The following is a 125,139-nucleotide window of genomic DNA, read 5'->3' on the forward strand; positions in this document are numbered from 1 at the left end:
TCGAAGGGAGTGTCAAAGAATTTGTGGATATTCTTTAAATCCCCACAGCCTATCTTTTTTTTGTTTTTGTTTTTTGAGATGGAGTCTCACCCTGTCGCCCAGGCTGGAGTACGGTGGCACGATCTCACTGCAACCTCCGCCTCCTGGGGTCAAGCAGTTCTCCTCCCTCAGTCTCCTGAGTAGCTGGAATTACAGGCACACGCCACCACGCCCTACTAATTTTTTGTATTTTTAGTAGAGATAGGGTTTCACCATCTTGGCCAGGCTGGTCTTGAACTCCTGACCTCTTGATCCACCCACCTCAGCCTCCCAAAGCGCTGGGATTACAGGAGTGAACCACCGGACCAGGCCCCCACAGCCTATCTTTTGAAAGGAGTGTCAATTTGTGGATATTCTTTAAATCCTCATAGCCTACGCCATGGTCACATTTACTTTCATTCCTCCCACATGCAAAACATACTCCCTCCCAAAACCTCCCCCAGATCCCAGCCTTCACAGTAGCCGCATGAGGCTCCTCGGATGTAGTTCCTTGAGTCCAGCAGTTCCTCTCCATCTGAAGACCTGTGAACTAAAGAGATATCAACACAAGTGGTGGGACAGGCATAGCATAACCACTACAGACACCCCTGTTCAAAAAGGGGGAAACAGGAAGTACCCAGGAGTCACAGGTCCACAGAGATTCTGAAATCCAGCCAGGGAAACTTGGAGGTTCCCTTATTAGGCCTCAGTCCTCCTCCTGCCTGCACCAGATGAGGTCATGCAGGGAGAGCCAGTCCTAGACACACACTCCTTCTCTTCCTGCTCCTGGCCTCTGTCCCACACTGGAAGGGGCACACTCCAGCCTGCACATCCAAGCTCTCTCCCCATCACGTACATACTCTGTTTGACCACCCCAGGGGCTTAGGGGTGTGTCACTGGCAGTTCAGTCCATCTTCTGGAGGAGGGACCCAGGGGGAAAGTCCATGCAGGCCCCAGAAGCAGGCTCAGGATGGTTTCAAACAAGAATTCTGAGGTCTCCTGTATTCTGAGTTTGGTCTGGATATGGAGAGGGCGGGCGTGAGCTCTGGTGGGTATGTTCTCTGGGCCCTGCAGGTTCCTCACCTCATAGGAATGGGAACAACCTGAGAAGCGTTCTGGTGGGGTCTTCCAAAGCATGAGACCCAAGGGACCCTCCAAAGCATGAGACTGGGGAGGGGGCTCCAAAGCATGAGACCGGGTAGGGCCCTCCAAAGCCTGAGACCCAGGGCAGGGGCCCTCCAAAACATGAGACCCGGGGAGGGCCTCCAAAGCATGAGGCCCAGGGGAGGGGCTCCTCTTGCCTAGGTTGAAGGGCAATACTGGGGCTAGGGACTGAGAATCTTCCTGTGATTGAAGCATGTTAGGATGAAATGAGAAAGAGCGAGAGGATTGCAAGCTGGAGTTATGGTTAGAATGTGGGACACAGGGAGGCAAGATTTTGCCATGGCACATTCAAGGTGGTGAGCAGCTGTAGAAGCGTGGAGTGAAGTGAAGCCCAGTGGAGCTGAGGGGATCAGGGCTGTAGCTGAGGCTAAGATGTTGAAGCTATGCACCCCCCACACACCCAGCAAACAGTGGTGGGGTCGGCACAAGTTATTGACAGAGGTACTGATGTCACCAGGGTGTTGCCAGTATAAGAGATGAGGAGGACAATGATGAGTCAGGTACCAAAGTCTTCAGGGGACATGGGGGCATGACCAGGAAGTTGGCCATAAAGGATGACAAGTAAAGAAAGCCAGAACTGGCCGGGCGTGGTGGCTGACGCCTGTAATCCCAGCACTTTGGGAGGCCAAGGCGGGCGGATCACGAGTCAGGAGATCGAGACCATCCTGGCCAACACAGTGAAAACCCATCTCTACTAAAAATACAAAAATCAGCCGGGCCTGGTGGCAAATGCCTGTAGTCCCAGCTACTCGGGAGGCTGAGGCAGGAGAATGGTGTGAACCCGGGAGGTGGAGTTTGCAGTGAGCCGAGATCACACCACTGCACTCCAGCCTGGGCGACAGAGCGAGACTCCGTCTCAAAAAAAAAAAAAAAAAAGAATGGCAGAGCTGATGGGATGAACCTCAAAGCAGGTGATCTTATAGGAGGTGACGAGTAAAGTAAGTGGCCCCCTCCCAGTCCCAGTCCAGTCGTGGGGTGTGGGAGGGGGTCTTCCCTGGGCTCCAGTATCCACGGGGAAGGGTGAGGGGAGTGAAAGAGCACTCAGCGGTACAGCTGAGAATTTAGGGTAGTTTCTTAACAACAGCACAGGCTTCTAGAGGGGCACAATGGGATGGGGTGAGGAGGGCAGCAGTGGAAGTTCAAACCAAGGAGAAGGAAGCGCAGACAAGACTGGGATAAAATTAGGAAGGGCACAAATGAACAGACGAACTCATATTTTGGGGAGTTAGGGCCAACGGCCAGAGGTGAGGGGCATGCTAGGGCTCAAAAGTCAAGCCAGTGCCTGTGAAAATCCTTAAATCATGCATAAAGGACAGTATGCCTGGTTTTGGGTATACAACCTCGGGTTGCCATTTTTAGCCACACTAAAGCATGAAAACCACTGATCTAGACTGTCTATCAAATCCTAGAAGTGACTGGGAGAAAGGAGGGGCATTCTACAGCTTTCCAGATGACATTCAGATTAATCTACCCGATGTAGTCTTTAATATACAATGTGATGATTAAAGCAGATAGTGGAGTTATAGCTCAACAGTCAGGATACAAGTTAAGTACAAGCTTCATGCAGCTCCTCTCAACTGATATCCCAGTTTAACCATTCAGAGTTGATATAAAGTTTGATATAAAAGGACTTTCCCACCGGGTGCGGTGGCTCACGCCTGTAATACCAGCACTTTGGGAAGCCAAGGTAGGTGGATCACTTGAGGGTAGGGGTTTGAGACCAGCCTGAGCAACATGGTGAAACCCCATCTCCACTGAAAATACAAAAATTAGCTGGGCGTGGTGGTGCATGCCTGTAATCTCAGCTACTTGGGAGGCTGAGGCAGGAGAATTGCTTGAACCCAGCAGGTGGAGGTTGCAGTGAGCCAAGATCGTGCCATTGCACTCCAGCCTGGGCAACAAGAGCCAGACTCAGTCTTAATTTAAAAAGAAAAAAAAAAGGACTTTCCAGCCAGGCTCAATGGCTCATGCCTGTAATCCCAAAACTTTGGGATGCTGAGGCGGGCAGATCACTTGAGCTCAGGAGTTCCAGGCCACCCTGGGCAACATGGCAAAACTCCATGTCTACCAAAAAATACAAAAAAATTAGCCAGGTGTAGTGGCACGCACCTGTGCTCCCAGGTACTTGGGAGGCTGAGGTGGGAGGGTCGCTTGAGCCCAGGAGGCGAAGGTTGCAGTGAGCTGAGATCGCGCCACTGCACTCCAGCCTGGGTAACAGAGTGAGACCCTGTCTCAAAAAAGAAAAAAAAAGCGGGGGGGCTTTCCTATTCATTGTCCAGTCAGTAACCTGTGGCCTTGCTCAGAGTTCTAGTTGCAACACTGGTGAAATATTGTTCTGTTTCTTTAAAAAGCTCAGCACAGCTGGGCAGGGTGGCTTACCCCTCTAATCCCAGCACTCTAGGAGGCCAAGGCAGGCGGATCACTTGAGGTCAGGAGTTCAAAACCAGCCTGACCAACATGATGAAACCCCATCTCTACCAAAAATATAAAAATTTGGCTGGGCGCGGTGGCTCACGCCTATAATCCCAGCACTTTGGGAGGCCGAGGCGGGCGGATCACAAGGTCAGGAGATCGAGACCATCCTGGCTAACACAGTGAAACCAGGTCTCTATTAAAAATACAAAAAAATTAGCCAGGCGTGGTGGCGGGTGCCTGTAGTCCCAGCTACTCAGGAGGCTGAGGCAGGAGAATGGCGCGAACCCGGGAGGCGGAGCTTGCAGTGAGCCGAGATCACGCCACTGCACTCCAGCCTGGGTGACAGAGCAAGACTCCGTCTCAAAAAAAAAAAAAAAAAAAAAAAAATTAGCCAGGCATGGTGGTGCACACCTGTAATCCCAGCTACTCAGGAGGCTGAGGCCGGAGAATCGCTTGAACCTGGGAGGCGGAGGTTGCAGTGAGCTGAGATCGTGCCATTGCTTTCCAGCCTGAGCAATAAGAGCGAAACTCCATTTCAAAAAAAAAAAAGCTCAGCACATTCTGTGGGAATGCTTAGCCCCAGTAGTGGGGATAACGCAGAGGCTCCTGCTCAAGGATCTTCAGTGGCTCCCATTTACCCATAGGATAAGGTCCCTGACACAATGGTGATGGAACCATGATCTTACCCTGCCTCTGTCACAGTCGTGTTTTCCACTTGCCACCTGTGCCAATTCAGGTCACAGGCAATTCCCAAATCACGGTTTCTTTAGTGTCACTGCCATTGCTTATGCTCACTGTACCTAGAATGCCTCCTTGTCCCCACTGTTTTTTATTTGTTTTTTTATCAATTCATCATTTATATCATGTATAACTCCCCAATGCAATCCCTCCCTCCTCCCCCCTCCGCATGATAGGCCCCAGTGTGTGATGTTCCCCTTCCCAAGTCCAAGTGATCTTATTGTTCAGTTCCCACCTATGAGTGAGAACATGCGGTGTTTGGTTTTCTCTTCTTGTGATAGTTTGCTAAGAATGATGGTTTCCAGCTGCATCCATGTCCCTACAAAGAACGCAAACTCATCCTTTTTTATGGCTGCATAGTATTCCATGGTGTATATGTGCCACATTTTCTTAATCCAGTCTGTCACAGATGGACATTTGGGTTGATTCCAAGTCTTTGCTATTGTGAATAGTGCTGCAATAAACATACGGGTGCATGTGTCTTTGTAGTAGAATAATTTATAATCCTTTGGGTATATACCCAGTAGTGGGATGGCTGGGTCATATGGTACATCTAGTTCTAGATCCTTGAGGAATTGCCATACTGTTTTCCATAATGGTTGAACTAGTTTACAATCGCACCAACAGTGTAAAAGTGTTCCTATTTCTCCACATCCTCTCCAACACCTGTTGTTTCCTGACTTCTTAATGATTGCCATTCTAACTGGTGTGAGATGGTATCTCATTGTGGTTTTGATTTGCATTTCTCTGATGGCGAGTGATGATGAGCATTTTTTCATGTGTCTGTTGGCTGTATGAATGTCTTCTTTTGAGAAATGTCTGTTCATATCCTTTCCCCACTTTTTGATGGGGTTGTTTGTTTTTTTCTTGTATATTTGTTTGAGTTCTTTGTAGATTCTGGATATTAGCCCTTTGTCAGATGAGTAGGTTGCAAAAATTTTCTCCCATTCTGTAGGTTGCCTGTTCACTCTGATGGTAGTTTCTTTTGCTGTGCAGAAGCTCTTTAGTTTAATGAGATCCCATTTGTCAATTTTGGCTTTTGCTGCCGTTGCTTTTGGTGTTTTAGACATGAAGTCCTTGCCCATGCCTATGTCCTGAATGGTACTACCTAGATTTTCTTCTAGGGTTTTGATGGTATTAGGTCTAACATTTAAGTCTCTAATCCATCTTGAATTAATCTTCGTATAAGGGGTAAGGAAAGGATCCAGTTTCAGCTTTCTACTTATGGCTAGCCAATTTTCCCAGCACCATTTATTAAATAGGGAATCCTTTCCCCATTTCTTGTTTCTCTCAGGTTTGTCAAAGATCAGATGGCTGTAGATGTGTGGTATTATTTCTGAGGACTCTGTTCTGTTCCATTGGTCTATATCTCTGTTTTGGTACCAGTACCATGCTGTTTTGGTTACTGTAGCCTTGTAGTATAGTTTGAAGTCAGGTAGCGTGACGCCTCCAGCTTTGTCCTTTTGACTTAGGATTGTCTTGGCAATGCGGGCTCTTTTTTGGTTCCATATGAACTTTAAAGCAGTTTTTTCCAATTCTGTGAAGAAACTCATTGGTAGCTTGATGGGGATGGCATTGAATCTATAAATAACCTTGGGCAGTATGGCCGTTTTCACGATATTGATTCTTCCTATCCATGAGCATGGTATGTTCTTCCATTTGTTTGTGTCCTCTTTTATTTCACTGAGCAGTGGTTTGTAGTTCTCCTTGAAGAGGTCCTTTACATCCCTTGTAAGCTGGATTCCTAGGTATTTTATTCTCTTTGAAGCAATTGTGAATGGAAGTTCATTCCTGATTTGGCTCTCTGCTTGTCTGTTACTGGTGTATAAGAATGCTTGTGATTTTTGCACATTAATTTTGTATCCTGAGACTTTGCTGAAGTTGCTTATCAGCTTAAGGAGATTTTGGGCTGAGATGATGGGGTTTTCTAAATATACAATCATGTCATCTGCAAACAGGGACAATTTGACTTCTTCTTTTCCTAACTGGATACCCTTGATTTCTTTCTCTTGCCTGATTGCCCTAGCCAGAACTTCCAACACTATGTTGAATAGGAGTGGTGAGAGAGGGCATCCCTGTCTTGTGCAAGTTTTCAAAGGGAATTTTTCCAGTTTTTGCCCATTCAGTATGATATTAGCTGTGGGTTTGTCATAAATAGCTCTTATTATTTTGAGGTACATTCCATCAATACCGAATTTATTGAGCGTTTTTAGCATGAAGGGCTGTTGAATTTTGTCAAAAGCCTTTTCTGCATCTATTGAGATAATCATGTGGTTCTTGTCTTTGGTTCTGTTTATATGCTGGATTACGTTTATTGATTTGCGAATGTTGAACCAGCCTTGCATCCCAGGGATGAAGCCCACTTGATCATGGTGGATAAGCTTTTTGATGTGCTGCTGAATCTGGTTTGCCAGTATTTTATTGAGAATTTTTGCATCGATGTTCATCAGGGATATTGGTCTAAAATTCTCTTTTTTTGTTGTGTCTCTGCCAGGCTTTGGTATCAGGATGATGTTGGCCTCATAAAATGAGTTAGGGAGGATTCCCTCTTTTTCTATTGATTGGAATAGTTTCAGAAGGAATGGTACCAGCTTCTCCTTATACCTCTGGTAGAATTCAGCTGTGAATCCATCTGGTCCTGGACTTTTTTTTTGGTGGGTAGGCTATTAATTGTTGCCTCAATTTCAGAGCCTGCTATTGGTCTATTCAGTGATTCAACTTCTTCCTGGTTTAGCCTTGGGAGAGTGTAAGTGTCCAGGAAATTATCCATTTCTTCTAGATTTTCTAGTTGATTTGCGTAGAGGCGTTTATAGTATTCTCTGATGGTTGTTTGTATTTCTGTGGGGTCCGTGGTGATATCCCCTTTATCATTTTTTATTGCGTCTATTTGATTCCTCTCTCTTTTCTTCTTTATTAGCCTTGCTAGCGGTCTGTCAATTTTGTTGATCTTTTCAAAAAACCAACTCCTGGATTCATTGATTTTTTGGAGGGTTTTTTGTGTCTCTATCTCCTTCAGTTCTGCTCTGATCTTAGTTATTTCTTGCCTTCTGCTAGCTTTTGAATGTGTTTGCTCTTGCCTCTCTAGTTCTTTTAATTGTGATGTTAGAGTGTCAATTTTAGATCTTTCCTGCTTTCTCTTGTGGGCATTTAGTGCTATAAATTTCCCTCTACACACTGCTTTAAATGTGTCCCAGAGATTCTGGTATGTTGTATCTTTGTTCTCATTGGTTTCAAAGAACATCTTTATTTCCGCTTTCATTTCGTTATGTACCCAGTAGTCATTCAGGAGCAGGTTGTTCAGTTTCCATGTAGTTGAGCGGTTTTGATTGAGTTTCTTAGTCCTGAGTTCTAGTTTGATTGCACTGTGGTCTGAGAGACAGTTTGTTATAATTTCTGTTCTTTTACATTTGCTGAGGAGTGCTTTACTTCCAATTATGTGGTCAATTTTGGAATAAGTGCGATGTGGTGCTGAGAAGAATGTATATTCTGTTGATTTGGGGTGGAGAGTTCTATAGATGTCTATTAGGTCCGCTTGGTGCGGAGATGAGTTCAATTCCTGGATATCCTTGTTAACTTTCTGTCTCGTTGATCTGTCTAATGTTGACAGTGGAGTGTTGAAGTCTCCCATTATTATTGTATGGGAGTCTAAGTCTCTTTGTAAGTCTCTAAGGACTTGCTTTATGAATCTGGGTGCTCCTGTATTGGGTGCATATATATTTAGGATAGTTAGCTCTTCCTGTTGAATTGATCCCTTTACCATTATGTAATGGCCTTCTTTGTCTCTTTTGATCTTTGATGGTTTAAAGTCTGTTTTATCAGAGACTAGGATTGCAACCCCTGCTTTTTTTTGTTCTCCATTTGCTTGGTAGATCTTCCTCCATCCCTTTATTTTGAGCCTATGTATGTCTCTGCATGTGAGATGGGTCTCCTGAATACAGCAGACTGATGGGTCTTGACTCTTTATCCAGTTTGCCAGTCTGTGTCTTTTAATTGGAGCATTTAGTCCATTTACATTTAAGGTTAATATTGTTATGTGTGAACTTGATCCTGCCATTATGATATTAACTGGTTATTTTGCTCATTAGTTGATGCAGTTTCTTCCTAGCCTCGATGGTCTTTACATATTAACTGGTTATTTTGCTCATTAGTTGATGCAGTTTCTTCCTAGCCTCGATGGTCTTTACATTTTGGCATGTTTTTGCAATGGCTGGTACCGGTTGTTCCTTTCCATGTTTAGGGCTTCCTTCAGGGTCTCTTGTAAGGCAGGCCTGGTGGTGACAAAATCTCTAAGCATTTGCTTATCTGTAAAGGATTTTATTTCTCCTTCACTTATGAAACTTAGTTTGGCTGGATATGAAATTCTGGGTTTAAAATTCTTTTCTTTAAGAACGTTGAATATTGGCCCCCACTCTCTTCTGGCTTGTAGAGTTTCTGCGGAGAGATCTGCTGTTAGTCTGATGGGCTTCCCTTTGTGGGTAACCCGACCTTTCTCTCTGGCTACCCTTAAGATTTTTTCCTTCATTTCAACTTTGGTGAATCTGGCAATTATGTGTCTTGGAGTTGCTCTTCTGGAGGAGTATCTTTGTGGCGTTCTCTGTATTTCCTGAATTTGAATGTTGGCCTGCCCTACTGGGTTGGGGAAGTTCTCCTGGATGATATCCTGAAGAGTGTTTTCCAACTTGGTTCCATTTTCCCCCTCACTTTCAGGACCCCAATCAGACGTAGATTTGGTCTTTTTACGTAATCCCATACTTCTTGCAGGCTTTGTTAATTTCTTTTTCTTCTTTTTTCTTTTGGTTTCTCTTCTCGCTTCATTTCATTCATTTGATCTTCAATCGCTGATACTCTTTCTTCCAGTTGATCAAGTCGGTTACGGAAGCTTGTGCATTTGTCACGTATTTCTCGTGTCATGGTTTTCATCTCTGTCATTTCGTTTATGATCGTCTCTGCATTAATTAGTCTAGCTGTCAATTCTTCCACTCTTTTTTCAAGATTTTTAGTTTCTTTGCACTGGGTACGTAATTCCTCCTTTAGCTCTGAGAAGTTTGATGGACTGAAGCCTTCTTCTCTCATCTCATCAAAGTCATTCTCTGACCAGCTTTGATCCGTTGCTGGCGATGGGCTGCACTCCTTTGCAGGGGGAGATGCGCTCTTATTTTTTGAATTTCCAACTTTTCTGCCCTGCTTCTTCCCCATCTTTGTGGTTTTATCTGTCTCTGGTCTTTGATGATGGTGACGTACTGATGGGGTTTTGGTATAGGTGTCCTTCCTGTTTGATAGTTTTCCTTCTGACAGTCAGAAGGACTGTCTGTTGGTCTGTTGGAGATTGCTTGAGGTCCACTCCAGACCCTGTTTGCCTGGGTATCAGCAGCAGAGGTTGCCGAAGATAGAATATTGCTGAACAGCGAGTGTACCTGTCTGATTCTTCCTTTGGAAGTTTCCTCTCAGGGGTGTACTCCACCCTGTGAGGTGTGGGGTGTCAGACTGCCCCTAGTGGGGGATGTCTCCCAGCTAGGCTACTCACGGGTCAGGGACACACCTGAGCAGGCAGTCTGTCCGTTCTCAGGTCTCAACCTCCGTGTTGGGAGATCCACGGCTCTCCCCAAAGCTGTCAGACAGAGTCGTTCGCGTCTGCACCGGCCCCCGCTGCTTCCCCTGCTGGTCTTCAGCTGTGCGCTGTCCCCAGAGGTGGAGTCTACAGAGACAGGCAGGCTTCCTTTAGCTGCTGTGAGCTCCACCCAGTTCGAGCTTCCCAGCGGCTTTGTTTACCTACTTAAGCCTCAGCAATGGCGGGCGCCCCTCCCCCAGCCTTGCTGCTGCCTTGCGGATAGATCGCCGCAGACTGCTGTGTTAGCAGTGAGGGAGGCTCCGTGGGCGTGGGAACCTCCCGGCCAGGTGTGGGATATATTCTCCTGGTGTGCCTGTTTGCTTAAAGCGCAGTATTGGGGTGGGAGTTACCCGATTTTCCAGGTGTTGTGTGTCTCAGTTCCCCTGGCTAGGAAAACGGATTCCCTTCCCCCTTGCGCTTCCACGTGAGGCGATGCCTCGCCCTGCTTCAGCTCTCGCTGGTCAGGCTGCAGCAGCTGACCAGCACCGATTGTCCGGCACTCCCTAGTGAGATGACCCCAGTACCTCAGTTGAAAATGCAGAAATCACCGGTCTTCTGTGTCGCTCGCGCTGGGAGTTGGAGACTGGAGCTGTTCCTATTTGGCCATCTTGCTCCGCCCCTGTCCCCACTGTTTTAAGTTAAATTCTTTGAATCCTTGTAAAGCCCAGCTGAAATGTACTCCCACCACAGTTTTCTTCTGTCTTACCAGCTACAAGTTCATTTTATTTCCTCTGAAATTCTGTGGCATTTGTTACCTTATAACATTTATTACATATTTTCTTTTTTTTTTTAACTTTCTCTCTGAGCAAACATGATCAACACAATATTTTCATTTTTCTTTTCTTCCTTTCCTTTCCTTTTTTTATTCTTTTTTCTTTTTTTTCTTTTCTCTTTTCTTTTCTTTCCTTTTCTTTCCTTTTTCAAAACAAATGCAGTGGCACAATCTCGACTCACTGCAGCTTTAACCTCCCGAGCTCAAGCAATCCTCTCACCTTAGCCTTCCAAGTAGCTGGGACTACAGGCATGTGCACCACCATACCTGGCTATTTTTCTCATTTTAGAGAGACAGGGTCTCTCTATATTGTCCAGGCTGGTCTTGAACTCCTGGGCTCAAGTGATCCTCCTGCCTCGGCCTCTCAAAGTGCTGGGATTACAGGCATGAGCCACCATGCCCAGCCCACTTTTTTTTTTATATTAAAAAAAAAAAACAAAAAAACACAACTCTGCCTTCCCCATCAAGTTCTTTAATATAATCCTTCCTTCCTTCCTTCCTCCCTCCCTCCCTCCCTCCCTCCCTTCCTTTCTTTTATGAGATGGAGTATCACTCTTGTTTCCCAGGCTGGAGTGCAATGGCACGATCTCAGCTCACCGCAACCTCTAACTCCTGGGTTCAAGTGATTCTCCTGCTTCAGCCTCCCAAGTAGCTGGGATTACAGGCATGTGCCACCACACTCAGCCAATTTTGTATTTTTAGTAGAGATGGAGTTTCTCCATGTTGTTCAGGCTGGTCTCAAACTCCTCACCTCAGACGATCTGCCCGTCTCGGCCCCCAAAAGTACTGGGATTACAATTGTGAGACCCTGCACCCGGCCGAGAATTGTTTCTTACTCAACTCTATCCCCACCACCCACCAAATATCTAATAATGATGACACTAGTCATAAATAATAAACACAATCAAAGTAGTCATGGCTAACACATATAGGGCACTTCCTCTGTTCCAGGCATTGCTCAAAACACTTCATGTGCTTTATTTAATTCTCCCCACCTTTTTTTTCTTTCTTGAGATGGAGTCTTGCTCTGTTGCCCAGACTGGGGTGCAGTGGCACGATCTCAGCTCATTGCAACCTCTGACTCCCGGGTTCAAGTGAGTCTCCTGCCTCAGCCTCCCAAGTAGCTGGGATTACAGGCACCCGCCACCATGCCTGGCCTATTTAATTCTCATAACAACCCTATGAGACAGGTACCATTAAGTGTGAAACAGAGGCTTACGGAGGTGCACAGGCCTGGCTTGGGATGCATAGCTAGTTCTTCAAGAGTTGGAGACAGAATCTAAGCCAGCTCTCTCTGAGTGTGAGGTGCATACTCTGAGCCACCACTTATATTGCCTTCTCGTCAAAGCCTTTCCCATGGAGGGTGACTAATAATATTTATAGAACATTTAAAGAGTCCATTGCTTTGAACTATTCCAGTCATGACTTGCATCCATTGACAAGAGTTGCCTTCAAAATTCTTTCCTTTTAAATTTGTAGTGGGGACAGGAGCTTCCACAATGAGGGTAAATTGGGCAGCAGGGAGGGTCTTCTCCAAGACCTTTCACTGGGTCACCACTGAGAATGTCTTGTGACTCACATTCCACGGCTGCCTGAATCTACTGTGTGACTGCCCAGTGTCTCTGGGGCCGGTGTGGGAGGCAATGGAAGGAGGAAAGGGAGCATTCTGAAGCCTGGGAAAGTCACGTGGGCAATTTGGCCGGCAGCCGCCTGGACACTCAGTACAGAGGGAAGCTGATTAGGAGGCCAGAGGGACAAAGGGCCATTATTTCTGGCTGTAGGAGTTTGGTCAGTTTGATACTGGGTGACCCACCATCACTCCCACCAATTTGAGTTCTCCTAGAGCTTTGGTGGGAAGTAAAGCAATGAGATTGCAAATGAGTCACATCCTATGTCTAGAAACTGAGGCAGTGTCAGGGCTGGTTGTGGCTGTAAGGACTGATCAGTCATGACTTTGAGGACTTTTGAGGGCCACCCTCTTGCTCCAATCCCCACTATACCTCACTGCAAGATGAACACAGCTCTGAGTACATGACTCCTCTCTTCAGAAACTCTCCATGAATCTACCCACATGCCAGGTAACATATAGGTTAAAGCTCTCCACGGCATGGCCTAAACTTAACTTTCTAAGCCAGCACAGCTTTGTTGAATAATTACACATGTCATTAATATAATTTACATATACAGAAAGAGCTCTGTGATCACATAGGTTGGGGGAACTTTGGATTAAACCAAGATTAACCCATTTCTGTAAGTGGAACTTCTCAGAGCCCCACTTTTGTGCAGGATGAGTCTCTGAGAGGATGCAATATGGCCCCAGTTTTTTAAAGAAGGATCTTGAGAGACTAAAAAGTATGCTCCATTAAATATCATTCCCACCCTGAAATTTAACCAGTTCTTCCAGGCCCATTGTGGCAATCATAGAAAGGTACTGTTCAGATCTGCTGTTGTGAGGAGCAGAGGGCTGAGTGCTGCAGCTGCTGGGCTCTGGACCTACTGATGCCAGGCAGGCTGCTCCCTGCCAAAGACCTGCACTCATGCAGGGCCATCCCTGCAAAACCCGGAACTCCTCTAACAGGCAGCTTTGGCTTGAGGATGACCTTTTGTCCTGGCTGAACTTTCCTAGAACTGTGTTGCCATCTGAGGCTCTTCCCACTTTATCTCCCCTCCTTCCTATGCCACAATGTGCACACTTACACCTAGATATATAGTTTAGAACATATATAAGCTCTGGAAAACTTTGTAATTTTGAGTTGGTCTGGTGATAATTTCCAGGCCTTTGCCCTGTAACCGGTTGCAGAAATAACTCTCTTCCTCCCTAGTTCATCTGCATCTCGTTATTGGGCCACAAGAAATAGCAACCCAACCCTCAGTTTGGTCCAGGAACAAGAGGGTCTCACCATGTTGCCTGGTCTGGCTTCAAGGGATCCTCCCACTTCAGCTTCCCAATATGTTGGGATTACAGGCGTTGAGCCACCGCGCCCAGCCTGGTAGTGCTTGTTAAGCCCTGTTAAACACAACCTGAAAGGGCAGTTTGAGCAGTGAAAGCCTCAGACTCAGGCTAAGCAAAAGTAGAAAAAAATGGCAGAAAACAAAAGGAAGGAAATTCCAAAGGCTGGTGAGAGTGTGTTGATGAGGGAGCACAATGAGGACACATAGAATCCAGGCTTTCCTGACCTTCTCCATTAGTGCAGCATGTCAGGCCACCTTGGTATTAGAGTTTTCCCAAGGAGTCTAACTTGGCAAGGGAAACCACAGCTCAGGAGTGGTGGCTCCCAAACTAACCTGTTGTGGGTCTTTGCAGGAGGAAGCTGCTGGAATTCTTAGATCTTCTGCTTATGTGTCTAGCTGTGACCTGGCCTCTGGGGAGGCTCAGTTAAGGGCTTCACTTTGTCCCAAGAGCCCAACATTGCTCTCAGAGGGGAGAGGAGGTTATTTTCACTCACCCCAGCTCTTCCCAAAATCTCATTAGTTCCTTGAAACCATAGCACCAGGTCATTTTACTTCCAGCTGTAAGTCACAGCTGGAAGAAATTCCTGCGGCCCTACTTTGGGGGCATAGTCCATCCCTAAAGGCCTCCTTGCTCTTTTTTTGAGATGGAGTCTTGCTTATTGCCCAGGCTGGAGTGCAGTGGCATCACCTGGGTTCACTGCAACCTCCACCTCCCGGGTTCAAGCGATTCTCCTGCCTCAGCCTCCCAAGTAGCTGGGATTATAGGTGCCCGTCACCACACCGGGCTAGTTTTTGTGTTTTTAGTAGAGACGGGGTTTCACCATGTTGGCCAGGCTGCTCTCGAACTCCTGACCTCAAGTGATATACCCACCTCGGCCTCCCAAAGTACTGGGATTACAGGTGTGAGCCACCATGCCCAGCCACCTCCTCGCTCTTATAGGCAGGGGAACTCGTGTGTAGCAAGGTCTCCTCCCCACAGGATCCTTCTTCTGTTCTAAGTGGATGATCCTCCATGACCAGTCTCTGATTTTCTTCATTTAAGACCCTTATGTGACAGGAAAGTTCTATGTGTATGTGTATGTATACAGATGTGGGCTTTTGTGGTTGTAGCTTTTGTGGGGGGTTGGAGGAGGTTGAGAGTTGAGGCTGCTGCCACAGCTGCCCTACAAGTAGAAAGCCACTGGCTTTATGAAATTCAAATATAGAGACCAAAGTATACCAGGGACGCCACCATCACCTCCAAAACATCATCAATTTCTCTGTATTTCCAGCAATTTTATGAGACAAGCTGCAAAGATACACCATTTAGATGAATCACTCTGCGCTCTGCAGTACCAGAACTTCAAGCATAGTTAATTCAGAATGACTAGGTCCAGCTAACAAGAGCTGGTTTGTCTGAATCAAAGTATATTTAAAGAAACTCAGTTTTATTACCTTCAGGAATCTAGTGGAACTATGCTAATAAATTGCTCCTCTGTGTAGGTCTTAAGGGAAATATGTTTTAATGAACAGATGAAAATATTTCCTAATTCAGTCTATCCAGTGTTTATATAGAAAGTATTACTCATCAAGTGTTTACGTTTACTTGAAATGCTTGCTCTTGTTTACAATCACAGTATTTTAGTTTAATGAACCCTGTGTTTATAAATGGTATAAAATAAAACTATCCATCTTGTCATTCCCTCTAAATTAGTGAAGTCCCAATTAATGCCTCAATGGCTCTGTTAGCATAAATTCAAGAGTCATTGTACCAGCTGGGTACGGTGGTTCACACCTGTAATCCTAGCTCTTTTGGGAGGCTGAGGTGGGAGGATCACTTGAGGCCAGGGGTTGAAATCAGCCTGGGCAACATAGTGAGACCTCATTTCTACAAAAAATAAACAAAATTATTTTTTGTGTTCATGTGCCTGTGGTCCCAGCTACTTGGGAGGCTGAAGTGAAAGGATCACTTGGACCCAGGAGCTCAAGGCTGCAGTGAACCATGATCATGCCACTGCACTCCAGCCTGGATGACAGAGGGAGATCCTGTCTCAAAAAAGAAAGGAAGGAAAAAAAAAAAAAGAATCATTGTACCCATCACTCAAAAGAAACACTTAGCTTTTGCATGGGCTATGCTTCCAACAGTGGGGGTTTGGGGATCCAGCCCCAGCCTTTCATATTTTGTGACACACATTCTTTCTCCCTCCTTTCTACGAATGTTTGTTAAGGAGCTAGTAATGTGTCAGACACTGTGCTAGGGACTAATTAACAGTCAACAATCTCACAGTCTAGAAAGGGAGACAGATATGAACAATGAGCAAGTATTGTAAAGTGCTGTAGATACAAGGATAGCTGTATGAACAGAGGACAGTGGGGTTAGAGGAGTCAGTTCACCTGGGGAGCTTCGTGAAGGCTTCAGCATTGAATGGATTCTTTTTTTTTTTTTTTTTTTGAGATGGAGTCTTGCTCTGTTGCCCAGGCTGGAGTGCAGTGGTGTCTCGGCTCACTGCAACCTCCGCCTCCCAGGTTCACGCCATTCTCCTGCCTCAGCCTCCTGAGTAGCTAGGACTCCAGGCGCCCGCCACCATGCCCAGCTAATTTTTTTTGTATTTTTAGTAGAGACGGGGTTTCACCGTGTTAGCCAGGATGGTCTCGATCTCCTGACCTCGTGATCCGCACGCCTCCACCTCCCAAAGTGCTGGGATTACAGGCGTGAGCCACCGCACCCGACAAATGGATTCTTAAAAATGGAGGATACGGCTGGGGGCAGTGGCTCATGCCTGTAATCCCTGCACTTTGAGAGGCTGAGGCAGGTAGATCACCTGAGGTTAGGAGTTCGAGACCAGCCTGGCCAACATGGTGAAACCTCGTCTTTACTAAAAATACAAAAAATTAGCCGGCCATGGTGGTGCACACCTGTAATCCCAGCTACTCAGGAGGCTGAGGCAGGAGAATCACTTGAGCTTGGGAGGTGAAGGTTGCAATGAGCAGAGATCCTGCCACTGCACTCCAGTCTGGGCAACAGGAGTGAAACTCAGTCTCAAAAAAAAAAAGGGAGGCTATAAGGCCAGGCATGGTGGCTCACCCTTGTAATCCCAGCACTTTGGGAGGCTGAGTCAGGCAGATTACCTGAGGTCAGGAGTTCAAGGCCAGTCTGGCCAGTCTGGCCAACAGCCAAGATAGCACCACTGCACTCCAGCCTGGGTGACACAGGGAAATTCTCTCTCCAAAAAAAAAAAAAAGAAAAAAGGAGGATATATTTAGTTATACCCATGGGCTATTAAAAAAAGAGAGGATGCTCCAGGCACCGTGGCTAACGCCTGTAATCCCAGCACTTTGGGAGGCTGAGGTGGGCGGATCATGAGGTCAGGAGATCGAGACCAGCCTGGCCAACATGGTGAAACCCTGTCTCTGCTATAAACACAAAAGTTAGCTGGGTGTGGTGGCGGGTGCCATCTCAAAAGAAAAAAGAAGAAGAAGATGTGTTTGGCAGACAGGGACAGGAAGGGCAGCACATGAAGGAAAGGTGCTCAGGCATGATACTGCAATTGCAAGGCATATTTAGCCAGCTGCAAACAATATGGCAAGAATGGAAATGACAATGGATGGGCTATTAGGGGAGAAGGTTACCCAGCAAGACCAGGCTGGAGAGGTCAGGTAAGGCCAGATTGGAACCTATGCAAGACAGTGCCTGCTCAAGTTCTACCTCCTCATGAAATTACAAGGATAAAATAAGACATAGATACCCAGCTGTGGCTTAGTCCACATCCCCAGCCATGTCATGACCCATATACGCCCAGTCCAGGTCAAGGGAGAGCACGGGTTGGCTGTCCTCAGCACTAGACCCATATCACATCTGGAGTATCATATTTAGGGCCTCAGTGACAAATTAGGGGGCATTGGTGAGGCAAAAGAGTAAATCTCATCCCTGTTACTCTGTCTTGGCCACAGGCAGATGTCTAAAAGTATGATTTCATGCAGTGGTTCATGCCTGTAATCCCAACACTTTGGGGGGCCAAGGCACAGAGATCACTTGAGCCCAAGAGTTTGAGACCAGACTGGGCCACAAAGTGAGACCCTTTCTCTAACAACAACAACAAAAAATATTTAAAAATTAGCTGTGTGGGCCGGGCGCGGGGGCCCACGCCTGTAATCCCAGCACTTTGGGAGGCCGAGGAAGGTGGATCATGAGGTCAGGAGATCGAGACCAGCCTGGTCAACATGGTGAAACCGTGTCTGTCCTACAAATACAATAATTAGCTGGGCTTGGTGGCGCATGTCTGTAGTCCCAGCTACTTGGGAGGCTGAGGCAGGAGAGTCAATTGAACCCGGGAGGTGGAGGTTGCAGTGAGCTGAGATTGCACCACTGCACTCCAGCCTGGCTGATAGAGCGAGACCCCATCTCAAAAAAAAAAAAAAAAAAAATTAAATTAAATTTTAAAAAAATTAGCTGTGTGGTGGTGTCCACCCGTAGCCCCAGTTACACAGGAGGCCGAGGTGGGAAGATTGCTTGAGCCAAGGAAGTTGAGGCTGCAGTGAGCCATGATTGCACCACTGTACTTCAGCCTGGGTTGACAGAGCAAGTCCCTGCCTCAAAAAAAAAAAAAAAAAAAAAAAAAAAAAAAAAAAATTGTGATTTCTCAATTGAAAAATGTAAAAATTGACGGGCATGGTGACTCACGCCTGTAATCCCAGCACTTTATGAGGCCAAGGTAGGCGGATCACAAGATGAGGAGTTCGAGACCATCCTGGCTAACACAGTGAAACCCCATCTCTACTAAAAATACAAAAAATTAGCCGGGCGTGGTGGCAGGTGCCTGTAGTCCCAGCTACTCGGGAGCCTGAGGCAGGAGAATCACTTGAGCCCGGGAGGTGAAGGTGGCAATGAGCAGAGATCGTGCCACTGCATTCCAGCCTGGGTGACAGAGTGAGACTCCGTCTCAAAAAAAAAAAAAAAAAAGAAAAATGTAAAAATCATATGCATTGCTCAACTCAATTCCAGTCAAAGCCAAATGACAATGCACCAGTGAGTCACCAGTGAGATTGCATTTAAAATCCAGCAGCCTCAGAGCCAAGACCAGCCTTGTGTAAACAGAGTTCAGGGAGGCGTGAAGACAGTGGAGTGAGGCGTTCCGAGGCCAGCCGGCCTCTGGGCTCGGGGTGGGCTGTACTCTGGAGGGCCGAGTGCATCTGCTGGACTGAAGGCAGAGTAATTTTTTCATCTCATCCAGGAGAAGAAAGAAGATATGCAGCAGAGGAAAGGAACGGAACGTTATCCCTCCCTACCTTACACAGGGGAGTGGTCATCTACACTAAAGCAAAACTTCCTTATCATAGGAAGACCATTTTCCTTGACCTTCAGGTGATTTTATAGTCATCTCAAAAGGAAAATGAAACTCACCTCAGGACTTGATTGAACACAGGGAATCCACTAGGATGCAGTATTCCTGCCCACTTCTCTGGGAAGAAAGAAGCAAATGATGTGGGTCTTTTGGCACTGTTTGCTTAATTATAAAGAAATTATTTTGCAAGCTGGATACTGATGCTTTATTTGAAACAGGTGTTTAGATGGTGGCATTTGTGAATTCTTTATATTTTTTTCCAAACCAAAAGACTAAATAAATAGCAAATATGGGTGGAAAAAAAAAGCCTTCGCCGGGCACGGTGGCTCACGCCTGTAATCCTAGCACCTTGGGAGCCCAAGGAGGGCGTATCACAAGGTCAAGAGATTGAGACCATCCTGGCCAACATGGTGAAACCCCGTCTATACTAAAAATACAAAAATTAGCTGGGCGTGGTGGCACGCACCTGTAGTCCCAGCTGCTTGGGAGGCTGAGGCAGAAGAATCGTTTGAACCCAGGAGGCGGAGGTTGCAGTGAGCCGAGATCGTACCACTGCACTCCAGCCTGGGCGACAGAGCGAGACTCCATCTCAAAAAAAAAAAAAAAAAAAAAAAGACTTCAAAACAGTATGGAACTATGGAACTGGATGCCATCCAAGAATACTGGAAAAATACACTCTGACCTCTTTATGTAGCACAGCTAGGCTTTTCAAGATACAGGAGACCAATGAGAAGGGTTTTTTAGGCCAGGCGCAGAGGCTCATGCCTGTAATCCAGTACTTTGGGAGGTGGAGGCAGACAGATCACCTGAGGTCAGGAGTTCAAGACCAGCCTGGCCAACATGGTGAAACCCCATCTCTACTAAAAATACAAAAATTAATAATCCCAGCTACCTGGGAGGCTGAGGCAAGGAGAATCACTTGAACCTGGGAGGCAGAGATTGCAGTGAGCCGAGATTGTGTCACTGCACTCCAGCCTGGGCGACAGAGTGAGACTCCATCTCTCAAAAAAAAAAAAAAAAAAAAAAAAAAAGAAGCGTTTTTTTTTTTTTGAGATGGAGTCTCGCTCTGTCGCCCAAGCTGGAGTGCAGTGGCCGGATCTCAGCTCACTGCAAGCTCCGCCTCCCGGGTTCACGCCATTCTCCTGCCTCAGCCTCCCGAGTAGCTGGGACTATAGGCGCCCGCCACCTTGCCCGGCTAGTTTTTTTGTATTTTTAGTAGAGACGGGGTCTCACCGTGTTAGCCAGGATGGTCTCGATCTCCTGACCTCGTGATCCGCCCGCCTCGGCCTCCCAAAGTGCTGGGATTACAGGCTTGAGCCATCGCGCCCGGCCAAGAAGGGTTTTTTGTTTGTTTTGAGATAGAGTTTCACTCGTCGCCCAGGCTGGAGTGCAATGGCGCAATCTCCGCTCATTGCGATCTCTGCCTCCTAGGTTCAAGCAATTCTCCTGTCTCAGCCTCCTGGGTAGCTGGGATTACAGGCACATGCCACCATGCTCAGCTGATTTTTGTATATATTTTTTGAAACAGAGTCTCACTGTGTCACCCAGGCTGGAGTGCAGTGGCACGATCTCGGCTCACTGCAACCTCCGTCTCCTGGGTTCAAACAATTCTCCTATCTCAGCCTCCCAAGTAGCTGGGGTTACAGGCACCTGCCACCACACGCAGCTAATTTTTGCATTTTTAATAGAGATGGGGTTTCACCACATTGGCCAGACTGGTCTCGAACTCCTGACCTCAGATGATCCACCTTCCTTGGCCTCCCAAAGTGCTGGGATTATAGGTATGAGCCACCGTGCCTGGCTTAATTTTTGTATTTTTAGTAGAGATGGGATTTCATCATATTGGTCAGGCTGGTCTCAAACTCCTGACCTCAGTTGATCCGCCCACCTCGGACTCCCAAAGTGCTGGGATTATAGGCGTGAGCCACCATGCCTGGCCTCAAACTATTTTTATAATATGAACTCAGTAGGTCCTTATAATATCCTTAAAATATGGCAATAATAGCAATGTTTAACATTTGTAATAATAATATTTAACACTTTACATCCTTTGCATGTTATCCTCAGAATAACCCTATGAAGGTAAGTACTATAATCACCTCAAAACTGAGAGAAAGAGAGGTTGTGTAATTGCCCAAGGTAGTTCAGCTAATAAGTGGAGGAGCCAAGATTTGAATACAGGCACTTGGCTTCAGAGTCTGTGTCTTTAAACCACTATGCTATCTGCCTTCCAAATATTATCATGCATTATATCAAAGGAGGAAATTGAGATAGTGCAGTTTGGTGACTTGCCTGACCTCACACACAGTCCCATTACATCATGACTAAGAGACAGAACCCAGGTCTTCCCCTTGAAAGCCAAGCCCCATTAGAGTGTGGCAGTTGAGATTAGCAGCCATTTCTACTTTAGATGGCTTTCCTAATAGGAAGGATTGCAGAGGGTGAGGGGTTGAGTCCAGAGTGGGAGGCCAAAGGCTTGCTGATATTTGCCTTGAGGAGACTGGCTACCTTTACGTTTAGCAGCAGAGGGTGGATGAAGCTGTGTAAACGGGAGCTGCTTGGTGAGCTGACCCCGGAAGCCAGTCCGCAGGAACAGGGGCTTGGCAAAAGTTGGACCAAGGGAGGTGATGCTCCCTGTGCCTCTCTATGAAGACACCCAGCAGCATATAGGGAGAATGGGTGCAAACACATTACACTGCCACCACCCCCCCAGATGCCATCTGCCCCATTCCACTACTGTCCAGGAAAGGGCAAATTCACTCTCCCTGCTGCCTAGATCAGAAGCCCCGTCTCCTGCCTTCCTTTTGGAGCACTCCAAGAGAGCGCAGCTCCCGATTCCCACTGAGCTATCAAATGGGCTGGGGGGCACCTCCACCTCTGCAAGCCCTGTTCCACCCAAGGCTTCGCCTCAGAGTCCCCTCAGATGCCACAACTCAGATACTGGACCCACTCAGAAACTCTGGCTCAGAGAAGCAGGACTGTGCTCAAGGTGAGGCTCAGGCTAGGCACTTCCCCACTGTGGGCAGGTAGGGGTTCCACTCACTAGCTCTGGCCAATGAGAACAAACTATTTCATCAAGGCTAGGTCTCCCTCATTTCAGGGCCAGCGGCCTGATCATTTCAGATGTCTTCCCCCTCATTGTCCTTGTGGTCTTTGCTAGGATTCAGAATACTGTCAAGTTGCTTTGTGAACTGGTGGTATGTTATCTGCCCCTAAATATCATGACAGAATGGGGTTGGCAGATCTAGTTCTGGTCACCAGAGAAACCAGAGTTCAAGATGGAATAGGGGGAAGGATAAAACTGTTGCTATTCAGAAATGATGGGATTGTCTATGACTATGTAAACACACTAACGAATCTATGAAAGAACTCCTAGTACATGACTTTGGCACTGTCACAGGATAAAAGGCCAGCAATTAAAAATCAATTGTATTTCTAGCCAGGCATGATGGCTCATGACTGTAATCCTAGCATTTTGGGAGGCTAAGGCAGGTGAATCACTTGAAGTCAGAAATTTGAGACCAGCCTGGCCACCGTGGTGAAACCCCGTCTCTACTAAAAATACAAAAAATCAGCCAGGTGTGGTTGAGTGTGCCTGTAGTCCCAGCTACTTAGGAGGCTGAGGCACAAAAATCACTTGAACCCAGGAGGCAGAGGTTGCAGCAAGCCGAGATTGCGCCACTGCACTGCAGCCTGGTGACAGAGCAAGACTTTGTCTAAAAAAAAAAAAATTGTATTTCTATACACTAAAAATGCACAATTAGAAACAAAAATGAAAGGATGGGAGGGAGGAATAAAAAGCTAAGATGCTGGCAGTGATCATTTGTATGGAGTTTACTAATTTATAGCATTCAGTACTTTCACAACAGCCCAGGGGAGGAAGGAGGGAACTCAGGAGCTTGGGGAACACCTGCATCCTCACTCCAGCCTGTTCTGAAATGCCTTTCGGGGATGCTGCTTCAAGCTGTGGGTGTTGGTGAAAGGCTCTTCAGGGGGTTCTGATCACTTCCTGAGGAAGAACCAGTCTGACTGGGAGCCTCAGCATCACCTGGGAACCTGTCAGAAATAAAAATTCCTCCCACTTAGGCAGAAGGTAGGGTTCAGCAATGTGTTTTAACAAGCTAGGTGATTCTGATGCACACCTATATGTTGTTCAAACCAGTGACTTCCTGTGATAAAGGCACAAGGGCTGCTGGAGGTTTGTGGCACCCTCTGCTGGTAACCAACTGCAAAGGTTGACTTCTGAACCAAAAATAGGTTCTCATAACTCTAGTTTGTCAGCCTGTGCATTAAAAAAAAAAAAAAATTTAAGCAAAGAAAAGTTAAAAATTCTGCTGCCATTCTATCGAGGGCTATCTCATCCCACTGCAGCACTTCTGAGATCATGCCGTATTTTCCTTTGGCTCTGCTGCAGCTTTCATCTCCTTGCACATCCTTCAATTCTTCCATGCTCCTAAGAAAGCACCCAGAAGCACTTGATGAAACCTTCAAGGATAACATGGTCCAGGGCCAGGCAAATTGGCCTACACAGAAAGAGCTGGGTGGAGGAGGCCTTCTCTGCCTTGGCCTACACATGTCACTCCAGCTACAATGGAGATGTAAGGTGGGGATGTGAGTCACTCCTCTGCACAAAACCCAAATCCACCAATGGCTTCTCATGTCACTTGAAGCAAAACTTAAGTTTTCACCAGGACCTTCAAGGATTGTAGGACTAGAGCCTAGCTTCTCCAAGTTCACGTTCAGTCACTTTTCTTCTTTTTCTGAAATGGAGTTTTTGCTCTGTCACCTAGATGAGTGCAGTGGCACGACCTCGGCTCACTGCAACCTCCGCCTCCCAGGTTCAAGCGATTCTCCTGCCTCAACCTCGTGAGTAGCTGGGACTACAGGTGCCCGCCACCACACCTGGCTAATTTTTGTATTTTTAGTAGAGACAGGGTTTCACCATGTTGGCCAGGCGGGTTGCAAACTCTGACCTCAAGTGATCCACCCGCCTCGGACTCCCAAAGTGCTGGGATTATAGGTGTGAGCCACTGCACCCAGCCAAAGGTAGGTTTTTAATTAAACTTCCTGCAGCAAGAAAGACTAAACACCTGGAGAAGGGAGGGGACTCGCAGTAAGAGAGTGTTAGGTGGGGCTGGTACAGGATTTGGGCTTGTGTTAGGTGTTCTTAAGGAAGGTTTAGGAAAGCAACCAAGTCGGGTGCTGCTCTGGACTCAGCGCTTTCAGAAAGCTGGGGCAATTCGGAATCTTAATTCTTATGAAGGAACAAATAATAGTTGCCCTTGTTAATCAGGAGAGGGGTGTATGGCTATTTTTGTGGCTGCACGGTGTCTTTATTACCATTCAGGCATGATTGTGAGTGAAGAGGATCCATTATAGCCAGGCAGGGTTCTCATCTGATGTCGATACTCTATAGAATTGCTTATGTTCATTAGGAGAATGCCACAGTACCCAGGTCAATTACCAGCTGACAACTACCAGGAGCGCTTTTTTTTTTCTCTCTCATATATGTGTTTATTGTCTAGAAAGTAAGATTCCTGAAGGCCGGGGCTTTGTTTTGTTTACCACTGAACCACTAGCAGTTAAACAGTGCCTGGCATAGAACAGGTACCCAAAATATTCTTTCAAAACATCTTCCATAGCTCAGATCCTACACATCTATAATGAAGCCCTCCACAGGTAAAGCTGGGTCTTTGGAGTGTCTTCCAGGTGATGGTAGGGCCAAAAATAGCTACTGCAGGCAGACCGGTATCAACATTACTCTTTATAGAACTTTAAAACAGAGAGCAACTGAGTCCTTTGGGCTTTCCCTTGGACCAGACAGGACTTAGCCTCCTACAGGTACTCAAGGAAGACAATGATCAGAAAAAATGGCTACTTTTCAATGGCAAGAGATGGCCAAAGTAAAGACTATGTTAAAAATTAAACAGGAGAAACACTCCTCAATCTGCTAAATCATCTTCCTGGCTGGGCACAGTGGCTCATGCCTATAATCCTAGCATTTTGGAAGGCCGAGGTGGGAGGATCGCTTGAGGCCAGGAGTTCAAGATCAGCATGGCCAACATAGTGAGACCCCCATCTCCACACACACAAAAAAAGATTAAAAAGTATAATTTGAAAATCATCTTTCTTTTCCCACTCAACATCTTATAGTCAGATAGTCTTTAATCTATAGTCATATAATCTTTAATAAGTCATAGTTGGCAGTTTCCAGAAAGTTTTACATACTAACCAAGTTGTCACCACTCCACCAATTCCTTATCATATTACTATTTTAAAAACACTTTTTTTTTTGGAGACAGAGTCTCACTCTGTCCCCCAGGCTGGAGTATAGTGGTGTGATCTCGGTTCACTGCAACCTCCACCTCCCGGGTTCAAGCAACTCTCCTGCCTCAGCCTCCCGAGTAGCTAGGACTACAGGTGCACGCTGCCACCCTGGCTAATTGTTTTATTTTAGTAGAGATGGGGTTTCACTGTGTTCCCCAGGCTGGTCTCAAAACTCCTGAACTCAGGCAATCCACCCGCCTCCCAACGTGCTAGGATTACAGGCATGAGCCACTGTGTCCTGCATCTTAAAAAAACACTTTTGGGCTGGGCATGGTGGCTCACGCCTGTCATCCCAGCACTTTGGGAGGCTGATGTGGGCAGATCACGAGGTCAGGAGATCCAGAACATCCTGGCTAGCATGGTGAAAATCCATCTCTACTAAAAATACAAAAAATTAGACGGGTGTGGTGGCGGGCGCCTGTGGTCCCAGCTGCTTGGGAGGCTGAGGCAGGAGAATGGCGTGAACCCGGGAGGCAGAGGTTGCAGTGAGCCGACATCGCGCCACTGCACTCCAGCCTGGACGACAGAGCGAGACTCCATCTCAAAAACAACAACAAAACAACAACAACAAAAAAACACTTTTGAAGATTACTTTTGTAGCTAGGGAATTAAGATACCATTTTAAAATCTATACATTTAGGCCAGGCGCAGTGGCTCATGCCTGTAATCCCAGCACTTTGGGAGGCTGAGGCAGGTGGGTCACCTGAGGTCAGGAGTTTGAGACCAGCCTGGCCAACACAGTGAAACCCTGTCTCTACTAAAAATATAAAAATTAGCAGGGTGTGGTGGCAGGTGCCTATAATCTCAGCTACTTGGGAGGCTGAAGCAGGAGAATCACTTTAACCTGGAAGGCAGAGGTTGCAGTGAGCTGAGAGCACGCCATTGCACTCCAACCTGGGCAACAAGAGTGAAACTCTGTCTCAAAAAACTGAATAAATAAAATAAAATCTATGAAATTGGCAAACATAAAAAAATTCTGTAATACATTGCTTTGGCAATGGTGTAGATTAAGTAATTCTCCTGCCTCAACCTCCCGAGTGGCTGGGTCTATAGGTGGGCACCACCACGCCCAGCTAATTTTTGTATTTTTAGTAGAGATGGGGTTTCACTGTGTTGGCCAGGCTGGTCTCAAACTCCTGACCTCGTGATCCACCTGCCTCGGCCTCCCAAAGTGCTGGGATTACAGGCATGAGCCACTGCGCCCAGCCCCTCCTGCTTTGTTTATATTAAGATATTCAATAATAGAAATACCCCCATCTAATCAGAACAGATTCTCACTTCAGTTAAACCTTCCCCAGAAGCTGCGTAAGTCAAGCCCACATCCTATCCTTTCCAACACCTTCCCACTGAGATGCCCCACAACTCCCCATGGTGTGTATTCTCCATTATAACAAACAATAAACCCAACTTATTCAACTAAGGCGTGTCCTTCATCCTTGGCTGGAAGGCATTGGAACATGTTAAGTGAAATAAGGTATGAAACCACGTGCATATGTACATATATATGTATATGCTACAATTGGAGTAAAATAATGTAAACATTTAAAATTTAAAAAATATGTTTGTAGGCCAGGCGCAGTGGCTCACGCCTGTAATCCCAACACTTTGGGAGGCCGAGGCAGGCGGATCACCTAAGACTGGGAGTTCGAGACCCGCCTGACCAACATGGAGAAACCCCATCTCTACTAAAAATACAAAATTAGCTGGGCGTGGTGGCGCATGCCTGTAATCCCAGCTACTTGGGAGGCTGAGGCAGAAGAATTGCTTGAACCTGGGAGGTGGGGGTTGTGGTGAGCCGAGATCACACCACTGCACTCCAGCCTGGGCAACAAAAGCGAAACTCTGTCTCATAACAAAACAAAAACAACAACAACAAAAAACCATTAGATACAGACATTCACTTCATAATGTGACCCGAAGCTCCTAAAGCTGGAGTATGAGCAGGTCATGGTGGTTCTGTATTTCTGGCTCTCACGGGAGCCCCATGAACTGAGAACATACAGCATTTAAATGTCATGCTACTCTACGAGAAGCCTTAAAACTATCATTTGGGCATCTTCAAAGTTCCAGCTGAAGGTGGCAACTGAGCTCCTCTGAGGCACTCTCTTACCTCAGCACCCTCATCTTAACATCTCCATGAACAAGACTACAGTACTTTCATAAATTGGCCCTTAATACAACCTATGTGGTAGGCACTTTTTTCCACTTAAATAAGGTTAAGCAGAGGTTTGAAGAAAAACTTAATCAGTGTCAGAAACACAACTCATACCCAGGTCTTCAGAGTCTAAACCCAGTGCATTTTGTACTCCACCAAGCTCCTTGTGGTCTCTTCTGTACTATTTTTCCCAGAGTTCTCAAAAAGACTAGCTGGGCCAGCACTACAGAGGCTACATATTAGCAGTGATCAGGAAGACACGTTCAGTCGTGGATCAAGCAGATATGGTCCTGCACCTGTGACAATGCTTAGCATTCTAACTACTCCACAGTTCTGGACTAAGTACCACAAATTTAAAGTTGCAGAGCTCAATCATTTACTTGTGTTTTGGAGACGGGGTCTCACTTTGTCACCCAGGCTGGAGTGCAGTGGCATGATATCAGCTCACTGCAGCCTTGACTTCCCAGGCTCAAGCGATCCTTCTACCTCAGTCCCCCAAGTAGCTGAGACTACAGACGTGCACCACCATGCTTGGCTAATTTTTGTACTTTTTGTAGAGACGGGGTTTCGCCATGTTGCCCAGCCTGGTCTCGAATTCCTAGGCTCAAGTGATCAGCCCGCCTTGGCCTTCCAAAGAGCTAGGATTACAGGCGTGAGCCACTGCACCTGGCCAATCACTTGCAAAAACTAAATTCATTATATAAAAAACTGACCAGCTCCATTAATAATGCAGAGACATTTAAATAAGAAACTGCAATCCAACTTTCAAATGTTTTATTTTTAGTGTTTTTAAACATTTTAATACAACAAGGATATAAAATAATATATATTAGTTAAATCTGGATTTAATTTAGAATCAAGATATTTACTTATGTACAAACACTGTGCTTCAAGGTATGGCTACCACAGGAACTTTCACATCTTCAAGTAATACTAGTTTCTCTGTGGATAGAGAGACATTTAGGTAGAATTAACAAAACAAAACATGCCCGTTTTAGTCCAAGCTAATTTTGCTTCTCCCATTAAGTACCAGTTTCCACTTTCTTTGTTCCATATCAGAAATACTTCATTTTTCTAATACATAGATCCTCTGAATAAAACTTAGTAAAACTGAACATTTTAAAGATGACATTACTAATTGATAATATTGCTTGGCTATGTTCAATTCTCCAGACAACCCAGTCCTTCAGATTGAAAGAGACCTGAAGCAACAATGAAATTAACATAGTGTTCTTTCTCTTCCCATATCAGGCACAAACCTTCCTTATGCTGAAATATGAACTACACTGAATAAAAAGTTCTTTGGTTAATTTAGGATAGAATGTATTCTAAAAACCAGAATAGCTGAAATATGGCTTACAGATTTCAGAGATATTTGTACAGAACTTGAAGCAAAGTAATTGGTCACATTTTAGTTATTTGAAATTGGTGGCATTATATCCGGGTGGGGTGAGAAGGGGGGTCCAAAACCTAGTTTCATACTAATTTTAGTCATTCAAAGTTACTCAAAGACAGGGAAAAGAAACAACCTACTGAGTCTCTTTCCATTCTTATTCATCACCTGAAGCATTATGACCTTTGATGTTACTAACAATTCTCTATAGCAGTATGGGGTAATGCAGGCTAAACCGCTTACAAACACAAATGGTTAAACTGTCAAGTTGGCATTAAAATGGACACCTTTGCTGGCTTAGAAACTGTCTAAATGAAACCAATACTGTTTAAGAAAGCAATTGGACTATTCTACAAGAGAGCTTTCTTGTCTCAAATGCCTGAATACCTTAAAGAACTGGCAAATGACTATATTATCATTACCTTTATTATGAAGAAAACCTAAGTCTATAAAAGACTATCAAATAATTACATTTATTAAATTAGTTTAAAACAAGAATGTGGTTAATGTTCTTAGGCAATTTAGATCTAGAATCCTTTAAAAAAGCTTACTATGAAATTAATGGTGAAACTGCCTTTTGTTGAACACAGTCAAAGCAAATTAGTGTTATAAATATGACTTTGTGAATACATGAGTAATACTTTCCAAACAGATGTTTCTAAAACAGACTGTTTCTTATCAGCTATAAAAGAATCTGGCTTCTCTGTTTCCCATTTACAAATTATAGGATTTCTGGAATTCTTAGTAAAAACACACAGGCAGGGACAGGGCATGAAAGACCACTGCTCACAGAGTAAAGAGTTACATTCCCTGCAAGTCTCTTGGTCCAGCGGGTTCTGGTCTCACTGACTTTTTCTTCTGAATAGCCCACATTATTATTTAATTTAATTAATTAATTTATTTATTTATTTGAGACGGAGTCTCGCTCTGTCCCCCAGGCTGGAGTGCAGTGGCATGATCTCAGCTCACTGCAACCTCCGCCTCCTGGGGTCAAGTGATTCTTCTGCCTCAGCCTCCCGAGTAGCTGGGACTACAGGCGTGGGCGCGCACCACCATGCCCGGCTAATTTTTGTATTTTTGGTAGAGACGGAGTTTCACCGTATTGGCCAGGCTGGTCTCGATCTCCTGACCTCGTAACCTGCCCGCCTCAGCCTCCTAAAGTGTTGGGATTATAGGCGTGAGCCACTGCACCCGGCATAGCCTGCATTATTTAACTGACCGGTTCTAAGGCTAAGTTCATTACTTTCTGATTTCAAAGGATACAAATAAATAGAGCTAGAAGTTCTATTTTTGTCCTAGCAATTCTGGTCAGCGAACTATGGAGATGATAGCCACACAAAGAATTCTTGCAGCACAGCCACGAAAGGTTTCCCCCAAATTATTTGGTGACAACAGCAAACCTGTCTCCTTCAAAACCTCTTACTCTCTACCAACTCTTCAATTGCCCTTCAATAACACTACCCTGCCTGGTCTTTAAAAAAAAAAAAAAAAAAAAAAAAAGGAAAAGGTTAAAAAATGCAACAACGCTCCCAGGAACACAGAAAATGCATCGAAGACTTGCAACATAACCTCCAGTTTGCATCTCCAAACCAAAAACCTTTTGGTTCCTTCTATACTAAAGTCTCCATAATGATGTAAGCGTCTCACAAGTCTGCAACCACAGAACCAAATACAAGGTCAAAAAATATGTAGAACAAAGCCATGTAGCTTCTCTGCCTAGCCACATTCACAGATAAAATGTAAACATAAATACTATCTTCACTGTGGTTTAGATTTTAACCAGAAAAAAAATATGAAGAAAAAAATCTGGAAATTTCTGGACAAAACAAAAAGCAACTAAAATATAGGTTTCATGTTTAGGTAACACTGAAAATAATTTTGTCTCAATGTTTTCCAAGAAAGAGATGATTAATTTATGTAAACACTGCCTTATAATAGTTAAAACAGTAAGTTATAAACCTAACTTACATTTTTCTCACAACATATATGAGCAAGTGCAAGGCTGAAAAGTTATTTTACAATCCCCATTGCAGTCTGTTGTTAGGTACTCTCAATGTCAATAGCTCTGCAAAGTTAGTTGCATTTGATTTTTCTATTTGGTCCTAGAATAGAATTTATATGAAAGAAAGAAGACCGAGGTTAATAGCTATTTAACTTTTTGTTATTGATTGAGACAGGGTGTCACTCTGTCACCAAGGCTGGAGTGCAGTGGCATGATTACAGCTCACTGTAGCTTCCTTGGGCTCAAGTGATCCTTCTGCCTTAGCCTCGCATGTAGCTGGGACCACAGACATGCACCACCATGCCCAGCTAATTTTCTAAAAAACTTTTTGTGGGGGGGGGCGAGGTCTCACTTTGTTGCCCAGGCTGGTCTCGTTTACCTGAGCTCAAGTGATCTCCTGCCTCAGCCTCCCAAAGTGCTGGGATTACAGGCATGAGCCACTGCGCCCAGTCTAACTTGCTTTTTTTTTGTTTTTCTGAGATGGAGTCTTGCTCTGTCATCCAGGCTGGAGTGCAGTGGAGTATCTCAGCTCACAGCAGCTTCCACCTGGGTTCAAGCGATTCTCATGCCTCAGTCTCCCAAGTAGCTGGGATTACAAGTGCATGCCACCATGCCTAGCTAATTTTTGTAGTTCTAGTGGAGATGAGGTTTTGTCATATTGGCCAGTCTGGTCTCAAACTCCTGATCTCAAGTGATCTGCCTGCCTTGGTCTTCCAAAGTGCTGGGATTACAGGCGTGAGCCACTGCACCCGGCCATGTTCTTAAGAGAATGGGTCTTGCTGTGTTGCCCAGGCTAGAATGCAGTAGTTAGTCATAGCCTCAACACACTCCAGCCTAACTCCTGGCCTCAAGCAATCCTCCTGCCTCAGCCTCCTCAGAAGCCAGGACTACAGCCTTGCACCACTGCACTTGGCTTAACATTTTAACATTAATGTTGTCATAGAGTTTTTTGAACTCTTTCCCAAAAGCCAACATCAGTGCCTCCCTAGCTAAATTCAGTCTGTTCTGTCACTACAAAAATAACAGTAACACATCTTTTGACCTCAAGGGTCAAACCACTCTAACTGGCATAGGAAACATCCTTTATTTTTCATGATCATGCAACTCCTTTACATGATGGCATTTTGTTCCTAGCATGTAACAGAATCAGCAATTTAAGATATCAGATTCTGAGGTGTGAGATTTAAAAGCATAAAACTTGAATTGCCTCGTAGCATTTCTCAAGTGTGAAATAAATAATGTTCACATCAGACACAAATTGGGGTCCTTCAGCACTAGCTGAGACTTGTTTGCATAATTTCCTTTCCTACCCAATTCATTTGGGCTCCTGTGTAGCTTATACAGGGGTGGAAATAGGGCTCAAAGTGCAAAAATAAAATATTTCACCCAGATAACAAAGGAGCAAGCTTCTGATATGCGGCCTAATTTTAGGCCTCAGAATGCCAGCACCTTTTCTAAGTTTTTGTTTTAAAATGGAATGTAAAACCTAATTATTATTCCCAGCAGCTAAGCTCATTAGTTGGGGTTTAAATTCCAATTCCATAACCATCCTACTGTCATAACTATTGTAAAAAATCATTAAAAATAAAGTAACAAATGTTATCACAGAGGTGAAATTACTTAAAGTACTATATTTCTAGTGTAAATAGCAGCTAAGTTATATCACTTCCTGACTGCCAAATTAAGACTAAATACAAAGAAGGTATATACACCATTATATTTAAAAGTAAAAAACAACACAACTTTTTCATATCCAAGTATGTCTGAGACTGTTTACTTCCAACGGCCAAGAATGATAAATTTCAAAAACCAAAAAGTTGTATTTTGCGTGCTAGAAGTTTCTTTTCAGGAGAAAACAATTCTTTGCATGCATACCTCCCTACTTAACGACAAAAGAACTTTATCTAACATCTGGTAAAACACTCCTATTTGGTTTATTAAATAACACCATTAAAAAAGCATAAAATTGGACTGTCATCTACTATAGCACAGAGTTATTCTGTGTACCTATACTACTAACATTAAGTCCATTTATTTTTATGGATGCAGCCATTTTTCCCTCATGAATACTTACTGATGGTTATACTGAACCCTCAGAACAAAACAGGCACTGCATCTTTTGTTGCATCTTTGGTGAAAAATGCCAGCTCCACATTTGCATTAATGAGGAGACCAATGGCACCCTAGCCAGTACTCTGTCACGTCATCTATGGCCTCTTTCATTCTCCTCTTATTTCAGGCATCCTGGTATGCTCAGTATACTTAAAAGATGGTTCAGAAGGCAAAAACTGTCAGTAAAACAGATCATGTCCCAGCGTGGCATTTTTTTAAACTGACACAGAGATTAGTCCAAAGAACAAGTACTGATCACTTGGTAGGGTTTCTTCTCCTAAAGATAATAAGTAGCTTAAAAACATATTATTTCTTGACTACAGCCTTAATGGAAATCAATGAAAATTCCTCAATCAGCAAACTGCTCAAGTTGACTTGTTTAAAGTTCAATAAGCAAATACTCAACAGGTAAGGGTACAGCCTGACTTCAATCACAACATTAAGTCTTCCTAAAGAGAAGGGGCAGAAAACATCTACTTAAGCTTTCTGTTCAAACAGCTACATAAGGACTCTTGATTGTTCTTGCTTGCTTTTTATAATCATAACTTTGCTCAGAACAGAAAACTTTACTTTGTCAACACATAAGCCAGGCATCTAGGAACAACCTAGGGGGAGAATGCAAAGTTACTCATTTTCAACAACTATTATATATTTAGTCACAAATTCATTAGAAAGATAGTCTTCATCCAATTAGTCTTTTCATTATTGCTGGTTTTGAAAATGGCCAACAATATTCATTAGGAACTGTGCCATTAACATTGCATTCAAAAAAAGAGAACATGGGAAACCAAATCCTTGCTCTCCTACTCTGCTGATATGCTCTGGTATTGGCCAGAGTATGGTAGTACAAAAAGAGTCTTGTTGTTATATAAAAAGCAATAAACACATCAATGGAATAATGTTCATGGGCAGCCAAGATGAAGAAGATTCCAAAGAGGTTGAGAACCCAGGATAAAGTGTGCAAGAAATTCCAGCTTCTTGGTGTATCTACGAAAAGGACAGAAAGATCATTTTAAAGCTACATTCCTTCCAATGCTTCTCAGTCACGTTTCTCAGGTCAGGCTGTTTTGCCATTCTTCACAGGATCTGACACCCTTCCCACAGCCTTCACTGCAGCTAGTTATCTAATATGCATAGAAGCACTAAAAAGATACTTACATTCAGTGACAAAGAAATTCAGCATAGTTAGGACGACTGTGTGGCCACTAAACATGTAATCTCCACATGTGTGAACGCCAGTCAGGGTCATACCAAAGCCACTCCAAATGGCAAAGGCTCGATGTAATTTCTCCCATACACTGCCATATATCTATAAAGAAAAGTTAAGAATTAGTGCTTCAAATGCTTAGGGAGGTGGGAACTTCCCAACATCCATTCCCATTGAAATTCAAATGCTAAATAACTTAGAAATAAGATCTAAGCCAAAGCAGTTAGGTCCTCAGTCTAATGAATTCCAGGCAGACTTCAAGACTGGGTGGGTAAAGCTTGGCTGTACTCAGAAATATTTTGGTAATTAAATGAAATCAGGCTGGGCGCAGTGGCTCATGCCTGTAATCCCAGCACTTTGGGAGGCTGAGGTGGGCAGATCACCTGAAGTCAGGAGTTCAAGATCAGCCTGGCCGACACGGCGAAATCCCATCTCTACTAAAAATACAAAAATTAGCCAGGCATGGTGGCGTGCGCCTGTAATCCCAGCTACTCAGGAGGCCGAGGCAGGGGAATCACTTGAACCTGGGAGGCAGAGGTTGCAGGGAGCCGAGATCGTGCCACTGTACTCCAGCCTGGGTGACAGAGTAAGAGTGTGTCTAAAAAAAATTAATTAATTAAAAATAAGTAAATAAATGAAATCACTGTAACATGAACTCCTTTACTAGGAGTTCCTTTATAATAAAAAGTTCTCTATAACACAAAAACATCTCAAAGTTTTTAATTCAGTATCACAGTAGTATTTGCTTGGCTATTCTTGCCAGTAAGACATAGGCTATGACAGACAGAGATCAATGTCTACCTTTCAACATCCACTCTCCCCTTCTTCACTGGTAACAGAATCCCAAATATATTGAGGCAGCAATGAATTCAGCCACAATATTGCCTTTCCCAACCTCCCTTGTAGCTAGGTGTGGCCACGTGACTAAGTTCCGTACAGTAAGATCTAAGTAGAAGTGTTAAGGGTTTCTGGGAAGGCTACTTATCAAGGTAAGAGACAACAGTTTTGAGGAAGTCTTTTCTAACTTTCTACCTTCCCTTCTTTTAGTCTACAACTCAGACTCATTCAACTGGAGGTGAAACTCCAGCAACCATCTTGGATCACAAAGTGGCTTTGAGGCTACAAGCCAAGTATTGGGATAGCAGACCAGAAAGACAGAAGAATGATGGGGTTTTTTTGGATGACTTCATAAAATTCAGACCTGGCGTACCTACCTTCAGACTCTTTTTTGAGAGAGAATAAAGCATTGTGTGTTTATTAAACCATAGCCACTTTGAATTTCCAGTTATCAACAGCCAAACCTAATCCCAACTCCCACACATACGCCTAAAAAAGCAATCCATTTTGAGGAAGACTTTGAGTGATAGCTGCTTTACAAAAGAGGGGCAGTCACTACTTTAAAAAAAAAAAAAGGCATACTGCCAGGCACGGTGGCTCACGCCTATAATCCCAGCACTGAGAGGCTGAGGCGGATGGATCACCTGAGGTCGGAGTTCGAGACCAGCCTGACCAACATGGTGGAACCCGTCTCTACTAAAAGTACAAAAATTAGCCAGGTGTGGTGGCACATGCCTGTAATCCCAGCTACTCAGACTGAGGCAGGAAAATCTCTTGAACCCGGGAGGGGGAGGTTGTGGTGAGCGGAGATCGTGGCATTGTACTCCAGCCTGGGCAGCAAAAGCAAAACTCCATCTCAAAAAAATAAAAAAATAAACAAAAAAACCCAACATACTAATATTATAATAATAATACAATTTAATAATAACATAATAATGGTACAAAAAGGTGCTAAAATTTTATGTGCATTTACTATGTGCAAGGCATGCTGCTAAGTGCATTGTGTGTTACTGCATTTAATTTCCACAGCAATCCTATGAAGTGATTTAACTGTACAGATGAGGAAACTGGCTTAGAAAGGTCACATAGCTAGTAAATAACATAGGCAGGATGTGAACCCAGGGAGCCCAATTCCAAAGCCCTGTCTTCAAGATTCTATCAAATATGACCAAAATAAACAACTTCATAGATATTACAATCTCATTAGGAATCTCACCTGCTGATTATACACTGCCCAGCTTTCCCTTTCTGCCTCATTTGAGGGAAAGAGAGGAAGAAGAATTTACTATTAGAGAGAAAGAAAGAGAATACACATGGGTTTGGTTCTTCCGTGATCGCTATGAACATGGGCTTAGAGATACTACTCTTGAGAAAGTAAAAAATCACATAGTAAATAAAGAGAAGGGACTGCTACAAAAATGATTCAACCAAGGATACGAAACTAGTGATGCCAGTCGAAAGGTATCTCTCCATCCTTTCCCATCTTAAATGTCCCATATATTCTTCCAGAAAAATAAAAAATAAAACACAACAGAGCAGAACGAAGAGGATGTTTTGATAAGAGAACATGTAGAAATATGCATTAAGTGTTTCTAAATTTCAAAAATAGACATGTTCTTGGTTCTGTCCTCAAACCCCTTACTTCTGGGAATGCAATTTCAAGCAATTAATTTATTATAATGAAAGTACCTTACAGAATTCACTGTAAGGGATTTGATTTCAAGTTACTATCACTTTAACTTTCTATTTATAACAATTGCTGCAAATAATACGGGTCAGTAAGTAGGTTATATTATAATTCAAAGCAATTAACAGTAGTTAGGTCAGATTGGAGGAGAAATATCTATATATAACTAACTGATAAAAACAGTCATTAGAGACAGAAAAAGGGCTGTTTATACCATAGAGGGATGGTATCTAATTTATTTTTGCAGCATATGTTGCAGCCCTATGCACATATATCCCTCTCCTCGGCGGCTGTCCTACAATTAAATCCCTTAGCTATGGAAAATTTTCTCTTTTCAGTGTAATAAGTTTGTATTTTTCTTTTTTTTTTTTTGAGATGGAGTCTCGCTCTGTCACCCAGGCTGGAGTGCAGTGGCTCACTGCAAGCTCCGCTCACTGCAAGCTCCGCTGCCTCCCGGGTTCACGCCATTCCCCTGCCTCAGCCTCCCAAGTAGCTGGGTGCTCGCCACCATGCCCGGCTAATTTTTCTGTATTTTTAGTAGAGACGGGGTTTCACCGTATTAGCTAGGATGGTCTCGATCTCCTGACCTCATGATCCACCCGCCTCGGTCTCTCAAAGTGCTGGGATTACAGGCGTGAGCCACCGTGCCCAGCCTATATTTTTATTCTTTAAAATCTGTCCTGGCTGGGCGTGGTGGCTCATGCCTGTAATCCCAACACTTTGGGAATTTGAGATGGGAAGAACACTCGAAGTCAGGAGTTCAAGACCAGCCCGGACAGCAAACCGAAATCCTGTCTCTAGGAAAAAAAAAATTAAAATCAGTCCAGGTGCGGTGGCTCACGCCTGTAATCCCAGCACTTTGGGAGGCCGAGGTGGGTGGATCATGAGGTCAGGAGTTCAAGACCAGCCTGGCCAAGACGGTAAAACCCTTCCTCTACTGAAGATACAAAAATTAGCCGGGTATGGAGGCGGGCGCCTGTGATCCCAGTTACTTGGGAGGCTGAGACAGGAGAATCCCTTGAACCCGGGAGGCGGAGGTTGCAGTAGGCCGAGATCGCGCCACTGCACTCTAGCCTGGGCGACAGAGTAAGACTCCATCTAAAAAAAAAAAAAAAATTTAGCTGGGGTGTGGTGGTGTATGCCTGTGGTCCCAGTTACTCAGGAGGCTGAGGCAGGAGGACTGCTTGAGACCAGGAATTTGAGGCTGACAGTGAGCTATGATCATGCCACTGTACTCCAGCCTGGGCAACAAAGCGAGAATCTGTCTTAAAAAAACAATGACTAAAATAAAATAAAATAAAATCTCCCCTAATCAACTAGAATACTATTTGTGTGAAACTCTTCATACCATGTACACAGCATACTATTTTGGAGAAACTGTGCACACCATGCACAGAAACAAATTCAAAATAAATTAAAGTTGTAAAATATAAAAAAATAAGACCATAAAAGCATCAGATATTATCTTTCATCAATCAGAATGGCAGTGCTGGCAAGAGGGTAAGAAAGCTGACATGCATACATGTTGGCAGTAGTGAAAAACTCATCTTTTCAAGTGTGTATTTTAGCAATATATATCACTTTTTTTTTTTTTTTTGAGATGGAGTCTCGCTTTGTCGCCCAGGCTGGAGTGCAGTGGTGTGATCTCAGTTCATTGCAACCTCTGCCTCCCAGGTTCAAGCGATTCTCCTGCTTCAGCCTCCCAAGTAGCTGGGATTACAGGTGCCTGCCACCATGCCCAACTAATTATTTGTATTTTTAGTAGAGATGGGGTTTCATCATGTTGGCCAGTCTGGTCTTGAACTCCTCAAGTGATCCGCCCACCTCGGACTCCCAAAGTGCTGGGATTACAGGCATGAGCGACCTCGTCCAGCCCATATCATATTTTTCAATGTGCGTGTCCTTTAATTCTGTAATTTTACTTCCAATAATTTATCTTAAGAGATAACTAAGTAAGTGCAAAAGCACAATGTACAAGAATGTTTACTATAGCACTGTTTATAAATAGTAAAATTTTGAAACAATCTCAAGATGTACATCATTTGGAACCTGGTATCCACAATGGACTACTGTTAAAAAGATGTAGTTCCTTTTAGAAAAGAGTAAACAACATACTATTAAATGAAAAATAGGCTAAAGAGGGCGGGCGCGGTGGCTCACGCCTGTAATCACAGCACTTTAGGAGGCCAAGGTGGGCAGACCACGAGGTCAGGAGATCGAGACCATCCTGACTAACATGGTGAAACCCTGTCTCTACTAAAAACACAAAAAAATTAGCCAGGCGTGGTGGCTGGTGCCTGTAGTCCCAGCTACTCAGGAGGCTGAGGCAGGAGAATGGTGTGAACCTGGGAAGCAGAGCTTGCAGTGAGCCAAGATTGCGCCACACTACTCCAGCCTGGGCAACTGGGAAAGACTCCACCTCAAAACAAACAAACAAACAAACAAACAAAAAACTTATACGAGTGTGTAAGTATGCTTAAAAATGGTCTGTGTGGCTATACACACAACTGTTAACTGTATTATTTATAGGGTGGGGCAAAAAAGAATCAGGTAAATTTTTACTTTTTAATATATACATTTCTATATAATTTGAATTTTGATAATAAAAATATAATTTTATAATTTGAAAAAATTACTTTTCCTTTTTGGAAAAAGAAAAAAAGACCTCAAAACAGCTTTTACCTTAAAAATAAAACATTTCCTTTACATGAAATCCTGTGTCATATCAACCCTTCCCCCTTTCTTACTGGTCAGTCTAAGCCTTCCTAATACCAGGAGAAAGTTTTGTCACCCTTCAGCTCAGGGGTATATTTTTAGCTCTTGATCTCGTTTGGCTGCTTAATCTTCCCTTGTTGGCATTTCAGCTATGATATTGCAGCACAAGAAGTGAACTTGAATGCTGTTACAAACAACATTAAAATAACTACAAAGGTGTTAACACATACATTTATTTGAATATGTGAGAATACAGAACTAAAGCACAGAGGCCTAGAAAAGTAGCGTTCTTTTCTCCAAATTTGTATATAATTTGGACAAAATTATTTGAAAATTTGTATATAGATTTTATCCAATTTTGTACATAAAGTACAGGCGATTTTCAGAGTCTTATTTTGTCTCCATCTGCATAATTTATTCTGTTTAACCAGAAGAGATGTCTACAGTAAACCAAAACAAAGCCACAAAGTATAAAATGAAAACCAAAAGTCAGCCATTATCTGTTCATCTCAGAAAGAGTAAAGTTTAGAGTGATGAGTATGTCGTCAAACTGTAACTTTTTTTCTTTTTTTTGAGACGCAGATTCTCTCTTGTTGCCCAGGCTGGAGTACAATGGTGCCATCTTGGCTCACTGCAACCTCTGCCTCCTGGGTTCAAGTGTTTCTCATGCCTCAGCCTTCCGAGTACCTGGGATTACAGGTGCCTGGCACCATGCCCAGGTAATTTTTGGTGTTTTTAGTAGATTGTACCACGTTGGCCAGGCTGGGTCTTTAACTCCTGACCTCAGGTGATCCACCCGCCTCAGTCTCCCAAAGTGCTGGGATTACAGGCGTAGACACAGCGACTGGCCGGCAACATTTTTAAAGGAGTGAGGAGGACAGTGAAGGAACCAGAGCATGCCATATGAGAAACTTTGAAAACGCTGAGGATGGTGGGAAAGGGAAAATGATAATTGAAAGAAAATTTTCTTTCTTTCTTTCCTTTCTTCCTTTCTTTTCTCTCTCTCTCTCTCTCTGTCTCTCTCAGTCTCTCTTTCTTTCTTTCTTAGACAGAGTCTTGCTATGTTGCCCAGGCTACAGTGCAGTGGCGTGATCTCGGTTCACTACAACCTCCACCTCTCAGGTTCAAGCAATTCTCCTGCCTCAGCCTCCCGAGTAGCTGGGATTACAGGTGTCCACCACTGAGCCTGGCTAATTTTTGTATTTTTAGTACAGATGGTGTTTCACCATCTTGGCCAGGCTGTCTCAAAATCCTGACCTCGTGATCCACCCGCCTTGGCCTCCCAAAGTGCTGGGATTACAGGCATGAGCCACCGCACCCGGCCAAAATAAATTTCTTCTCTTCTCTTTTCTTTTTTTTGAGATGGAGTGTCGCTCTGTCACCCAGGCTGGAATACAGTGGCACAATCTCGGCTCACTGCAACCTCCGCCTCCCGGGTTCAAGTAATTCTCTGCCTCAGCCTCCCGAGTAGCTGAGATTACAAGCACCCACCACCACACCCAGCTAATTTTTGTATTTTTAGTAGAGACGGGGTTTCACCATCTGGGCTAGGCTGGTCTTGAACTCCTGACCTTGTGATCCACCCGCCTTGGCCTCCCAAAGTGCTGGGATTACAGGCATGAGTCACCATGCCCGGCAGAAAGAAACTTGTTTTCTACAGCTCCATAACATAGAACAAGTTTCAACAGAAATAACAGGGAGGTAGAATCTGGCTTAAGACTTTTACCAAATTATTTCTATATATTCTTTTGTAGACATTGCAGATTCTAAAAAGCACATTTTAATACTATAAGCAAAATGTTAGCCCTATTGCATATAGTGTGCCATCAACCCACCAAGAACAAGAATGAAAAAGAAGGTAGCAGGCTACCTTTCCAGTACACTGCAGGTGTTGTCCTGGCACGGAGAGGGAGGTCACAAACATGGTAAAGCAGCGAAGCAAGAATACAGTTCCCATCAGACTACAGAGCCTTCGCAGAAGTATTGACCTGTGAACAGATCAACCAAAGACGGGGAAAGATCAGAAGAAAACAAACCAAAAAACCCCAGGTATCAAATATTCAAGGAAGAGCAAACAGAAAAATCACTAGACTCTTTGAAGAGGACAGAAATCTTAAAAAGACCATCAAAAGCATCATTGTCCAATAGAATTCTCTGCAATGATGGAAATGTTCAATATACTGGCCAAGAAGCTATTTATATACCATGTAGATCTTAAGGACTTGAAATGTGGCCAGTATGACTGAGGAACTGAATTTCTAAATTTTATTTCATTTTAATTAATTTAAATTTTGCCATAATGAACAATACAGACCTAAATTAGATTCTAAGAGCATAATTTCAATGATAAGAAAATATGGCTAAGAGTCCAGGCATGGTGGCGCATGCCTGTAATCCCAGCTAGTTGAGAGGTTGAGGCAGGAGACTCACTTGAACCAGGGAGGCGGAGGATGCAGTGAGCCAAGATTGCACCATTGCACTCCAGCCTGGGCAACAATAGCGAAACTCCATTTCAAAAAAGGAAAAAAGAAAATATGGCTAAGAGAAAGTAAAAGAGTTATACAAGACAGAAGACAAGTAAGCCTGGTGTTAGTCCCATTACTGAAAATTGCTCATACGTTATTTATAAGAGATAAAGTTGGCTGGGGGTGGTGGCTCATGCTTGTAATTGCAGCACTTTGGGAGGCCAAGGTGGGAGGACTGCTTGAATTCAAAAGTTTGTCTGACAACAGCTTGGGCAACATAGCCAGATCTCATCTCTACAAATAATTTAAAAATGAGCTGGATGTAGTGGTGCACACCTGTGATCCCAGCTACTTGAGAGGCTGAGGCGGGAGAGTTGCTTGGGTCTCGGAGTTGGAGGCTGCAGTGAGCTATGATTGTGCCACTACACTTTAGCCTGGGTTACAGAATGAGACATGCTTCAAAAAATAAAAATAAAAAACAAAAAAAAGGAGGTAAAGTTAAACACCTGTGATTCTAGGGAATTTTTTTGCTCATTAATAACTGAAGGCTAGGTGCAGTGGCTCATGTCTATAATCCCAGAACTTTGGGAGACCAAGGCAGGAAGGAGGATCGCGTGAGACCAGCCTGGGCAACACAGTAAGACCTTGTCTACAAAAAATTAGTCAGGTATGTTGGTGTGTACCTGCGGTTCTAGCCTGAGGCAAGAGGACTGATTGAGCCCAGGAGGTCAAGGATGCAGTAAGCCATGATCATGTCACTGCACTCTAGCCTAGGTGACAGAGCAGAACCCTATCTCAAACAAAACAAAAAAAAAATGATAGTAGCTATCGAATACTCATTCTAACTTCTCTTAAGCTATAAAATACTAAGTTTAAAATTTTTTTTTTATATCAAGTACATATCAAACAAAAATTCTGAATAACTGTCACTTGGGTAATCATGAACTGTACTGTGACAACACTAGTACTGTGAGACTAAGATTCCTGAGGACAGGGACCATGTATCACATATTTTTGAAATGATCCTTCCACCCTCAGAAAAAGCACTGAACACAAAGCTAGGTATGTTTCAAGCATTATGTGCACTCCTGGGATGGAGCCTAGGAATCTGCATTTTAACAAGCACCCAGGTGATTCTAATGAAAGTGGTACGAACACTTTGAGAAACACTTTCTTTGACTAAGTAAACATTAACACTTGGATTTAACGGGTTACCTCTATGCTTTATTAAAACTACCAAGGTTTCCTGTAAGGTAAACTCCAGTTTTGAAGAGTAGATAAATTCAAATTCATGAGATCTTGTGAGGCAAAGTTAACCAGAAAGCAGCAATGATACACACGTTTTAAAACCACCTCTGGTTTTAAGCAATCCAGAATTTAAAATATTGCTACAAAACAGGACAAAATGGGAGAGAATGAGGCTCAATGTGGCCTAAAAGTGGGATAAGAATAGTAACCACCGACCTTTCTTTCCACCTTCAGAACACTGAAATAACTGCTACTTAGGACCGAAAGCTCATCACTGTGGTTTACCTCAAGCACTTCCTGGTGAGGAGAAAGGTCAAAACCTCAAGCAACTACCCTTGTTCCTCTCTCCAGTGTTCCAAAGACAATGGACAGCAGAAGCTACAATTTTTTTTCTTTAAACAATCTCAAAAGCTCACATATCTACAATTTTTTTAACCCCCTCAGGAGCTCTTAGGCAATATCTACTAATTTTATCTTTACATTTTTTGCTTACAATGCCTTGTTTTTTTTCACTTAAATCCACTAATTCTTCCTGTCCATTAAACTAGGAAAGGAGCCCCCCAGGCCTCCTTTTTTTAATTAAAAAAATTATTCCTTGCTGACTCTGGGTACACTGCCTGTGAGTTAGCCCTGCTCCACAAGAAGCAGTAAAAATAAATAAAATAAAAGTAAACAAATTCTTTCCTCTATATTTTTTGGTGAAAGTGCCAAGAAGCACCTTCCCATTTAGCAACTTCCTATACCATCTGAAGTAAACCAGAAGTATATATGTGAAGTATATATGTGAAGAAGAAGTATATATGTACATGTTGTGCAAAATAATCTTTTTTTTTTTTTGGGGGGGGGGGACAGGGTCTGGCTCTGTCACCCAGGCTAGAGTGCAGCGGCACAATCTCAGCTCACCGCAACCTTGACCTCCTGGGCTCAAGCAATCCTCCCACCTCAGCCTCCTGAGAAGCTGGGACTATAGGCATGTGCCACCACACCTGGTTAATCTTTAAATTTTTTGTAGAGACAGGGTCTCCCCATGTTTCCCAGGCTGGTCTCGAATACCTGGGTTCAAGCAATCCTCCTGCCTCAGTCTCTGAAAAGTGCTGGGGTTACAGGCATGTGCCACTGTGCCCGGCCAATAATTTTTTGTTGTTGTTGAGATGAAGTCTCGCTCTGTCACCCAGGCTGGAGTGCAGTAGAGTGCAAAGCTCTGCCTCCCGGGTTTACGCCATTCTCCAGTCTCAGTCTCCCAAGTAGCTGGGACTACAAGTGCCTGCCACCATGCCCGGCTAATTTTGTATTTTTAGTAGAGACAGGGTTTCACCATGTTAGCCAGGATGGTCTCGATCTCCTGACCTCGTGATCCGACCACCTTGGACTCCCAAAGTGCTGGGATTACAGGCGTGAGCCACCACACCCGGCCAATAATCTCTTTTTTAATGGGCCGCCTCCAAGCAGAGAAAATTTCTTCCATCTAAACATGTGACCAAAGAATGTCCTTGGAAGAGTTTCTATCCTTCTACAGAAAGTAACATTTCCAGTTAGTTTCTAAAGAAAGATAAGGTTTTCTTATCTTTTTTTTTTTTTTTTTTTTTTGAGATGGAGTTTCACTCTTCTTGCCCAGGCTGGAGTGCAATGGCGCGATCTCAGCTCACTGCAACCTCCGACCCAAGGGTTCAAGCGATTCTCCTGCCTCAGCCTCCCGAGTAGCTGGGATTATAGGCATGCGCTACCACACCCAGCTAATTTTGTATTTTTAGTACAGACGGGATTTCTCCATGTTGGTCAGGCTGGTCTCAAACTCCTAACCTCAGGTGATCCACCCGCCTTGGCCTCCCAAAGTGCTGGGATTACAGGCATGAGCCACCGTGCCAGGCCTCTTACTTTTTTTTAGATCAGAGATGAGCATGATCAGGCATAGGGCATCTCTGATCTTTCCTTGCAAAATGCATTCAGGATTATTACTAAATATGTAGATATTATCTTAGGCTGACTTTTACTGATCAAACTCAAAATCCTTTGTTAATAACTATGTCACAATGACCAGAGAAGGAAATAAACAAAGAAATGCAAAGAGAAAGATACAATTTTATGGTATTGATACAACAATTAAAATATTTTTAGTATTTTAATGGAGTAATGAGGTACCTGTGCTTGTGAAGAAGAAGAACCAGGAGCCAAATATAGCACAGAATCATGCCACATACTTCCGTCATGGCAAAGGCCCATGGGATTCTAGGAACGCTGCGACAGAAAAAAATGATTTTGAATTGAAGAAGTATAAATGTGAATGATGCCACCCTTTTCAGTAAGGTGCTCTTTTAATAATGACCTTAAAATTGGTTTTATATAACTTTTATCCCTTTCAGAAGATGATATTTAGGAGAAACTGGAAGAAAAAAATCTGTGTCATAAAGTACCCCCACCTATCAGAACCTGTTTCTCGTCCACTGATTCCCAGTCAGGGTTCTCTATAAAGAAGTGACTGACAGCAAATACCAGAGGGGGAAAAAAAAAAAAGAATTTATTAGCTCCAGAGAATTACAAAAAGTTGTACAAGAAAGGAATTTTTTTTTTCTTTTTTCTTTATTTTTTGAGATGGAGTCTCGCTCTGTGGCCCAGGCTGGAGTGCAGTGGTGTGATCTCAGCTCACTGCAATCTCCACCTCCCGGGTTCAAGCAGTTCTCTGCCTCGGCCTCCTGAGTACCTGGGACTACAGGTGCCCACCACCACGCCCGGCTAATTTTTTTGTATTTTTAATAGAGACAGGGTTTAACCATCTTGGCCAGGCTGGTCTTGAACTCCTGAGCTCGTGATCCACCTGCCTTGGCCTATCAAAGTGCTGGGATTACAGGCGTGAGCCACCGTGCCCAGCCATGTTTTCTTTTTTAAATAACTATTTCTCTAGTTTAAAAATTAACAGGTTATTGTAGAAAAGATTTTAGTAGAAATGTCCAAAAATTAAAAAAAAATCAGTATTCCTGGCACCCAGAGATGACCTATTTGGACTATTTCACTTTGTTTCAGTCTCCTTCCCCTTCCTTTCTTCCTCCCTTCCTTCTTTCCTCCCTCTTTCTTTTTTTCTTTTTTGATACAGGGTCTGGTTCTGTCGCCTAGGCTGGAGGCAGTGATGAAACCTCGGCTCGGCTCACTACAACCTCTGCCTCCCAGGCTCAAGCCATCCTCCCATCTCAGCCTTCCAAGTAGCTGGGACTTCGAGGTGTACAGCACCACGTCTGGCTAATTTTTATATTTTTTGTAGAGATCCGGGAATTGGGGGTGTTCATCATGTTGCCCAGGCTGGTCTCCTGAACTCCTGAGCTCAAGTAGCTGGCCCACCTCCGCCTCCCAAAGTGCTGGGATTACAGGCGTGATCCACTGTGCCCAGTCTCTTTCTCTCTTTTTCTCTCCCTCTCTCCTTTTTCTTTCTTAAAGTGACCTGTCCTTTGTTAGTGGGTAATCATAGGAGCTGTTTTGTGAGGAGGAAAAAGGGACAAATGGAAAACAGATTAAAAAAACAGGGTTCCGAAACAAGGGAGGATAGAGAGAAAGAGATAAAACAAAAAACAAATGAAGGGCCAGGCGCAGTGCCTCATGCCTGTAATCTCAGCACTTTGGTAGGCTGAGACGGGAGGATCACTTAAGCTCAGGAGTTTGAGACCAGCCTGGGCAACAAAGTGAGACCACATACAAAAAATACGAAAAATTAGCCAGGCATAGTTTCATGGGCCTGTAGTCCCAGCCACTTAGGTGGCTGAGGTGGGAGGATCGCTTGGGCCCTGGGCGGTCTAGGCTGCAGTAAACCGTGATGGCGCCACTGTACTGCAACCTGGGTGGCAGGGCAAGACCCTGTTTCAAAAACAACAACAACAAAAAAGCATCGAGTTCAAACCCTGATTGTTTGCACTCTGAAATGAGCACTTCATGTGAGAAATGGGCCTTTCTCCCATTGTCCTTTGTGGGCATTCCTGTATCCAGAGTCTCGCTTTGTTGCCCAGGCTGGAGTGCAATGATGCAGTCTTGGCTCACTGAAACCTCTGCCTCCTGAGTTCAAGCAATTTTTGTGCCTCAGCCTCCCAAGTAGCCAGGATTACAGGTGCCCACCACCACGCCCAGCTAATTTTTGTTAGTAGAGAAAGGGTTTCATAGTGTTGGCTAGGCTGGTCTTGAACTCCTGACCTCAAGTGATCCACCTGCCTTGGACTAGGATTACAGGTGTGAGCCATGGCGCCTGGCCGATCCTGCTGGATTTTTTTTTTTTTTTTTGAAACGGAGTCTTGCTCTGTTGCCCAGGCTGGACTGTAGTGACGTGATCTTGGCTGACTGCAACTTCTGCCTCCTGGGTTCAAGCAATTCTCCCTGCCTCAGCCTCCTGAGTAGCTGGGATTACAGGCACCTGCCACCACACCTGGCTAATTTTTGCATTTTTAGCAGAGATGGGGTTTTGCCATATTGGCCAGGCTGGTCTCAAATACCTGACCTCAGGTGATCCGGCCAAATCAGCCTCCCAAAGCGCTCCCAAAGGATTACAGGTGTGAGCCACCATGCCCAGCCCCTGCTGGATTTTAAATCTCTACTTTCATTTTTTTTTTCCCAAAAGCTCTTTTTCTCTGAATTTTCTTTGGGCCTCTCATTACTGTCATAGAATGCAACATCTCTTATTTCTCTTGAAAACATGAAAGTTTTTTTTAAGTGTTCATCTGCTCCCTATTTTGTGTTTTCCAAATTTTTTTTTTCTGTTTGCGTTAATGTTTTTCTCAGACGTCTGGTTTCTTGACTGACCATTCATATTTGACAGTAAAGTACTAAAAGAGATGATGAGACATTCTGTGGGCACAGACTGAGCTTTGTCAAGTTTCAGGTTTCTCTGCGCACTCAGAGTGCGCAGGGATCTGGTTGATTAGATAAGGATATCCCAAAGAGTTATTTACAGTGTTTTTCTCCAGGTTTTCCAAGGAAAGGAATCTTATCCTTCTTGGAAGACTGGGGTTGGGTGGGAAGGGAGATGGGAAATGTCTGGCTACTTAAGAAAGGGAGCTAGAAGTCTCTATGATTAGTATATAGACTTTTAATGAATTCTCTTGAAAACATTGCAGCTCTGTTCTCATCTGGACATGGTATCCCTAAGTCAACAGTGCTTCACATTCAACTGCTCTAGAAAACAGACCACTAGTCTTCTATCAGAGTAGAGCAGGTCTAAAAGCTTAAGTAGATTTTTTTTTTTTTTTTTTTTTTTGAGACAGGGTCTCACTCTGTTGCCCAGGCTGCAGTGCAGTGGGGCAATCTCAGCTAACTGCAACCTCCACTAACTACAACCTCCGCCTCCTGGGATCAAGCCATCCTTCCACCTCAGATTCCCCAGTAGATGGGACTACAGGCACACTCCACCATGCCTGGCTAATTTTTGTATTTTTTGTAGAGAAAGGATTTCACCATGTTGCCCAGGCTTAAGGAGATTTTTAACCAATTCTCCCCTACTTAGCTCCTATCTGTACCTGGCCTTGAGTGATGCTTGGTACTTTCTGTTTTATCGGAGCTCTGAAGTACAAATAAACTCACCTCTTGAGCAGGGCCACCTTCCACCCCCAACTTCACAACAGGTACTTAGTGTTCCACTTTCCAAACTTTCATTATTAGCACTATTTTTGCTTTCATGGGATTATACAGTTTCTTCACTCTTTCACTGTCATTTCAGTGGACTGTTACGAGGAACCTGTCAAATGTGTATTCAATCCCTCGTATTATTTTTGAGCTAAGCTTTTAAAATGCATTATACACGGATATGCCTTTTTTCTGGATATAATTTAATTTTCTTGGCAGGGCGCGGTAGCTTATGCCTGTAATCCCAGCACTTTGGGAGGCCGAGGTGGGCAGATCACGAGGTCAGGAGATCGAGACCATCCTGGCTAACACAGTGAAACCCTGTCTCTTACTAAAAAACACAAAAAAGTTAGCTAGGCGTGGTGGCGGGCGCCTGTAGTGCCAGCTACTCGGGAGGCTGAGGCAGGAGAATGGTGTCAACCTGGGAGGTGGAGCTTGAGGTGAGCCGAAATTGCGTCACTGCACTCCAGCCTGGGCGACAGAGCAAGACTCCGTCTCAAAATAAATAAATAAATAAATAAATAAATAAATAAATAAATTTTCTTTAGTAACTTAGAGTCATCACTATGAACACTGATTATTATACTGTATATGGTAATGACCTCGGAGACTACTGAAAAATGAAGGACAGTTAAGCCCCAGATTGATGTAGTTTTTCCATTATTTATGTTTGCTTTTTATAGTGCTTCTGTTTCCTCCCTTGCTATTATGGTTATTGGCTCTCACTTCTCACTGCCGTAGGTGGGCCTCCTCTAGAAACATTCCTATTTCCTTCTAATTTTCTGTTTCTATGTGCTGAACATCTTGGATTTGTATAAAGTAAGCTTCAGAAGCAGACCCTGAAACAAACTTCAGTATGAAAGTCAATTACAGGGAAATGTTCTCAAAGAAAACCCACAGGGTAGTGGGTTATGAGATTAGAAGGCAAGGAAGCAAAGCAAGGGTGAGACATCAAGCAAAGCCCTGTGGAGAACTCAGGAAAGGGTACTTTGGCTTAGGCTTATGGGGAATTTGGGACAGTGTAGGTCCAATCTAAATGTCGTCCCAACCAGGGCAAAGAGAAGTGAGTCACTGGTTAAGGACAGCTGCTGGTGGGAAGTAAATTTCCAAGTACTTTTTGGCTTTCTCTTCAAGCAGGCAAAGTTGCTCCAGCAGCCCAAGAGCAGCCCTCCAACAGAGACATATCTGCTGGATGTTGGGAGTATCCATGTGCAAGAAAATGGAAAAGAGATCTGAGGGGATATAGAAGGAACACTGACATCATCTGCTACCATTCTCCTATGAATCAAGTTTAGATGTTTAAGACCATGGAGTTTCAGTGAGTGGCATAGTAAGTAAAAAGAGTTAGGCAAAATTTGGTTTGAAATCATCACTGCAAATTGATAATATATGTCCTGCTGGGCGTGGTGGCTCACACGTGTAATCCTAGCACTTTGGGGGGCCGAGGTGGACAGATGTCTTGAGGTCAGGAGTTCGAGACCAGCCTGGCCAATATGGTGAAACTCCTTTTCTGCTAAAAATACAAAAATTAGCTGGGTGTGGTGGTGTGCGCCTATAATCCCAGCTACTCAGGAGGCTGAGGCATGAGAACCATTTGACCCAGGAGATGGAGGTTGCAGTGAGTTGAGATCACACCACTGCACTCCAGCCTGGGTAACAGTGAGACTCTGTCTCAAAAAACAAAAACAAAAAATGTTTGCACATGAATGTTCATACCAGCATTATTAATAATAGCCAAAAAGTAGAAACAACACAAACACCTATCAACTGATAAATGGATAAACAAAATTGATACATCCATACAGTGGAATATTATTTGGTAATAAGAAGGAAGGTAGTGCTGATACACGCTACAGTATGGATGAATCTTGAAAATGTTGTGCTGAGTGACACAGAAAGACCCGATATTGTATGGTTCCACTTACATGAAATGTCCAGAATAGACAAATTCACAGAAACAAAGTAGATTAGTGGTTGCTAGGGTCTGAAGAAAGGAAGGAACAGAGTATGACTGCTAATGGGTATGAGTTTCTTCCCAGGATGATGAAAATGTTCTGGAATTAGTGGTGATGGCTGTACAACTTTGTAAATACACTAAAAACCACTTAATTGTATACTTTATTTTATTATTATTTTTTTTTGAGACAGAGCCTTGCTCTGTCACCCAGGCTGGAGTGCAGTGGTGTGATCTCGGCTCACTGCAAACTCCACCTCCCAGGTTCAAGCAATTCACCTGCCTCAGCCTCCAGAGTAGCTGGGATTACAGGCGCATGCCACCACGCCTGGCTAATTTTTGTATTTTTAGTAGAGACAGGGTTTCGCCATGTTGGCCAAGCTGGTCTTGAATTCCTGACCTCAGGTAATCCACCTGCTTCGGCCTCCCAAAGTGCTGGGATTACAGGCATGAGCCACCGCACCCAACCAGTATACCTCAAAATAATAAAAGCCTGATTGTTCTGCTAGACCATTTCCTGCTCTCCCACTATGCTTTGTTTTTTTATTTTTATTTTTTGCTTGTTTTTTGTTTACTATTTTTTCATCTACCGCATATCCTTTACTTCCTTCTTTTTTTCTTTTTTTTTTTTTTTTGAGATAGAGTTTCGCTCTTGTTGCCCATGCTGGAGTACAATGTGATCCCAGCTCACCACAACCTCCACCTCTCAGATTCAAGCAGTTCTCCTGCCTCAGCCTCCCGAGTTGCTGGGATTACAGGCATGTACCACCACATTGGCTAATTTTGAATTTTTAGTAAAGATGGGGTTTTTTCATGTTGGTCAGGCTGGTCTCGAACTCCCAACCTCAGGTGATCCACCTGCCTCAGCCTCTCGAAGTGCTGGGATTATAGGCATGAGACACCGCGCCCGGCCTTACTTCTTTCCTCATCCATATCAGTCCATGGTCCCTCATTATAACCACTCCCTTGCCACTTTTCCCTTCATTGTGCTGCCTAGCAAAACTCAACCCTGCTTAAATCCAGTTTTCCACCTATTCCATACCTGTATCTGTTGTTGAATGAGGCTGGTAAAAACACACAATGCTAATACGACTACTAACCTCAAGGAGACCATTAAGTGCTGCTACTGCATTACACAAGTCTATTCACTCTCCTACTCTCCTAGATGGCTAATTTTATACATCTTATCCTTCCTCCTCAAACCTCCATCCTCCTCTCCATTCTCACTGTCTTTACAAAGAGAAAATAAAAATAATCAGGAGAGCACTTCCTTGTGCTCCACCATCACACATGGCAACTCTCTACCTATTTTCCTATTTTCTATCTTCCCCTCTGTTATGAAGGAACAGCCCAAGGGCCTAAGGCCAGCCTCTCCCAGCCACAAGGTCCCATTCCTTTTCATCTACTCAAGGGCACTGTTCTAACATTGTACCCTCTCTTTCCTCTACCATCATTGCCCCCCCACATCGAGTCATTCTTATTATTAATACAACAAACATGCTATCATATAGCCAATCAAAAAAACAAAAACAAACAAACGCCCTCTTGACACTAGATCCTTCCCCACTCCTGCCCAAGCTACAGCTCCATTTATCTGCTGCCCTTCTAGGAAAACTTGCCCCTACAGGTAAGACTTTTTCTCCAATTTCTCTGTTCCCATTTTCTCTCTCTCTCTCTCTCTCATCATTTCTTTGCCTAATTCTTTTAATTTGAAAAATTCTGATCCTACAAAAAAAGTTAAAAGAAGCAACACTATATTTTTCACCTAAACTCATCATTTATAATAAATAACATTTTGCCACATCAGCCTTCTTTCATTCTTTCTATACATACCTACATACATATACACATATACTCTTTTCGGGGAGCTGAACCCCTCCCCGAAGTAAGTTGCAGACATTATGACACTTCTCCCCTTTGTTTCTCTAGGAACAAGGATATCCTCCTCATAACCCAATACACTATTACACCTAGGAAATTGTAACACTGATTTAGTATCATTTAACATGCAGTCCATATTCCAATTTTCCTAATTGTCCCAAAAATGTCCTTTATAGCAGTATTTTTCTTTTCTTGATATAGGATCTAATTACAGTTCATGTTTCTCTTGGTTGTCTCTTCAATTTCCCTTACATTTCCAACTGGATTTTGCCTGCCATGACACTGAGTCCACATCAGCTGTCTTGTAGAATATTCCATGTTCCGGATTTGTCTGATTGTTTCTTCATGATTAGATATAGGTTAAAGTTTTTTATTTTTGGACAAGATGATTACACAGGTGATGCTGTAGACATCACATCCAATGCACATAATGTCTGCTTGTCCCACTGTGATGCCACATTTGATCATTTGGTTAAAGTGATGCATGTCAGATCTTGCCACTGTAAAGCTACCTCATTCCCTCTGTAATTAAGTAATATGTGAGATGAAACTTTCAGATCATGTGAATAAGCTCCCCCTCAGTGGCCTTTCACCTAATAGATTTTATCATCTACTGATGACTTGCCTGAATACACTCGAGGAGGCAGAATAATCATGCCGTCCACATTTATTTGCTCATATTATTCTTGAAGAGCTTCCCCTCTCACCCCACTATTTTTGTTTGTTTGGTCTCAGCCCTGGTCTGGTTCATTTTAGTGAGGAATGGTATGTATTTATTTGTTTACTTACTCACTTACTGAGACAAACAAAAGGTGTCGTTTTGTTGCCCAGGCTGGAGTGCAGCGGCATGATCACAGCTCACTACAGCCTTGATCTCTTGGGCTCAAGTGATCCTCCTGCCTCAGCCTCTGAAGTAGCTGGGACTGCAGGCATAAACCACCACACCTAGCTAATTTTTAATTTTTTGTAGAGACTGGATCTCACTATGTTGTCCAGGCTGGGTTAGAACTCCTGGGCTCAAGCAATCCTCCCACCTGGGCCTCCCCAAATGCTGGGATTACAGGAGTCAGCCACCGTACCTGGCCTGGGAATAGTATTTTAAAACAATGATCTGTGTGCTCATAGTGCTACTGTTGCTGAGTTTTTCCTGCAAATCATTTTGTATCAGTTCACAGAAACTGTCTTCATTCTTTTCTATGATTAAATAGTATTCCACTGTATAGATGTATGACAGTCTATTCAACCAGCTTCCCATGGGTAAGCATTTAGATTATTTACAATATTTGTAATTATTACAATTAATGTCACAACAAATACTGTTGCACTCATGTTGTTTCATATTTGTGGAGTACCTTCATGTAAATTCCAATACATCTCACATTCTCTCCTGAACCCATTATAACCCATTTTGCCCTTATTAACTCTTGTCATAGTCACTGATGACCAACATGTTGCTAAAGCCAATGGTCAATTATCCTCATCTTACTTGACCTCTCAGCTGCATCTGATACAGCCAATTGTTCCTAACTTCTTTTTTTTTTTCTTTTTTTTTTTTGAGATGGAGTCTTGCTCTGTCACCCAGGCTGGAGTGCAGTGGCACAATCTCAGCTCACCACAACCTCCGCCTCCCATGTTCAAGCAATTTCCCTGCCTCAGCCTCCTGAATAGCTGGGACTACAGGCGGACACCACCATGCCCAGCTAATTTTTGTATTTTTAGTAGAGACAGGGTTTCACTATGTTGGCCAGGTTGGTCTCGAACTTCTGACCTTGTGATCCACCCGCCTCAGCCTCCCAAAGTGCTGGGATTACAGACGTGAGCCACCGCGCCTGGCCTCCTAACTTCTTAAAATACTTTCTTTTTTGGCTTGGCTTCTGGCATACTATTCTCTCTCTCCGCCCATTCCCAAATCTTAGCCTAGATTTCTGTCTCAATCTCTCTGAACTTCTGCTCATATTTCCATCTCTTACTTGACATCTGATTTTGCTATAAAACATATCTCAAACCTGACATGTCGAAAACCAAACCCTTAATTTTCCCTCCAAGTCAGCTCCTTCCACAGTTTTCCCATCTCTGTAAATGGCAACTCCATCTTTACAGATGCTCAGGTTAAAAATCTTGGAATAGGCTGGGAGTGGTAGCTCACGCCTGCAGTCCCAGTGCTTTGGGAGGCAGAGAAGGGAGGATCACTTGAGGCTAAAAGTTTGAGACCAGCCTAGGCAACATAGCAAAACCCCATTTCTACAAAAGGTTTAAAAATCAGGCAGGTGTGGTGGTACACACCCGTAGTCGTAGTGACTCAGGAGGCTAAGGAAGGAGATCACTCGAGCCTAAGAATTTGAGGTTACAGTGATCTATGACTGCATCACCAAACTCCAGCCTGGAGAACACAGTAAGACCCTGTCTCAAAAAAAAAAAAAACATCTTGGAATATTTGACTTCTCTCTCTTAATTCATCAAATCCATCAGCAAATTCTGTTCTAATTTCAAAATATATATAGAATTTGACTCTTTCATACCACCTCTACCACTGTTCTCATCCAATCTAACATCTTTATCTAGATGAATTTAATAAATTCTTAAATGATCCCTAGATCCCCACCCACGCTCCCAGGGTATTCTCAATACTACAACAAGAATGACCTTTTAAAATAGAAGTTAGATCCCTCAACTCTTTTCCTCAGTACTTTCCAGTGGCTTCCCTTTTCATTTAGAATGAAAGATGAAGTCCTTACAATAGTCCTCAAGTCCTTACACAACCTGGCTTCTTGTCTCCTCTCAGATGTGCTCTTCTCATCTCTCACTGGTTGTTCCTTAAATGTGCCAGGAACACTCCCAGTACAGATTTTTGCACCCAGCTGTTTCCTTTCTCTAAAGTACTATTTTCCCCAGACAGCCACATGATTTCTTCCTTACTTCCTTGGGGTCTTCTGTTTACAGCTGGAAAAACTGTATAAAACAGGAGAGGAGATACAGAGATATAACAACTTCTTAAACAGCTTTCAATAAGTTCTCCTTAATGTAGTATCACCCCTTCACCTCCAGTATCCACATCCTTGAGAAATCTGCAATATAAACTGGGTTGGTTTTCAGTTTACCCCATTGCTCAAATTTTATAATTAGGTTAATTTTGGGTTTGCCAATTGCCACTCATCCATCTGTCTTCCAACTTCCAAAAATGTATGGCTGTTTTCTCCTATTTTATCCACTCCATCTTGTGGGCTTACTTAAAAAACAAAAACAAAAAAACTCTTTACTATAGTTCGCCAGGCACGGTGGCTCACGCCTGTAATCCCTGTACTTTGGGAGGCCGAGGTGGGTGGATCATTTTAGGTCAGGAGTTCGAGACCAGCCTAGTCAACACAGTGAAACCCTGTCTCTACTAAAAATACAACAAAACTAGCTGGGCATGGTGGCACATGTCTGTAACCCCAGCTACTTGGGAGGCTGAGGCAGGAGAATAGCTTGAACACGGGAGGCAGAGGTTGCAGTGAGCCGAGATTGCATCACTGCACTCCAACCTGGACTCTGTCTCAAAACAACAAAAACAAAAAAAAAACTCTTTACTATAGTTTTAGTTGGGGTTTGACAGGGAGCAAAATGAGATGTATACATTATTCTGGCACAGTAACACAGACATTTTAAATTCATTTCATTTTCAAATACAAATACTACAAGGCAGTTTTATTTTACTTTATGTATGTATATATGTATTTTTTTGAGACGGAGTCTCACTCTGTTGCCCAGGCTGGAGTGCAGTGGCATAATCTCGGCTCACTGCAAGCTCCGCCTCCCGGGTTCACACCATTCTCTGGCCTCAGCCTCCCAAGTAGCTGGGACTACAGGCACCCGCCACCATGCCCAGCTAATTTTTTTGTATTTTTAGTAGAGACGGGGTTTCACTGTGTTAGCCAGGATGGTCTCGATCTCCTGACCTCATAATCTGCCTGCCTCGGCCTCCCAAAGTGCTCGGATTACAGACGTGAGCCACTTGGCCCGGCATATGTATTTTTTTTGAGACAGACTCTCGCTTTGACACCAAGGTTGGAGTGCGATGGCACAATCTTGGCTCACTGCAACCTCTGCCTCCCGGGTTCAAGCAATTCTCCTGCCTCAGCCTCCTGAGTAGCTGAGATTACAGGTGTCCGCCACTACATCCAGCTAGTTTTTGTATTTTTAGTAGAGACGGGGTTTCACCATGTTGGCAAGGCTGGTCTCGAATTCCTGACCTCAGGTGATCCCACCTGCCTCATCCTCTCAAAGTGCTGGGATCACAGGTTGAGCCCTAACGCCCAGCAAAAGCACTTTTAGAAGGGCAAAATGTTTTATAAAAAACAAGCAGCCAGGCGCGGTGGCTCATGCCTGTAATCCCAGCACTTCGGGAGGCTGAGGTGGGCAGATCATCTGAGGTCACAAGTTCGAGACCAGCCTGACCAACATTGTGAAACCCCGTCTCTACTAAATATACAAAAATTAGCCAGGCGTGGTGGTGGGTGCCTGTAATCCCAGTTACTCGGGAGGCTGAGGCAGGAGAATCACTTGAACCTGGGAGGTGGAGGTTGCAGTGAGCTGAGATCATGCCATTGTACTCCAGCCTGGGTGACAGAGCAAGACTCCATCTAAAAAGCAAAAACAAAACCTAAAATTAACAAACAAGAAAGTAATACCCACATTTTTAAAAGATTTAAAAATCAAAAATGTGAAAACAGTTCTGAACACTTGTTTACTGTTTTATTATTACTGTTGTTGTTGGAGACAGGCAGGGTCTCACTGTGCTGCCCAGGCTGGAGTGCAGTGGTGCAACTACAGCTCACTGTAACCTCGACCTCTTAGGCTCAAGTGATCCTCCCACTTTGGCCTCCTGAGTAGTTAGGACTACAGGCATGTGCCATCATGCCTGGCTAATTTTTAAGTTTTTGGAGAGATGGGGGTCTTGCTATGTTGCAAGTCTTGAACTTGTAGGCTAGTCTTGAACTCCTAGACTCAAGCAAACCTCCCACCTGGGCCTCCCAACGTGCTGGGATTATAGGCATGAGCCACCATGCCCGGCCTACTATCCTATTCTTATTTTTCATATGGTACACATATACTGTATTTTTTATGTATTCAGTATTTAATAAAACAGCACGCTATCACTGAATCCATTTGTCCTCTTTGTGATAGTTCCAATTCATTTGATGATATGACACCACCAATATTTTTGAAAAAGTAGAACCCTATTCTTCATTAAAAAAAAAAGGCAACCAAGTTCCATTTATTACAAACATCATTCCAGGATACCCTCTTAAAATCTAAAGTACCTGGCCAAGCGTGGTGGCTCATGCCTGTAATCCCAGCACTTCGGGAGGCCGAGGTGGGTGGATTTCCTGAAGTCAGGAGTTCGAGACCAGTCTGGCCAACATGGTGAAACCCCGTCTCTACTAAATATACAAAACAATTAGCTGGGCATGGTGGCATGCGCCTGTAATCCCAGCTACTCCAGAGGCTGAGACAGGGGAATGGCTTGAATCAGGGAGGTGGAGGTTGCAGTGAGCCAAGATCACACCACTGCACTCCAGCCTGGGTGACAGAGCGAGACTCTGTCTCAAAAAATCTGAAGTACCATGGCCGGGCGCGGTGGCTCAAGCCTGTAATCCCAGCACTTTGGGAGGCTGAGACGGGCGGATCACGAGGTCAGGAGATTGAGGCCATCCTGGCTAACACGGTGAAACCCCGTCTCTACTTAAAAAAAAAATACAAAAAACTAGCCGGGCGAGGTGGCGGGCGCCTGTAGTCCCAGCTACTCGGGAGGCTGAGGCAGGAGAATGGCGTAAACCCGGGAGGCGGAGCTTGCAGTGAGCTGAGATCCGGCCACTGTACTCCAGCCTGGGCGACAGGGAGAGACTCCGTCTCAAAAAAAAAAAAAAAAAAAAAAAAAAAAATCTGAAGTACCCAAGGAGCTATAACTACACAAAAATAAATGAAGCAGTTCAGGCCCTGATGGCTCATGCCTATAATCCCAACACTTTGAGAGGCCAAGGTGGGAGGATCCTTTAAGCCCAGGAGTTCGCCCAGCCTGGGCAACCCGGTGGGACTCTATCTCTACAAAAAACTTAAAAATTAGCTGGGCGTGGTGGCACATGTCTACAGTCCCAGTTACCTGGGAGGCTGAGGTGGGAGGATTGCTTGAGCCCGGGAGGTTGAGGCTGTAGTGAGCCATGGTCGTGCCACTGCATTCCAGCCTGGGTGACAGTGCAGTGTGAGATTGTCTCAAAATAAAAAATTAAATTAAATTAAATTGAAAAATTAAAAAGTTAAGCACTGGTTTTTCTCACTCACCTAGGTTGAAGGCCTAATTTAAGTGAAAAAGGTAACTTCAAAGCGTATCTTTTTATACCAGCAGATAAAGCAAATGGAAAGTATACATCTACCACAATAAGAAACAATATAATTATCATAAATATAGTATCACTGCTGTTAATTATAGCAACCTCCTACAAACTTAGCAACTAGAAACAAAACTTACCTATCTAAGAATATATCTGGGAGTGGTGGATAGGTCTGCATGTCAGGCACTCGCTCATGGACTATAACCATAATGAAAGATGTAAATCCAAATACTATAAAAACATATATACAACTCAGTATAGTCTTCCAGTATTCTGGGTCCAATCTTCGAACAGAATGTTTGTTTTTACCATTCATGTACTGGTACTGATCAGAATTCAAGTCAGTGATGGGTCCGTCACAGTCATGGGAAAGCTCCCCATTACAGAGCCAGTCTGTACTCTGAAGAGCACTGATGAAAGGGGTCATGGAACCCATGGGACTGTCACTGTTGTAGCCCATCTCTTCTAAAACATCAATATGTATTTTCTGCAATTTTCGGACCGAGAGCATTAACCTTTTAATGTCCCCTAAGACTTTGATTTCCAGAGGAGGAGACCGGAGATCATATTCAGTCAATGTTAGCAATGTGATTCCATCAAGTCGGTGCTTATTGCATAAAATGTCCACATATTCAAAAAAGCCTTCATCCTTCAGCCACACAGCTACATGCTTGGTAGTCCAGCGGCGAATGCAGAGTTGATTATGACCTGCCATTTCCTCCTCCACTGCCTGTCAGGAGAAAACAGGAAAACAAAACAAAAGCTTCAGTGTGTCCTAACAATTTCTTCAAAGACAAACACACATAAATACACCAGAAACAGGCCAGGCACAGTGGCTCATGCCTATAATCCCCAGCACTTTGGGAGGCTGAGTTGGGAGCATCACTTAAGCCCAGGAGTTTGAGACCAGTCCTGGCAACATAGCAAGACCCCATCTCTACCAAAAAAGAAAATTTAGCCTGGGCATGGTGGTACGCCTATAGTCTCAGCTACCTGGTAGGCCGAGGTGGGAGGATTACCTAAGTCTGGGAGGTCAAAGCTGCAGTGCGCCATGGTTGTGCCACTGCACTCCAGCCTGGGCAACAGAGGAGATTATCTCAAAAACAAACAAACAAAAAGCTATATACATATAAATATATATACACACACACACACACATTATACATACACACACACACACACCCAGAAACAGTAATTTAGCTGCACCATCCTGTTGGCTTCTAGAGTGAAAGAAAAATTATTCAATAACGAATGGTTTTCAATAGATTAACATACTAATAATTTTATGCATATGACTCCAACAGCAGAAGAAAATTTAATAACCAAATATTTTTATAGACATTTTACAAACGGCTTTTCCACTACATCAGTCATAATTTAAAAGTCTACTCGAGAACTAAGAAAAATCCCATTTTAATACTTTTCATAAAATCAAGAAATATAGGAAGATTTATTATATATATATATATATATATATTTTTTTTTTTTTTGAGGCGGAGTCTCGCTCTGTCGCCCTGACTTGAGTGCAGTGGCCAGATCTCAGCTCACTGAAAGCTCCGCCTCCCGGGTTTACGCAATTCTCGCCTCAGCCTCCCGAGTAGCTGTGACTACAGGTGCCGCCCAACCCCGCCCGGGCTAGTTTTTGTATTTTTTAGTAGAGACGGGGTTTCCCTGTGTAGCCAGGATGGTCTCGATCTCCTGACCTCGTGATCGCCCGTCTTCGGCTCCCAACGTGCTGGGCTTACAGGCTTGAGCCACCGCGCCCGCCCGATTTGATTATCTATATATATATTTTTTTTTTTTTTTTTTTTTTTTTTTTTTCTTTTGAGACGGAGTCTCGCTCTTTGTTCGCCAGGCTGGCGAGTGCAGTGGCCGTATCTCAGCTCACTGCAAGCTCCGCCTTCACGGTGTTCCTGCCATTTCTCCTGACCTCAGCCTCCCGAGTAGCTGGGCACTACAAGTCGACCTCACCTCGCAGCTAGATTTTTGTATTTTTCGTAGAGACGGGGTTTCACAGATTGTCGCCAGGATGTTCTCGATTCTCCTGACCTCGTGATCCACCGTCTCGGCCTCCCAAAAGTGTGGGCTTAAGTTGAGCCACAGCGGCCCGGCCCGATTTATTATATTTTTAAAAGTCAAAGAAAAGAGAGAAAAAAATCCAATTTCTGAAATCTCCATGTTCATGGAAAACGTATCTCCCCACCTGGGAGGAAATAAACATAAAAGAAAAGTAGGTAACTGTAATTCCAGGAAACGCTTTAGATTAAGCATTTTGTTTGTTTGTTTGTTTGTTCTGAGAGGGAGCCTTGCTCTGTCACCCAGGCTGGAGTGCCCTGGTGCTATCTCGGCTCACTGCAAGCTCCGCCTCCCAGGTTCACACCATTCTCCTGCCTCAGCCTCTGGAGTAGCTGGGACTACAGGCGCCTGCCACCACGCCCGGAGAATTTTTTGTATTTTTAGTGGAGACAGGGTTTCACCGTGTTAGCCAGGATGGTATTGATCTCCTGCCCTCGTGATCTGCCCGCCTCGGCCTCCCAAAGTGCAGGGATTACAGGCGTGAGCCACCGCGCCCGGCCAATTAAGTGTATTTCTAACTACGATATACAAAATAATTTCTATAACAGATATGAAGCCTTTAAACTAGACATATATTTGAATCTCAATAATAATTCAGTTCTTTCTACAGCTTTGAATATTACATTATAGAACTGAATAGGGCATTTTATTCTTAAACTATCATGGACTTTAGCAATAAAATTTTTAAAAGCAAACTGTCATTTCAATGTACTCACAAATTTGATGACCAGACTTTATACTGCAGAATAAAAGGCCAATAATGTGCTATGTTTTAAAAAGTACCAATAATTTTTACTACCTTGATTTCACACAGCTCTATTTATGTTCTTCTATTGTAAAACATTCAGTTACTTGGGCCTCCTCAAGTAGGCACAACGAACACCTATGTGCCTACTACCCAGCTTGGAAAAAAAAAAAAAAACTATTATAATACAAATGTTCTTTTTTAAAAATCTGGATATTAGTTATATGGGCTTGTTCCTTTTGTGAAAATTCATTGAGCTATATAATTGTGATCTATACTTTTCTCTATATATGTTAGGTTAAACTTTATTTTCGAAGTCTTGAAAAACCAAATAAAACATCAATACAAATGAATATCCTTCTATCCTGAAGGACAAATGAATGAGGACAGCATCCTCTTCCTCAATGTAGTAATTCTTAATTTAATGATTTAGTAATATAAATGCACTGTGATATAAATGCATTTAGTGATATAAATGCACTGTTGGCTATGAAAAACTTTTTGTGCTTCCTTACAACAAGAAAAGTAAAAAGCTGGTACTGCTCTGAATTCTTTCCCCACCCACATAAACTCTTGCCACGAAGACTTATAGTTACTTGGCAAAGGCAGACATTTTAACTACATGAGTACCACTTGTATCATCAAAATTATTTAGAAAACAATAAGCTTGATAAAATCCACCCATAGATGAATGTCAGGGAAATGTCAGTTAATCAGTAAGTATTTATTTCTTTATTACTAAAAGCAATCTTAATTTTTGGAAGGCTTAAGTCATATTTTGTTTCACAAAATAACTTTTATTATCGACCCACATAGTTTCCCTGTCTGTGAAAATTACTATCACATCCATTTACAAGGAGTCTATATTTTTTACAAAGTTGTCTAATTCTTATGCATTATGGAATAACAAAAACTCTTAACTCTTTTAGGCTATAGCATATCATCACCACCTCAAATGCCAAAGAATGATGATTTATTCACTTTAACACATGGAACTTACACATTTATGTATTATATTATTTTACTATCACTTATTATATCATATATACAATTCCATTAGAAGTATGATTTTGCTGTTTTAGTTCACATGGATAACTAGATGCTTTCACCCTACCTACTATACATACCTTCTTTTACCCAAGGTATGCTCTGACTAAATTACTTCATCCTTGGATATCCAACAAGCACATGCTATAATCTCTGTAGCAGTTATGACATAGCGAATCTGAGAGACAAGTTTCTTTCACATAAAACAAAGCCAGCCGGGCACGGTGGCTCACGCCTATCGCAGCACTTTGGGAGGCTGAGGAGGGTGGATCATGAGGTCAAGAGCTCAAGACCAACCTGGCCAAGATGGTGAAACCCCGTCTCTACTAAAAATACAAAAAAATTAGCCGGGCATGGTGGCAGGCACCTGTAATCTCAGCTACTAGGGAGGCTGAGGCAGAGAACTGCCTCAACCTGGCAGGCAGAGGTTGCAGTGAGCAGAGATCACACCACTGCACTCCAGCCTGGGCAACAGAGGGAGACTCTGTCTCAAAAAAAAAAAAAAAAAATACAAGGCCAGATTTCTTTAGTCACATTATTTCTAGTCTGTTAACATTCCCCTTTCTCTAACAGCTTACCACCAATGGGTTCCATGTCACTCCCATTCTCGAAGAATTATTCGTTAGGACAGTTTCCTCTCATACTCTGTTCAGAATGATTCTTCTCTTCTTTTATGTTTTTTTCACCTGTCTTAGCTCACCAGTTCTTTACAACCTCAATCAGGCTAACAGGCTTTGATGCTGACGTTTTAGCTGCTAGAAAATATGAGTTATACATGGAAGTCTCTTGGAAGTCTTTGAGCCTGCTGTGGGAATGCCCTAAAAGCATGACACATTTCACTGTTCTGCTTTATCAGGTCAGTGCATGCCCTTTAATTGTATGCTACTATATAATAGTTAAGAGGCCCATACTAAATCACTACTTAGCTAACACTGTGAAAGCCTGCATGAAAGAGGTATATGAAAAGATGATAAAAAGCTTTAGGGCCCATTTAATATTTATGGTGTACCAAAGGAATTACAGGGAACAGGAGACTTTGAGTGATAAATACAAATTGAAAAATAAGGAAATTAGATTAGTAAGTGTTTACAGATATTAAGAATTCAGCTTTTATCAATAATTAATACAAATAAATGATCTGTTAAAGGACATGTGCTTCTGACCAAGATTTATTAACAAGAACCAGATTTATCCTCTGACCTGAAACAACGAAAAAACAAACAAAATATATGGGAAAAAAAGTGTCAGCCAGGTGTGGTGGCTCACGTCTGTAATCCCAGCACTTAGGAAGGCTGAGGTGGGTGGATCACCTGAGGTTGAGAGCAGCCTGGCCAACATGGAGAAACCCTGTCTCTACTAAAAGTACAAAAAATTAGCTGGTTGTGGTGGCAGATGCCTATAATCCCAGCTACTTGGGAGGCTGAGGCGGGAGAATTGCTTGAACTCGCGAGGCGGCGGTTGAGGTGAGCTGAGATTGCGCCAATGCACTCTAGCCTGGGCAACAAGAGCAAAACTCCGTCTCCAACAAAAAAAAGTTTCAAGACACTGGACATCAGGAAGATCCCTGAGAGCCAGGAAACAAATAAGGTGAACCCTACTGCACCAGGTTATGGCCTTGAGTTTCCCAGCCACAACAGGCACAGGATGGGAAACTCACATGAGGTCTGGCAGGCTCAATGAGTTGAGAAGATGGAGCTGAGAGTTTGGGGTGATCAAGATGGCTAGTGTTTATGGGGCACAATACTGAAGAGGAGATACACAGACGAGAACTCCAGAGATCTGCGGGTCTCTCTTGAATGCCTATCAGCACATGTATGTAAGGAAACTAACCAAGACCAAGGAAAGACCACCCAAATGAATTCCCAGCACTCACATGAGGCCAAGAAAGTGCCTATTCCAAACAGCCAGACTGAAAAAAGGTCTCATGAGCAGCTTTGGGTAGAGTACACAGAAACAGCTTGCCATAGTAGTGAGGCAAAACTAACCCTAAGGCAGCAACTCTCAACTGGGGGCAATCCTCCCCACTTCCTGGAACATTTGGCAATGTCTGAAGACATTTTTGGTTGTTAAACTTTGGGGGGAATGCTGTTAAACATTCTATAATGCACAGGACTATCCCCTCCCCCAACAAAGAATTGTTTGGCCCCAAATGTCATGGTGCTGCTACTGAGAAACCCTACCGTTGACTAAACATGTCTCTGGGTTCATCCTAACAAATCTTAAAAGGAAGACTCAAAGGGATCAAACTGTGTTCAAGTAGTTGAAGAGCATCCCACAAAAAGCTCAAGAATATTAATAGAAATACCAAAGTATCTAGAGTACAACAATGAATTCATAATGTCCAACAATGAATTCATAATGTCTGGCATCTAGTCAAAGATTATCAGGCATGCAAAAAAGCAGAAAAGTATCACCTACAATGAGAAAAATCAATCAATCAAGAACTTACACAGATAATAAAACTGGCAGATAAGGACATTAACATAGTTATGATAATTGTGTATTACATTTGTCCAAAAAGTTAAATGAAGAAATAGACACACAATGAGCAGGTGGGGGCTCACGCCTGTAATCCCTGCACTTTGGAAAGCAAGGCAGGAGGATCCCTTGTGGCTAGTTCAAGACCAGCCTGAGCAGCAAAGGTGTGTGCCCCCTGCCCCCACACCATCTCAACAAAAAAGCAAATAGATACATAAAAAAAGACTAATGCAACTCGAAGTTCTAGAGATAAAATGACATTATCTGAGATGAAAAATACCAGGGACTAACAGCTGATGAGACACTGAAGAAGGTAAGAGCAATAAATGTAACTAAGTAACAATAGAGACAATTCAAGGGCGCTGGTTGCAATCCCAACACTTTGGGAGGCTGAAGTGGGAGGATTGCTTAAGCCTATGAGTTCAAGACCTGCCTGGGCAACATAGTGAGACCTTGTCTCTATAAATAATTTTTAAAAATTAGCCAGGCATGGTTGTCCATGCTTGTAGTCCCAGCTACTCAGAGGTTCAGGCGAGAAGATCACCTGAGTCCGGGCGTTCAAGGCTGCAGTGGGCTGAAAGCGCGCCACCGCACTCCAGTCTGGGCAACAGAACAAGAGCCTGTCTCAAAAAAGGAAAGAAAAGAAAAGAAACTATTCACAATAAAATACAGAAAAAAAAAAAGAGAACTTTAAAAAAGAGCTTATTATTCAGTCTTAAAAAGGAAGGAAGTTCTGACACATGCTATAACATGGATGAACCTTAAAGACATACTAAGTGAAATAAGCCAGTCACAAAAGGACAAATACTGTATGATTCCACTTATATGAGGTAACTAGAGTAGTGAAATTCACAGAGACAGAAAGTAGAATGGTGGCTGTCAGGGACTGGGAGCAGGGAGAATGAGTCATTTTTTAATAGGTATAGAATTTCAGTTTGGGAAGATTTTTTAAAAGTTCTGAAGATGGATGGTGATAATGGTTGCACAACACAGTAAATGTACTTAACGCCACTGTACTATATAAAAAATGGTTTCGGCCGGGCGCAGTGGCTCACACCTGTAATCCCAGCACTTTGGGAGGCCGACGTGGGCGGATCATGAGGTCAAGAGATCGAGACCATCCTGGCTAACATCGTGAAACCCCGTCTCCACTAAAAATACAAAAAAAGAGCCGGGCATGGTGGCAGGCGCCTGTAATCCCAGCTACCCTGGAGGCTGAGGCAGGACAATCGCTTGAACCCGGGAGGTAGAGGTTGCAGTGAGCCGAGATCAGTGCCACTGCACTCCAGCTTGGGTGACAGAGTGAGACTCCAACTCAAAAAAAAAAAAAAGTTTAGATTATACATTTGGTTGTATATATTTTACCACGCACACAGACACCAAAGAAAGAACGTCAATGAGAGGTGGAACAACATCAAACAGCCTCAAAAGACAAGAGAGAACAGAAAAAAATATTTGAAGTAACAATGGCCAAAATTTTCCAAATTTGGTGAAAACCATAAACATGTGTATCCAAGAAGCTCAACAAACTCCAAAAATAAGAAACAAGAAGAAAGCTATACCAAGGTATATCAAAATCAAATTACTTAAAAACAGTGACAATGAGAAAATCTTAAAAGCAAAAGAAAAAACAGACACATTAGGAACAAAGGTAAGAATGATAAGAGATTTCTTACTGGGCACAAGCCAAGCTAGAACACAGTGAAACAATATATTTAAAGTACTGAAAGAAAAAAAAAAAAAAAACCCTATAATTGTATGCCCAGTGAAATATCCTTCAAAAGCAAAGGCAAATACTTGTTCAGACACACAAAAGCTGATTTCATCACCAGCAGACATGCACTACAAAAATTTAAAGTCCTTCAAGCAGAAAGAAAATGTTACCATACCAAAATATGAATCTACACAAAGAAATGAACACCAAAATGGTAGCCACATGCATAAATATATGCATTTTTTTCTTATCATTTTTGTTTGTTATTTGAGACAGCGTCTCACTCTATCGCCCAGCCTGGAGTGCAGTGGCATGATCACTGCTCACTGCAACCTCTGTCTCTGGGTTCAAGAGATTTTCCTGCCTCAGCCTCCCCAGCAGCTGGGATTATGGGCCCATGCCACTGCACCAGGCTAATTTTTTTATTTTTAGTAGAGACGGGGTTTCACCATGTTGGCCAGGGTGGTCTTGAACTCCTGACCTCAGGTAATCTGCCTGCCTTGGCCTCCCAAAGTGCTGGGAGGCACCGCACCCGGCCTCAAGTTTCTTGAAGAGATAATTTAGGCCGGGCGTGGTGGCTCATGCCTGTAATCCCAACACTTCGGGAGGCCAAGGTGGGCAGATCACATGGTCAAGAGATTGAGACCATCCTGGCCAACATGGTGAAACCCCATCTCTACTAAAAATAGCAAGACTTCATCTCAAAAAAGAAAGATAATTTACATTTTAAACAAAAAGCAATGTACTGTGGGATTTACAACATATGTAAAACATATGTTAACAATAGCACAAAGGTTGGGAGAAATGGAAATCCACTAATATCAGCTAAAATAATGCCACCAAGAAGCTAAAGAGAAAATTAACCCAAAGCAGAAGGAAATAATAATGATGAAGGCACAAATCAATAACAAAGGCCGGGCATGTTGGCTCACACCTGTAATCCCAGCACTTTGGGAGGCTGAGATGGGCGGATCACCTAGGATCAAGAGTTTAAGACCAGCCTGGCTAACATAGTGAAACCCCATCTCTACTAAAAATACAAAAATTAGCCAGGTGTGGTGGTGGGTGCCTGTAATCCCAGGTACTCGTAAGGCTGAGGCAGGAGAAATTGCTTGAACCCAGAAGGCGGAGACTGTAGTGAGCCAAGATCACGCCACTGCATTCCAGTCTGGGCAAAAAAGTGAGACTCTTTCTCAAAAACAAAAATAAAAATAAAATTTTTTTAAAAAGCGAGTATAAGGAAAAAAAAAAGATGCAAGGCAAGATCGTCACTCTCACCACTTCTATGAAACATCAGAAGTTCTGGTCAGTGTAATAAGATAAGAAAAAGAAATAAAAGGCAGGCCGGGCATGGTGGCTCACACCTGTAATCCCAGCACTTTGGGAGGCTGAGGTGGGCAGATCACGAGGTCAGGAGATAAAGACCATCCTGGCTAACATGGTGAAACCCCATCTCTACTAGAAATACAAAAAATTAGCCGGGTGTGGTGGCAGGCGCCTGTAGTCCCAGCTACTCGGGAGGCTGAGGCATGAGAATGGTGTGAACCCGGGAGGTAGAGCTTGCAGTGAGCCGACATTGTGCCACTGCACTCCAGCCGGGGCGACACAGGGAGACTCCATCTCGAGGAAAAAAAAAAAAAAAGAAGAAGTAAAAGGCATACAGATTTAAAAGGAAGAAATAAAACTCTATTTGCTGACAACTCGATTATTTATGTTGAAAATTCAATAGAATCTACCAAAAACAGTTACTAGAATAAGTCAGTTTAGCAAGATTGATACATATAATATCAACGAACAAAAATCAATTGTCTTCCTTTTTTTTTTTTTTTGAGACAGGGTGTCACTCTGTCACCCAGGTTGGAATGCAGTGGCATGATCTCGGCTCACTGCAACCTCCACCTCCCAGGCTCAAGCCATTCTCCCACTTCAGCCTTCCAAGTAGCTGGGACCACAGATGCATGCGCACCACACTTGGCTAATTTTTAGTATGTTTGGTAGAAACAGGGTTTCGCTATGTTGCCCAGACCCATCTCAAACTCCTGAGCTCAGGAGATTCACCTGCCTCAGCCTCCCAAAGTGTGGGATTACAGGTGTGAGCTATCACACCCAGCCATCAATTGTATTTCCATAAGCTAGCAACAAACAATCAAAATTTAAAATGTACAAAATACCATTTGTAATAGCATAAAAACATGAAATACTCAGGGATAAATCTGACAAAACATGGGCAAGACCTACATGCTGAAAACAACAAAACACTGCTAAGACAAATACCTAAAAACGAGAAATGAGCAGGTCAGAAGAATCAATACTGTTAAGAGGACAATTTTCCCCAAACCTATCTGTACATTCAACCCAATTCCAATCAAAATCCCAACGGGCCTTTAATTTTGTAGATATTGATACATTTCATAAACAGCTGATTTAAAGACTCATTATACAACTACCTGTATTTGTTTTCTATTGCTTTGTAACAAATTACCAAAAGCTTACATAAGCTTACTGACCACTCGAATTATTTATTACATGGTTTCCTCTTTTCCCAAAAATCAGCAGCTTCTTCTGTGTTGAATTCCCTCCCCTTGTACTTGGATTATTTCTCCAGGAAAAGCCCAGTCCCTTTTAAGGGTTTGTCTGATTAGATCAGGTCCACTGAGGATAATCTCCCTTTCTTAGTCACCATGAGAGTGATATCCCATGATTAGGTGGGATTACAGGTCCCTTCCATTATACAAGAGCTTAGGTCATTAGGGGTCATTTTAGAATTCTGCCTATCTTGGCAGGGCGGGATGGCTCATGCCTGTAATCCCAGCACTTTGGGAGGCAGAGGTGGGTGGATCACTTGGGGTTAGGAGTTCAAGACCAGCCTGGTCAATATGGCAAAACCCTGTCTCTACTAAAAACACAAAACTTAGCCCAGCATGGTGGTGCTTGCCTGTAGTCCCAGCTAATCAGGGGGCTGAGGCAGGAGAATTGCTTGAACCCAGGGAATTCTGCCTATCTCAGTACTCAAATCAAGACAAAGTGGTATTAACATAAATCAAGGAAACAGAATATAGAGTCTAGAAACAGACCTATATATACATAGATATCTGAATTTCTACAAATGTGCAAAGGCAATTCAGTGGAGAAAACACACACTTTTCATTAAACTATGCTAGAACAAATGGATATCCATATGTAAAAACCTCAATTCATACTTCTACCACATATAAGAATTAACTGAAAATGGATCATAGACCTAACATAAAACCTAAGACTAAAAAATTTTCAGAAGAAAACATAGGAGAAAATCTTTCTGACCTGGGTTAGGTAAAGATCTCTTAGATGTGACACCAAAAACAAAATCCATATAGAAACAAATTGATGAACTGGTCTCCATTTCTCTAGGTTGGGGACTGAGTTTTTAGGGTTTTTAGTCTGCAAGTTTCTGCATGGTTTGAATCTTTTATAATTAAGTATCTCTACAATAAAAAGCCAAATATATAGAAGCAATATATACTCATTGAAGAACAGAAAATTTGAAAACTAATCCCTAGAGAATAACTCCTTATAATTTATTATATTTCTCTCACACGCAAAATTGTCTATAAAGAGAAAACACATCATACATAATTCTGTATCATTTTGCTTAACATTACTGCATGAGTCCTGTCTAATGCTATTACATGTCTTTTGAAAAGATAGTTTTAAAACATTCCATTTTATGACTATACAATAATTTATCCATCTCCCCATTGTTAGCAATTGTTCAATATTTTATTATTATTATAAATGGCATTGCAGTGCCTTAGGTTAAATTTCTAGAAGTGGAATAACTATATCAACAAATCTGATTTAAATACTAACTCTTGTTACACCATTAAAGCGTGGTCCACCTTAAAAAGCATTTTCATGCAAAGCTTGGTACTTGTAAATGTTAATGGGTAGTGATCCACGCCTATAATCCCAGCACGCTGGAAGGCCAAGGCGGGCAGATCACTTGAGGTCAGGAGTTCGAGACCAGCCTGGCCAATGTTGTGAAACCCCCTCTGTACTAAAAATACAAAAAAAAAAAAAAAGAAAGAAAAAAATTAGTCGGGCGTGGTGGCACATGCCTGTAATCCCAGCTACTCTGGAGGCTGAGGCAGGAGAATTGTTTGAACCTGGGAGGCGGAGGTGGCAGTGAGCTGAGTTTGCACCATTGCACTCTAGCCTGGGTAACAAGAGTGAAACTCCATCTCAAGAAAAAAAAAAAAGAAAAAATTACTTAAGCATCAAAGGTCAATACCTATCAAGGTGCTGAGAGAACAGTCATTCCCGCAGAATTTGATATCAACAGGAATTATTCAAACTTAGTTTTAAGTCATAGATAACAGATAAAAACACCTGACTGTTCTAGACAATATGAAATATCTTTTGGGTGACCTCTGGTTAGAATTTTTGAAAACCGTTTTTAAGAAGTGCAATTTTCAGCAAGTAAATGCTTTACTAGTAAATTTGTTTCTTTTCTCTCCAAACAAATTTAGTTCATACTAATTAGAGATTTCAGCAGCCTAAGAGCAAAGGAACTCAGTATATTTTCTATTATATTCTTATCTCCATACTTGATGAAATGAAAAAAGCTTATCATAAACATAACAACCTTACATTTGGTACTCCTAAACATTAGCTCAGATACTCTTTAGTCAATGAGTCTTTAACGCATCCCATTAGAATGACCCAAATCTCTTTACAATAATTTAAATAATCCAAATGTTTTCTACCACATTAAAACTGCAAATACCATAGCACAATCAGTCCATTAACTGCAAAAAGAGATAATGACTTTGTCCCCACCCTACCTCTCCAACTTATCAGCTGCAGGACATTCTCAACACTACTGGAAATTGTGACCTGACTAAAAGGAGCGCTGCCATCTATGAATCGCCTCTGACTCAGTGCCTATGGCAGATATGACGAGGTAGGACTCAGCACCCTTCCAGTCTCCCTCTAGTTGTTTCCTTCCTACTACAGAGTCTGAAAAGCTAATCATTATTCCTCAGGGTCCCTTGAAACTAGGATTCAAATGTGAATCAGGTTCAGTCAACTAGATGCTCATGAGATGCTCATGAGACGAGATGTGGAAAGCAGATGGTGAATGAGAGTCATTTTACTGAAGTTTTGGCTATCCACAAGGATTAAGGAAATGTTGGCCATGTGGACATAATTCTCCAGTTCTCAGTCACTAACTCTGTAAGGGTCATGAATCAGCTGCAGTTGTGGGGCAAGTAGTAGTGGTTTCCTAATACCTGCATAACAGATATATGCTCTTTTCTGTGTGTGTGGTTAACTATACATAAAAGTTACCATTTTTACCATTTTAAGTGTTATAGTTCAGTTTCCTTAAATACATTCAATGTTAGGGCGGGCGCGGTGGCTCAAGCCTGTAATCCCAGCACTTTGGGAGGCCGAGACGGGCGGATCACGAGGTCAGGAGATCGAGACCATCCTGGCTAACACAGTGAAACCCCGTCTCTACTAAAAAATACAAAAAAAAAAAAACTAGCCAGGCAAGGTGGCGGGCGCCTGTAGTCCCAGCTACTCAGGAGGCTGAGGCAGGAGAATGGTGTAAACCCGGAAGGCGGAGCTTTTAGTGAGCTGAGATCCGGCCACTGCACTCCAGCCTGGGCCACAGAGCGAGACTCCGTCTCAAAAAAAAAAAAAAACAAAAAACTAGCCGGGCGAGGTGGCGGGCACCTGTAGTCCCAGCTACTTGGGAGGCTCAGGCAGGAGAATGGCGTAAACCCGGGAGGCAGAGGTTGCAGTGAGAGCTGAGATCCGGCCACTGCACTCCAGCCTGGGTGACAGAGCGAGACTCTGTCTCCAAAAAAAAAAAAAAAAAAAAAAAAATACATTCAATGTTGTGCCACAATTACCACCATCCATCTCCAGAACTCCATCATCACTCCAAAAAAAACCCTGCAAACATTAAGCAATAACTCACTATCCCCCTCATGCTCAGCCCCTGGTATCCTCTAACCTACCTTCTGTTGCTATGAATTTCCCTATCCTAGATATTTCATGTAAGTAGAATCATGCAATATTCGTTCTTTTGTGTCTCGCTTATTTCACTTAAGCTTCAAGGTTCATCTTCTGTATTGTAGTCTATGTCAGAATTTTCTTTTCTTTTTTTTTTTTTTTGAGACAGAGTCTTGCTCTGTCGCCCAGGCTCAAGTGCAGTGGCACAATCTCGGATCACGGCAAGCTCCGCCTCCCGGGTTCAAGTGATTCTCCTACCTCAGCCTCCCAAGTAGGTGGGACTACAGGCACCCACCACCACACCCAGCTAATTTTTTGTATTTTTAGTAGAGGTGGGGTTTCACAATGTTGGCCAGGCTGGTCTCCAACTCCTGACCTCAAATGATCCACCCACCTCAGCCTCCCAAAGTGCTGGGATTACAGGCCCAGCCCAGAATTTTCTAACGCTGAATAATATCCCCTTCTATGTGTATATCACATTTTGTTTACACATTCATCCATCCACGGACACTTAAGCTGCATTCATCTTCTGGCTATTGTGAATAATACTGCTCTTAACATGGGTATACAAATATCTGTTCAAGTCCCTGCTTTTACTTCAGGTATACACCTAGAAGTGGAACTGCTGGCTTGTATGGTAATTCTGTTAAATTTTTTGAGGAGTCACCATATCATTTTCCACAGCAGCTGTACCATTTTACATTCCCACTAGCAATATGCACAAAGTGTTCTAATTTCTCTATATTCTTGCTAACGCTTGTAATTTTGTTTTTTTCTTAATAGTAACCATTTTTATGATGTAAAGTAGTATTTCATTGTGATTTTGATTTGATTTCAGTAATGATTAGCCATGTTGAACATCTTTTCATATGATTAACGGACATTTGTATATTTTGCTTGGAGAAACATCTATTGAAGTCTTTTGCCTATTTTTTTACTGTTTTTTTTTTTTTTTTTTGGTATTGAGACGGCTGTGTTCTCAAACTCAGCAGTTTCACGTTGGCCTCCTAATACCAGCCTTCCAACTGTAGCAAAGGTAGCATTTCTCTGACAGGCCAATTTAAATATTGTAGTAGAAGTCATTCCTAGCCCAGACCAGAGAAGTTTCTCTATCTTGCAAGTGAACCCTGACTGATTACCAAAGGCCCTTTAGTCCTCTGAATTGTCGTCTTTCAGAGCAAGCTACATATCGAAAGTTCAAGGTTTCAAGCTGTCTCATATAAGGTCCACATTCTGGTCCAATTCTAGGTCAGGCAATGTAAGTTTATGTTTTTTTCCCTTAGTTTCCTGGGAAACTAAGCAGGATATGTTTTTCAGCTCTCTTCTCATTAACTATATGTACTTTTGCATTATTTGGAATGAATGACATGTTTTATTTCAAAAAGCTATTCAATTATTTTTTCTCAACCAAGCACTTAGTGACAGGGGAAAAAGACTTGAATAGTAAAATAACCTATTAGTAACTTACACAAAACAAAAGCTCTGATCTGGCTACTTCATTTATTAAGTAGGTTCAACAGCAGTAAGAACATGAAAGCAGGTAAGTACCATACTACGAATGAAAGAAAACGAAAAGGGAGGAAAGGCAAAATGAGAGTGTGTCTAGCCAAAAAAAAAAAAAGAAAAGAAAAGTAGCACATAGTGCAGCAGAAGAGCTCAGTGGGTTTTTATTAGGTTATTTTTGTTTTATTTTTAGGAAAGATGGTCAGAGTAACCAAGATTACTAAGGCCTATATGATTAGTGCATGGTAGGTTCTCAATAAGCATTTATTAAATAAATGTGCAAAAAAAAAAGCAGCAATCAAAATATTAATTCATTCAATTCCCCAATGTCCTTCTAAACAAGATCTTTTTTTTTTTTTTTTTTTTTTGAGACAGAGTTTTGCTCTGTCGGCCAGGCTGGAGTGTAGTGGCACAATCTCAGCTCACCGCAAGCTCCGCCTCACGGGTTCACGCCATTCTCCTGCCTCAGCCTCCCAAGTAGCTGGGACTACAGGTGCCTGCCACCACGCCCAGGTAAATTTTTGTAGTTTTAGTAGAGATGGGGTTTCACCATGTTAGCTAGGATGGTCTCAATCTCCTGACCTCGTGATCCACCCACCTCGCGCTCCCAAAGTGCTGGGATTACAGGTGTGAGCCACCACACCCGGCCATAAGATCATTTTTAAAATTACAACTTTATTTATAATTGACACATAATTGTACGTATTTATGGGGTACAGGGTAATTTTTTTTTTTTTTTTTTTTTTTTTTTTGAGACGGAGTTTTGCTCTTGTTGCCCAGGCTGGAGTGTAGAGACATGATCGCGGCTCACTGCAACCTCCACCTCCCCAGTTCAAGCGATTCTCCTGCCTCAGACTCCTGAGCAGCTGGGATTACAGGCATGCACCACCACCGCCCAGCTAAATTTGTATTTTTAGTAGAGACGAGTTTTTTCACGTTGGTCAGGCTGGTCTTGAACTTCCAACCCCAGGTGATCCGCCCGCCTCGGCCTCCCAAAGTGCTGGGATTATAGGAGTGAGCCATCATGCCCGGCCCAGTGTAATATGTTAATACATGTATATACTGTATAATGATCAAATCAAGATACTTAGCACATATATCATTTTAAACAGTTATCCTTTCTTTCTTTCTTTTTTTTTTTTCTAGAGACAGGGTCTTGTTCTCTTGCCCAGGCTGGAGAGCACTGACACAATTATAACTCACTGAAACCTCAAACCCCTGGGCTCATGTGATCCTCCCACCTCAGCCTTCTGAGTAGGTGGGACTACAGGCATGTGCCATCATGCTTGGCTAATTTCTTTTTCACTTTTTTGTAGAGACAGGGTCTTGCTATGTTGCCCAGGCTGGTCTCAAACTTCTAGGCTCAAGTGATCTTCCTGCCTCGGCCTCCCAAAGTGTTAAGATTATAGGCATAAACCACCACACCAGTCACATCTATCATTTCTTTGTGGTGATAACATTCAAAATCTTCTAGCTACCTTGAAAAACACATTATTATTAGTCATAGTCACTCTACTGTACAACAGAAAACCAGTTAACGCTTCTCATCTAACTATAATTTTTTTGGGGGGGGTTGGGGGGAATAGTCTCACTCTGCCACCCAGGCTGGAACGCAGTGGCGCAAATTTGGCTCACTGAGCCTCCACCTCCTGGATTCAAGCAATTCTCCTGCCTTAGCACCCCGAGTAGCGGGGATTACAGGCGCCCACCACCACACTAGGCTAATTTTTGTATTTTTAGTAGAGACGGGGTTTCACCATGTTGGCCAGGCTGGTCTCGAAGTCTTGACCTCAGGTGATCTGCCCACCTCAGCCTCTCAAAGTGCTGGAATTACAGGCATGAGCCACTGTGCCTGGCCTGTTATTTTACTTTAAATTCCAGAATACATGAGCAGGACATGCAGTTTTCCTTACATAGGTAAATGTGTGCCATGGTGGTTTGCTGTACCTAACAACCCATCACCTAGGTATTAAGCCCCGCATGCATTAGCTATTTATCCTGATGCTCTCCCTCTCCCGGCACCCCCCGCCCACTGACAGGCTGCAGTGTGTGTTGTTCCCCTCCCTGTGTACATTTGCTCTCACTGTTCAGCAAATACTAAATGCCTTTTGTCCCAGCAATCCCATTACTGAGTATATACCCAAAGGAATATAAATCATTCTATTATAAAGATACATGCACGTGTATGTTCATTCCAGCACTGTTCACAATAGCAAAGACATGGAATCAACCCAAATGTCCATCAATGATAGACTGCATAAAGAAAATGTGGTACATATAGACCACGGAAAACTATGCAGCCATAAAAAGGAACGAGATCACGTTCTTTGCAGGGACAAGGAAGGAGCTAAGTGTAATTTTGTACTTGCTGACCAACCTATCTCCATCCTCCTCTCCTATCCTTTCTCTCTAGTCTCTGATAACTACTATCCTACTTTCCACTTCTACAAGATCAACTGTTTTTTTAGATTCCATATATGAGTGAGATCATGTAGTATTTGTCTTTCTGTGCCTGGCTAATTTCACTTAATATAATGTCCTCCAGATTCATTCATGTTGCTGCAAATAACAGGACTTCATTCTGTTTTATGGCTGAATATGAATATAGCGCACGCCCACAGACACACACACACATTTTCTCTATTTATCTGTAGATGGACACTTAGGTTGATTCCTTACCTTGGCTATTGTGAATAGTGCTGCAATAAACATACAGGTGCAGATAGCTCTTCGACACACTGATTTCATTTCCTTTGGATATACATCTAATAGAGAGATTGCTGGGTCGTATGGTAGGTTCTATTTCATTTTATTTTTTGAGACAGGGTCTCACTGTGTAACCCAGGCTGGAGAGAAGTGGTGCAGTCTTGGCCCACTGCAACCACCACTTGCCAGGCTCAAGCAGTCCTCCCACCTCAGCCTCCCAAGTAGCTGGGGCTATAGGCACGCACCACCACGCCTAGCTAATTTTTGTATTTTTTTGTAGAGATGGGGTTTTGCCATGCTGCCCAGGCTGGTCTCGAACTCCTGAGCTCCAGCAACTTGCCTGCCTCAGCCTCCCAAAGTGCTGGGATTACAGGTGGGAGCCACCAGACCCAGCCTCTATTTTAATTTTTGAGGAACCTTCACAGTGTTTTCCATAATGGCTATATTAATTTACATTTCCACCAACAGTCAATCAGGATCATCATAAACAAAACAAAAACCTGCCTTTTTCTTTCTTTCTTGATTGACTGAGACAAACTCGTGCTCTGTTGCTCAGGCTGGAGTGCAGTAGTGTGATCACGGTTCACTGCAGCCTCGACCTCCCAGGCCCAAGGGATCTTCCCACTTAGTCTCCTGAGTAGCGGGGACCACAGGTGTGTACCACCAAGCCCAGTTAGTTTTCTTATTTTTTGTAGAGAGAGGGTCTTCCTAGGTTGCTCAGACTTGTCTTGAACTCCTGGGCTCAAGTGATCCTCCTGCTTTGGCCTCTCAAAGTGCTGGGATTACAGCTGCGAGCCACCATAGCTGGCAAAAAAAATCTGCCTTTAGACAGCTGATTATTTCAATCTTAAGAGTATACAGGAAAGATTTTATTACATATTTCTCTTTATTTATATTGTTGTTATAATACTTTATTACAAACTCTTCACGGCTTCAGGGAGTTTTATATCCATAAATTTAAAATGTCCAACTGTCAAGAGATAACACAGGGCCACTAATTTGGTAAATTTTCCAGGAATCAGGATCTGGTATTCACCCTTAAGAGATCAAAACTTGACCCTGTCAGTTTCCCAGAGTTGGTCAAACCAAGAGAGACTAAAAAGCAAACTCACAAGGTGCTAATGGATAAATTACAGCACCAATTCTAGACACTCAAGTGTCTAAAAGGAATGCTCAAGCATTATCTCAGGCACATCCTTTTGTAATTCTGAAGCGTCTAGGAGGCTGATTTAATAATCAGAATGCTACTTGTACAGCAAGTAATCAGGACAAAGAAAAATAGATCGTCTTGGGCCAAATCTAATCCAACTTCCTGTGAGACGTAACGTAACATCAGTGCCACAGAGTAGAGAGTGCCTGTCTAGAAAAGGTTGTTCGCATCTCCCAGTTTCAGTCTCTCTCTCTCCTAGACAGTGTAGGATATAAAAAGCCAATTCTCTTTGATGACTCCTTTGCGTAGGCTTCCAAGGAAACTACATGTACAAAGGTTTTCAACCCTGGCTATACATTAGAATAATCTGAAATTTCAAAATGTATTTGTATCAATGTCCATGCTCATCCTAGGACAACTGAATCAGAATCTCTCAGAAGAGACAGAAATTTTATATCTGCATTTTTAAAAAAGCTCCTCATGTGATTCTAATGCACAGTGAGGCTTGAGGTGCCAAGATGTTTAGAGTATTTAAAGTCATCTAGAGAGTTAATATTGGAGTTGAAATTAAACTCCAAGAATTTGGACAATGAATTCAGTGTTCTTTCCACCACTTCATGCTGCTTTTCCGTGGAGCTAAAGGATGGGTTGAAAATAATGCTACCAAGTTCTAACAGAGATTTAAAGATTTATTATAGATTTTTAAAAAATATTCTTACCATATTTTGGAGGCTCATTTATTTCTTTACTTTTATCAGAAATACATAAATTGTAGATAAATTCGATCATTTATTTTTAATAATCAAAGTTCTGTTTTCTGGCTATTAGATTTTGGTATTACAGACAGATTCTAAGCTTCTAATTAGTATATGTTTTAATATAAAATAACCTACAATTTTTCTTAATATTATATATCTGCAGTCAACCCTAGAGCATGATTTTTCTTTTCAGACAGTTCTGTGTGTATGCTTAAACTATATTTTATTCAACTGCATTATGTAGTAATTAGGAGAGGTAACAAGTCAACATCAAATCAAGATGTAATAGATTAAATCAGATGTGTGGAAAGGCACCTCAAAGACTCAATGTTATACAAACCAGAAGCAGAGAACAAGCAGAATTAGACTGGATGGTCACATAGTACTCTGCAAGCCTCAGAATAAATAATACTATAAAATGAGGAGGGAAAAAAAGGGATAACAGAAGGAAACTAACATTTATGAATACCTACTACAGGTGTGATTTCATGTGTGATCTCATTTCCTAATTATAACAATTCCTACTTGATCTTTGCCTAGTTGTTTTGAGGGTTCTGCCTGCCTGGACTTCTGTTTTATATTTTCTACCTCTCAAGTCTTCCAAGCTCTCTTCAAAGTAATAGATAATAAAATAAATATAAAACAGTAACAGAAGCAGCTACATTTGTTGAATGCTCAGGTACTATTCTGAGCACTCTATCTTTATAGTATTATTTAATCCTCACAACAGTTTTATGAGGTAGATATTACTATTATCTTCATTTTACACGAGACAATGAAGGCACAGAAAAGTTAAGTGAAGTGACCAAGGTCCTACTTGAAATTGTCTGAGCCAGGATTCAAATTTGGGATTCAAACATTTTGCCACATTTGCTTTACACAAATTATTTAAATTATTATAATTTAAAATATTTAAAGTCACCTAGAGAGTTAATATTGATGCTGAAATTAAACTCCAACAATTTTGACAACAAATTCAGTACTCTTTCTACCACTTCATGCTGCTTTTCCTTGGAGCTAAAGGATGGGTTGAAAATAAAGTTACTAAATCCTACCAGAGATTTAAAGAATGATCATAGTTTTGTTTTTTTTTTATGAGACGCAGTTTTGCTCTCCTTGCCCAGGCTGAAGTGCAATGGCATGATCTCGGCTCACTGCAACCTCCGCCTCCTGGGTTCAAGCAATTCTCCCGCCTCAGCCTCCCAAGTAGCTAGGGATTACAGGCATGTGCCATGAAGCCTGGCTACTGTTTTTTTTTGTATTTTAAGTAGAGACGGGGTTCCTTCATGTTGGTCAGGCTGGTCTTGAACTCCCGACTTCAGGTGATCCGCCTGCCTCGGCCTCCCAATGTGCGGAGATTACAGGCGTGAGCCACCGCACCTGGCTGATCATAGGTTTTATTTTAAGAATTCTCATCATATTTTGAAGACATTGTTTAACTAATATGAAGACATTATGACATTCACCATAAATATTTCAGCATCTAGATGTTATTCATCTTCTATTAATAATGACAACTTCCTATATAAGTACAATACACATTACCACACCTAAGAAAATTAACCATAATGTCACCCCTAATTGTCCCTCAAATATTATTTTATTTCTGTTTCCCCCCAAAAATAAGGATTCAATTTAGGATCATGCATTACACTTGGTTAGCACATCTTGTTAGTGTCTTTTAGTCTAGAACAGTGCCCTAGCTCTTGTTTCTTTTTGTGGGGAGGAGGTGAGTTCAGGGTAGTTCTTTTGTGGAATAACCTGTATTCTAGATTTACCTAGTTGTTTACTTCCTCTACTCTTAACCACTACACTATGATGTCAAGGTTTACGATCACAGCTAAACCTAACATAAATCTCCAATAATATGTATTCGTGTAACAACTCAGATGGCTTTGGGGTGTTTCTTAAAACATTAATGGCTTTGTTATGTATCTAAGGCTGTATAAACAAACCATTTTCTACTATCCCTAAGATTATATAACTTCTTTTTCCTACATAGATGACACATTCAAATCTGAAGATGCCAAATGAAACTAGCTAATCATTTTAACTTTGAAGAAGTCTAGGCCGGACGTGGTGGCTCACACCTGTAATTCCAGCACTTTGGGAGGCTGAAGTGGGTCGATCAGGAGGATGGAGACCCTCCTGGCCAACATGGTGAAACACTGTCTCTACTAAAAATACAAAAATTATCTGGGCATGGTGGTGCGTGCCTGTAATCCCAGCTACTTGGGAGGCTAAGGCAGGAGAATCACTTGAACCAGGGAGTCGGAGGTTGCAGTGAGCCGAGATCATGCCACTGCACTCCAGCCCGGTGACAGAGTGAGACTCCATCTCAAAACAAACAAACAAACAAACAAACAACCCAGAAGTCCAAAAGAGTCACTTGAGCTGGGGACTTCCAGGCTATAGTGAGTTATTACTGTACCTGGGCAACAGAGCAAGACCTTGTCTTTAAAAAAAAAAGAAGAAGAAGAAGAGGAGGAGGAAGTACAAAGAAGATATAACGAATATCTTTAGAATTAGAAGAAAAGCACACTGGAAAAAAGATCCAGTTGAGATGGTTTTTTTAGGTGATTCAGAATACAGAAAGAAGTATAGAGGAAGGTAGGGCTTCTGTATTATGAAAGTGTCAACTTTTCTTAAAAGACCCTTTTGCAGAAAAAGTAATACCATTTTCATCAGTATGTGTCTGAAATTTTGCTACTTAGGTACTAAAACCAGGTATATGCATGTATTAACAATGCAATACAAGCAGCTGGATAAAAAAACAAATCTTTTCATCTCAGGCTTCCAACTATTCACTTCCTTTACTTTGTAATCACCCCAAGGCACCAGCCCAGTATCACTGCGTACCACTTCTAATCAATAATCCCCTTCCCCTCTCCCTGCTGCCCACCCCATGGTAACCACAAACCCATCTTCCTGATAATCCCTTGTTTTTCTTTATAGCTTTACTACCTAAGCATCTATACATAACTATATTGTTAGGTATCCATAAACAATATAGTTTAGTTTTCCCTGCATTTGTACTTTATATGAATGGAATAATACCATATGTATTATTTTAATCTTATACAAAAGTAGATTTCAGAATTCACCTGTTATTAAAAATAAGCTGGGCCAGGCGCGGTGGCTGAAGCCTGTAATCCCAGCACTTTGGGAGGCCGAGACGGGCGGATCACGAGGTCAGGAGATTGAGACCATCCTGGCTAACACGGTGAAACCCCGTCTCTACTAAAAAATACAAAAAACTAGCTGGGTGTGGTGGCGGGCGCCTGTAGTCCCAGCTACTCAGGAGGCTGAGGCAGGAGAATGGCGTCAACCCGGGAGGCGAAGCTTGCAGTGAGCTGAGATCCTGCCACTGCACTCCAGCCTGGGCGACAGAGCGAGACTCCATCTCAAAAAAAAAAAAAAAAAAAAAAAAATCTAAGTTGGGTGTGGTGGCTCACGTCTGTGATCCCAACACTTTGGGAAGCGAATGCGGCAGGACTGCTTCAGCGAAGTTCAAGACCAGGCTGGGTAACATAGGGAGATCTTGTTTCTATTAAAAAAAAAAAAAAAAAAAACAGAAGTGTGGGTGCGGTGGTTCATGCCTGTAATCCAGCACTTTTGGAGGCCGAGGCAGGTGGATCACTTGAGGTCAGGAGTTCCAGACCAGACTGGTCAACATGGTGAAATGCTGTCTCTACTAAAAATACAAAAATCTGCTGGGCGTGGTAGCAAGCACCTAGAATCCCAGCTACTCAGAAGGCTGAGGCAGGAGAATCGTTTGAAACCTGGGAGGCAGAGGTTGCAGTGAGCCGAGATTGCGCCACTGCACTTCAGCCTAGGTGACAGAGCGACTCTGTCTCAAAGAAAATAAAAATAAAAATAAAAAATTAAAGAAGAAAAAAAATCAAAACCAGATTAATTTTAGAGGGCTGTTGAAACAGTTTTAAGGTTCAAAATAATACAGGAGCCGGGCGTGGTGGCTCATGCCTGTAATCCCAGCACTTTGGGAGGCCGAGGCAGGCGGATCACCTGAGGTCGGGAGTTCGAGACCAGCCTGACCAACATGGAGAAACCCTGTCTCTACTAAAAAAATACAAAATTAGCCAGGCATGGTGGTGCATGCCTGTAACCCCAGCTACTTGGGAGGCTGAGGCAGGAGAATCGCTTGAGCTAAGGAAGCAGAGGTTGCTGTGGGCTGAGATCACGCCATTGCACTCCAGCCTGGGCAACAAGAGTGAAACTCCGTCTCAAAAAAAAAAAAAAAAAAAAAATAATAATAATAATAATAATAATACAGGAAACGTTAAATAGCCATTTTAATTTGTCTGTGAAGACCCGTAAAGGGTTTATCACTTAGGAAGAGTTAACTGCACTAAATGGGAAAGTATATTCAACCAGAACAAATAAAGTTTGTTATTGTATCCTTCAAAGGAAATACAGTGAACAAAAGTACCTGTTGTTCTTTGGTATGAACTAGTTAACCCTTTCTGACTTAAAATGTCTCAAGAGGACTTGTTCATTTAACTGTTACATGCTGAGTACTGTCTGTGATGTAACTGGGATTATCAGCTATCCATTCAATACCTAGTTAAAATAGTAGGAAGCAGACAGGACGTACAGCTAGAGGATATGTGATGTCAGCAGAGTGCTATTCCTTAAAAAGAATGTATACCCTAACTCACAAACTCAAGTTCTGAACCATGTTCAGTGCATTTTCAGGAAGTAACAATAAATTAGTTAACATTTATGGCATTTACAATGTCTGAGGAATTGTTCTAAGTGTTTGATTTATATGCCCAAATAATCCTCACAACTATATAGAGTAGGTACTATTAATTTCCTCATTTTATAGATGTGATAACTGATATAACTGGGTTAAGTTCCCTAAGATCAACTTGTACTAGCAAGTAGTACAGAGAACTGTTCAACCTAGGCAATCTCATTTTAAAGTTCACGTTCTTACCCACGACAGTATACTGCCTCACATGAACTGAGGGCTCTTGTACTTTTTTAATAACTAAATCTCAAAAATAAAATACTAAATATTTCCTAGTTATCAGCAGAAGAATGCATCAAAGTTACAACTCCTACATTTTCTTAGTAAGCACAGGGTATTGGTTCCAAAACATCAATAAAATCTGCAATAATTACAAAACAGTCTCAAAGACCTTGCACTAATTCCTACCACCCATTTTGAAACACTTTAGTGGTGATTTTCTGTTTTACTATGTCCCACTTCTAAGCAGTAGAATTAAATTAAAAAGAATTAAATTCCCTCCTCAGTTACATCATAATTCTCTTGGCTGCACTTCAGTTCTGGGACTTTTTTGCTGCCCTAACCATGAACTTGTACAATTTTACTCAAAAAAAGTTTTCATATATACCAAATAACACAAACTTTTTCTGGCTCCAAATAGCCTTTGAACTAACTTCTACTATCAGGCTGCACCTAATTATCTACACCAAACCCAGAACTGTCTCCCCTCAATGAGTAAGAATCTGACAGATACTACCGTCCATATTATATACTCAGTTATACCAAAAGTTTTTACATGATGACAGGAGTTTATTGATAAATTTGGTAAAGGGTTCCTGACCTGGCTGCAATGACACAGCAAACCAGTAAAGAAGCCAAGTATCTAAAATTCTAATTTTTATTCTAACCAGGCTAGCAGTTTAACATATCAATTTGGTAAAATCTTTTTTGTTTGGTTTTTTGAGATAGCGTTTCACTCTTGTCACCCAGGCTGGAGAACAATGGTGTGATCTCGGCTCACTGCAACCTCTGCCTCCTGGGATCAAGCAATTCTCCTGCCTCAGCCTCCCAAGTAGCTGGGATTATAGGCACACGCCACCATGCCTGGCTACTTTTTTTGTATTTTTAGTAGAGAAAAGGTTTCACCATGTTGGCCAGGGTGGTCTCGAACTCCTGACCTCAAGTGATCCACCCACCTTGGCCTCCCAAAGTTCTGGGATTACAGATGTGAGCCATCACGCCCACCCCTTTTTTTTTTTTTTTTTTTTTTTAAGATAGGGCCTCACTCTTTACCCAGGCTGGAGTGCAGTGGTGCAATCACAGCTTATTGCAGCTTTGACCTCCTGGGCTCAGGTGATCCTCCCACCTCAGCCTCCTGAGTTCTGGGACTATAGGTGCACACCACCACGCCTGGCTAATTTTTTGTATTTTTAGTAGAGAGGAGGTCTCACTATGTTGCTTAGGCTGGTCTCGAACTCCTGGGCTCAAGGGATCCACCTACCTCAGCTTCCCACAGTGCCGAGATTACATGCATGAGTCACCCCACCCAGCTGGTAAAATCTTTATTTTTAAATATGCTACACTGGCAGGGCGCGGTGGTTCACGCCTGTAAACCCAACACCTTGGGAGGCCAAGGTGGGCGGATGCCTTAGTGAGACCTTGTCTCTGCTCAAAATACAAAAAATAAGCTGGGCATGGTGGCACGCACCTGTAATCCCAGCTACTGGGGAGGCTGAGGTGGCTGAGGCAAAGGTTGCTATGAACTGACATCATCCTACTGCATCCGGCCTTGGCAACAGAGTGAAACTCTATCTCTAAATAAATAAATAAATATGCAACATCCAAAATCTAATCAATATAATGGAAAATGAGAAACTGGCTCAAGATTTCAAACTCCATTATATACTGTGAAAACTGATTGGATTTGGAGCCAAATTTTAATGCATGGTTTTGGAAATCTCTGGCTTTCCAGCCAATATTATACTGACGGAACTGACATCAATTCCGTTTAATCTCAAAGTTCCAAACTAAAACAGATTTGCAAGTATTTCCCAAAACTCAGTGACACCGGTTAACCTACAGGAAGACCCTAAATTAGCAGAATCCATGGTTCTCACCTCCAACTAGAATTTACCTGTCAAGAATTTCAAGACAACAGAACAATTATCAAGATAACAGATACTTATATTACTACCTCTCTTGTCCTCTGCCACAACTCATAAGCTTAACTAAATGCACAACAAAAATTTAAGACACTCACACCTGTAATCCCAGCACTATGGAAGGCTGAGGTGGGAGGATCAGGAGGCCAGGAGTTCTAAACCAGCCTAGTCAACATAGCTGATACCCCATCTCTACAAAAGAAAAATTAAAAAAATTAGCCAGGTGTGGTGACACATGTCTATAGTCCCAGCTACTCAGAAAGCTGAGGCAGGAGGACTGCTTGAGCCCAGGAGTTCGAAAAAAAAAAAAAAAAAAAAAACTTTTAGACAAATATAAATATAGTTAACTGCCCTGCCCCACAACTCTTTTCTGAGGTACATATCATAAAACATTGTTTTATGGTGAAACCCTGTGGTGAAACTATTATAACCAAATTTTTCTTAGTTAATAGTCTTACAGTATGTTACATTCTATAATATTGTGAGGTCCCAATACAGTGAAGGAATAGAACATTTCAATACAGAAACATGAAGTCCCTAAACTCAGCTAAAAGGTTAGGCTTCAGATCTGTGATGATGGTGCTGTGTGTATGGGAGGAGGCGGTGCAGGAATATTCACACCACAGGTCTGTTACAAATTCATACCTGCACATTCAGATGGCAAGTTACCAGGAAGCAACAGTGGTAGCATGTAAACACTGATCTGTTTTCCCAGTGTGCCTGGCCCATGCTCTCCTATTTTTAGTTAACATCTTGATTTCTCAAGGCCAAGAAAACCACAAGAACTAAAGTAAGCATCACGGCCCTGTTGATATCTGTTGTAAAATGGCTTTCTCTGTTCTTGCCCTACTATTAACCCCTCAATGTGTTACATTATACCCTTAGAGCAAAACAAAAATAATAAGAACAAGAACTGGTTCCAAAAGAATTCCCAAAACCACATGTAAGCAAGTATTAAAGATACAGCATTTTGCAAATAAGTAACACTTTATTTATAAACAAATATAAACACATGAGAGATGTGAAAATAATCAAGGCTCTCCCCTGTCATCTCTGCAAAAAAGTAAAACACTTAATCCGGGAATGAAATGGTACAATCCTCCTCTATAACCTAAATCCATTAAAAGAATTATGATTAGCTCATACTGTATTTTTTCATCAAATACCATAATCATTCAAAACAGCTTCATAAGTAATTTAGCAGAATATGGAATTGTATTCATATCTCATATAAATCAGTTTTATGTCCAAAGAGAATCAAAGCTACAGAAGCTTTAAAATTAAAAAGTGAATTCAATCTTAGTTCACTAATAATCCACTGGCATATGAAAAATGAAGGGGGTAGAATCTGAAGACAGGAAAGACTTCCATCCATAAATTAATGGGCATGCTAGGTACACCCAACAATTAACACCATATATTACATCAGGCCTGGAAGTAAAAATCTCGAAAGAATAGCTCGTTAACATGGCATTCTTATAAAACAATAATAATACTATTCATGGAAAGTCTGCGATTTAAGTGTCTCAAAGTGTTCAAATTTCAATTCTTAGAAAAGCCATGAAAATGTCTTAATTAGTAACAGCAAAATTTTGAAGAAGTATTGAGGATCTAATGATTAACAAAATTTAAAAAAATGTTTCAAGCAACTGTGCAACGTGAATAAGCTTCTGCAGAAGGCGGGTTATGCTACTGAAATCAAAACTGATTTACCTAAACATGTCTGCATATTCTGCCATTGCAGTCATGATGGCTTCTTCTGCCTTAGAGAAACTGATTTTCCTTTTTTTTTTTTTTTTTCGAGACATATCACTCTGTCGCCCAGGCTAGAATGCAATGGCATGATCTCAGCTCACCATAACCTCTGCTTCCCGGGTTGAAGCGATTCTCCTGCTTCAGCATCCTGAGTAGCTGGGATTTCAGGTGTGTGCCACCACACCTGGCTAATTCTTTTTATATTATTAGTAGAGATGGGGTTTTGCCGTGTTGGCCAAGCTGGTCTTGAACTCCTGACCTCAAGTGATCTGCCTGCCTGGGCCTCCCAAAGTGCTGGGATTACAGAAGTAAGCCACCATGCCCAGCCTAAAACTGATTTTCTTTACTCAGTGGGTGCGAGAACTGACAAAGGGAAATGAAAATTTTAAAAACTATCAGACTTGCTAATATGTTAACTGTACAACTCCATCTAACAGTTTCTCTTTAATTTTGCAATAACATTAAGATGTAATCTTAATAGAGTTCTTATATTGCAATTCAGCAAATTTTTACATGGCCATGACTTTTATTCAGAACTAAGTATGAAGACAAGGTCTCTAGAGGATCTCACTCTAGAGATAAAACCAACAAACAGTAATATTATGTAAACTTCAACAGAAGATAATTTGTATTAAGTTAAAGGGAATTAATACTTTAACAACCTCAGCGTTTTTAGCTAAGAATTCACATCTCCTTTGAAGAAACAATTACTATTCCACTGTGCATCTGAGGGTATGTCACATAGCCCATACACATAAACTAATTTAAAAGCTGTTGCCAATCAATAAATTATCATCTCATGAAGATTAAACAGTAGATATCCATTTAGATTTAATCAAGCATTTAGAAAACGCCTGATGCTAACAAAAATTAGCCAGGCCATGGTGGCGCCCACCTGCAGTCCCAGCTACTCCCAGCTACCTGGGAAGCTGAGGTGGGAGGATCACTTAAGCCTGGGCAACACGGTGAATCTCTGTCTCAAAAAAAACAAAGGAAGAAGAGAAAAGAAATGGCCAACAACTTTACAAACCTATAATCACATAAAAAGTTGTAAGACATATGAGACATGGCTAAAGTCAAAGACTTCATAGAGCCATGTTATGACTTAACAATCACAAAAGGAAGTGAATTTATCTCTACTAAAGTGAATATAAATATTGCAATCATTCTTTTTCTGGCATAATTATGTTTTGGAACTATGTCTTCTATAAAAAGTATCTGTGTACCCACCTGTCCCAGTTGTGTTGGGTGCCAACTACAAGCATCCTCTGTCCTTATTTTCCTAAATCACTCTACTAAAAATATTATTCACACAATATCTGCAAAATAGTATTTCAATATTGGTTTTGGAAATCAAAGATATCTCTCCAATTTTCAAGGGCTAACTCCAATCCTGGGGTTGTCAGTGAGAGGAAGATTTGGTATTGGCCTAGACTGTGGCAAGTTCACTGTGCCCCCTTAACCCAGAAACTTGCACTGACCAAATTTTTACTATGTGGCAAATACATGTGTCAACTTAAAACTTTGGAAGTGGAACCAGTCCATGCTGAGTATCTGTAAAATCCGAGCGTCCAAATTCTTGTTTCATGTTTAACTTTTAAAATCCGAGTGTCCAAATTCTTGTTTCAAGTTTAATTTTTAAAATCTGAGTATCCAAAGTCTTGTTTCAAGTTTTTAAAACTTAAAGGTAATATAGTAAATCTTTTTTAGGATCTTAACACGTCTGGTATTTAAACTTATTTACGAAAGAAAAATACGATGAAAAAAAGGACACCATTACTGTCAATAAATAAAAATGATATCACGTTCACAATCACGTCTTTCAGTACCTTCTTCAAACATCACTTCCTCTCCACTACTTCCCCCAGTCCTTTAAGCAAATCAGTGATTCACACCGCCCCTTCCACCCAAGATTCTTAAAAGGATCCACTGTGCACGAACGAGAAAGTCCCACAATCCAAGTACATTGCCCTAGTGATCTCTGATGTTTTAAAAGGCACCTGTAAAAATGCCAAAACCCAAAATTAGATCCCCAAGGGCTCCTTTTCTTTCTTGACCACACTTCTCTTTTTCAGTGCCTCCCTCACCCCCAGAGGCCAGACGATTTCCCATCCCATAGCCCTCCTCTTTCTAATCAAACCTAAATCCTGCCCTCCATCATCACCAGCCCCACCCGGGTAAGAGGCTCCAGTCCCAGCCCCGATCGCCCTCCCTCGTCCTGGGAAGGGAACACCGGCCCAAGTCTTGCTCCTCTGACTCTTCACCCCCGCTGCCAAACCCAGAGCATCTCTTCCTCCGGGTCCACATTCCCGCAGGACCCCTTCGATCTTCTTCCCCCACCGCGCAGCTTTCAAAAGCCCCCAAGCTCTGGGCTCTTCAAGCCTCCCCCTCCCCCCACCTCGTTCCTCGGCCTCCACTTACCCCTCAGACTCAGGCCCTCGGTTCCACAACCTCCATTTCCTTCAGATTCCATTCCAGAGCTGACTCTCCCGGCTCCCTCAACCGTCTCCCCGGGGCCCCTCCGAATCGCGGTCCCTCAGCAGCCCCCGGCTCCATCCCAGACTCCCTACTCACCCTTGGCAGCAGGCGCCCCCCAAGCTCCCCTCTCCTCAGCCTCAGCTCCCGCTCACCTCCGCGGTCCGAGTCGGGCTCCCCGGACCCACCTCCGAGTCGGCGTCCAAGCCGCCGTCGGAGTCCGGGGCCCTCCCCGCCTCGCCGGAGTGCAGCGCCTCAAGCGGCGGGGGCGGAGCCCGGGGCGGGGAGCCGGAGTGGAGGCGGGGGCGGTGGCGGCTGCGCGCAGGCATCGTCCCGGCCGCCGTCACCGCCGCGCCGGCAGCTGCTCGCAGCCGAACCGGAACTGCTTCGGGAGGCGGGGCCCTACCGGCCGGGAACGGGGTTCTACCGGCAGGGGGCGGGGCCCACACTGGAAAAGACGCGAGGCTCCAGATGGGCCCGACGGGAGAACCGAGAAGCTGCAGCGGGGGAGCCCGAGGGCGCATGCGTCATGCCGGAGGCCAAAGCGAGAGTAGGAAGCGGGGCTAGCGGAGCGGGGGCGGGGCCTTTGGGATCCGTAAAAGGGGTTAGGGCCTAGAAGGAGGTAATCCTAATTCCTCTGGAGAGAGCCAGCTCTTCTCCAATAGCCAGCCACCAATGATAATTGTTATAATTTATTGCCCACTTACTCTTTGACAGCATCTATGCCAAATGCCATATAAACATCTCATTTAATCCTTGTGCTAAGGCCAGGTGTGGAGGCTCACGCCTGTAATCCCAGCACTTTGGGAGGCTGAGGCGGGTGGATCACCTGAAGTCAGAAGTTCGAGACCATCCTGGCCAGCACGGCGAAACCTCATCTCTACTAAAAATACAAAATTTAGCCGGGCGTGGTGGCGCATACCCGTAGTCCCAGCTACTCGGGAGGCTGAGGCAGGAGAATCGCTTGAACCCGGAAGTTGGAGGTTGCAATGAGCCGAGATAAGGCCGTTGCACTCCAGCCTGGGCGACAAGTGCGAAACTCCATTTCAAAAAAAAAAAAAAAAAATTCTTGTGCTAACTCTGCAAGGGGGATCGTATAGCACAGAAAGCTAAAGAAACACGTTGCCTGACGTATTGCAAACTGATATTCCAACCCAAATCTCTCTAACATCCGATCCTATATTTTCCTCACTCCACCATGCTGCGCCACCCTGAGGGAAGGTCTCCTCCCAAGCCAGGTCTAGCATTGGCATAAACCAAGTCCAGACCCAGCTATAACCTGGACACGAACCCCTCCTTGGCCTTGCCTCCCCACACAGTGCCGGGCTGACTTCAGTGGTTCTGAATGGGATGGACATGAATGTAGACTGCTTCCATGGGATGCCCTGGTGTGGGCTTTCCCTTCAAACTGGTCTTAAGGCCAAGGACAGCTGGGAACCTCCCCACTGCAGCCCATACCCTTCCCAGCTCCATCAGGGCCACTGAGAAGTCACATGAGAGACGGCGAGACATCTCATCTTTTTTGCTGATAGCCAGCTCTGGCAGAAGGACAGGTTGACCTTTCTCAGTTTCTATTTTGGGACCCAAAGCCCTTATAGACAGAGGAATCTCCCTCCCACCCTCAAAATGTTTCTGATGACAGTTGGCCCCTTTGGCTCTCAAAGTCTAGGGCGACACTCACCTCCCTTCTCCCCGTTTGACATACAAGGCCCTCTTCAGCCTTCTCTTCTGAGAAGTCAGCCATCTTCATTACAGGACCATTGTTCAAACCTTCCCCCATTGGCCCGGCATGGTGGCTCACACCTGTAATCCCAGTACTTTGGGAGGCCGAGGCAGGCTGATCACTTGAGGTAGGAGTTCAAGACCAGTCAGACCAACACAGCAAAACCCCGTCTCTACTAAAAACACAAAAATTAGTGTGGCATGGTAGTGCATGCCTGTAATCCCAGCTACTCAGGAGGTTAAGCAGGAGAATCACTTGAACCCGGGAGGTGGTGGTGGCAGTGAGCCAAGATGTCACTGCACTCCAGCCTGGGTGACACAGTGAGACCCTGTCTAAAAAAACAAACAAACAAACAAAAAACAAACACTTTCCCCATTCCCCCATGAATCTTGTGGGCACGCTTTAAAAATGAAGCTTTCCATGTCTCTTATCCGTATTTCTCTGACTCTACAACTCAGAAAACTGTCCCTGACCTCCATAATTCAGAGACTCATCCAACAGACATCCAATCCAGCTCCTACCCAATTTGTGGCCCACCTAGACTGTACACTTCTTTCAGTTCTATCATTCATCCTTGGAACCAGCCACCTCCTCTGCACCCTGGATCTCTACTTTAACTCAGTCCTCATAACCTAATAGCCTTAGGCAGGGCTCTACATCTACTAATTCCTCAGACATTTCTAAGCACCTACTATGTGTCAGACCCAGCACGTCCTTTGTTTCATTTAATCCTCAAATTCTCTGAGGTAGGTGTGATTATCCTTACTTTACAGATGAAGAAACTGAGGTTCAGGGAGGTAGCTGACTTGCAGAGGTCTCTCTGATTCCATGTTCTCACGGAGTTGGGGGGTGGGGGGAGGCTTAGGGAGGAAAAGGTCTTGTCTGCTCCAGAGGCCCCTTTGACTTGCTGAGTCACTTGCTCCTGTCCCACCTGTCCCTGTCAATCTCTGGGAAGGAGAAATGACACTGGAGAGGCAGAGAGGAGTGACTGCAGAGGCAGAGGGGTGGGCGGGCTGGCCCATGGCTGAGACCTCGCTCCCAGAGCTGGTGGGAGAGGACAAAGCCACGCCTTGCCCCAGCATCCTGGAGCTGGAGGAGCTCCTGAGGGCGGGGAAGTCTTCTTGCAGCCGTGTGGATGAAGTTTGGCCCAACCTTTTCATAGGAGATGCGTGAGTGATAGCTGGCCAAGGGTCATGGGGGTGGGGACAAGGAGAGGCAGTTCTTGGTGGCTTTACCAGACACAGGAGGGTGGAAACAAGGAGAAATAGCTCTGCTCTGACCATCCCAGGCCAGGGACCTTCTCCAGGACCCCGGGGTGCCAAGGACAGTGCAGTGACCAGGTATGGCCACGAGGGGGAGCAGGGACTTCGCCTGCCTGAAAGCAGGGAGTCTCCCAGGAGTCCGGGGAAACACTTCCAGGACAACTGGCAAGTGTAGAGGTATAGGCCTGGGAAATAGTATTTGCAGCATGAGATGAGGTAGACAGAGAGCCCCCTGTTTCTGGACCCAGCCTCCCTCCTCTGGATACAGATGGTGGAGAAGCCTGACTGAAGGTGAATCAGAGAAGGTGTTGCCTCTCAACATTTGTAGGCTAGAAGCAGGTATTAGGTGGTAGCCGGTAGAGGACGGATGTGCGTGGGAGGACATGGGGCAAGAAGGGAGGGGCAGCCAGGTTCCAGGGCTGAAGCAATCCCTTCCTTCCTGTCCTGGCCAAGGCAGGGGCAGAGGCCTTGAGGAAGCAGAGAGGGTCTAAAGATCCCCCAACACACACATACCACCAGTTCTGCCACCAGAAAGTATGGGGCTCTGGGTATGGGGCTGTGGAGTCAGACTCCACTTGGAGCTTGCTGGGGTTGGATTCTCTTTGGACCCTAATGGCTCGGTCCCTCTGCAGCAGGGGGCCAGGCAAAGCCTCCCTCCTGGTCCCATGGCTTGGCCGTCATCCAGTGCCCTTCCTGCCCTCCCCAGGGCCACAGCAAACAACCGCTTTGAGCTGTGGAAGCTGGGCATCACCCATGTGCTGAACGCCGCCCACGGGGGCCTCTACTGTCAGGGCGGCCCTGACTTCTACGGCAGCAGTGTGAGCTACCTGGGGGTGCCAGCCCACGACCTCCCTGATTTTGACATCAGTGCCTACTTCTCCTCTGCGGCTGACTTCATCCACCGTGCCCTCAACACGCCTGGGGGTAGGACTTGGGGTCCAAGCCCATATCCCATCTTGCTCATTCCTGGGGAGGATGCCTCATTTCTTCTGAGTCATCAGTGCCCTCCCATCCCTGGTTTTTAAAAATCCTCTGCTTAGGCCAGGCACAGTGGCTCATGCTTGTAATACTAACACTTTGGGAGGCCAAGGTGGGTGGATCATCTAAGGTCAGGAGTTCGAGACCAGCCTGGCCAACACAGTGAAACCTCATCTCTACTAAAATACAAATATTAGCCGGGCATGGTGGCACACACCTATAATCTCAGCTACTCGGGAGGCTGAGGCAGGAGAATTGCTTGAACACGGGGTGGGGGGAGGTTGCAGTGAGCCGATATCATGCCACTTCACTCTAGCCTGGGCAAAAGGGTGAAATCCATCTGCCCCCCCCCCCCCGAAAAAAAGTTCTCTGCTTAGTGCTCCAGTGTCTTATCAAACCCTATTCCTTCCCAGATGGGGAAACTGAGGCCTGGAATACAAGGTCATGCCATGAGTTAGGAGCAACCCTAAGGCTGAAAGTCATTTCTCCCAAACAGCAGAATAGCTCTTTCTCTGCAACACTCAGCTTTGGGAAAGCACCATTTGGTACCTAAATGTCTGCCCCAAAGTACTTCTTTTATTCCTTTTTTTTTCTGAGACAGAGTCTCAGTGCTACCCAGGCTGGAGTGCAGTAGCACGATCTCAGCCCCTCCATCTCCTGGGTTCAACCTCTGCCTCCTGGCTTCAAGCAATTCTCGTGCCTCAGCCTCCCAAGTAGCTGGGACTACAGGCATCTGCCACCACGCCTGGCTAATTTTTGTATTTTAGCAGAGAGAGGGTTTCACCATGTTGGCGAGGCTGGTCTCGAACTCCTGACCTCAAGTGATCTGTCTGCCTCGGCCTCCCAAAGTGCTGGGATTACAGGCGTGAGCCACTGCACCCACCCCTCAAAGTACTTTTAACTAGAAAAGAAATGTATCTTCAAATACTCAGGATACAGCATAGGAGTCCAGGGAGGCTGGTGTCCTGGCTTTGTGTCCATCCTAGGAGACAGCTGTGTCCCTTGCTATGTGACCCTGGGCAAGCCAGTGTCCCTCTCTGGACTTCAGTTTCCTCATCTATGTGACAAGAATGACAAGATTACAGCTCACATGACTTTTTAGTATCCAAAGCACTTTGACATTCTTTTGTTCTTTATCCATTCATTCACCAGCTATTTACTGAGTATCCACTACGTGCCTGGCACGGAGCTAAATAAATACTGGGAATCCAGACTTTAAGAAGCAGGGTCCTTGCCCTCTTGGAACTGGTGGAAAGACAGGCAAATTGTGAATAGTACAGTGAGAGCTACGCATAAGAGTGGGCCAGTGTGGAGGGCTCTGGGAGCACACGGCGGGGGTGCTGAGCCTGGAGGATCAGTAAGGTGGGGGGACTTCCCTCTACAAAAGTATTCATGGGTCATATGCAAAAAAGATGAGCTGCTCTGTGATTCAAGCAATACTTTGAGCAGTCAAGAAAGCCTGTGGAGGAAGCCATGTCTCAGCCGAAACCTAGTGGATGAGTAGTAGAAGTTAGTCAGACCAAGACCAGGGGAAATGATTTGCAGGTATTTGGAATAGCATGTGGTAAGGCTGGAGGTCAGAAAACATGGCAGCCTCAAGGAACTGCAAGTTCCTCCATTTTCCTCGAGCTGAAGGTGGGGGAGGGACAGTCTAAGATGAGGCGACAGGGGCCAGCTCTTGAAGGGTCTTACAAGCTATGTTAAAAAGGTTTGGAGGCCAGGAGAGGTGGCTCACGCCTGTAATCCCAGCACTTTGGGAGACCGGGAGGGGCGGATCACGAGATCAGGAGATTGAGACCATCCTGGCTAACACGGTGAAACCCTGTCTCTACTAAAACATACAATTAGCCGGGCCTGGTGGCGGGTGCCTGTAGTCCCAGCTACTCGGGAGGCTGAAGCAGGAGAATGGCGTAAACCCGGGAGGCAGAGCTTGCAGTGAGTCGAGATCGCGCCACTGCACTCCAGCCTGGGCAACAGAGCGAGACTCCGTCTCAAAAAAATATAAAAAATAAAAATAAAAAATAAATTTAAAAAAAAGGAAAGAAAGAAAAGAAAAAAGAAATTCGGACCCTATCCCAAAGGCAGGCAGAACAGGTGTTGATCTACCCATTTTACCGATCACGAAACTGAGGTTCATAAAGGCTGGGTGACTTGCTCAGGATCACAAAGTACACCCAAGGCAGGGTCAGGAAAGGAACTTGGGTTCCCATCCCCAGCCCATGGGTGGGCCAGCTGTTGGGAAAGGGTTTTTCACCAGGATGTCTTCCTCAGCCAAGGTCCTGGTGCACTGTGTGGTGGGCGTGAGCCGCTCCGCCACGCTAGTCTTGGCGTACCTCATGCTGCACCAGCGGCTGTCCCTGCGCCAGGCGGTGATCACCGTGAGGCAGCACCGATGGGTCTTCCCCAACCGAGGCTTCCTGCACCAGCTCTGCAGGCTGGACCAGCAACTGCGGGGTGCCGGCCAGAGCTGAGGGGCCAGGTGAGGCCTTGGGGGGCGAAGCTGGATGTGGTTGGCAGGAAGAGGCCAGGTGAGGGCCTGGCCTGCGGACATAGGATTGGGTTCTTGCAGGATTGGTTGGCAGGGCTGCGTGTGGCTGGAACTGAGGATTAAACGGGGCCTGGCCCTCTACCCAAACTGCTGGGTTCCCTTCACCTACCCAAGGTCTCACCCAAGGGCCCGGCCTAGGCAGTTCTCCTGTAGGACCCCTAACCCATCTCCCCCATCCTACCTGGATCCTTCAGACCCCAAAGAGAAGAGGAGGACTAAGATGTGAGGGCGTGGAAAGCGTAAAATGGAAGAGGGGAGACTTTCCTACCTGGTCTTGAGGCCAACCTGCCCTGCCTCAGCTGAAAGCCTGTGGGGGCTCCCCTAAATCTCACCGAGGCATCTGCACAGCCAGCCTGGACCCTCCTGAACCTCCACATCCCCTTCCCCCTAGGTCTGGACCCCAGGTACAGTGCCGCAGAGAAAACCTTCCAGACTTAGCTAATTCTCATCAGTGAGCTAAGGCCGGGCCTCCATGGCGGCTCCCCACCCAGCAGGGCCTGCCTCCACCTCTGCTTCCCCTACAACTCCTTCCCTGTCTCGCCTCAACCCTGTCTTTGGCTGTCCCCACCACCCCACGCCACAGACAGGCTGCCATTTGGGGGTGGGTGACTGGCCTGGGCATGCTTGGGAGCTGGAACAGCAGCAGCTTTTTCCTCCCAGAAGCTTCCCAGGGCAGGGCCTGACTCTCTCCCTGCCTCCCACCCCTAAGAGTGGTTCCTATCTCTGAAGGCATAGCCAGCCCAACCAGAAGGGAGGCCCTTCAGCAGCATCGACCCCTTCCCATGGGCTGGCTGGAGGATGAGCATCTTGGGGAGGAGAATTAGGGAAGGATCAGGGGCTAAGTTTAGAGTTTGGGGGTGAGCATGATAAGAAACTTTGGCTTATAGCTGGGCTTGAGATTGGCCTGCCGCCAAGCTGTGGCATGGAGCTCTATGGGTAGAAGGTCTGAAGGGGGCATGTTTCCCGTGGATGGCAAATTCCCAGCTTGCTCTCTCTCCTCTAGACAGAACCCAGGAACCTGGCAGAGCAGCAGATCTCAGACCATGCCCAGTCACCCCTCTCCCTCAGCCTGGGGCCTTAGGCTCCCTGACCTGTGATCTCAGCATCTTTCCCATCAGGCAACTGACTTTGGGGGAGTTGGATAGGCAGGTGTATAGCATTGCACAATTCATGGAGGTGTCATCCACCAAACTGTGCAACTGGAGGCCCCAGGAGTTATGCAGTGTGCAGCCTGTGCAGCCATACACAGCAGCTCTGGGTCTGGGGACTCTGAGAGATAAGGGGCCGATGGGGAGAGGTCATCTCTGTCCCTAAGCCATGGATATCAAATCTACCTCCTCATCTCTCCCAGCAGCTGCACTTACTTGACCTTATGCACAGGGCTTAAGGCAGAAGCAGGTTTAGGTGACAGCTCTTACCCCTGCCTCAACAAGTCCCAGCCAGCCTGGACCTTGGTTCACCTGCCCGTAACACAGAGCTCATCTCTCTTCCAGAGCTGGTCCTTACTCCCTGCCATGGGGCTCTGCCAATTTGCCACCCTGGCACTGGTCCTTCTGGTGCTGCTGGAGGCTCTGGCCCAGGCGGACACACAGAAGATGGTGGGAGCCCAGCGTGGAGTCCACCCTAGAGCCTGCTACTCCATCCGGCTCCTCCTGGCGCCTGCACCCCCTCTCCGCCACTGTCTTTGGCCTTCACAGGTGGGAGTGGGCTCCCCTCTCAGCCAAGCCCTCAGGCGTCTTGGCCAGGGATCCCAGGTTCCCTGGGAAAGTGGGGAGGGCAGGAAAGAGGAAGAGGGTTTCAGGTATTTGTGATAGCTGTTGGCCACAGCTGCCTCCAGCAGCTCCCCTCAGGGTTCAGGGAGTCCCAGGAGGGGCTGAGCCTTAGCTCCCTGGAGCTCAGACCTCAGAGCCCCAGCGCAGGTGTGACTGCAGGCATGGGTGTGCCCCGTCCCCATCTGGGAGTGCAAGTGGGAGAGTAGTATCAAGGTATGGGTGTATGACAAAGGTCCGTGGATGACAGAGAAGGTTCCTAATGGGCCCAATTGAAGGTCCTAGCTGACCACAGTTAGCAGGGGAGAGACCTTAAAGACCATCTCTCTGGCTGCAGGGGACAGCGGGGCCTGGGTATCCCTGCCTTTTGGGTTGGGAGAGGAGCTTGGCAGAGGGTGGGAGTGGCCCTGGACACATTTCTTCTGCCTGCAGCCCAGGGCTGTCTGAAGACCTGCTCTACACCTGTGTCTGTGTGGGCCTGTGCCGCTTCCCTCAGCCTGAGTCTTCTAGCTCTTTATCCTGGACCCGTCCCATCAACCTTGGCCCCTAACTGAGGGCCCCTGAACCTGGATTCTGCTGTTGGCAATGCCACCAGTTTACATGTAATTTTTGGCTAGTCTCTTCACTGTCCTCCTCCACAGAACATCCTTCCAGCTTGAACTTTCTGCCCTTCCTCCATAATACCCTTGAAGGCCAAGGAAGAGGGTCTCACTCCAGTTGCGTAGCCTGGAGTGCAGTGGCATAGTCAGGGATTAGGGCTCACTGCAGCCTTGACTTCCTGGACTCAGGTGATTCTCCCACCTCAGCTTCCCGAATAGATGGGACTACAAACATGTGCCACCACAAGCAGTTAATTTTTTTTTTTTTTTTTTTTTGAGACGGAGTCTCGCTCTTGTTGCCCAGGCTAGAGTGCAATGGCGTGATCTCACCTCACCGCAACCCCCGCCTCCCGGGTTCAAGTGATTCTCCTGCCTCAGGCTCCCGAGTAGCTGGGATTACAGGCATGTGTCACCATGCCAACTAATTTTGTATTTTGGTAGAGACAGGTTTTCTCCATGTTGGTCAGACTGGTCTCGAACTCCCGACTTCAGGTGGTCTGCCCACCTTGGCCTCTCAAAGTGCTGGGATTACAGGCATGAGCCACTGCGACTGGCCCAACTGGCCATATTGTATTTTTTGTATTTTTAGTAGAGACAGGGTCTGGCCATATTGCCTAGACTGGTCTCGAACTCCTGGGCTCAAGCAATCCTCCCACCTCAGCCTCCCAAAGTGTCGGGATTGTAGACGTTAGCCACTTTAGCCGGCCAAGGGACCTTTTAAAATGCTTTATTTGATCTTCCTTCTCCTACTATCAACATACATGTACACAATATGCCACAGTCAGACCTGGGCTGAGCTGCCTTGATTCTTAGCAGTGCTGGGACAGAGGCCTGGGCCTGGAGGGAAAGGTGCCTGGCTAGGCTTGGCACTGGTCATGCCATGGAACCAGTGGACAAGTTGGGAGTGGCAGGGGAGGCTGGAAGAGGGGAGTAGACAGCATGCTTTATAATTAAACTCAAATCAAAAAATAGAAACAGCATCAAGTGTGCGGAGACAGGCGGCTGAAAGCCGGCAGCACAAACTGCCCGTCAGAGAAGTGCACAGCCCGGGCCAGATACTCCCACAGGTGGGTGAGTGCCCCTAATTTGGGGGGGTAGGGTGTGGTCTCTGAGCATGCTGGGTAATGGGGGCCAGGACACTTGTGCCTGTATGAGGAAGGGTGGGGGTTGGGTTGGGTAGAGAACTGACTGGGTCAGAGATGAAGGTGCAGACAAAGTATAGTAGAGTCAGAAAGACCTGGGCTTGAATCCTGACTCCCACATCAACTGGCTGTGTGACTCTGGGTGTGTTGCTTAACCTCTCTGAGTCTTGGTTTCTTCATCTGTAAAATGGGGATGATAATATTGCCTGCTCCATAAAGGCACTGTGAGGATTCAATGAGAAAATGTAAGTTCCTAGCTCTGTCTGACACATCCTTGATGAGTGCTAAATATAACAATTATTGCTGGACAGAGAAAGAAACATCAAGAAATACAGAGATAGAGAAGAAACCTCACTGTCCCGTAGGGAAGTTACCCTCCACCTAGGATATGGCTGGGGCTAGAAAGGGTAAGAGTAATTATAGTAGTGATAATAATAGTAAGATGCACCATTTATTGGGCATCTACCATGAGACAGACCCTGTGGGAGGTGCTTTACATTAATTATTACATGGAATTCTCACAGCAGCCTCACTGAAGAAACTGGCTCAGTGAAGACCACATAGATGCAAGTACCAGACCTGAGAATTCTGCCCGGGTCTGCCCTCCCCAGTGTCCGCAGGCTGAGCGCAGAGACCCACAGCTCTTCCCCACTGGCGCCACATGCCACCCTTCTGCAGTCTTTCTTCCCCACACTCCTCACTGGTCCTGCCCTGAGATCTCCAGCCCCACATGGCCTGTGGCCACAGTCCTGTCTGGCCTCCCTGGAGTGGAGTCAGAAAGGATGGGCAGGAAGAAAGTCCAGGGGACCATCTGAAGCTGCAGCTGAGAGGTAGATGGCAAACAGCTGCCCCCTGCCCCAAGGAAGCCTGTGCCTCTGCCTGATGTCGTGGGCATGCAGAGCAGTGTCATGGGAGGCTGCAAAGGCACATGAACTTCCTGGGGGAGGATGGGAGACAGAGGCAAATGGGGGAGCTACCCAGGAAGGAGAGATGCAAAGACAGAAAACAAGTGCATGGACCTGCAACCAGCAGCAGCACAGGAGCAGGCCAGGAAAAGCCCTGCCTACAGAGGCAGCTGCTCTGCTGAGCGGGGGAGGCAGGAAGGGGGAGAGGAGGAGCACGGGACCAGGGAGAGAAGGAGGGCTGCAGGGAGTGGGAGGGGAGCCCGGCCAGGCCCTGGCCCTGCTGGACATTGGGCCTGTGCCTCACCTGGCTGGGGCCGAGGAGACATGGAAGGTAATGTCAGGCGGGGCCCTCCGAAGACCATCTGGGGCCTCAGAAACCGGCGGAGCTGCCACAACCACCGACTTCCCCTCCCTGGGAGGGCCTGGGGCTTAAAGGACGAGTCCCTGGGCGGGTGGCTGGGCCTGACTCTGACTGATGGGCTGGGCTGGGTCCCAGTGGGTTACAGTGGCCAGGCGGGGCAACACCCTGAGCATCGGGAGCGAGGCATTAGGTGGAGCCTGACCAGGAGTAGCGCTAAGTCCAGGGGAGAGCCCCGTTCTTCAGACCTGGGCCTAGGTCCCCTCGGAGGCAGAGGCACGCACTGTGGCCTACCAGCCCCCAAATCCTTCACCCCTCTGGAGCCTCCTGGGGGTGGGGCCTGGCTGCCTGCTCCCTTGCATGGCTGGGCTGCGAGACACCCATTGGCCACAGGGGGGCAGCCTCACCCCATGCCAAGCTCCGCAGGCCTGAGTCCGGTGCCCGTCCCACTTCCCAAAGCTCCATCTCCCTACCTGATGGCTCCAGACCAGTGTGGCTGTTGGACTCCCCTGGGGCCTGAGGGCTTCCCCCACTCCACCACACTACACTGCCCTCTGCCCTGCAGTGACTGCACATCCAGACCCTCCTCTGTCATTCTCGGGTCAGACGCCCAGAGCATCCTGAAAGTTAACTTCAGGATCCCTAGCAGGGGAAGATAAACTGTGGTCCAGATCAGGGCAAAGACTTGCTCATGACCACAGAATGAGTCATGGCAGAGTCCCGGGGAAGCCAGGCTCTCCTCCCTGCCTCAGAAGTTCTCTTCCCACCTCTTCAGGTAGCCTCCCATCTTCATGGGGGGTTATGGAACCAAGTGTCTTCAATCCCAAAGAGATACCAAGCAGAGAGGAGACCTGGGTGTTTAGAGGGACTGTAGAGCCCACCGCAGTCCACAAGGCCTCAGTCACCTCTCAGACCCCACCCCCATGGGCGCCCCAGCCAGCACCTGGAATTCTAGCCGCTTCACAGTGTTTGTGTTCTGGGCGGAACCTGCCCAGCCCTGTTCCACTCAGGCAGAGTCCTGCCCCTGCACCCACTCCCCCATTCCTGGCCCCAGACCATGCCCCAGGTAGGTGGCAGGCCACTCAGCCGCCTGGAGAGGTCACAGTGGGGGATGAGGAGGACACCTGGGTCTTCACTTCCGCCTTGCCCGACAGCCTCCCACTGGGTGAGCCTGGCCAAGCCGGCAGCCTCCTGGGTGCCCGTTTCTCTTTCTGGTCCTGGCACTGCCTACCAAAGGGAAAAGATGTTCTTCCCAGTATGCACCTTCCCTAGTCACTGGTCCAGTGGATCAGGGGCAGTTAGCAAAGACAGGTCCCCCTCTCCAACATGGCACCAGGCCCATATTCTGGTGCCGCTGAAAATCCAGCTCCGCAGGGTCCCTGACTCCTTCAGCCAGCAGATGCCTGAAACAAGCCACCTGACCCAGGTGGGGCCTGACATCCAGTGCTGGCCTGAGTCGTGGGGGTAAGGAGGAAAACCCGGGGCCTATAGGCAGGTGTGTGGTTCAGCAGCACCAGGCTCCCTTGAGAAAAAAGGGGGGTTAGTGACCACTCTCTGGAGGCCCCAAAGATGGTAACTGAAAGGCTTGGGGATGGACTAAAACCCCAGCCTTGCTACTTATGAGCCGTATGGCTTTGGGCGTCACTTTTTAAACATTCTGAGCTTTAGCTTCCTTCTGGGTAAAATAGGGACAGATCACGAACAGATCATGGGATCACGAGCGAGACATCAGGCTTTTTGTTGTTGAGACGGAGTCTCGCTCTGTCGCCCAGGCTGGAGTGCAGTGGTGTGATCTTGGCTCACTACAACCTCTGCCTCACAGGTTCAAGAGATTCTCCTGCCTTAGCCTCCCGAGTAGCTGGGACTACAGGAGTGGACCACCACACCTGGCTAATTTTGAGACAGGGTTTTGCCACATTGGCCAGGCTGGTCTTGAACTCCTGACCTCAGGGGTTCTGCCTGCCTTGGCCTTCCAAAGTGCAGGGATTACAGGCATGAGCCACCGTGCCCAGCCAGAGGCATCAGGCTTATAAGAGGCATTAGCTCATTCCTTGTGGAGATGCTAACAAATACCAGTTCACAGCCCTGGCCTCTTACCTGGAGATGGGCTCTGATTTCTGAGTCCCTGAAAGTGGGAGGGGACGGGGTCTGAGGATGAGTACTAGAAGTAGCAGGTGAGGGGGCTTGAGAGGTCACAGTGGGGGATGAGGAGGACACCTGGGTCTTCACTTCCACCTTGCCTGACAGCTGCCTAGGTTGGTGGGGCGGGGGGGTGCCCTGAGAACCACAACCATCTGGGGGTTTCATCCCTACAAAGTCCAAGCTGACTTAGGGGTGAGATCTGCACTGACTAGTGCCACAAATAGGGAACTCCAAAGGCCCCTTGGCCAAAGCTTCATACAGCTGCAGCTCAGCAGAGGGCAGGAGAGAGGTCTGCCCAGCTCCATAGCAGTGACAAAGGATTGATTCCCTTGTTCCCTGGGGAAGGGTTCTAGGCCCCAGCCCCAGCTGAGCTTGTTAATACCTCATGTGAAATAGCTGAGGCCCTTCCCGCAGCATCCCCGTGGCACCTGGGTACTGCACCATGGGCTTCCCCATCAGCTGGATCCACCCTCCAGGAGCCTGCCTCCAGCCACTGCAGTGTCCACTCTGTTCCAGGATGGACTCCCTGCAGAAGCAGGACCTCCGGAGGCCCAAGATCCACGGGGCAGTCCGGGCATCCCCCTACCAGCCGCCCACGTTGGCTTCACTGCAGCGTTTGCTGTGGGTCCGTCAGGCTGCCATGCTGAACCACATCGATGAGGTCTGGCCCAGCCTCTTCCTGGGAGATGCGTGAGTAAGACCCACATTAGGAGTGGGGGTGGCAGAAGGGTGTGAGGTTCACACGGGAATGGGGGCATGAGCCTCTCCCAGGGCCCTCCAGGGCAGAGGGGGTGCCCTTGCCTCCCACCGTCTCTTTCCCTATTTTGCTTTCCTTTTATATTATTACTGCTTTTAACTGTGGAACTAGAATGCACATAAGAAAAGGGCACAGGGCCGGGTGCGGTGGCTCATGCCTGAAATCCCAGCACTTTGGGAGGCGAAGACAGGTGGATCACTTGAGGTCAGGAGTTCGAGACCAGCCTGGCCAACATTGTGAAACCTCATCTCTACTAAAAATACAAGAAATTAACCAGGCATGGTGGTGGAGACCTGTAATCGCAGCTACTCAGGAGGCTGAGGCAGGAGAATCACTTGAATCCGAGAGGCAGAGGTTGCAGTGAGCTGAGATCACACCATTGGACTCCAGCCTGGGCAATAAGAGCGAGACTCTGTGTCAAAAAAGAAAAAAAAAGGAAAAAAGAAATGTGCACAGAGGATATATGAACAGCCTCATCACCCAGTGAAGAAAAAGGATATTACCTGTCTCCCAGAAGCCCCTACTGAGTCTTTCTCATTATAACTTTTCTATTCTCTGTGGTTAATCACTGTCTATTGAATTATTTCCCTGTTTTTCTTTAAAGTTTTACCACCTATATACCTAAACAGTGTAGTCAGTTTCACCTGCTGTTTAAAATTATATGAGTGGAATCATATTGTGTGTGTTTTGTGCCTGGCATCATTTGCTCAAATTTGTGAGTCACCCACGTTGTTATGTGTATCTGCAGTTCATATTTTCACTGCTGAAGATTTCATTATATGATTATGTCACAGTTTATCCATTTTACTGAATATGGACATTTGAATTGTTTCCACTTTTTGACTATTATGAACAATGATCCTAGTAATATTTCATCTTAAAATTTTTATTTATTTATTTAGAGACAAGGTCTCTCTCTGTTGCCTAGGCTGGAGTGCAGGGATTATCATCATTCACTGCAACCTCAAATTCCCAGGCTCAGCAGTTCTCCTGCCTCAGCCTCTCAAGTAGCTGGGAATACAGGTGTGCACCACCAAACCTAGCGAATTTTTCTTTTTTTTGAGGCGGAGTCTCACTCTGCCACCCAGGCTGGGGTATAGTAGTGCAATCTCCACTCACTACAGCCTCAACCTCCCAGGCTCAGGTGATTCTCCCACCTCAGCCTCCCAAGTAGCTGGGACTACTGGCATATGCCACCATGCCTGGCTATATTTTTTTATTGTTTGTAGAGATAAGGTTTTGCCATGTTGCCCAGGCTGGTCTCGAACTCCTGAACTCGATGAATCCTCCTGCCTTGGTCTCCCAAAGTGTTGGGATTATAGGCATGAGCAACAGTGCCTGCCTGAAAAGGAGTCTTTTTTTTTTTTTGAGATGGAGTCTAGCTCTGTCACTCAGGCTGGAGTGCAGTGGTGCAATCTTGGCTCACTGCAATCTCCGCCTCCTGGGTTTAAGCGATTCTCCTGACTCAGCCTTCTGAGCAGCTGGGACTACAGGCGCCCACCACCATGCCTGGCTAATTTTTGTGTTTTTAGTAGAGGTGGGGTGTCACCATGTTGGCCAGGCTGGTCTCAAACTCCTGACCTCGAGTGATCCGCCCACCTCAGTCTCCCAAAGTGCTGGATTTATAGGCGTGAGCCACCGCACCCAGCCTGAAAAGGAGTCTTAAACTCCAACTGGAGGAGCCCCTTCACCCTGGGCCGATTTGCAGGCTCTTGTCTCTTCCCTTGGTGGGTGGTGGGCGGGGGTGTTTGCAAACTTCAACCCAGCCAGAGCTGCCGCAGTGAGATCTACCTCCACCCTCCTAACCCCTTGTGCCCTCCCCTCCAGGTACGCAGCCCGGGACAAGAGCAAGCTGACCCAGCTGGGAATCACCCACGTTGTGAATGCTGCTGCGGGCAAGTTCCAGGTGGACACAGGTGCCAAGTTCTACCGTGGAATGTCCCTGGAGTACTATGGCATCGAGGCAGATGACAACCCCTTCTTTGACCTCAGTGTCTACTTTCTGCCTGTTGCTCGATACATCCGAGCTGCCCTCAGTATTCCCCAAGGTGCACTTCTGGGTCTGGCATGGTGGAGGGTGGAGGGTGTGCTTTAGGACTCTCCATTTTTCCAGTGGCACTGGTGGGTGGGAGTCCAGAGAGACAAACCCTTTCAGCAACCCTCCCACTCCATGTGGCAAATAGCTACTACCATTCAGTGAGTGTCCCCTTCAGGGACACCCTCGAGGCTAGCAGTCACGGACATAACTAAGATCCAGTGTAGTCATCAGCATCACCACATCCCTCCATAAGAGGCCAGGCACTGGACAGAAGGTATAGGACCCAGTGAAGCTCTTGAGCGGACTCCTCTAAGATGAGTCCTTGGCATAGAGCTGCAGGGGCAGGCTAGAGGGCAGAACTCAGGGGAAAGGGAGGTAGGTAGACACCCCCTATAATCTGATGCAAACCCAGGGACCTGAGGAATTCAATAAACCCACTTCCCCTGGCCCAGAGTTGCAAAGAATGCCTGAGGAAGCACCTGGACCTGAAGAAGGAAATCCCAGCTGCTAACCTAAACCCTGCCTCTAACTTGCTATGTGACTTTGAGCCAGCCTCCCCTTGTTGGGCTTCAGTTGCCCCATTTGACAGAGTAGACAGTGTCAGTATTGCAGGATGCTGTAGAGGATGGTCATGGGTGTCTCTTCTTCCCAAAGGAGTGGGTGGTTCAAGGGCAGGTAGCTGATGTTAGCTTGGTTCTCCCCACAGGCCGCGTGCTGGTACACTGTGCCATGGGGATAAGCCGCTCTGCCACACTTGTCCTGGCCTTCCTTATGATCTACGAGAACATGACGCTGGTAGAGGCCATCCAGACGGTGCAGGCCCACCGCAATATCTGCCCTAACTCAGGCTTCCTCCGACAGCTCCAGGTTCTGGACAACCGACTGGGGCGGGAGACGGGGCGGCTCTGATCTGGCAGGCGGCCAGGATCCCTGACCCTTGGCCTGACCCCACCAGCCTGGCCCTGGGGACAGCAGGCTCTGCTGTTCCTAGTGACCCTGAGATGTAAACAGCAAGTGGGGGCTGAGGCAGAGGCAGGGATAGCTGGGTGGTGACCTCTTAGCAGGTGAATTTCCCTGACCCAATCCAGAGATTCTTTATGCAAAAGTGAGTTCAGTCCATCTCTATAATAAAATATTCATCATCATAAAGACAGGCGATCTTTTGGCGGTCTGTGGGGCAATGGCTTACTCTCGGGATGGTCACAAGGTTCCAGATGGCTCGCCAACTCTGATTCAGTGGGATGGCAGCCTCAGGGAGGAGGACAGGTGGGAATAATTCGTGATATCTGCCTTGGAGGAAGGAGTGGGGGTACAAGTGTGAGGATTAGATGACCTTGTCCTCATCTTGTCCTCCTCATACCCTCCCCCAGGAGTTAGGTTGTCTGATAAAGACCCAAGTTCAATGCATCACCATTCTCTCCATACCCATCCTACCCAAGGCTGAATATCAAAATTCACTGTGCACAAGTAGCATCTCTGGAAACCAGTCAGTCTTTTCACTGACACTCTGCTTTCAAAAATGGACTGCTTAAAATTAGACACCTAACAAATTAAAGCATTAAACAAGAGGATGATGGGATTGGGAAGGAGACATACCAGAAATACTAGGCAAAGGACAGTTACATGATGGAACAAAACAGCTCTGAGTTTCTTAGTTCTTATCTTAGCACAACATAAAATAAAACAATAAAGAAAGGCCCCCCTCCCAGCTTCCTCACATGTAAATACATCATAAAAACCCAAGGTATTTATAAGGATTAAATAGTCAGCTTTCCTCTACCTCTCTGGCTGCTCTTAGTGAGGTCTTGTCTCCTCTGTTTTTGTGTGTGTGTATTTGGGGTTTCTGGTTGTTTTGAGACAGGGATCTCACTCTGTGGCCCAGGCTGGAGTGCAGTGGCACAGTCAGCTCACCGCAGTCTTGAATCCTGCACCCCAGCTCGAGCAATCCTTTCATCTCAGCCTCCCAAGTAGCTGGGACCACAGGCGTGAGCCACCACACCCAGTTAATTTTTAAATTTTTTGGTAGAGATGAGGTCTCACTATGTTGTCCAGGCTGCTCTTGAACTCCTGGACTCAAGTGATTTTCCTGCCTCAGTCTTCCAAAGTGCTGGGATTACAGGTGTGAGCCACTGCACCTGGCCCCTTGCCTTCTTTGGCTGGCCCTTCGATATCAAGTTTTCTCAGGGTTCCATCCTCTGCCTCCTCTCTCCTGCAGTGTTTCTGCTCTCGCAGTTCTCTGCAACACTTGGTCCCGATCCCGCGTTGCTGTTGGCTGCCTCAGGTGCTCTCTGGGTCTTTTCCAGAGGGAATACATATGTCTTAGGTGGAGGATGGCGGGAGGACTGGTGCTGCTGTGTCCAGCTTAGTCACGGGGCCCAGGCCCCACCAGGCAGGTGCAAACACTCCTGGGCTCCCCACCCTAGGAATGGAAGACTGTTCTCAATTCATCCTGGGGTTGATGGAGTCTATGATTCTCTAGAGCAGACAAAGCCCGTTCCAATTCAGTAGCCCCACCTGCCCACTCCCAACTCCCTTGGGTCCCTCCTCCACCTGACAACTCAGTGCTTGTTGCTGTTTCTTACTCATGCACCGTCAGTGGGACCCAAGATAGTGGCTCCAGAAGCCAGTCATCCTCATCTGAGTACGGGCAGCCTGGCCCTGCTGGCTGGGGTGGATGCACTGCGGCTGCAACAGAGCCAGACTCTGGGCCTGGGGCTTGGGTTCCAGCAAGTCACCTTCTTGGGGCTCTGTAGATTGGGTACAGAATCTGGGGCTGTAGGAAGAGATTGAAAGAAGCCATGAGGAGGCAGGTGGAGGGAAAGCGAAATATTCCCCAAGTACTGAGGAAATCGAGGCCGAGCTCCAGGCTGGCACCTCCTCTGGGATGACTTCCTGCCTGCCACACTCACCCAGGGAAGGCTGTAATAACATATCTCCCTCTTGTATAGACCAGCCTTGTGAAAGAAGTGGTGTATTGTGAGGAGCATGACTTTGGAGGCAGACTCTTTGGGTTCAAATCCTACTTCTTCCCTTTGTCAGATGTATGATCTCAGTTAATCTCTCCATACCTCAGTTTCCCTATCCATAACACGGGATTAATGACAGCCACCACATACGATTGCTGTAAGGATTAAATGGGGCATATAGAAAGTGCTTTGCACAATATGTGGTGAGTTCCTAGAAATGGTAGCTGTGGCCAGGTGCAGTGCTTCACGCCTGTAATCCCAGCACTTTGGGAGGCCAAGGCAGGAGGATCACCTGAGCTCAAGAGTTCGAGACCAGCTTGGGCAACATGCCAAGACCTCATCTCATTTACAAAAATAATAAAATACATAAATAAATGATAGCTGTGATCAATCATCATCACAGCACATAGCACTGGGGCTCCAGTCTTGGACTGAAAGCTGGCAGCATTCTCAGTGCATTGAATGAATGGATGAATGAGTAAAAATTAGCTGACTTAAAGGCAAGATGGTGTCCTGGATTGGATCCTGGGGTTTTTTCTTGTTTGTTTGCTTTTTGTTTTGAGACGGAGTCTCCCTCTGTCACCCAGACTGGAGTGCAGTTGCACAATCTCAGCTCACTGCAACTTCCACCTCCCAGGTTCAAGTGATTCTCCTGCCTCAGCCTTCTGAGTATCTGGGATTACAGGCGCCTGCCATCATGCCTGGCTATTTTTTGTATTTTTTGTATTTTTTTTTTTTGAGACGGAATCTCGCTCTGTCACCCAGGCTGGAGTGCAGTGGCCAGATCTCAGCTCACTGCAAGCTCCACCTCCCGGGTTTACACCATTCTTCTGCCTCAGCCTTCCGAGTAGCTGGGACTATAGGCGCCCGCCACCTCACCCGGCTAGTTTTTTGTATTTTTTAGTAGAGATGGAGTTTCACTGTGTTAGCCAGGATGGTCTCGATCTCCTGACCTTGTGATCCGCCCATCTCGGCCTCCCAAAGTGCTGGGCTTACAGGCTTGAGCCACTGCACCCAGCTATTTTTTGTATTTTTAATAGGAACAGGGTTTCACCATGTTGGCCAAGCTGGTCTTGAACTCCTGACCTCAGGTGATCCGCCCACCTTGGCCTCCCAAAGTGCTGGGATTACAGGTGTGAGCCACTGTGCCCGGCATATTTTTTATTTATTTATTTATTATTATTATTTTTTAGTAGAGACAGGGTTTCACCATGTTGGTCAGGCTGGTCTCTAACTGCTGACCTCGAATGAACTGCCTGCCTCAGCCTCCAAAGTGCTGAGATTATAGGAGTGAGCCACCGCACCTGGCCTTGGATTGGATCCTGGAACAGAAAAAGGACGTAAGTGGAAAAACTGGTGAAATCTGAATAAAGTTTGTGGTTTAGTTAATACTGTTATAGGAATGTTAATTTCTTTGATAAATGTAGCAAGGTTATGTAAGAAGCTAACATCAGAGAAAGCTGAGTGGACATACAAGAAATGTCTCTGCTATCTTTGTAAGTCTGCTGTAAATCTAAAATTATTTCAAAAATAAAAAAATTAGCTGACAATTACCAACTGTTTTGCATATGCCAGCACTGTGCCAAGTTCTTTAGAAACATAATTTTTTTTCCAAATTTCATCCATAATGTTTTATGTCTTTTGAAAACACACGAATCAGAGCCCAGGAGCTACAGGCTACAGTGAGCCAAGCTGTGATTGTACCACTGCAGTCCAGCCTGGGTGACAGAGTGGGACCCTGTCTCTAAAAAAGAAGGGAAAAAAAAAATCACATATCAAATACAGCAAAATGTTAAGATTTGACCATATTTATGGAGTTATGGGTATATAGGTGTTTATTACATGATTTTTTATATTTTAAAAAATACTTCATTACTTTAAAAATTAAAAATAAATAAATCTACTAACTTCTAAATTAGGAACATCCTATTCTATATTTAGGTTTGGAAACCATCAAGTCAAATGGAGTTTAGGAGGTATTCTGGGCTGGGCACAGTGGCTCACGCCTGTAATCCCAGCACTTTGGGAGGCCGAGGCAGATGGATCACTTGAGGTCAAGAGTTAGAGACCAGCCTGGCCAACATGGTGAAACCCTATCTCTACTAAAAATACAAAAATTAGCGGGGCGTGGTGGCGCATATCTGTAGTTCCAACTACTCAGGAGGCTGAGACACAAGAATCGCTTGAACCTGGGAGGCAGAGGCTGCAGTGAGCCAAGATTGCGCCACTGTATTTCAGCCTGGGTGACAGAGCAAGACTCGGTCTCCAAAAAATAAATAAATAAAAGTAAAACTTTAAGAGGCTATACTACAAATAATCTTGCTTAAGGAAAAAGGTAATGATGACTCAGTTGGTAGTATTTAGATAAAATGACCGTGTTGAAGAGAAGCTAAGCCAGTGAGTCATACTCTCCATCATTTCTTTCACTCTTCGCAATCCTGTAGGGTGGGTCGTGTGAATACCATTTTATGGGTGAGAACACAAGCACAGGGAGATTAGGCCTGAACAGCAGCTAGTAGTGATTGAGAACTTTGTTATCTACCCATGACTTAGTCAGTCAGCCTAGGCCAATGGCTCGGACAGCCCCAAAACTTCATTGACTTAAATTCAACAATACTTTTATTTATTGATTAATATTTTTATTTTTGAGATAGTGTATCACTCTGTTGCCCAGACTGGAGTGTAGTGGTACGATCACAGCTCACTGCAGCCTTGACTTTCTGGGCTCAAGGGGTCCTCCCACCTCAGCCTCCTGAGTAGTTGGGACCACAGGCACATGCCACCATGAGCGGCTGATTTTTTCTAGAGACAGGGTCTCCCTATGTTAACACACTGATGCCAAACTCCTGGGCTCAAGCAATCCTCCCGCCTTGGCCTCTCAAAGTGCTGGGTTGACAGGCATGAGCCACTGCGCCTGGCCAGGCCATACTTTATTTTTTATTCACAACACAGGTTGATGGAGGGCTGGGAGAGTAAGCACGGAGGAATGGAGGCCAGGTCTACCACTCCCCTTCAAGTTCCATGGGCCAGAACCAGTCACATGGCCACACCTAAATGCAGGGGAAGCCGGGAAATAGTCTAGGGTGGTGCCTAGAAAGAAAAGGAAACTGCAGATATTAGTGATCATGAGCTTTCTACAGCGGGCATTAAAAAACACAAAAACAGGCTTTGCAGATGCCACCACCACTGCCAGGAGCCCTGTACCATCAGCCACGGTCAACCCCACCATGTTCTTCGACATCGCCGCGAGCCCTTAGGCTGTGTCTCCTTTGAGTTGTTTGCAGACACATTTCCAAAGACAGCAGAAAACTTTTGTGCTCTGAGCACTGGAAAGAAAGGATTTGGTTGCAAGGGTTCCTGCTTTCACAGAATTATTCCAGGGTTTATGTGTCAGAGTGGTGACTTCATACGCCATAATGGCACTGGTGGCGAGTCCATCTACGGGGAGAAATTTGATGACGAGAACTTCATCCTAAAGCAGACAGGTCCTGGCATCTTGTCCATGGCAAATGCTGGACCCAACATAAACGGTTCCCAGTTTTTCATCTGCACTGCCAAGACTGAGTGGTTGGATGGCGAGTGTGTGGCCCTTGGCAAGGTGAAAGAAGGCATGAATATTGTGGAGGCCATGGAGGGTCCAGGAATGGCAGGACCAGCAAGAGGATCAGCAATGCTGACTATGGACAGCTCTAATAAGTCTGACTTGTGCTTTATCTTCACCACCGGACCATTCCTTCCGTAGCTCAGGAGAGCAGCAGCCACCCCATTTGCTCACAGTATCCTATCGTCTTTGCGCTCTCGCTGCAGTTCCCTTTGGGTTACATGTTTTCCTTGTTCCCTTCCATGCCTAGATGGATTGCAGAGTTGAGTTAAGTTTATGATTATGAAATAAAAACTAAATACCAAAAAAAGGCCGGGCGCGGTGGCTCAAGCCTGTAATCCCAGCACTTTGGGAGGCCGAGACGGGCGGATCACGAGGTCAGGAGATCGAGACCATCCTGGCTAACACAGTGAAACCCCGTCTCTACTAAAAATACAAAAAAACTAGCCGGGCGAGGTGGCGGGCGCCTGTAGTCCCAGCTACTCGGGAGGCTGAGGCGGGAGAATGGCGCAAACCCGGGAGGCGGAGCTTGCAGTGAGCTGAGATCCGGCCACTGCACTCCAGTCCGGGCGACAGAGCGAGACTCCGCCTCAAAAAAAAAAAAAAAAAAAAAAAAAAAAAAAAAAAAAAAAAAAAACTAGCCGGGCGACGAGGCGGGCGCCTGTAGTCCCAGCTACTCGGGAGGCTGAGACAGGAGAATGGCGTGAACCCGGGAGGCGGAGCTTGCAGTGAGCTGAGAGCCGGCCACTGTACTCCAGTCTGGGCAGCAGAGCAAGACTCCGTCTCAAAAAAAAAAAAAAAATAACCAAACAAAATATATACATACACATACACACGTGTAATGTATATGTATTTATAATTTTTACATTTGTATTAATTTAGAAATTATATATATATATATAATTAAACTCATAAATGCTAAGAGGTAGATATTGTTGTTATTCCCTTTCTACAGATAAGAAAACTGAGGCTTAAAGAGCTTAAGTAAACTTCTCGGGTCACTTAGCTAGTGGGGTAGAATCATACAACCAACTCGGTCAGTGAACCTGTGTTCTTAAGCACTTCCTGAGCCTCCACTCTGGATCGGCCTTAGTGACTTGCTGGCCGGGTGAATTCAGCAGAAGCGGCATTCTGGGGCTTCTGAGGCTGTCGTAAAACATCTTCTTTGCATCTTCTGCCTGGGTCACTTGGAATATGCTCTCTGGGAATCCTTAGCCACCCTGTGAGAAGCTGGCCTGTGCCCCACTCTGCCATGCTGGAGTGGTCATGGGTAGGCCAACTGGTTGACAGCCTCACTGAGCCCAGACATTAGACATTTGAGTGACCCTTTCTTGGTCACTCCAGACCAGCACATCTGCCAGTGAAATACCACAGAGTGACCTCTGTCAATGCCACATGGAACAGCAAAATTGTTTACTGAACCCTCCTGAATTACTGACTGAAAATGAGATATCAGAAAATGCTCTTGTTTGGAGTCACTAAGTTTTGGGGTTAGTTTGTTACACATCAGTGGGTAACCAGCACAGGGGCAGAGCCAGGTCTGACCAGCAGCCCTGGCTTGTAGCCACTTCATTAGCCTCCAAAGGAGTGTGTGTGTGTGATGAAGGGGCAGGGTGGCCACATGCATCTTCCCGTGCTGAGTGCATGGAGATGAGAGGCCCTGTGTCTACAGAGGAATGAAGGTGGCAATAGAGCCCCACTGGAGACCAGGAAAGATGTTAGGGGCCCAAAGGGGATATTGGTGGCAAAGACCTTGAGATGGGGAGGGTGGAGAGGCTACCAGAAAGAAAAACTTTCCTTGCTCCTCATCCACACCCCCAGCTCTTTCCTAAGCTCCAGCTACCCTACCTTCCTCCCAGGGCAATAAACTTCTGCTGAGAGTCCTGAGACCTCCTTCCTGCCCTCGGCAAGGCCTCCTGGGGGTTCTGCTGGCCTCTAGCTCAGAGCCAGGCCTCGATGGCTGACTCCTCTACTTTCTGCCCTGGGGTGGGGAGGCCAGTTGCAGTGTGGACTCTAGCCAGGGAGGTCTTGGGGGAAACTTGGTTGCGGAAAACTCAAGGGGAACTGGCCCACCCCATGATGTCCTCCCCAGGTACTGCTCTCCCTACCAAGCAGGAGGAACCGCCACCATTATTCTCCTTTGCCTCAGATCACTCTGCTTTCCTCAGCTCATTCCCCCAGGTGTCTGCATTCATCTCCTCATCCGTGCTTCCTGAGCCTATGATGTCAGGTCAGCCTGGTCTCTCTCCTTGTGAGCTGCTAGCATTTCCCCTTTCTGCACTCCGCCTGCTACTTCAGAGCCTTATATCAGCCCATTCTTCCCCCACCCCCACCCTCCCGCTCCCTCCTCAGAACCCTTCCCCTTTCACACCTGTGCAGGTGTTCGGGCTTTGCCTCCTGGACTCTCTGAGCCTGTGATGGGGCTCCTGGGACCCATGATTAGGACTCCATCAGACTAGGCTTGTGGGCTGCAGCTTAGTGATAGTGATTGCTAGGACCATCCTGATTTCGATAGTGATTGTGAGGGAGGGCCCAGGATCAGGGGCACACTTTAAAAGGAGTGCTGGAGAAGGCATCACTTCACTTGAGTGATGAACTTGCAGGCAGCAGTGCTAAGGGGGAAGCTTGGGAGTGGGATGAAGGGGCTCTTCTGGTTCCTTCTCAGCCATGCCACATGAATATGAATGAGCACTCTGTCCAGCCTGTGCAAGGCACCCACCGTGCCAGCACCCCTTTCTTTTTTTTTTTTTTTTTTTTTTTTTTTTTTTTTTTTTTTTGAGACGGAGTCTCACTCTGTCACCCGGGCTGGAGTGCAGTGGCCGGATCTCAGCTCACTGCAAGCTCCGCCTCCCGGGTTCATGCCATTCTCCTGCCTCAGCCTCCCGAGTAGCTGGGACTACAGGCGCCCGCCACCTTGCCCGGCTAGTTTTTTGTATTTTTTAGTAGAGACGGGGTTTCACAGTGTTAGCCAGGATGGTCTCGATCTCCTGACCTCGTGATCCGCCCGTCTCGGCCTCCCAAAGTGCTGGGATTACAGGCTTGAGCCACCGCGCCCGGCCATCAGCACCCCTTTCTGAGGGATTCCTGTCCTCACAAACTCTTTACAGGGTGGATCTGTTGTCCTAGCCAGAGATGGCTGCATCAGGATGGGCCCTGTTAAAAAAAAAAAAAAAAAATTAGTGATGCTTTTTAAAGCACAGAAAGGAAGACTTCAGGACCAGCGAGATGGGTGTGGGGACCACAGCAGTGGGATTTTGCAGCGGGAAGAAGAGATTGGGCTCAACTCTGAATATAGCATGGGCAAGCGGGAATTTATAGACAATGAGAGGGGTAGAATTAGTGGAAGGAAAATTACCAAGAGGAAATATCAGGACTAAGAGGCTATTGGCTAAACCAGCCTAACAGGATTTTTGCTGAAAAGAGGCCAGGATGGCTGGATATCGCCTGAAGAAGGGTGGATGAGGAGAAACCTGATCAGATATGCAGGGGAGCAGGGGCAGGGAGGAGTTCCTGATAAACGGACTTAGTGGGGTTGTTGCTAAAACTTGATTTTACCAGGAAGTGCACAGATGGGCCTAGGAGAAGGTTAGGGAGCCTGACTGAAGTTGGTCAAGCCAAGAATCTTTGTCTGCAGCTGGGTAACGACTTCTACTTGCCTCCCAATATTCATTCTCCCCTTTACTTTGGCAAAGAGCCTTGAGTGTTAGCTGGGTGGCCGTGAACCCAGCTAAAGTAGAACATTGCCCAGTCTCCTTGCAGGTGTGACCAAGTGACTACATTCTGGCCGATGAGATGTAAGTGGAATTCTTGTGCGGAACTTCTGAAAAGTCTCTTTAAAAGGGAAAGTCTAGGCCGAGGCGGGTAGATCACCTGAGGTCAGGAGTTCAAGACCAGCCTGGCCAACATGATGAAACCCTGTCTTCACTAAAAACAGAAAAATTAGCCGGCCATGGTAGTGGGTTCCTGTAGTCCCAGCTACTAGGGAGTCTGAGGCAGAAGAATTGCTTGAACCCTGGAGGGGGAGGTTGCAGTAAGCTGAGATGGTGCCACTATACTCCAGCCTGGGTGACAGAGGGAGATTCCATCTCAAAAAACAAAAACAAAAACAAAAAACCTCCATGGTGCTGTCTGGAGTATGAATGTGAGTGCGGGGCTCCCTGCTCATCCTGGACCGCCTCTGCCCTCCAAATGAGAGAGAAATGATTATCTGGTTTAAGCCACCATTTTTCAAGTCTCTGTTACTTACCCTAAACCTGTTCTTAACCATTCTGTCTCCTGACCCACAGGTAGCCAGAGACCTGTGAAGCCCTTTCATGTAAGAGCTGCCATTGACAGGATGGGGGATTGCCCACCCAATGAGGCACTCTCTGGGAGAGTTTGAATGGGAGATGGAGTCAGAGATGGCAGGTTGGGTGGGGAGGGGCCTGCAGGGAGAGATCAGGAAGCAGGAGCCAGGAAGGCAGCAGAAAGAAGTCACCAAGAACCAGAGGCAGGCAGCTGCAGCCACAGGAACCTCAGAGGCAAAGCAGAGGAGAGCCGAGTCCCCGTAACTAGAGTGCTGGGAGGCAGAGCAGTCTGCACTTGAGAACCCATGCAGAGCCGGCCAGGGAGCCACGGGCCATGCCGGGAGGCACTCCCATTGCCCAGCAGAGTCCTTGCTCTTAAGTGTGTTACTCATGAATCTTTGAGGTCACCTGAGTGGGGGTTCACCTTGTGGCATCTGAAAGAACTTCATCATTCACTTATTGAAATTTGATCAGACCACAGGCACCACCTGAAGATAGGGAGCACCTTTGGGAGGATGGCAGGTCAATGGATCCAGGCCTGTCCCAGAAATGGGCACCACACAGAGGTATGTAGCCCAATCTCACTCACTCTTCAAGCGTTGTCCCTCTTGAAAAGCAGAGACATGTCTTCAGCAAGGAGATCGTAATACACCCCACCACCTGCACACCGCCACCACCAAGCTGCACCACTGCCTGGGGCAGGAACTAAAAGGTAGGAAGAACCAGGCCTTGGACGCGGGTGGACTTGGGTTTTCACTGCGACTCCTCCTGAGACTAGGAGCTGCAACCAGGAGCTGCGACCATCATGTGAACAGCTGTGTGAGCCTGAGGAGATATTGAACTCCTCTGAGCCTCAGGTTCCTCAAGTGTCAAAGTGAGCAGGATTAACAGCCTTGCGCAGCCCTGCTGGGAGGGTGGAAATAACAAAGCAGCTCAGTGCCCGGCACATAGTAGGCGCTCAGTCCAAGCTTGAGCATCTCTCCTTCTGCTGAGACAACCAAGGGCACAGAAGGAAGACCTGTATCTCCAATTCCTGAGTGGGCGGTGGGAGGGCTCGTCACACAGACCCCAAGAGAGGTTGTCTTTTCCAGCAGCTTCTCAGAACAGCAGTAGGGGGGAGGTGCATGGGTGAGGCAGGAGGATATAACAGGGCCATTACAGTCAGCCAGTTTCTAAAAGACCCTCATCTGGCTTCACTTCACATTCTTTTAAATATATGTATATGATTTACAAACTTTTGCCAAGCAGTTTCACAGAGATAACAGGCTCTGCATTCTATTATAGATTTCCTAACTATGGTTGTCAACTTCCATTAGGATATTAGGCTGTCATGACAAGCACAGCCCTCCTACGTAACACTCAGATTCTCCAACTACTACAGTATTTGCTTAATGAAAAGATTCTTGCAGGCTCTCCAGAATCCCTACTGATCTTTATTCTGATCCCTAATTTAGAGAAAAGGAGAGAAAATGCCTTCCGTGAAACCTCCTCACTTTTTCAACAAAGACTCTGGTGTGGTCTGGCCAAAGTATATGCATGTTCATACATGCACACACACATACACACACACACACATGCATGCACGCCTGAAGCAGGCTTATGAGAAAAATCTGGAGTGTCTTGGAATTCTTTTTCAATTATAGCTCAATAAAAATGTCCTCATAAAATCCTAGGTAAGCAATTGCTTTGCCTACAGGATGGGGCTACCCACAACCCAGGGAACCGTGCCTGGTGTGATTAGGGGAGGAAGGGCAGAAAGCCAGAGTTGATTCCTCCATCCTCCCCCCAACCCCACCCTCCTCACACACAACAGACATAATGGGATCCTCTAAGGAACTGAGAATAGCCCATGCTAGGGGGGAAGGTAGGGGGAAATCTCCTTCTTTCTGAAGCCTGTCTAAGTCTGTCCAGTCAAGAGGCCAGAAGGCGGTAAGCCCTGTATCAAGCATAATATTTTGAAAATACTGAATGGCTGTGCTTTTCATTCCTCTCCCTGACAATTAAGTTCTCTAGAAGTAGGGTTGCCAGATAAAATACAGGACACCCAGTTAAATTTGAGTTTCAGATAAGCAACAGATAATTTTTTTAACATAAATATGTCCCAGCCGGGCGCGGTGGCTCAAGCCTGTAATCCCAGCACTTTGGGAGGCCGAGACGGGAGGATCACAAGGTCAGGAGATCGAGACCATCCTGGCTAATACGGTGAAACCCCGTCTCTACTAAAGAATACAAAAAACTAGCCGGGCGACGAGGTGGGCGCCTGTAGTCCCAGCTACTTGGGAGGCGGAGGCAGGAGAATGGCGTAAACCTGGGAGGCGGAGCTTGCAGTGAGCTGAGATCCGGCCACTGCACTCCAGCCTGGGCGACAGAGCAAGACTCCGCCTCAAAAAAAAAAATAAAATAAAATAAAATAAAATAAAATAAAGGAAAAAAGTAGCCAGGTGTGGTGGCGCATGCCTGTAGTCCCAGCTACTCAGGAGGCTGAGGTGGGAGGATTGCTTGAGCCTGAGAGGTCGAGGCTGCAGTCAGCTGTGATCATGTGTAGGGTCCAGCCCCACAGGGTTGGTGGGTTTTTCTCCCCGTGTGCAGAGACAAGAGATTGTAGAAATAAAGACACAAGACAAAGAGATAAAAGAAAAGACAGCTGGGCCCGGGGGACCACTACCACCAAGACGCGGAGACCGGTAGTGGCTCTGAACGCCAGGCTGTGCTGACATTCACTGGACACAAGACAAAGGGGCAGGGCAAGGAGTGTGAGCCATCTCCAATGATAGGTAAGGTCACGTGGGCCACGCGTGCACTGGACAGGGGGCCCCTCCCTGCCTGGCAGCCGAGGCAGAAAGAAAGAGAGGAGAGAGAGAGAGAGACAGCTTACGCCATTATTTCTGCATATCAGAGACTTTTAGTACTTTCACTAATTTGCTACTGTTATCTAAAAGGGAGAGCCAGGTGGACAGGACGGAACATGAAGGCGGACTAGGAGCGTGATCACTGAAGCACAGCATCACAGGGAGATGGTCAGGCCTCCGGATAACTGCTGGCGGGCCTGACGTCAGGCCTTCCACAAGAGGTGGAGTAGAGTCTTCTCTAAACTCCCCCAGGGAGAGGGAGACTCCCTTTCCCAGTCCGCTAAGTAGCGGGTGTTTTTCCTTGACACTGACGCTACCACTAGACCACGGTCTGCTTGGCAACAGGCGTCCTCCCAGATGCTGGTGTTACCACTAGACCAAGGAGCCCTCTAGTGGCCCTGTCCAGGCGTGACACAAGGCTTACTTCTGGTCTTCTGGTCACTTCTCACTATGTCCCCTCAGCTCCTATCTCTGTATGGCCTGGCCCTTCCTAGGTTGCAATTGTAGAGCAAGGATTATTATAATATTGGAATAAAGAGTAATTGCTACAAACTAATGATTAATGTATTCATATATAATCATATCTATTATTGATATCTAGTATAACTTTTTATTTTATATATTTTATTATACTGGAACAGCTCGTGCCCTCAATCTTTTGCCTCGGCACCTAGGTGACTTGCAGCCCACAATCATGCCACTGCATTCCAGCCTGGGTGACAGAGCAAGACCCTATCTCGAAAAACGAAAAACAAAAACCCATTTATTTGTAAATCTTTCAACCCTACCTGGAACTCATTTTGTCATTATTGTCTCAGAAAAATAGGAAAGGAAGACCACATCCAGTAGGAGGAGGCCAAGAGGAGAAGATATTCTGGTAAGAAAGGAAAAGAAAGAGGATGCTTGAAGAAGACGGGAGGTGAGGAGGGGCAGCGACAGAGGTCTATGAAGGGTGACCTCCCTTCTCTAAGACAGTGTCCCAAATGTAGATGGGGGTACCATATAGAACGAGAAAGACGCTGAAAGAGGGGGACTTTGCTCTTTACTCAGGCTTCTAGAAGATCATTTTGCACCAATATAGGTGTGCAACAGCCAGACTCAAGGGGCCCACAGCATCAACGCCTTCTTTCCATCTTGCTTCTTGCAATAAACCCTGATGTCATCCATAATACATCTTGGGCAGGAGAAGGGAATTTGAAGTGCTTGAGGTGTTGTTTGTTTGTTTGTTGTTGTTAAGACAGGGTCTCATTGCTACCCAGGCTGGAGTGCGGTGGTGCGTTCACTGCTCACTGCAACTTCAACCTTCTGGGCTAAAGTGATCCTCCCACCTCAGTCTTCTGAGTAGCTGGGACTACAGGCATGCACCACTAGAACTGGCTGTTTTTTTGTTTTGTTTTGTTTTGTTTTTTGAGACAGAGTTTTGATCCGTCACCCAGGTTGGAATGCAATGGCGTGATCTTGGCTCACTGCAAGCTCTGCCTCCCAGGTTCATGCCATTCTCCTGCCTCAGCCTCCTGAGTAGCTGGGACTACAGGCGTCCGCCACCAAGCCTGGCTAATTTTTTTTGTATTTTTAGTAGAGATGGAGTTTCACTGTGTTAGCCAGGATGGTCTTGATCTCCTGACCTTGTGATCTTCCCATCTCGGCCTCCCAAAGTGCTGGGATTACAGGCGTGAGCCACCGCGCCCGGCCTGGTTTTTTATATTTGTTTTTTGTTTGTTTGTTTTTTGTTTTTGTAGAGATGTTGCCCAGATTGGTCTTGAACTCTTGGCCTCAAGTGATCCTCCCACCTTGGCTTCCCAAAGTGTTGAGGTTACAGACATGAGTCATAGCACCCCGCCCCCTTGAGCTTTTAACTGCGAAGGGACTGTGGCATTATCATTTAGCAATTTAAATGTCAGTTCCCAGCAGGGTGGGGCCGGTCATGTGGGGAAAGGTAGAAGAGCCAAAGAAAAATAGACACCTCACATTCTTTGCATATCCCAGTGGAAAGAATAGCAGCAACATGAGGGCAGTGCACAGCATCTCTTGTTGGTACTTTTCACTCAGATTCTAGCGTACTTTTCAGCTAGTAATAGGCAATGGGTCACTATTTGCTGTATGGGAATGGGTAGAGGGAGTGAGTTTTTGACTGGTTTCAAGCCCAACTGCAGCCATGAGGGTCTCTCAGGTTCCTGGGTCATGCCCGCAGACATCCTTGCCTCCTGAAACTGGCCTCAGAGACAGTCCCAGACCTTGTGTCCAGACCCCCAAGTAGTGAGTTACTTTGCTAACCCAACCCACCAGTGTCTTGTGGGAAAAGCTACAGCAGCAGGATTAGAAAGTCTTTCTTAAAACAACAATGGTTATGTGCTAGGGCCTGTGTTAAGCACTGTGTATTATTTCATTTATTCTTGAACATACAAACCCCTCAAAGTCAAAATCATCAGATAATCCTTTATAATCCACCATCAAAACATATCCAGAATCTGATTCACGTCTCACAACCTCTGCTGCTACCACCCTTGACCAAGGCAACTAGCAACTCTTGCCTGGACATCTAGAATAACCTCCTCACTAATGTCCCAGCCTCTACTTTTGTTCGCTGTATTCCATTCTCCACAAACCAGAATGTTCTTTTCCAAATGCAAGTCAGATCGTGTAAGCATTGCTCCCTAGAATAAATTCCAAACTCTTTACCTTGGCCTACAGGGCCCTATGGGATCTTGGCCCTCATCTGCTAACACTCATACCCTGTTTCACTCTATTCCTAGCTGCATTGGCCTTTCAACGCATAAAGGCACTGGCCAGTTGTTGTAACAGAGACTCCAGAATACAGTGGCTTAAACAGACAGCTGCTTATTTCTCCCTCATGTCACTGTACAGAGGTAGGTGGGCAGTCTAGACTGGTAAGGTGACTTGGCTCCACAAGGTCATGCAGGGACCCAGCTTCCTTCCACCTTGTTGCTCTGCTGTCCCTGAGAATGTTGTCTTTATCTGCTGAATTGAAGCTGGGGCACAGCCACATCTGTATCCCATGGCTTTCCACTGTTGCTACTTCCTGGGTGCTGCAGCATTCCTTGTTTATTCCCTTAACCCTGTTCACACTCCATATGTAGTCCCTTCATTAATATTTTATTGTTCTAAAGAAACCCTGGTGAATTCTGTTCCTTGCTGGTTCCTGACCAGTATAGGATTCTGTGCACAATTTATGAAAGTCAACCCCTTCCTAAAACTGAGCTCACTCCAGCCTATACATTATCATCTTTTTTCTCTTCAAGATAAAGCCCCTGAAATTTAACTGGCGTTGGCTCAAGGTACCTGTGATGACGAAACTATCATGGGTTGGCTGGGTGTGGTGGCTCGCACCTGTGTAATCTCAGGAGGTGTAATGAAAATTACACCTGTAATTTTGGGAAGCTGAGAGGGATGATTGCTTGAGGCCGGGAGTTCAAGACCAGCCTGGGCCACAAAGTGAGACCTGTCTCTACAAAAAATTAAAAAACAAAAAACGAAAAACAAAACAAAACAAAAAAAACCACTTAGCCAGGCATGGGGTGCACGTCAGTAGTCCTAGTTACTGGGGAGGCTGAGGCAGGAGGATTGTTTGAGCCCAGGAGTTCAGGGCTGCCATGAGCTCTGATCACACCACTGCACTTTATCCTGGGCAACAGAGCGAGACCCTGTCTCTAAAAACAAACGAACAAAAAACCAAAGAATCACGGATTGGCTAATGTCTATCTCTGAACAAAAGGCCCATGGCAGTTTGGAATACTATCACTCCTGTGCAACAAGTATTTGACTTGTTTAGTGCCCACTGGGTTCATGGAAGACCAGCACATTATCACAGGATACTCCCATCCAGTGCCAAACTGGCCACTTCCAAGCAGTCTTTATGGAATCTCCCGGCTCTATGGGACAGCCCTTCCCCGTGTGCACCCCCAGCACAGCCCACATCCACTGAGCCACCAGCGTGTGCTCGGGAGTCCATTTCCTCACCAGACTGTGAGTTCACCCTGGACAGGTCCCGATTTCCTGCCTCCCTGGCCTGCTGGCTGCTTCTAGAACAGGGCCTGGACACAGAGTAGGGCCTCACCTGGGTCAACTGCTGAATCCACGGGGAGATTTCAGCCCCCAATCGTTTGTCAATTTAATCCTCTTTAGGGATTTCTTAGTCCAATCAGAGCTAAGACAATGAACCAGAGTTGAGGGAAAGGAAGAAAAAGCACAGGAGTGACTGGCACAGATTGGTTGCTTAGGACAAGCCAAGAGCTTTATATGCATTTTCTTATTCAATCTGCACCATAACGCTAGAGGTGGATCCTGTTACTGTTCCTGTTATGCCCAACGTAAAGAGAGATGAGCTTGGAGAAGTTAAGGAATTTGCAAAAGCTCAGAGGTAAGTGGGAGAGGCAGGATTTGAACCCAATTCCTTACGTTTGAAAGTGCACGTCCTTCACTCCTCTGCTCTCCTGCCTCCCTCACGCAAGCAATCACCCTGTCAATCCTCATCAGTGTCACTTTGATGCACTAACAGGCCGTGAAGAGGAAACAGCCATCTATCTGTAAAATAAACAAGTTTTGGCATGCAGACTGAGGCGCTAATAGAGACACAATTGACCGATTTGCTGATATCACTGACAGGCTTGAGCAAAGCATTCATCCCTTGGGAAAGGCAGAATTTGGTGAGGACCCCTACCCATAGCCCCTGCTGTGGCTCCTAAGTGCTTCAGAGCCCCCCAGCAGAAGACTGACAGCAGCTTTCCCAGTGTTTTGACAGCCAGGGAGAAAAACAGAGGTATCGATTTCAGAGAAATATCCTTGGCCCTCAGGCCTTCTCGCCAAACACAATGTCCTCACATAGCTCAACAATCAGAGTCAAAAGTGACAGCTTCACAGCAAATGTGGCCAGGCCAGCTGCTGGCAGACTCCTTCGAGAGCCACTGAAACCTCCAAAGGCACCCACACCTAGACTTTAGGAACT

The 125,139-nt window shown here is 45.2% G+C and overlaps 2 protein-coding genes across 10 annotated transcripts; one reads left to right on the forward strand and one right to left on the reverse strand.

Moving 5' to 3' along the window:
• Positions 1-28,297: 28,297 nt before the first annotated feature.
• Positions 28,298-90,753, reverse strand: SAMD8 (sterile alpha motif domain containing 8). Of its 2 annotated transcripts, none has more exons than XM_010375530.2 (6): positions 90,409-90,753; positions 59,069-59,661; positions 45,276-45,371; positions 41,294-41,411; positions 34,136-34,286; positions 28,298-33,964 (listed from the first exon to the last, which is right to left on the reverse strand). In XM_010375530.2, exons 1-6 carry the CDS (start codon positions 90,580-90,582, stop codon positions 33,660-33,662), a joined length of 1,437 nt encoding a protein of 478 aa, XP_010373832.2. In that variant the 5' UTR covers positions 90,583-90,753; the 3' UTR covers positions 28,298-33,659. The 2 variants fall into 2 exon arrangements, with proteins under 2 accessions (XP_010373832.2, XP_010373833.1); XM_010375531.2 differs by having other exon boundaries at positions 33,614-33,964; positions 90,353-90,496.
• A 2,185-nt stretch (positions 90,754-92,938) lies between these two features.
• Positions 92,939-107,627, forward strand: DUSP13 (dual specificity phosphatase 13). 8 transcript variants are annotated; one of them, XM_030941030.1, is made up of 8 exons: positions 92,960-93,145; positions 93,945-94,162; positions 96,488-96,695; positions 98,258-98,461; positions 100,105-100,199; positions 104,094-104,369; positions 106,264-106,484; positions 107,181-107,627. In XM_030941030.1, exons 3-8 carry the CDS (start codon positions 96,609-96,611, stop codon positions 107,381-107,383), a joined length of 1,086 nt encoding a protein of 361 aa, XP_030796890.1. In that variant the 5' UTR covers positions 92,960-93,145; positions 93,945-94,162; positions 96,488-96,608; the 3' UTR covers positions 107,384-107,627. The 8 variants fall into 8 exon arrangements, 7 of the variants coding, with proteins under 7 accessions (XP_030796890.1, XP_030796888.1, XP_010373831.1 ...); XM_030941028.1 differs by lacking the exon at positions 93,945-94,162 and having other exon boundaries at positions 92,965-93,145; XM_010375529.2 differs by lacking the exon at positions 93,945-94,162 and having other exon boundaries at positions 92,965-93,145; positions 104,196-104,369.
• Positions 107,628-125,139: the final 17,512 nt, after the last annotated feature.

This window comes from Rhinopithecus roxellana, chromosome 11 (genome assembly GCF_007565055.1).
Source record: "Rhinopithecus roxellana isolate Shanxi Qingling chromosome 11, ASM756505v1, whole genome shotgun sequence".
Classification (NCBI taxonomy): domain Eukaryota; kingdom Metazoa; phylum Chordata; class Mammalia; order Primates; family Cercopithecidae; genus Rhinopithecus; species Rhinopithecus roxellana.

Coding starts and splice junctions, on each gene's coding strand:
- SAMD8 (XM_010375530.2), bottom strand. CDS start 90,582: ATGCCTGCGCGCAGCCGCCACCGCCCCCGCCTCCACTCCGGCTCCCCG. Junction 45,372..59,068: donor CCAGATATATTCTTAGATAG/GTAAGTTTTGTT, acceptor TTTCTGTCGCAG/CGTTCCTAGAATCCCATGGG. Junction 33,965..34,135: donor GAATTTCTTTGTCACTGAAT/GTAAGTATCTTT, acceptor TCCTTTTCGTAG/ATACACCAAGAAGCTGGAAT.
- DUSP13 (XM_030941028.1), top strand. CDS start 92,997: ATGGCTGAGACCTCGCTCCCAGAGCTGGTGGGAGAGGACAAAGCCACG. Junction 93,146..96,487: donor AACCTTTTCATAGGAGATGC/GTGAGTGATAGC, acceptor TGTCTTCCTCAG/CCAAGGTCCTGGTGCACTGT. Junction 104,370..106,263: donor AGCCTCTTCCTGGGAGATGC/GTGAGTAAGACC, acceptor CCTCCCCTCCAG/GTACGCAGCCCGGGACAAGA.